The 128,125-nt window shown below is 42.6% G+C and overlaps 2 protein-coding genes and 3 pseudogenes across 18 annotated transcripts; 2 read left to right on the top strand and 3 right to left on the bottom strand.

Annotated features, from left to right (window-relative positions):
- Nucleotides 1–3,994: 3,994 nt before the first annotated feature.
- On the bottom strand, nt 3,995–5,011 carry LOC307098272 (ferritin light chain-like; annotated as a pseudogene). The gene is made up of 2 exons: nt 4,941–5,011; nt 3,995–4,616 (listed from the first exon to the last, which is right to left on the bottom strand). The product of its transcript is annotated as a ferritin light chain-like (transcript).
- Nucleotides 4,322–7,098, bottom strand: LOC307098564 (large ribosomal subunit protein eL39-like; annotated as a pseudogene). Its single transcript has one exon. The product of its transcript is annotated as a large ribosomal subunit protein eL39-like (transcript).
- Nucleotides 7,099–31,066: 23,968 nt separating this feature from the next.
- GABPB1 (GA binding protein transcription factor subunit beta 1) lies at nt 31,067–91,190 on the top strand. Of its 13 annotated transcripts, none has more exons than XM_079767491.1 (10): nt 31,067–35,503; nt 62,777–62,884; nt 66,540–66,707; nt 68,537–68,731; nt 69,812–69,959; nt 70,293–70,406; nt 75,649–75,834; nt 82,136–82,251; nt 83,719–83,826; nt 89,598–91,190. In XM_079767491.1, exons 2-10 carry the CDS (start codon nt 62,777–62,779, stop codon nt 89,748–89,750), a joined length of 1,296 nt encoding a protein of 431 aa, XP_079623617.1. In that variant the 5' UTR covers nt 31,067–35,503; the 3' UTR covers nt 89,751–91,190. The 13 variants fall into 13 exon arrangements, with proteins under 13 accessions (XP_079623617.1, XP_079623620.1, XP_079623618.1 ...); XM_079767494.1 differs by lacking the exon at nt 31,067–35,503 and adding an exon at nt 35,550–36,083 and having other exon boundaries at nt 69,812–69,923; nt 75,652–75,834; XM_079767492.1 differs by lacking the exon at nt 31,067–35,503 and adding an exon at nt 35,550–36,083 and having other exon boundaries at nt 75,652–75,834.
- A 2,454-nt stretch (nt 91,191–93,644) lies between these two features.
- On the bottom strand, nt 93,645–95,784 carry LOC307098271 (pumilio homolog 3-like; annotated as a pseudogene). Its single transcript has 2 exons — nt 95,736–95,784; nt 93,645–95,533 (listed from the first exon to the last, which is right to left on the bottom strand). The product of its transcript is annotated as a pumilio homolog 3-like (transcript).
- Nucleotides 95,785–102,828: 7,044 nt separating this feature from the next.
- On the top strand, nt 102,829–121,433 carry HDC (histidine decarboxylase). 2 transcript variants are annotated; one of them, XM_079769992.1, is made up of 12 exons: nt 102,829–102,903; nt 105,003–105,175; nt 108,883–108,996; nt 109,894–110,016; nt 113,266–113,400; nt 113,653–113,796; nt 114,506–114,572; nt 115,426–115,588; nt 115,679–115,769; nt 118,786–118,884; nt 120,261–120,362; nt 120,499–121,433. In XM_079769992.1, exons 1-12 carry the CDS (start codon nt 102,873–102,875, stop codon nt 121,243–121,245), a joined length of 1,989 nt encoding a protein of 662 aa, XP_079626118.1. In that variant the 5' UTR covers nt 102,829–102,872; the 3' UTR covers nt 121,246–121,433. The 2 variants fall into 2 exon arrangements, with proteins under 2 accessions (XP_079626118.1, XP_079626119.1); XM_079769993.1 differs by lacking the exon at nt 118,786–118,884.
- Nucleotides 121,434–128,125: the final 6,692 nt, after the last annotated feature.

Genomic DNA, 128,125 nt, shown 5'->3' with positions numbered 1-128,125 from the left:
TGCCTTTTAGTAAGGTTGAACTAGCTAATACTCCCACAAGTTGTGTATGAGATTAGTTGCTCCAAACCCCTGCCAACACATTTTCTGTTCTTTTCATTTTAGCCATTTTGATAGTCAAAATGATGTCTTGTTGTGTGTTTTTTAATATGTATATATTTTTTAAAAATATTTTTTATTGATTTCAGAGAGGGAGAGATAGAAACATCAATGATGAGAATCATTGATCAGCTACCTCCTGTATGCCCCCCACTGGGGATCGAGCCTGCAACCCGGGCACGTGCCCTTGACCAGAATCGAACCAGGGACCCTTCAGTCCGCAGGCCAATGCTCTCCCCACTGAGCCAAACGGGCTAGGGCTTGTTGTGGTTTTAATGTACATTTTCTTGATGACTAAAGAAGCTGAACATCCTTTAAAATGTTTATTGGATAATGTCCTTTGGATAATCTCTTTTTAAAAAAATTTTAAAAAATCTTTATTGTTCAGATTATTCCAGTTGTTCCTCTTTTTTCTCCCCATAGCTCCCCTCTACCCGGTTCCCACCCCACCCCATGCCCTTACACCCCCCGCCCCCCACATACACACACACTGTCCTCATCCATAGGTGTATGATTTTTGTCCAGTCTCTTCCTGAATCCCCCACACTTCTTTCCCCTCGAGGATTGTCAGTCCACTCCCTTTCTATACCCCTGATTCTATTATATTCACCAGATTATTCTGTTCATCAAATTTTTTATTCACTTGATGTTTAGATTCCCTTGCTGATAGATATGTATTTGTTGTTCATAATTTTTATCTTCACCTTTTTCTCCTTGTCCTTCTCCTTCTTCTTAAAGAATACCTTTCAGCATTTCATATAATACTGGTTTGGCGGTGATGAACTCCTTTAGCTTTTTCTTATCTGTGAAGCTCTTTATCTGACCTTCAATTCTGAATGATAGCTTTGCTCGGTAATCTTGGTTGTAGGTTCTTGCTATTCATCACTTTGAATATTTCTTGCCACTCCCGTCTGGCCTGCATAGTTTCTGTTGAAAAATCAGCTGACAGTCATATGGGTACTCCCTTGTAGGTAACTGTTTTTCTCTTGCTGCTTTTAATATTCTCTCTTTGTCTTTTGCACTTGGCATTTTAATTATGATGTGTCTTGGTGTGGTCCTCTTTGGATTCCTCTTGTTTGGGGTTCTGTGCGCTTCCTGGACTTGTAAGTCTATTTCTTTCACCAGGTGGGGAAAGTTTTCTGTCATTATTTCTTCAAATAGGTTTTCAATATCTTGCTCTCTCTCTTCTTCTGGCACCCCCATAATTTGGATGTTGGTACGCTTGAAGTTGTTCCAGAGGCTCCTTACACTATCTTCATATTTTTGGATTCTTTTTTCTTGTTTTTTTTTAATATCTTTTATTGATTTTTTACAGAGAGGAAGAGAGGGATAGAGAGTTAGAAACATCGATGAGAGAGAAACATCGATCAGCTGCCTCTTGCACACCCTCCACTGGGGATGTGCCCGCAACCAAGGTACATGCCCTTGACCGGAATCGAACCTGGGACCCTTCAGTCCGCAGGCCGACGCTCTATCCACTGAGCTAAACCGGTTTCGGCTGGATTCTTTTTTCTTTTTGCTTTTCTGGTTGGGTGTTTTTTGCTTCTTTGTATTTCAAATTTTTGACTTGATTCTTGCGATCCTCTAGTCTGCTGTTGGATCTCTGTATATTATTTTTAATTTCAGTCAGTGTGTGCTTAATTTCTAGTTGGTCCTTTTTCATATCCTCGAGGGTATCACTAAATTTATCGGCCTTTTCTAGAAAATTCTTGAGTAACCTTATAACCGTGGTTTTGAACTCTATATCCAGTAGTTTGCTTTCCTCCATTTCTGTCATTTGTGACCTGTTTCTTTGTCTCCGCATTTTGGCTGCTTCCCTGAGTTGATAGAGTGGTTTTGTGTGCTAGGTGTCCACTGAAGCAAGTCTTGCCCCATAACTGTGTCTCCAGCACAGAAGTTATCCCATCATAGACACAGCTGATCCTCACAGCCAATTGGCCTGGAGGTCAATTCCTCCCAGTGATACCAACAAAAATCAAGGCTTAACTACAACAAGACTGTGCACACAGCCCACAAAGGGGTGCACCAAGAGTGTCCACCTCAGGTAACTGGGGAGGCTGAACCACTGGGCCCTATAGGACACCCTATAGGTGCTCACTGAGTCTGCCCCCTGAGTGGGTCTCTTATGGATCTGAGAAGTTGTAATCTGGATGGTCCTACTCTGACCCCTGGGTACACTGGCTCTTGGATCTCCAAGGAGATGCTAATTTAGCCTCTGCCTGAGGCCACCCAGCAGGAGCTATGGAGAGATCTGCAGATTCCTCTTCTTTGTTTGGGTTTTGGAGGTGCCCAGCTGAGGCTCAGCTGTGAAGCAATGCAAGCTGCTGTGGGGCCTTGGGCCTTCTTTTGGATGTTCTGGGTCTTTCTGACTCAGCTACAGTTTGTTAAGTAAGTTTGGGTCTCAAAGGACCAGGCCATTCATATGCAAAAGCCTCTGCGCACAGCTTGGATGGGGCGGAGTCTCAGGGTGGAGCAAACAGCAATGGCTTCCTGTCAGCCCTGCCCTAAGAGGCCCCCAGGTCTCAGTGTCCCGCAGTAATTGCTGCAAGCACCTCTGAGAGAAAGCCTCCCTCGAGTTCCGCCCAAAGCCAGACAGTCCAGTTTCTCCCCGTATGAGTCTGGGTCTCCAGAGTCTCGCCCGGAACTGGAGTTCAGAACAGTCGGGAGCTTGTGTCTCCTGTGGATTGAAAAAGCCAGCCTCGTACTCCGTTGCCAGCCCTCTCCGAGCGCGTGCGCCTCCATACCTCTGGATTTTACTTCTGCAACTCCTCTGAGTCTCAGTGTACTTTTCTCTTCCCTTCTAGTTGTAGAATTTCTACTTAGCTAGCCTTCCTGTGGTTCTGGATGATGTCCGTTTTGTCTTTTAGTTGTAGTTTTGAAGTGGTTGTGTGCGGCAGCAAGTTCAGGTGTTTACCTATGCCGCCATCTTGGTTTCTTCCTGGATAGTCTGTTTCTTGAAATGCCTGATGATTGGGCTTTTTATTTTTTAACTGATTTGCAGAAATTTTAAATATATTCTGGGTATGCATCTTTTTTATTTACATATTGACGATATCTTCTTTCACTCTGTGTCTTGTCTTTTCACTGTTTATTGGTGTCTTTTGGTGAACAAAAGTTTATAATTGTTTAATAGTCCTAATTGATCGCATTTCCCCCCATTCATGGTTAGTGTTTTTTGTGTCCTGGTTAAGAAAATTTTGCCTATTCTGAGGTCAGAAAGGTTTTCTCCTATAGACTTTATTATTTAAAAAAATTTTCCCCATCTGCTTATTTTTCTGAACTAAAGGGGTTCGTTTGCCTGCACACATCAAAGCCCAATTGAATGTGAACAGGAGTTTGCAGCCAAGAAAGTAAAGCTTTATTTTTTAAGGAAATGGAGCCAAACCTGGAGTCACAGGTGAGGCCATGCTCAAAGACCTGGCTTCTCTACTAGAGGCTATATTGTTTCACTCGTGACTTTTAAAATGTCTGAGTTGGGAAAGTTTTGAAAATCAACGTCTATCCAAATTGAAGAGCTACTTTAAAAAGCCAGTCACAGAGTCCTGTGATATCAAATCGAAGCAGTTGAACAAGCAGCTCTCTGCAAGCAGAACCCTAGGGAAAGCAATTACACAACTTCCACTTTACTTTAGCCAAGTGTCTCTTTTACCAAGTAGGCCATATTGCAAGCCAGTGAGATATTATTTAATTGCAAAGGGACTGAAATAAAAAGCTGAAATCATCTGAAGTAGAATCTGAGATTCTTTCTCCCTTACGTCTGGAAATTTTCAATTGTATCAGGGAGTATTTTATATCTTTCCCTCCACTAATACTGTGATATCATGACCTTGCTCCATCTTTTTTTTTTTTCTCCTGCAAAAAGCTTTATTGTTTCATTTGGTCCAATGCATGGGAGAGGGCTCCAGGGTGGTTAAAAGAATGGCTAGTAGTTTCGGGAAGAGGCTCAGGTAAAAGCCAGAGACATCAGGGGGATGCAGGGGGGCCTCTGAAAGGCCTCTGGGCTCCAAAGGCTCCTAGTTGTGCTTAAGGGTGAGCCTTTCGAAGAGATACTCACCCAGCCCAGCCTGGGAGCCGGCCAGACTGTGGATGTTAGTCAGGTGGTTGCCCATCTTCTTGATGAGTTTCACCTCCTCATCCAGGAAGTGGTTCTCCAGGAAATCACAGAGATGAGGGTCTGCGATGGTAGAACACAGGGCCTGCAGCTCCCAAAGGGCCTGGTTCAGGTTCCTCTCCAAGACCAGGGCGGCTTCCATGGCGTCCTGAGTTTTGCTCCACTCATCTTGGGAAAGTTTCAGCATGTACTGGAAGAGAATGCGACCGCCACGCTGGTTTTCAACTTTAAGAGATGCTCAGCACCCTCACGCTTCTTCTCCACCAACTTGCGGAAGAAGTGGCCCACATCATCACGGTGGAAATAGTAGCCCAGAGAGAGGTAGGTGTAGGAGGCCCGCAGATGCAGGTTGGCCAGGTGGTTGGCCACAGCCTCCCCCTGGGTAGAATAATTCTGACGAATTTGGGAGCTGTTGTTCAGCAATAGGAGTTAAGGTAGAAAAAAAAACCGGTTGGCTGGTCCTGGAGGTGTTTCTTAAGGTGGTGACTGGATAAGACGCAGGAGAGTGGTCAGAGGCTGGAAGAGGGGACGTCCTTGGGTCTGTTCTGTCCAAACACTGTTGAAGCAAAAGGCAGATCTGGGACCGCTGAGGGCACTGCCTCTTGCTTCATCATTTATCTCTTCTTTCACCTTCAGTGTTTGGTATGTTCTTCATTTTCTCTTTCAACTTACAAACAAGCTCAGTCTCCCCAGTTCATCATACGATAAAAACTCTCAACCTCTTTCCTCATACACTTTCCCTTCATCACCAAAGTTCACACAAAAAGTAGTCACACTTGCTGTCTCTACTTTCTCATTTCCCATTTCTCCTTAACCACTTGTCCAATCGTATTGTTTATACCAGTCTGTGGAAATTACTCTCTTGATGAATCTCAAAATTAGTATATCCAAATTGAATTTTTTCTCTTCCCCAAGCCTTATCTTTTATGTCTCTTTCTGTTATGGGTCACTCTCAAACACTCAGGTTTCCAATAACTATACAGCTATGTCTACAAAACTTCTTCCACTTGTCCTCTGCCTTCCATCCCTCCTGCCATTTTCTACATGATCTCATTACCTCTTACCGAGCTATTTTAATGGTCTTCTAATTGCCCTCCTTGCTCCTTGTGTGCCCTTGTCCAACCTATCCTGTACAAAAACTAGGTTAATATTCTTAATTCAAAGTTCTAACCTTATCATGTCCTAGTTTGATGACAGTTTTCCCCATTGTCTTTAATACGATCACAAAATGGATCAAATTCACTTATTTTTACTATAGTAAAAACTATTTTACTTCATGCTTTCAAGTTCTCTACCTTTGTTGATGCAGTTCTAGATTCCCCCCATTTCTGAATGTCTAAATTCTTCCCATTTTTCAAGATAAAAGGTCAACTTCTTAATGAATACCCTTTCCTACCTTCTCTATCTGGTAAACTCTTCTTCCTCCAAGAACCAGTTCAAACATTATTTTTTTTCTTTATACTGTCTGTAAACTGAGTTAATTACTATTTTTTTTGCAGTTTAAAAGGTTTCACACATTTATTACTGAACCAACCTACTACTGCAGAAAAAAACCCAACAGAGCAAAATCATGAGTCCAATAATTTTCCAATTAAAATGCCCAACTGTCCAGACAATAGTGATCTTTTCAGTCATTTAAAGGTGCAGGCAACCTGGATACAGCAAAAATACATGCACCATCTCTCATGTTTGATTCCTCATAGACCCAGTTTGGTTCTCCAATGTCTCCTCTTCAAGTTGATTTTATTACCAGTTTTCATCTTAATTCATTGGGGTAACAAGCCAATTCTGCTTTTGTTTCTTGGCCAGGAATCTCTTGATGCTGAAAATCTTTTGGGAAGACATGGCGAAGGAAAATCAAATGCACACACCTCGATGGAGGAGAAAGAGCTAATTACTATTTTTTAAAATGCTTTTTCTTCATTGATTTGAGAGAGAGAGAGAAACTGATGTGAGAGAGAAATATCCATCAGTTGCCTCCAGTATGCAACCCCTACCAGGAATTTTACCTGTAACCCGGGCATGTGCCCTGACTGGGAATCGAACTGGTGACCCTTTGGTGCATGGGATGATGCTCAATCAACTGAGCCACACCGGGCAGGGCTGAGTTAATTACTCTTAAAAAAAAAAAAGTCTTTTTTTTTTTTTTTTTAAGAGGAATTATTTCAGAGAGGAAGGGAGAGGGAGAGAGAAACATCAATGATGAAAGAGAATCATTGATCTGCTGCCTCCTGCACACCCTACACTGGGGATCGAGCCCACAACCCGGGCATGTGCCCTGACCGGGAATAGAACCGTGACCTCCAGGTTCATAGGTCATCACTCAACCATTGAGCCACACTAGCCGGGCAGAGTTAATTACTCTTGATCTCTGCTTCCAAAGCACTGTGATTATTTTTTTCAGTGACTTTTTAGTTACTATGCTCCTCAAGAGCAAGTACAATTTTAATCTTTGCATCCCAGTGTCTAGCCTAATACCTTACACAGACACACCTGTGATTTCTATTGACTGAATGAGTAAACCCATTTTTGATCTCTAGCTGGAAGTAGGTTTTATTAAATTGCTATAGCATTTTCTCTATATACCTCTTATGTCATATCACTTTCTACCATGTGTAATTGTTATTTATTTAAATATCTTATATTCTCTGACAGATGATTATCACCTAAGGGCCAGAGACTCTGCCTTGTCATATCTGAGGACCTCATGGAATCTAGTAAGAGGGACCTTTACATACCAACATCATTGTCACAACTGACTAGGCCCTTAATCAGAACGTACCAAGACACACCTCAAGAACACAATGTTCCAAAGCTAAAATGCTAGAGACAGGCCAAGGCAAGCAACTAAGAGACCTTGTTTGTCCCTGTCTTCATGAAGTGGTAGTACAGGTTTCCATATAAGTATTGTTGCTTGGGAAAGCTGTTCGTTTATTTATTCATTAATTTGTAAATCACTTTGTGGAAAATAAGGGGGATGTGTTTAGAGTAGTTACTATATGCCAGGGATTTTCACATGCCTTATCTCTAAATCACCATAACATTATGAGATGAGCATTATTATTCTAAATTGACAAAGAAGGAGAACAAGGCTCAGAATGCTTTAGTGACTTATTTAATACCATGGAGCTGGTGAGTGACGGAACCAGGATTTGAAAGCAGGTGTGTGAGACTCTTAAGCACAAGCTCTTTTCCACCTCATCATGCAATATAAATACACTCAGAAGGTTTTTTGAGAAATGACTGGAGAAGCTCTTGAACCCGGGGGAAGTATAACTGCCAGGATCAGGAGTCAGGCTTGCATCAAACTTTATATTGAGGAAGTCCTTGAGGAACACAAATAAACTTGCCAAGTTTTATCTTGAGCACCAGCAAACACTTACTTCTCAGTAGGCTTAGGGGTTAGGGAATGCTTCCAGAAAGGATAGAGGAAAGAAGATAGTTATGGTTGTGGGAAAAGGGAATGGAGGTTACAGGATTGATAGGTAGGAATCAGAAACATTAAAACAGATTAGAAATCAAGTGAAACTCATTCTAGTGGGAAACACATTGAAGGGGACACATTTGGAACTGAAGTCAGGGGTGTGCATGGCCCTAGACCTGTTAGGTTTAGTTCAACTAACATGTAAAGTGCGCTGGGCACTATAACAGGTGCTAAGAATACAAAGAAACAAATGGTTCCTGTCTTTCAGAGATGGACACCCTGGCATGGGGCACACTTGATAAAAATAGGAGAGTCTTTTCTAGAAGGCTACTGAAAACCAAGAGTGATAGAAGGGAATCTATGGGCTATTAACACCAGGCAGGCCAAAGGTTCTCTGTTTACCTAACACTGCATTTGATGATCAGTAGTCTTATCTACCTACAACCTATATATGAGCAGCAAGATGCATGTCACCCAATGCCTAGGCCCTACCTCAAGAGGAATAATTAAGAGAGGAAATTTAAATATGGCTTCACACAGGAAGGTGAATGAATTAGAGGTTTTACTGCCTTTCTTTCAATGCTTAAAACAAGGATTAAAACTTCTATCTTCACTTCCAGTGTTCCAATCAACAGTTTGGAGACCTATCAGTGTGCCTGGCATTTAGTGAGCATTTAATAAATTGTTGAATAAATGAACAAAGCAGTTATGGGCCAAACACTATGTAAAGTGCTATAGGATATACAGAGGAATAGCCTTAAGAACTAATCAGCAAACAAGGTGAGATATCAGTGATTTAGTCAAAAGTGAGATCAGCCCTATCTGGTTTGGCTCAGTGGATAGAGCGTCGGCCTTCGGACTGAAGGGTTTCAGGTTCGATTCCGGTCAAGGGCATGTACCTTGGTTGCGGGCACATCCCCAGTAGAAGGTGTGCAGGAAGCGGCTGATGTTTCTCTCTCATCGATGTTTCTAACTCTCTATTCCTCTCTTCCTCTCTGTAAAAAATCAATAAAATACATTTAAAAAAAGTGAGATCAACATGAACTAGAGTAGGAGCACTTCAAGAGACTGAAGTGGGGCACCACCAAAACCTACTATATTCCAGTTCTATAACAGACTAGCTCATGCAGAACATTTCGCCCTTATATTCATTCATCTTCTCCACTTGCAAAATGAGGAAACTGTTTTAGGTAGTATCTGAAGGCCTTCCCAACTCTTAATTTTTACATTTATATTCATAAATGGGGAAAGCCTTTAAATATATACATATATGTTATATTTTACTTATGTTGTATACTATATTTTAATACACATTAAAATAGACATGAGATATTTTTCTTATCCTACCTAATAATAGACAAATATGCAAATTGACCGTACCCTCGCTATGCCCACGATTGGCCAGGAGGCGCGGGGGGCAGGACTCGGGGTGGCCGGGGTGGCCGATTGGGCCGGTGGGACTCTGAGCTCGTGTCGCCAGCGGTGGCTCGAGCTCAGCGTCTGCGCCATGGCTGTGCTGCGGCACAGAAGGGGTCTCTGGGGCAGCGAGCTCACATCCCACCGGGGACCATCAAAAGCGAGGGAGCTGGGTGCCTGCCCGCTCAGGCACCAGGCCTTTCAGAAGCCTCCACCACGCCGGAGGCTTCTGAAAGGCCTGGTGCACCAGCGGACAGGCACCCAGCTCGCTCCGCGATCGAAAGCAAAAGCGTGTAGGGGACCCTACACGTGCATGATTCAATCATGCACTGGGCCTCTAGTTGTTTAAATAATAAAGCAATATCAAAAAGTGTGCACTGAAAAGTCCTATTCCCATCACTGTCCCTGTGGGCTTAACTTTATGTGTACCCACTTCTTTTAGAATCCGTCAAGGGTTTCCTTATACAAATATAAGTGAATACTAGTACATATATTTCTTCTCCCCTTATTAAAAGATAGCACACTATATGTACTTTCTGCACCTTCCTAATCCTATCTAATAATAGAGTAAAATGTAAATTACCATCACTCCGCTATGCCCACGATTGGGCGGTGGGAGGCTGGGGGGCGGGACTTGGGGTGGCCTATCCGGCCATTGAGAGGCACGGATCCGCTGCCACTGAGGGGGGCGGGACTCCCGCCCCCTGCGACTCTCAACGGCCAGATCGAGGCCAGATCTGCGGCCGCTGAGGGGGCCTGCGCAGACACCCAGCTGCGCCTCTCAACGGCAGGGTAGCCAGGTGTCCGCGGCAGCCCCCCTCAGCGGCCGTTGAGAGGCGCAGGGGGTGGGAGTCCCTCCCCCTGCGCCTCTCAACAGCAGGGTAGCCCCCCTCAGCGGCCACGGACCATCAAAAGCGTGGGAGCTGGGTGCCTGTCCGCTCAGGCACCCAGCTCCCCGCGATCAAAAGCAAAAGTGTGGCAGCTGGATGCCTTTCCGCTCAAACACCAGGCCTTTCAGAAGCCTCCGCCGCGCTGGAGGCTTCTGAAAGGCCTGGTGCACTAGCGGACAGGCACCCAGCTCCCCGTGATCAAAAGCAAAAGCGTGTAGGGGACCCTACACGTGCATGATTCAATCATGCACTGGGCCTCTAAGTTTATATTAAGCTGATGGTTTCCTCTCAGTAATCATAGATCCCTTTTATCCCCTATATGGTACGCTATATAGGTGGGTATTTTGTGCTATAGATAATGTTTGTCTCCTCCCAAAATTTGAATGTTGAAACCTAATTCCCAATGTGATGGTATTTGGAGGTGTTTAGGATATAAAAGGTAGACTAGTGCCCCTACTGAGGGTTTACAATCTGACTAATACATAGCAGATGCTAGTCTCCTCTTATCACTCTTCTTTTGCCGGGACTTTCTGGCCATTTTTGCTTGTTTATTCTCCCCATATGAGTATTAGAATTAGCTTGGCTAGCTCCTCTCTATTATTACCTTTGCTCTCCAAAAAACCTTGTTAGTATTTTTGACATATGTTAAGTAAATAATATTTTTATGATGTTGAATTCCTTAGCCAAGAACAAGGTATGGTTTTTCATTTGTTCCTAATTTTGTGACTTTCAAGACTTTTAAAATTTGAAGGTAGAATTTGAATTTGTTCATGTTTGATAGATTTGGACAGACAGAAGATTGGAGTGAATTCATTTCTTGGAAGGAGAATAATCTATGATGCAGATATAACCAGTGATACTCTTTGGCAATAAAGAAACTAACTTGATAAGAATAGAAAAAAAAGGAGCTATAGTGCCTTTTATGTCAGGAACCATGCTAGGTGTTTTCAAATACTATCATCCTTGACTGCAGGTCAGCCCAAACCCAGGGCTAGATAGGGTCAGGTCAAGGAGGAGCCTAGATGTCTACCTAGATACCTTGTAGGGAATGCTCAGAAGACTCTCAAGATGAAAGCAATACTTGAGGAAGATCACTGTGGTGGTCAAGCAGGATCATCTGGGGGCAGGAAGGAAAGGTTAAATTCAAAAAACGGCAGCAAGACTCAGTAATCTGAAAGGAAAGTGATAAAGGCTCATTAGGGTGGAGTCCTTGTTTGTGGAGAAAAAGGTATAAACATAATTTCTTTCCAGGGAGGACAAGCACTGTGGACTAAAGAATAAAGAAAATTTGGTTTTGCAGACTCTGCTGCTACTACTACCCAGCCAAGGTCAACCCGTTCTTGGACACATTACCCTCCATAGCAAGCCTTCGGTCACGTCTGCTTCTAGCTGTTAGCAGACAAAGTTCCAAAGACAGCCAGAACACTTTCATGTTCTGACTTGGTTATAAACATTCCTACTTTCAGTTCTTCTGGGGGTTTATGTGCCAGGATGGTGACTTCACACAGGGTAATAGCACTGGCAGCAAGTCCCTCTGTGGGGAGAAATTTGATGAATTTTATCCTGAAGGTGGGAGAGTACGTGAATATTGTGGAAGCCATGGAGCACGTAGGCCCAGGAATGGCAGGCCCACAAAGCTCTCTGTTGCTGACTGTGGACAACTCCAATAAATTTGACTTGTGTTTTATCTTAACCTCCAGACCGGCCCTTCTGCTGCTCAGGAGAGCACCCCACCACACTCATCTGCTCACTATATCCTATAACCTTTGTGCTCTCACTTCAGTTCTCCAAGTCTAGCTGGATTGCAAAGTTTATGATTATGAAACAAAAACTAAACAAATGAACAAAGTTTTGAGCCTGGACTATTGGAGAAGGGTGGTATGGTACCTTGAGGGGGAAAAGCAAAACAAGTTTCATTTGAGGAGTTTAAGGGGGAGAGGGATACCTGTACACACCTGTGTGCAGATGGCAGAAAAATTAGTTTTTAGTACATGTGAGAAACTAAAAATCTAAATTTAAACCAAGATTTTGGGTTTAAAACATTTTACTAAATAATATAGTACCCCCTATTGCTTGCCTGCTGCCAGGGACAGGTGGGTTAGCCAGGGGGAAAACTCAGCTCTCAGCTTCATATCCAACTGAAAGCCTTTTCCAGAGGTTGGGCAGGGGCATTTTCGAGTTTATGCCCTAAATAATCTGTAGGTGTTCTCTTACTCGAACTTGAAATTTAATCTCTCACTTCCTAGTTTTCCAATCTCTTTGGGCTCAAGTGTCAAGTCTTTTCTAAAATCAAACATGGCATAGCTTCTCGAATGATTCAGTGTTTCTGCATGGTCAAAGAACATCTCTGGATAAAACTGGAGTTTGTGCTCTTATTAAACTCTGTCCTGTTAACTTTCTCTGGGCCGGAGATGCAGAAATCCAGGAGCAAAGAAAGTGTACCACAGAGCTTCAAGTCAATCTCACATGACCCACGCTGTGTGGGTAGTCAGCAAGGGATTGTTTTAACCATAGTTGAGTCTACATTTGCCTGAGTGTGGTGCTTTTTATTTATTTTATTTTATTTTTTTGGGGGGATGGGTGAGAGAGGGAGGAAAAAAGGAGTATAAGTACTTAGATCTGACATAAGGCCTCAATGGGTGAACCCTTTCTTGGATTCAAGTCTTGCTTTAACCATAAGAGTTTATAAAATCTGGTCTCTTCCCTCCACACACTTCTGGGTAGGGCTTTTGTTAAGCTCTGCCACACTATACATAAGTATTCTTTCTTAAAGTTCCATTGTTACAAGTGTCTTTGGAGTAGGGGGTTGTCCCAAGCTCCCTTAAAGTGCAAACTGGACATGTCCTTGGGAAGAGAAAGGAGAAAGCAATGACTGACAGGGCCAACTGGTGTTAGTTGGGGGATGTTTCTATATTGCACTTATTCCATTTCCCGAGGTACTTAGGCATGGCTTCAATTGAGGGATGTAAGTCGATAGGGTAAAGTGGGGATGCAGAAGGAACAGAAAAGAGATAATTGTGTTAAAAGCGAGCTTTTTTCCCTCATAGCTTTATTGAGATACTAGAGGCCTGGTGCACAAAATTTGGGGTGGTCCCTCAGCCTGGCCTGCGCCCTCTCACAGTCCGGAAGCCCTCAGGGGATGTCTGACATCCTTAGCACTGTCGCAGAAGCGGGGGAGGCTCCCGCCACCACAGCTGTGCTTGCCAGCTGTGAGCCTGGCTTCTGGCTGAGCGGCGCTCCCCCTGTGGGAGCGCAGTGACCACCAGGGGGCAGCTCCTGCATTTAGTGTCTGCCCCCTGGGGGCCAGTGTGCATCATAGCGACTGGTTGTTCCATCATTCGGTCGATTTGCATATTAGCCTTCTATTATATAAGATAGGATAATTGACATATATCATTGTATAAGTTTAAGGTATATGTGGGGAAGCATGGAACTTGGTTGGAAAGTCTATAAGGAGGATTCTCTGAAAGGTCAGAGGCCTCTTAGGGGGACCTTGCCGAAGGCAGCAAACCCTGCCTTGACTTTTCCAAACAAGTCTGGGCTCCCGGGTGTTTTACTAGAATCTTTATATTTAGACTTCAAAATGTCCTTGTTTGAAAGACACTACAGATGCAGGTGTTTTCTCAAGGATGCTTACCCTGCTGATTGTATCTAGAGGTTAATTTTAGTTCAAGCTGTTGTTACAATAAAAGCCTAAGGAGGCAGGTGAACAGGGCTTTTTTGGCTCCTTATGCCAACTAGCCCCTATGCCTCTCTTTCACAGAAATGTGTGTCAGAGTAATCATTCATCTGTCGTTCAGGGTCTGCCGGTCAGCCCCGGCAGGTGTACAACATGATGATTTAAAATACATACATTTTGCAAAATGATTACCATAATAAGGTTAGTCAACACATCCATCACTCACATAGTTACCTTTTTTGTGTGGTGAAAACTTTTAAAATCTACTCTCTTAGCAAGTTTCAACTATATAATACAGTATTGTTAACTATAGTTACCATGCTGTACATTAGATCACCAGAACTTACTCATCCTTTGTAACTGGAAGTTTGTACCCTTTCTCACCTTTATTCATTCCCCTCATCACCACCACACCCCATCACCCCACCTCTGGCAACTAATCTACTCTGTTTCTATGAGTTTGGTTTTTTAGATTCCATATATAAGTAAGATCATGCAGTATTTGTCTTTCTCTGTCTGACTTATTTCACTTAGCGTAATGCCCTCAAGGTTGAGCTCTTCATTTATGTTCTGAAAGTGAGGTGAGAGTATCAGTTCAATATTCCTTTAAAAAAAAAACATTTTTATATGCTTTTATTGATTTTAGAGAAAGGGAGAGATAGAAACATCAATGATGAGAATCATTGAACGGCTGCCTCTGCACACCCCCTACTGGGGATGGAGCCTGACACCAGGGCATGTACACTGACCAGGAATTGAACCATGACCTCCTGGGTTATAAATTGGTGCTCAACCACTGAGCCACACTGGCCAGGCTCAGTTCAGTATCTTGAACAGTAACCCACACAAATATATATAATAACAATCACAGTTGTAGAAGTTGCGAAGTTCAAGGTACTGGCTCATTCAATTCCTGGTAGCTCTCTTCCTGGCTTGCAGAGGGCCTCTTCACTGTCCTTACATGGCTTTTCCTCCGTGGCTGAGCGAAGACCTTTCTCTCTTCCTCTTCTTATAAGATCTCTTCTAGCCAAAACCGGTTTGGCTCAGTGGATAGAGCGTCGGCCTGCGGACTCAAGGGTCCCAGGTTCGATTCCGGTCAAGGGCATGTACCTTGGTTGTGGGCACATCCCCAGTAGGGGGTGTGCAAGAGGCAGCTGATCGATGTTTCTAACTCTCTATCCCTCTCTCTTCCTCTCTGTAAAAAATCAATAAAATATATATTTTTTAAAAAAAGGATCTCTTCTAATCCCATCATAAGGCCCCCACCCTCATGACCTAATTTAACCCTCATTATTTTCTAAAGGTCCCATCCTACATACCATCACATTAGGGGCTTTAGGGGGGCACGAACATTCAGTCCATAATAAACCTACAAATTTATAAAATGACTAAAAGTCTGAAAAGCCAGTAAACTAGCATGTCACAACTAATTCTTTCTCTCTTCCTAAGTTACTTTGGCTCCAAGTACCTGAGATCATCATTCCTGGAAATCTTTCTTCATACCATATAATCCCAGTGCAGCTAGAACTCATGACCCAATACACCTACTTCCTGTTTCCCTGTGCTCAACACTGAAGCAAAATAACATAAAAATATTTGCCAGCTCCTATCATATTAGGGGAGTTTTTCATGAAATAAACTAATTTCCTCTCTCATACCAGGTTGAGACTCTGCAATTCACACAAAGGCTGAAGGATCTTTTTAGATCCTGCTAAGCTTGCAAATTTACCAAAAAATAAAAAAAGTAGGCGGAGTTGTTTGTAGTCATTCTTGGTCCCTTTCCAGGTTTTCTGGTTGCTTCTACTGCATAAGCAACCACGTTTTACTAGTTGTGGGTGTGTAGCTGCAGGAGCTGCAGCAAAGCATTTCTGTATTCTGAACTAATCCTATAAACAGAACCCTATTTCTCCCAATTTAACCAAATGATTTTGTTACTGGTCCTGAAAATATTAGGCAGGACCTGAAATAATCTGCCCTTCAAAACCTGGCAGAAAAAAAATCCAAAAATTGGGGTAACACTCTAGTCTATCAGCAATGCTATGGAGAAACATTTGGTATATGGAGGGCAATATGGCAGTACTTATCAAAATTAAAAATACCCATGAGACATGCACTCCTAAACACAAATCAAAGTCACCTATTTAAGTTTTCTAACTATTAAAACAGACTTCCTGGATCTCATCCAATTCATTAATTTCATCAGTCTACTTCAGAAATGTTCTGTTCATTTATTCTAGAAATACTGCGCACCGATTAAAAATGGCAGCAGAGTAAGTGGATGCTGCACGGACATGCTCCCAGGAACAAACAGGAATTACAAATAAAATACAGAAAAACTTCTTGAATAATCAATGGAAGACTGGCAGGAGAGAACCCTGATACCCGAGGACTGAAAGTGGAGACCGCATAGACTGGTAGGAGGGCGGGAGGTGTGAAAGGGCTGGCTGGGCGCCCACAGACAGCAACTGAAGTTCTAGAGATATATCTCAGCTGTGGGGGGTGCCACTGAGAACTCTGGGATTTAATCCCCAAGCTGGGCCCCCCAGCAGAGAGCACCACAACAGAGAAGGATACCCAAATAACACCTGGCTGGGAAAAGCAGGGTTGCTGTCTGACAGGGAGAGATGGCTGAAAATTCAGGCACCCTCTTAAAGGGCCAATGCACAAAATTCCCTGTGGAGCCACCTACCTTGTGCTCCAGCAGAGAGAGGGCGGCATGGACTGGAGCTATGTGAGCAGAAGCCAGGATTGGAGAACTGGGGGGTTAGTGCTCAGAAGGCAGACACCCCCAGTTTCCTCGGCTGAATCATTCCCTCACACTGTGGAGGACATCCTTCGACACAGACATTTGCCTTGCTGGAGGAGGGCGGGGGGGAGGTAGGGGAAGCGGGGAGTGTGTGAAGGGGAGGTATGGACAGTGGACCCACCCTATTGGAAAACACTTTGCCTTGAGGCCACTTAAAGACTAAAAATAACAATTAGCCTCCAGGCAGAAGCATCTGCCCCAGCCTGTTGAATAAAACTCTTGCCAACCCTGAGGACAATTGCCCGGGGGGCAATTCAAGTTGGAATCCTATCAGTCTGTAGGCAGAGGCAGATTATAGCAGAAATAAATAACAGAGACTAAAAAATATCCCCTCCCCCCCCCCCAAAAAAAAAAAATCAATGAAACCAAGAGCTGGTTCTTTGAAAGGATAAACATAATTGATAAACCTTTAGTCAGACTCATCAAGAAACATAGAGAGAGGATGCAAATATATAAAATCAGAAACAAAAGTGGAGAAGTAACCACTGACACCATAGAAATACAAAGGATTGTAAGAAAATACTATGAACAACTATATGCAAACAAGCTGGACAATGTGTATGAAATGGACAAATTCCTCGAAAAATACAATCTCCCAAAACTGAATCAGGAGGAATCAGAAAACCTAAATAGGCCAATAACAACTGATGAAATAGAAGCAGTAATAAAAAAAACTCCCAGCAAACAAAAGCCCAAGTCTGGACTGCTTCACAGGGGAGTTTTATACCAAAGATTCAAAGAAGAACTAACACCTATACTCCTCAAACTATTTCAGACAATCCAAGAGGAAGGAACACTTCCAAACTCTTTTTATAAGGCCAGTATTATCCTAATTCCAAAACCAATAAAGATACTACAAAGAAGGAGAATTACAGGCCAATATCCCTGATGAACATGGATGCTAAAAGCCTCAACAAAATATTAGCAAATTGCATCCAGCAATATATTAAAAAGATCATATACCATGATCAAGTGGGATTTATTCCAGGGATACAAGGTTGGTACAATATTCTTAAATCAATAAATGTGATACATCACAAACAAATTGAAAGACAAAAATCACATGATCATATCAATAGAAACAGAAAAAGCATTCGACAAAATCCAACATCCATTTTTGGTAAAAACTCTCGGCAAAGTGGAAATAGAGGGAGCATATCTCAACATGATAAAGGCCATGTATGACAAACCTACAGCAAACATCATACTCAATGGGCAAAAACTAAAAGCATTTCCCCTAAGAACAGGAACAAGACAGGTATGTCCACTTTCACCACTCTTATTCAACATAGTACTGGAAATCCTAGCCACAGCAATAAGACAAGAAGAAGAAATAAAAGGCATCCAAATTAAAAAGGAGGAAGTTAAATTTTCATTATTAGCAGATGACATGATATTATACATAGAAAACCCTAAAGATTCCACCAAAAAAACTACTAGATTTAGTAAATGAATTAGGCAATGTAGCAGGATAAAAATCAACATCCAGAAATCTGGCTTTTTTATACACCAACTAGCGTTCCCATTGCAGGAAGAATCCTGCAATAGGGTTTCCTGCTGCACTCTACCCCGCCCCGCCTGCGCTCCTCCCTTCTCCCCCGCCCCGCCTTCTCTGCCAGCCGGCCTGCTTTTCTCCCTTCTCCCCCAGCCCCGCCTGCGCTCCTCCCTTCTCCCCTGCCCTGCCTTCTCAGCCAGCCTGCCTGCTCTCCTTCCTTCTCCCCCGGCCCTGCCTCCGCTCCTCCCTTCTCCTCCGCCGGCTTGCTTGCTTCTCTGCAGCTTTGCTCTCTTCTGCAGCTCTTGGCTTCTTTCTACACTGTCTTGATATGCAAATTAACTGCCATCTTTGTTGGGGTAATTTGCATACTCGTCCTGATTGGTTGGTGGGCGTGGCTTGGCTGGTGGGTGTGGCTTGTGCATAGCGAAGGTGCGGTCAATTTGCATATTTGTCTATTATTAGGTAGGATAATGAATTCTCAAAAAGGGAAATTAAACAATCCCATTTATTACTGCAACAGAAAGATTAAATACTTAGGAATAAGCTTAACCAAGGAGACAAAAGACCTATACTAGGAAAACTAGGGGGCTGAAAAAAGAGAAGAAGATATAAAAAAGTGGAAGACTACAGACAGTCCTCGGGTTATGTCGGACTTGACGTACGTCGTTTCGTGGTTACATTGCCATCTCCCATTTATTTATTAAAAAAAAAAAAGTTCTGTCATTTCGACATATGTACATATGTGCTTTATGTTTTTTATTATTTATTTACCACAAGTAAAGGTCAGGAATTGTTATCTTTCTTTAAAATTTTTTTTTACTGTTTCACTTCATTACTGCTGTGTATGTGCTCCATGTGAGTGATGTAGGTGCTTATGTAGGTGGGTTCTGACTTATGGCGAAAATCGCATTACGTTGCACCATAGGAACAGATCTCCAACGTAACCCGAGAACCTACTATATATATACCGGGTTCATGGATTGGTAGAATCAACATCATTAAAATGTCCATACTACCCAAGGCAATCTACAGATTCAATGCAATCCCTATTAGATACCAATGGCATATTTCACAGAGTTAGAACAAATACTCCAAAAATTTATATGGAATCAAAAAAGACCCCAAATAGCTGTAGCAATTTTGATAAAAAAAAACAAACAACAAAGTTGGAGGAATCACAATACCAGATTTCAAGTTATACTACAAAGCTACCGTAAACAAAACAGCCTGGGACTGGCACAAGAACAGGCATATAGATCAGTGGAACAGAATAGAATCCAGAAATTGACCCAAGCCGTTACGCTTAACTAATATTTGACAAAGGAGGCAAGAGCATACAGTGGAGTCAAGACAGTCTCTTCAATAAATGGTGGTGGGAAAATTGGACAGATACATGCAAAAAAATGAAACTAGACCATAAACTTACACCATACACAAGAATAAACTCAAGACTTAAATATAAGTCATGAAACCATAAAAATCCTACAAGAAACACAGGCAGCAAAATCTCAGACATCTCTCATAGCAATATGTTTACAGATATATCTCCTAAGGCAAAGGAAACTAAGGAGAAAATAAACAAATGGGACTACATCAAAATAAAAAGCTTCTGCACAGCAAAAGAAACAATCAACAAAATGAAAAGGGAGCCCACTGCATGGGAGAACATATTTGCCAATGTTATCTCTGATAAGAGTTTAATCTCCAAAATTTATAAGGAACTCATACAACTTAACAAAAGGAAGATAAACAATCCAATTAAAAAATGGGCAAAGGACCTAAATAGACACTTCTCCAAAGAGAACATTTTAAACTCATTTATTAAATCTAGTAGTTTTTTGGTGAAGTCTTTGGGGGACAAGAGACATGAAAAAATGCTCAAAGTCACTAATAATCTGAGAGATGCAAATCAAAATGACAATGAGGTACCATCTCACACCTGTCAGAATGGCTACCACCAACAAATCAACAAATAACAAGTGCTGGCAAGGATGTGTAGAAAAGGGAACCTTAGTACACCGCTGGTGGGAATGCAGACTAGTGCAACCATTATGGAAAGCAGTATGGAATTTCCTCAGAAAATTAAACATGGATCTGCCATTTGACCCAGTGATCCCACTTCTAGGAATATATTCTAAGAAACCCAAAACACTAATCAGAAAGAATGTATGCACCCCTATGCTCATAGCAGCACAATTTACAATAGCTAAGTTCTGGAAACAGCCCAAGTGCCCATCAGTAGATGAGTGGATAAAAAAGCTGTGGTACATTTATACCATGGAATACTATGCAGCAGTAAAAAAGAATCTCTTACCCTTTGAGACAGCATGGAGGGACCTGGAGAGTATCATGCTAAGTGAAATAAGTCAGTCAGAGAAGGACAAGTATCACATGATTGTAATCATTATGTGGAATCTAAGTGACAAAATAAACTGATGAACGAAGTGGATCCAGAGACATGGAAGCATAGAACAGAGTATAGAATCTCAGAGGGAAGGTGGGGGAAGGTGGGTGGGTGGGAGGTAATCAACCAAAGACCTTGAATGCATATATGCATAACCCATGGACACAGACAATAGGGTGCTGAAGGCCTGGGGCGGAGAGGAGGGGGAATGGGGGCAGGCTGGAGGGGGTCAATGGAGGAATAAAGGGGACATATGTAATTCTTTCAGCAATAAAGATTAGAAAAATTTAAAATACATATATACCATTTTGCAGAGCAAATCCACTCTGGGAATTGAGAGAAGATATAACTGAAAGAAGATGTGTGTATAAAGATACTCATTTAAGCATGGATTGAATATAAAAGATTAGAAACTCAATGTCCCTAAACTGGATAATGACTGGTTTAATCATCTGCAGGAGTAAAAAAAAAATGATGCCTTTTATGCATTTAATATGAAGAAGTCCAAGATGTCTTAAGTGCAAAGCACACAAGAGTGTATATGGTATCCTCCCTGTTAAATAAAAACAGGGAAAAATAAGAATATTTATTATTACTCACGTGTATAGGCAAGAAAAAAACTGAAAGAATACACAAGAAGATAAAGAGTAGAGGTTAGTTACCTTGGGAGTGGGAACTGTATGAATGGAAGACAGCTGATGATGTTTAAAAAGCTTTTTGTGCCTTGGTTGGATGGCTCACTTGGTTGGAGCACCATCCCGTAGAATCTACGGCGTAGACCAAAAGGTTGTGGGTTTGATTCTGGGTCAGGGCACATAACTAGGTTTCAGGTTTAATCCCAGGTGGGGCACATATGGGAGGCAACTGATTGATGTTTCTCTCTTTCTCCCTTTAAAAAAAAGCAATAAAACCATATTCTTGGGTGAGAATTAAAAAAAAAGTTTTTTGCACCAGTGAATAGATTATTCAAATAATTTTTAAAAATCTGGCTGGGAGCCATAACCAACCAACAATTATTAAATGTTGACTACCTTAAAATAGACTAAGAAAATAAGATGGCCCAAATGCAACCTTAATTGTGGTATATAAAATATAAGCTTGAGTAAAGTGGCTGTGCCTAACCAATTCCTGGAAATCAAAGTTCTTAGTCTGGGGAATTCTGAAATAAAATCTTCCTCACTGATTACTGCGATTACTCTAAATTTTTAAAAAAATATATTTTATTGATTTTTTTACAGAGAGGAAGGGAGAGGGATAGAGAGCCAGAAACATCGATGAGAGAGAAACATCAATCAGCTGCCTCCTGCACACCCCCTACTGGGGATGTGCCTGCAACCAAGGTACATGCCCTTGACCAGAATCGAACCTGGGACCTTTCAGTCCGCAGGCTGATGTTCTATCCACTGAGCCAAACCGGTTTCGGCTGATTACTCTAAATTTTGAGTCTGCTTTCTAAAAGGTATGTGTTCATTTCATTCAAGTTTATATATATATTTAATACTCATCCAAGGATGTGTTTTTATTGATTCCAGAGAGAGAGGGAAAAGGAGAGACAGAGAGTAAGGAACATTGATGTGAGAGAGAAACACTGATCAGTTGCCTATCGTATGTGCCTGGAGTGGAGATCAAACACGCAACTCTTTCCTACACGGGAGCACACTCCATCTGAGCCACCTGGCCAGGGCTTTCATTCAAGTTTCAATGATTGTGGCTGGCAAAGCCCTCTTGATGTTTTCACTAAGAATTTTAGGTGACTGAAACTGCACTGTAAACAGTAAACATATTACATAACACCCTAGGACCCATACCACTGGTGATACTCAAGACGGTTCCAGGCAGTATATGAACAAAGCAGCGAACACCAAGTCAATGAGTTATTCCTTTCCCTCTTACAAGCCTTCAGATTCAAAGGACTTGGCTGGCAAGAGTATCTAGCTAAGCTTTAACAAATGACTGTTTTCATTATACTAATTTTTACAGTTGCCATTTTCAATGTCTTCTTACTGTCAGAGGTCTAAAACACAAACGTTTGTCTGGACTACCCACACTCATAGCACAACAAACAGGAGTGCGGGCACTGCTACACTTTCCAGGAATCCCTTGGTGACACATCACAAATGGTTTTTCTTCTTCAGGGCTTGCCTTCCTTTGACTCAAATTCTCCATGGGCTTCTGCAAGAGATACTTGTTTCTCAGGGAATGGTGTAGTGTACTGGGCAAATTGAGTCAAGCTGATCTTCAGTGCTGGCTCTTTTTTCTTGCTGTGAGTCTACAAAGTCAATTAACCAAGTGAGGCTAAATTAGCTACCTTGAAATCTGAGGGAAATACATAAGATGACAAATGTAGAGCAGCTGACACAAAGTTTATTAGATGCTCAATGAATGCTGATTTCCTTCCTTCCTTTACTTCTCAGTGCCTCTGTCCTCAGTACTTTTATTTTTCTACTAGAGGCCCAGTGCACGAAATTCGTGCACAGGTGCGGTCCCTAGGCCTGGCTGGCGATCGAAGTGTGAGTGTCTGGTGTGGAAGGGCAGGTCCCAGCTAACCTCTGGGCCGTGGGCAGCACCTGGGCCCCGGGCCCCCATGTGCCCTCCTCCGCTTGAGTCATGGCGCCCGAGTCCCCATGCGGAGATGTGGTAAGCACGGCCAGATGCCATGGGTTGGGGCGCAGTGTGGGCCTCTGGGCTGCCCAGCAGTGCCGCACGGAAGCTGAGCGGGCAACACGCTCTCTCCCAGCCTGCCTTGGCAGATTGGTTCCTGTGCGAACCCATGGTGAGCCTGACTGGCCCCCTGCGTCCTGCTCACCCGGAAGCCCATTGGGGCTGGCAGCACCTCCACTGCCACCCACTGCCAGTGCCTTGTCGCCGACGCCTGCCATGTTCCGTGCTGCCCCCTGTTGGTCAGAGCATGTCATAGTGAGTGGTTGAACTCCTGATCGAACTCCTGGTCGATGGGACAATATGAATATTAGGCTTTTATATGTAGGATATCTTCCATTGATTTCAGAGAGGAAGGGAGAGGGAGAGGGAGACAGAAACATCAATGATGAGAGAATTCATGGATCAGCTGCCTCCTGTACACCCCACACTGGGGATCAAGACCACAACCTGGGCATGTGCCCTGACAGGGAGTCAAACCTTAACCTCCTGAGTCATAGGTTGCCGTTCAACCACTTAGCCACGCCCGCCAGGCTCTTGTTCTTGTTTTAAAGGAGAATTAACACTCCAGAGGTCGACTTGCCCCAAACAGCCAAGTTATGCAGTGGCAGAGTCAGAGGGAGGGAGGGGGACTGGTTCTAAACACGCACTCATGAGGCCTCTGTGTTAATGGCTTCATCCAGGGGGGCGAGTGGACAGACACCGTCTCTGACTCTTCAAGTGGCACTTCCTCGAGGCCCTCAGATTCCCCGCATGACCCCCACCCTCCCTACCCTCCATTGGAGCTGAGGAGGGTGGAGGATGGGAAGGGCCATCTGTAGTTCACCTGGGAGGGGACTTGTGAAGGGAAGGGAGGGACAGAGCTGGGAGCACCACAGACCCAGGGTGGGAGTTTGAGGCAGCCAGATGGATGATGATTGCCCTGTCCCAGCGTCTCAGGAGCTTTTCTTTCTCTGGAAGCACCGCAAGCATTGCCTTAGGCCGCGGGACTTGGGGCTGGTCTCCGCAGTTCTGTTCTGTCGTGTGGGATCCTCTCTGTCCTGGAAACTGGAGTTGGGGATTGGAGTCAGACCACCTGGGCAAGTCCTTTGCATTGGACCCTGAGCCTTTTTGTGTCACGCGTGATGCGGTTCCGGGCACAGCTGATCTGTGTGTCCACAAGGGAGCTTCATTTTCCTAGTTTTCTTTTAAATATATTTCTTTATTGATTTCAGAGAGGAAGGGAGGATAGATAGAAACATCAATGATGAGAGAGAATCACTATCAGCTGCCTCCTGCATGCCCCCCACTGGGGATCGAGCCCACAACCCGGGCATGTGCCCTTGGCCAGAATCGAACCTGGGACCCTTCAGTCTGCAGGCCGACGCTCTATCCACTGAGCCAAACCGACTAGGGCTATTTTCCTAATTTTCAACATTTGCTTTCCATAATACTGTACATTCTGTTTTGTTTTTTGTACCAAAAAAACCACCATTTGCCTGTTTCCAATAAGTATTTGTCATCACTGAAGAGAGCTTGGGTGGGAGGGGGGGGGGAGGTGGAGGGATTAGGGCAGCCAGACGGGAATGACCCGCCTCCTGGACGTCAGGGTGGGAGACTGGTCATGAACATTCCACATCCCTCGTGTGGAGCTCAAACTAAGGTCTGGGTTTTACAGTCAGACCCTCAAAATGGACAGCCCCCTGCCAGCAGCTGCCAGGGACCCTGCCTTTCAGGGTCTGAGCGGAGCATGGGGCCTCCTCCCCCCATCATTCCTTACACTCTGGCTTCCCTCCAGTACACCCCAAAGCCGCCACCTCGGCTGCCAGTTTCCACTGTCTCTGCATTGCCCTCAGGGAGGGAGCTGTCACCTCCAGCTTCCTCTTCCCCGTCTGCTCCTGACACAGAAGCCAGCAGGTCCTCACCTACAGCCCAGGTACGCCCCCCCACCCCCCCCCCCCCCCCCCCGCACTCAGGGGACACCAGATTCTCACGGGCCCTCAATCCCTGTAGGATGTGCCCCCTGAACCAGCCTTGACCCCCTTCCACTCGGCCTCTTGCTTGTCCTGCTGTCCCTCTGCCTGATGCCCTTCTCCAGGTGTCCGCCTGGCTCTCCTCCATTTGTCCACTTTCCCTCAGCGAGCCTCCCTTTGCCCCACCCTCACGGAGGCCCTATGTGGCTTCATTCCCATGTTTTCATGGTGCCCATGCCCTCTAATGGCTGTACCTCACGTCTATCGGAGGCTGTTGCCTCCCCGCACCCCATCCTCTCCTGGCGGAACGCATGCTTAGTAGGGCAGGGCGGCTGGCTCCCTGCTGCTCTGCGAGCACCCAGGCATGCCTGGGACATGGTGGGTGCTCAGTCAGTGATACAGGTTGAGTAAGATGCTCAGGCAGTGGCGTTAGGTGTGAAGGCCATTGGAAGGCAGACTCGGAGACGTCTTGGCACAGTGCTCAGGGCAGGCCGTGAGAGCCATTTGTTCCTTTTCTTGCAAGAGGGAGGGAGGAAGAGAATGAAAAAAGAGCAGTGTGTGTTTTCCCTCAACTACTTAAAAGCTGATGATCTCATTCAATTCTGAAAGCTATGAATAGAAACCCTTAGATCAACCCTGAGGTGGGTTCTGAGATTATCTTTCCTGCATTGGTGGGGGGCGGCCTGCAGGGATCAGCCTGCTGAGCGAGCATTGCTCATCCTGGTCAGTCCAGTTGCTGTGGACCTGCCCGCTGAGCGGCTGCTACCACTGTGGGAGGGCCACGCACTGACCACCAGGGGGCAGCTCCTGCGCTGAGTGTCTGGTTGATCGGTCGTACTGGTCGTTATGCCCTTCGGCCTGGGCTTTTATTATATAGGATACTAGAGGCCCGCTGGATCGGGCCTAAATCGGCAGTCGGACATCCCTCTCACAATCCTGGACCCCTGGCTCCTAATCGCTCACCTGCCTGCCTGATTGCCCCTAACTGCTCCCCCTGCCAGCCTGATCACCCCTAAACGCCTCTGCCTGCTGGCCTGATTGCCCCTCACTGTCCCCCCGCCAGCCAGCCTGGTCGCCCCTGCCTCCCTGATCACCCCTAACTGCCTCTGCCTGCCGGCCTGATTGGCCCCAACTGCCCCGCCCCCTGCCGGTCTGGTTGCCCCCTACTGCCCCCCACCCCCCGCTGGCCTGATCACCCCACGCAGCCTGCTGTTCAGTTGCCCCTCACTAACACCCCTGCCAGCCGGGTCGCCCCACACAGCCTGCTGCTTGGTCGTTTGGTCGTCCCTCACTAAACCCCCGTTGGCCTGGTCGCCCCACACAGCCTGTTCGGTCGTCCTTTAGGTTGTGATGGTCGCTTAGGCTTTTATATAATCTCCCACTGATCGCATTTACTCCCTGGCTTTTTCACCCTTATTGTGGATAACTTCTAATTATCTGTCATTATTTCTGACCTTTTTTCCGAATACCAAACTGTAAGTTCTGTATCTCTTTAACAATTCCACCTTGATGTTCTGTCATGATCTTAAACACATGTATAAAATAGAACGTTATCTTTCTCCAAATCTCCTTTTCCTTCTCTTGGTTTTCTCATTTTGTTCATGCTATCACTATTATCTCCTTCAGACTCAAATCTCAACCATCCTTAACTCCTTACCCCTCACACTAAATCAGACATCAAATTTAATATGCCCTTTTCTAAAAAAAAAAAAAAAAAAAAAAAAAAAAAATATATATATATATATATATATATATATATATATATATATATATATATAATTGATTTCAGAGAGGAAGGATGAGGAAGAGATAGAAACATCGATGAGAGAGAATCATTGAATGGCTGCTTCCTGCACATCCCCTGCTGGGGATTGAGCCTGCAACCCGGGCATGTGCCCTGACAAGGAATCGACACTCAAACACCGAACCACACAGGATGGGCTAATATGCCCTTTTAATAGCTTACAAAGGATTATAAATGAAAAAAAAGAAGAGTTAGTTTTATTAAATACCTTTACTACAGATAAGAAAAATGAAATTCAGGCAGGTTTTGAGATATGCCCAGGTCATATAACTGCAGAGTAGTTACAGCCTAGACTTAATGGTCAGTTAAGCCTTGAATTTGAGGCTCCTCACTCCAACTGCCATGCTCTTTCGCGTTCACATAATGCCTCAAGTTCTGTAGTAGTATTGCATTTTCTCTTTTACCATTGCCATCCCCAGAAATCAGGCCTACCTTATCTTTCACATTTGTAACAAATATATAGAAAGACTGGCTCAGTTAGCAGGGTAAACATTGGTAGTATGTACCCAGCATTCCCCAGGAAAACTTTTTCAAATTTAACTACAGAAAAAATTTTAAACCATTATATACTAGAGGCCCGGTGCATGAAATTCATGCATGGGTAGGGTCCCTAGGCCTGACTGGCGATCAGGGCCTTCCAGCTGCCAGCCCAGGTCTCCCTTCCCTGGCTGTCCCCTAGTGGTCAGTGCATATCATAGCGAGTGATCGAACTCCCAAGGGGACAATTTGCATATTAGACTTATATAAATATATATACTAAAAAGCACACCCACCCCAAACCTACAGCTCAATGAATCACAAAGTGAATACCCATGTAACCCCCCTCATGTCCAGAAAGAACATTGGCACACTTCAAAAACCCCCTTGCACCTTTCTAAACACTACTCCGCCCCGCCCCACCCCCAAGCTAATAATTTCTTCTTTAATTTTTACAACCTACATATTCCTAAATGAGTTTGGTCTGGCCTGTTTTTTGAACTTTGAATTTTCCAAAGTGGCTATTCCAATATGCATCCCCACCAGCGATGTAGTTTCAATTATTCCAACTCTTGGCATTTTCTGTTTTCCATTTTAGCCATTTTTGTGAGCATGCAGTAGTATCTCACTGTAGTTTTAATTTACCGTATTTTCCGGCGTATAAGACGACTGGGCATATAAGACGACCCCCAAGTTTTCCAGTTAAAATATACAGTTTGGGATATACCCGCCCTATAAGACGACCCCCGACTTTTGAGATTTTCCTGGGTTAAAAAGTCGTCTTATACGCCGGAAAATACGGTACATTTTCTGAATGATTAAAAAAGTTGAGCATCTTTACATGTTTATTGGCCACTTAGATTTCATTTTATGAGGTCTCTTCAAATCTCTTACCCATTTAACATTGAGTTGTCTTTTTAAAAAATTGATTTGTGGGTCTATAAATTCTAGGTAGGAGCAGATATATTCCTATTGTAGAAATGAACTCATTTGCCTGATGCTGTTAGAATACTGCTACCTCCCCTTACTCCAGTCCAAATTTACCAATGAATCATCTGGGAGAGATGTACAGACATACCTTGGAGATTCCGTGGGTTTGGTTCCAGACCACTGCAATGAAGCAAGAATTGCAATAAAGCCAGTTGTAATCTTTTTGCTAGCAGAGGGTCTTGCCTTCAATTTGTAAAACATGCACTGTCCATGAAGTGCAATAAAACAAGGTATGTTTGTAGTCAACTTCATGCATTCTCTCTAAAACAATGTAGAATTGTTGTGCCAGGAAATTTTCTAGGTATCCTACATAATAAAGAGCTACTATGCAAATGGTCATCACACCCTCACGCCATAATGGCTCAGACATTCAACACTGGGGAGAGAGGAATGGGGACCAGCCAGACTGCAGTCCAGGGCACCAGCAGCTGTCACTGCGGCCCAGGAAAGGGACAAGCTGCCCACCCCAGAGTCCCAGGTGCCTGTGGCTGCGGCCAGGGTAAAGCTGCCCGCCCATGGTTCCCCATGGCTGCGGCTGGCCAGAGGGAGGGACGCCCGGGTCCTGGGCGAGGCAGAGGTGGTTAGGGGCGATCAGGCAGGCAGGAAGTGGTGGTTAGGGGCGATCAGGCAGGCAGGCAGAGGTGGTTAGGGGCAATCAGGCAGGTAGGCAGAAGGGTTAGGGGTGACCAGGCAGGCAGGCAAGCGGTTAGGAGCCAGCGGTCCTGGATTGTGAGAGGCAGGTGGACATCCCCTGAGGGGTCCCAGATTGGAGAGGGTGCAGGCCGGGATGGGAATATAATGGCAAAAAAAAGTGAATAGGTACAATAATTTTTGAAATGAGACCTTTATTGGAATCGTATCTTTAATGTTTACCACTTTGGTAACTTTAGGGAAGTCAACTACTTATTTTAGCCTTAGTTTCCTCGTTGGAAAAATGGGGCTATTTTTTTTTAAAATATATATTTTATTGATTTTTTACAGAGAGGAAGAGAGAGGGATAGAGAGTTAGAAACATCGATGAGAGAGAAACATCGATCAGCCGCCTCCTGCACACCCCCTACTGGGGATGTGCCCGCAACCAAGGTACATGCCCTTGACCAGAATCGAACCTGGGACCCTTGAGTCCGCAGGCCGACGCTCTATCCACTGAGCCAAACCGGTTTTGGCAAAATGGGGCTATTAATACCTATTTTATAGAGTTGTTGTGAGGACTAAATGAGACAACATATGTAACAGGCTTTGCACAGTGGCTAGCACATAGGAAGCATTTAATAAATGGTAACTATTATCAATTTGGTTATTTCCATGTAGCCTTCCATTTCCATATGGAAGGAGAAATGGAACAGCTGTTTATTCCTAGCTGTTATAGATCTCACTATAATGGAAAAATGGCATTTGGATTTAGATAAGTATTCTGGGAACTTGGTCCTTTTGACTCCCTTCAACTTTAAAAAAAAATTTTTTTTATGGATTTTTTTTTAGAGAAGAACAGAGAACCATTGGTCAGATGCCTCGTGCAAGCCCCCTACCAGGATCGAACCCACAACCCAGGCATGTGCCCTGATCAGGAATCGAACAGGCAACCTTTGGTGCACGGGACGAAAGCCCAACCGAGCAACCACCAGTCCAGTCCTGACTTCCTTCATCTTTTTATATATACACTAGAAGCCCGGTGCACGAAATTTGTGCACGGCGGGGGGTTGTCCCTCAGCCCAGCCTGTACCCTCTCCAATCTGGGACATCCCTCTCACAATCCAGGACTGCTGGCTCCCAACTGCTTGCCTGCCTGCCTTCCTGATTGCCCCTAACCGCTTCTGCCTGCCAGCCTGATCACCCCCTAACCACTCCGCTGCCAGCCTGGTTGATGCTTAACTGCTCCCCTGCCAGCCTGTTTGCCCCCAACTTCCCTCTGCCAGCCTGGTCACCCCTAACTGCCCTCTCCTGCAGGGTTGATCACCTCCAACTGCCCTCCCTTGCAAGCAGGGTGCCTCCCAACTGCCCTCCCTTGCAAGCCTGGTCCCTCACAACTGCCCTCCCTTGCAGGCTGGGTGCCTCCCAACTGCCCTCCCCTGCTGGCCATCTTGTGTCCACATGGGGGCAGGATCTTTGACCACATGGGGGCAGCTATATTGTGTGTTGCAGTGATGATCAATCTGTATAGTACTCTTTTATTAGATAGGACTAGAGGCCTGATACACGAAATTCATGCAAGGGGCTTGGCCCTCACAGCCACAGTGGCTTGCCTCAGCCCTCATAGCCCCGACTTCATCCAGAAGGTCATCTGGCTGTCTGGTTTAATTAACATATTACACTTTTATTACTAATATATATATATATATATATATATATATATATATATATATATATATATATATTGATTGATTTCAGAGAGAGGAAGGGAGAGGGAGAGATAGAAACATCAATGATGAGAGAGAATCACTGATCGGCTGCTTCCTGCACGCTTCCTACTGGGGACTGAGCCCACAACCCAGGCATGTGCCCTTTACCGAAATTGAACCCAGGATCCTTCACCCCGCAGGCCGACGCTCTATCCACTGAGCCAAACCAGCTAGGGCGACTTCCTTCATCTTGAGTGCCTCTAGAGCAGTGCCTCAAAAATCACATTGTGAAAGATCATAAAAGTTAAAAACAAATTACTAGAAAAGGGTAATAAAAAAGAAAATAAAGTTATACACAATATAAGAGCAATATTTTTATTAGATCCACAGATAAAAAATTTGTGTTAAGTTTCTATAAAAGTTTCTAAATTTTTACTCTCAATTTCTGTAAATGCCTAATCATGGCCCAATAATAAAGGGTTTGCAAACTGGCATTGTCCTATGGACCACTTTTGGTGGTGCTGCTATAGAGCACTGACAAAAATCAGACTTATGAATCGAAAGGGCTAAGGGCCAGAGCCTGAAATCAGGACTCAACTGAAGGGTTGCTCTTGGTTCCGAGTCACCAGCTGGAAACCCAGTGGCCTTTTCCTAGCCTCAAGGACAACATGGTCACTTCTTAGTTCAAAAACTATCCACTATTCCTTTTTTTTTCTGTAGTGTAAAATCCCAACCCTTTAACATGGCCTTCCCAGGTGGGTTCCAAACATTCCATTAAGATTCCATGGTACAATACAGTAGCAACTAGCCACATGTAGCTATTGGGCACTTGAAATGTGGCTAGTTTAGGATCTGAAATTGTAATTTTAACTTTAATTTAAAATTATATTAAAAAAAACTGATACGTAATTCAAGTACTGCAAAACTTTTAAGCATGTTTGGAATGTCTTGGATATGTGAATGTGCTTTTTAACTGTAAATCTTATAAAATCAAGTATTGAGATATGCTGTCAGGTAAAATACACACCAGATTTCAAACACTTAGCAATGATAAAAAGAATATAAAACGTTTAAAAACATGTAATACTTAATACTGATCACATATGAAATGATACTCTTGGATACACTGGGTTAAATAAAAAACTAAATTGCAACTGTTTCGTTTTACTTTTTGAATGTGGCTACTACAAAATTATACATGTGGCTTGTGTAATATTGATATTGGACAGTTCTTGTCTAGACAACCATGCCCCAACCCTTGGAATCATTTTAAAAGTCTATAATAAAAAAAGCGTAATATGCAAATCGACCGAACAGCAGAAAGACCCAGACAACCATGCTATGATATGCACTGGCGCCAGGCCAGCCAAGGCAGGTGTGATGCAATTGGTTGGGGGGCCCTGCCATCACCCCGCAGGCCACCCTCTGCGGGGCGATCGATGGGGAAGCTCTGTGACTGATCACCCCAAAGAGGGAGGCCCAGGCCACCCAGCTGGTGGTGCTACAGTGGGTGGGCGAGACCTCCCTCTGCGAGGTGACTGATCTGGGGAACCCACGATCCATGGTCCCACAAGGGAGGCCCAGGCTAGCCAAGTGATCACACCCCACACCTGCCGCCCGCAGAGGGAGGTGACCCATGGCGGGGGAGTGGGGGCAGCACCACACAGATGGCAAGCAGTGGCAGCGGTGGGGGCGAGGCCAGCTGCCGGCAGCTAGGGGAAGGAAAGCCCCGATAGGCCCTGATCTCCGGCCAGGCCTAGGGACCCTACCCAAGTGGTCCCGGATTGTGAAAGGGGTGCAGGCTAGGCTGAAGGACCCCCCCCCCCCACCCCGTGCACAAATTTCATGCACCTGGCCTCTAGTCCTATATAATAAAAGCCTAATATGCAAATCGACCTAACAGTGGAATGACCAGTCGCTGTGACGTGCACTGACCACCAGGGGGCAGAAGCTGCCCCCAGCCCGCAGGCCAGCCAAGGCAGGTGTGAGCTGGCCCCCCTCCCCCCACCGGTCGCCCCACAGAGGCAACTGGTGGCAGTGGCAGGGCCGGCGAGTGGGCAGCACCAGGCCGGCCAAAGCGGGTGCCAGTGGGGGCCTCCTGATTGCCGGCCAGGCCTAGGGACTCTACCTGTGCACAAATTTTGTGCATTGGGCCTCTAGTATATATATCTTTTTTAATCATTTCAGAGAGGGAGATAGAAATATCAATGAGAGAGAATCATTGATTGGCTACTTCCTGCATATACCCTACTGGGGATCAAGGCCGTAACCCATGTGCCCTGACCAGAAATTGAACCTTGACTTCCTATTCATAGGTTGAGGCTCAACCATGAGCCACATTAGCCAGGCTGGAATCACTATTCTTCCCCTTCCCTCACTCATGTTTGATTCCTTAGCAACAAACTATATCTCCAACCCATCTATACTTTATCTTTACTGTTATTCTCCATGTTACTCTCTATTCCTTAAAACCCATCAATGACTTCTAGAGCAGGGTCACCAAACTTTCAGACCTCACGGACCACCAATTGGCAACTGCTGTTCTAGAGCACTTAAACTTACCAAGGATGCAGATTTCATCTTCTACCATTCCTTTCTTTGCCCGCTAGACTTCAGCCACACTAGCTTCCTTGCTAAACACAATAAACTCTCACTTCTGGATTTTGCCCTGCTATTCCCTTTGGTCTCAAATATTGCCCTTAACTTATTATCATTCAAGTCTTAGCAGAGAATATCTTCTGAGAGAGGCCACCTTTGACCACCAACCAAAATTTTGCCCACTCTCTGCCCCAGAACAAGGCTTTTCAATGTTCTTCATGGAACATATTATGGGATATTATTTTCCTCCTCTTTTGGAAAACTTATAGTCTGTTCCCTCCACCAGAAGCAGGAGCCTTTGTTGGTCTTGCTGCTGCTTAATCTATTCTAGTGTGCAGAACAGTGCCAGTCACAACTCTTGAAACAACGTAAATGAATAAACATCTAATTACCTACTAGACATATCTGCTTATTTGGTTCACAATCACTTCAACTTCCAAAAGGTCGTAACAAAACCTTCTTCCTTCCCTAACATGTATTTTTCTTTAAATATGTTTTATTATTATTTTTTACTGAGAGGGAGAGAGAGAAACATCGATCAGCTGCCTCCTGCACACCCCCTACTGGGGATGTGCCCACAACAAAGGTACATGTCCTTGACCGGAATCGAACCTGGGACCCTTCCGTCTGCAGGCCGATGCTCTACCCACTGAGCCAAACCGGTTAGGGCCTAACATGTATTTCTTTCCCCTGGTTTCTAATCTCAATGAAGACGTTGTCATCCTCCCAGTTGCTCTCCCAAAAAACTTTGGGAGTCATCTTTGACATCTAACTCTCAGTTATTCCCTTACCCAGTCGGTCAACTCACCAAGCTCTCAATCACTGGTAGTCTTCTTCAGGCCTATTTGCCTCTATCTCAATAATCTCTCACCGATTACTGTTTCCATGCCTCTGATTTTTGCACAATCTGTCTAAAATGCAAATCCTTATGATGCTTCTATCTAAAATCTTTCAACTGCTTCTTCTTAACTCTCAAAAGCTAATTCCTGCACATGGCATTTCTGGCCTTCCCGACTAGACTTCTCAGGCACTCCTGATACAGCACTATCTTCTTCACCCAATAATTTCTTCAGAGTTTGCGTCTAAACCTTTGCACTTATTGCTTCCTCTGCCTGGAAGGACCTTCTCCAATTTCCTTATTAAAGCTAATTGCTTCTCCAGTCCCATTCCATTCCTGCCTCCCAAGGTAAGAGATTCCTCTTGTCTGAGATTTCACAGTAGTCAACAGTTTACCCTCATTCTACTGATGATGCCTATTTACTTGTCTGCATTTTACAGCGTAAGATCAATGAAGGCAAGGATGCTAGAGAAATCATCAGCTGAATGAATTCAAAGAACTCAGTTAAAGAAGAGCATCAGACCAAAAATTTGACCACTTTTTATCAACTGAAGCAATGAAAATATTAGACCAAAAGGAAACACAGAATATGGCCCCTGGGTCATTCACTCTGCTTCTATTTTAGGCACAATGCTTTAAGAAGTCACCCAGAAACTGTACAAATCTTGACTACGTCAGTATTACAAGAGGGTAAGCGGAGAAAAAGATTACTTATCCGAGGCCACAAAAATCAGTGGGCAAAATGGATTTTATTAAACCTGTCAGCTCTCTTGATTTGTCTCAGATAGCCTCAATTCTAGATATAGGATGCCAAAAGTTGCACAGTTGGCAGGCTGGGGAAGCTGGGTAGGTAAGTCCTTCCCAGGATCCTGTTAAAAACACATCAGCGTGGGCCTGGCCCTGCAGCTCGGTTGGTTACAGCGTTGTCCTGAGAGGCTGTGGGTTTGATCCCCAGCCAGCCCACATACAAGAAGCAACCAAAGAATGCATAAATAAGTGGAACAAACAGATGTTCCTCTCTGTAGAATAAATCAATAATAACCCCCCTCCCCCAAACAAAGCAGTGTGTTGGGTTTCTTAGCAAATCGGCCCATGTAAATTAAACTCATAAGGCTTTACTTTGCACATCACCATAGCCAAATAAACTTTTGCTCCTCTAAATACAACACAACACAAATCTTGACATTCTGGCCACAAAAAAAGCACACCTCTACCTCCGGTGACAGTAATCAATCCAAAGGAGTTCAGAGAGCAGTTACTAGGATCTACGAAGTATGAGACAGAATCAGGATTAAAAAAAAAAAAAAGCTACAGTAATCTATACGTCATAAACCTGACCATCCTCGTTCCTCCCCTTGTACCTCCACAGCGACTCCTGTCCCAGCCTGCCTAGCTCAATCTAAGGCCGCTTCTAAGTTAAACCCCGGCCGCGCTTCCATCTCCGCCAGCACTCCGCGAGGCGCCGCAGCTTAACCTCGGAGCCCGGACGCCCCGTCCCGCAGCGTTCATGCCGGAGAGACACGGAGGTTAGCACACGCACTGCAGTTGCCCAACTCCCAGTCCGCGGAGGAGGCGGGAAAGCCCGGCGGCGGCGGCGGCCCGCTCCCGCGCACATGGCCGCACTCCCACCCGTGCGCGCAGGCGCCGGGCGAGCCGGGACTCGCGGGCGCCGAGAGCGGATCATTCCGCCGATTTCTTTGTGTGGCCCAACTCGAGAAATGGCCCATTTCCTGCCCCTCCGTTAAAAACGAAAATCACACCCTCTCGCCCCCTTCTTCCCTCCGGAATGGAGTCGGGCGGCGGGTGGGAGGGGGACCTGCTGACGCGGCCCGGGCGGAAGGGCTCGGAGCCGCCGGGGGCCGGTCCGGGAGGGATGCTGGGAAGCGGACTCACTCGCACACGATGTGTCCCTCCGCGCGCACACGGGGGACTTTTCGGTGGGGATTTTGGGCGCCGACCAGACGCGGCATTTTCGGAAAATAGCGCCCTGTGCAGCTGAAGCGCTGTGTGTGTAGCGGGGCCGCGTCAGCTCGGCCGGGTACGGAGCGCTTCGGGTCCCGCACCCCTCCCGCCGCTCCCCCGCCGCCGCTCCCAAAGCTTTTCCAGGTCAGTGCGGGTCTGTGTAGGGCCCTGTTACCACCGGATGTGGAAGTTGATCTCTTCGCTGGTAAAAAATAATTCCACTTCCCCCGGAACCCAGATCATCCCCGCGATTTCCTGTTTATTGCATTAAGGCGCCGGGTTTCCGGGGCTCCTGGCCCCGCTTATTCCGCGGGGGTCGGCGGGGTCGGCCTGGGCGCCCGCTCCGCCCGCGCCGCCGCCGCGCATTGTCCGCTGGGCACCCCGCTTCGGGGAGGGGCGGGCAGACATGGAGGTGGCCGCCGCCCCCTCCTCGGCCCCGGCGCCGCGGCCTCCCCGCCGCTCCTCGCCAGTCCGGTCCAGAGCGGCGGCTCCGGCGGGGATGGTGTCGGGCCGGGGCGGCGGGGGAGCCCTGCGGCCGGCGGGCGGGGTCGAGGGGCAGGCGCGGCCCGGCCTCGGCGCCCGCCGCCCGGGAGCCGCGGATCTCTTTGTCTGGGCGGCCTGGCTGCCCTGCCGGGCTCGCTGGAGCGGGAAAAGGGCGGCCGGGCCCGGGCGCGCTGCACCGCGGAGCCCTCGGGGCCGGCAGCCGCTGCGGCCGCGGCAGAGCGGACGGTCCGAACAAACAGGGTTAACCCGGGAGCCCTTCCCGTCCCGCTTGGGGCTGCCGCGGCGACTGCCTCGGCTTCGGGGACTGGAGCCCTGTGGGGACGAAGCCTGCCACCCTGGATGCTGGGACCTGCTGTTGGGACTGGGCCGCCGGGATCCGCGGGTGCATGGCTTCGGGGAAAGTTGAGAGTTTGGCCAGGTCACCTCTGCCAGGGCGCTGTTAGTGTGTCCCGAAGCGTGCTTCGTTGAAGCTCTCGTACCGGGTGCCCAGCCTCAAGGGGGCAACGTGAAAACTGAAACCAAAGGAATGATGCAGGCCCGCTTTGTGTGTGTTTTCCCACTTGACGCTTGTTTGCGGTACACATAACTTGCTTTAAACCTGATTGGACTGTGGCGAGCAGACATCTGTTCAGAGGAGGGGCAGAGACCTCAGTGCTTCCGAAGGGGGCTTGGTGATGTGGAAGTATTTTAAGTGCTCTCTGGACAATGGTTTGCTGTCTGGACTCAGGCAAGTTACTTTCTGAAGTACACTTTTTATCTGGAAAATGGTTTGATGTAGTTAGCAAAGGATCCTTGCAGTTTGCCATCAGAATTAAAGATGCACTGTACCGTCCCTTATTATGTAGAAGTTAGCGGTCACACGTCCTTTTTTTTTTTTTTTTTTTTGCAGATAGTTTATTTCACAGATAGATCCACCCAGTTTGGTTTAAAATTTCTTAGTAACATGTAACCATCAGCTTTGACACTTCCACTTTCAGGCTCAGACTTGGAATTTAAGGAAACTAAAGACTGCTTTATCGGCGTTTCTTAATTTTCCTCCTTTTAAGTATGTAAAATAACAAAAATAAACTCATTGCATGTTAACATAAGTGACATTGGTCAAAGAGTGACATTTCGACAAGAGTTTAAATGTCTGGTTGAATGGAAGACAGATTCTTAAATCTACTTCTGCATTCAATCTGTTGTGGTATCACACCATAAAACCTCTGGAACAATCCACTGTATACTATTTTTTTTTTTTTAACTAAGAAATGTGTCATTTCTAGTTTGTGCTCACCATACAAGTCAAGTCAGGATATTATACCAGAATTTTTTTTTTTTTTTAACCAGACATTTTAAAAGTATGGATAAGATGGCTTATTTCTACACTTTTTTCTTAGGCTCTAACTTTTTTCAGTTTGGGAATTAGATGCATAAACAAGCATTACGAATAAAGATTGCATAATCCCTTATGATTCTGTACACAAATGAAATGTGAGTTCCATATTGGATGTGCTTGTGAAAACTTGTATGTAAATGTAATTTTTGAAGCTAGGACACTTCTCAAAGCACTTTAGGAACTCTAGATTTAAAGGGAATCCTGTAGTGAAACCTTTGGTAAACAATACTTTTGTAATGCGTATATTTACCCTCCAAGTAAACTCAGAGTTCTGTTACTTAGAGTTCTCTATCTCTGATTCAGTCTGGGTTTTCTATGTTGAGGGGCAATTATACTGTAAATGTGAAAATTTAAGGCCATACGTTGATTTAATGGTTTTGAAATGAAGCTAAATTCATTTCCAGTTGTTTCTGTGAACTCTAGTCAGATTCTGTCTGTAGTTCTACACTGTTCCATCAACAGGAAGCATCTGGTCATTCTTCTTGTAATTGTTAGAAAATGCCAGGTATATTTTTGATGTTTGCTATTCAAATGAAAATAAATGTCAGATTGGATCTTGGTTTGCCCCTGACCCCCTTATCTCTGAGATGTATTTATAATGGGCCACATCTTTCCTAGAATGGACTTTTTTTTTTGCTCTTGAGTACCTCATGAGTTAGAAATAGTAACAGGTAGAACAAACAAGTCATGAGGAATTCAGATTATTACATGAATTTTTGAATCATGACTTCATTTTGAGCATGCATTTTTGGCTGTGTGGTGTCTGTCCTTTTGCAAGTAGATGAACTCACTGATGGATTCCATCGCTTTTTTTCTCTGCAAACAAGCCAAACAAATCTTAGAGTTCAGGGCAACTTAGTTTTCTAATGAATATCATTTCTTTGGTTCCACAGCTTTCCAACTAGTAATCATGTTTCTATAACACTAATGTCTCTACAGTTATAATTAGTATTATACTTAAATTTTCTGAAGATGCTTGTTTCATCATGCTCTCTAGAAGGCAAATCTCTTAAATCTTAGTAGTACTAGGGCTTGTGTTTCCTCACACTGTTGACAACAGTGTTATGCACAGAGAAGATACTTTGGTGTAATCAGCTGTCAGTTCAGTCTTTGGTAGGCGAGTACACCTTTATTTGGACTAAGTATGTCCATGATGTAAATGTAGAGGCTTAGCATGAAGTGATTTTTCTACGGAATGTAATAAATCCATATGCAAGGCTATTGATACATTTAGAAATAGAAATCTAAATCTCTTAGCCTTAGTTCTCTGAAAAATTTTTTTATTTTATTTTAATTGATTTCAGAGGAAGGGAGAGGGAGAAAGAGATAGAAACATCAACGATGAGAGAATCATTGAGGCTGCCTCCTGCATGGCTCCTGCCAGGGATCGAGCTTGAAACCCAGGCATGTGCCCTGACTAGGAATTGAATCGGAACCTTTTGGTGCCTGGGTCAATGTTCAACCATTGAGCCACACGGGCTGGGCTAATTTTATTTTTTGAAGTATATGACCTCCTGAAGTTGGTAGAACATCATAGATAAAGAGCATTGTTAGCCCTACTTTGTACTGGTTGTATTAAAAATGAGACATTATGTCAGCGTAAGTGGGACCTTGTATCAGTTTTCAGACTTTATATCATAATCACCTGGCAGGCTAATTAAAAAAACAAACAAAAAAACCCTGCCCTAGCCAGTTTGTCTCAGTGGATAGAGCGTCGGCCTGAGGACTGAAGGGTCTGGGATTTGATTCTGGTCAAGGGCATATGCCTGGGTTGCGGGCTCGATCCCCAGTGAGGAGTGTGCAGGAGACAGCCGATCAATGATTCTCTCCCATCATTGATGTTTCTATCTCTCCCTCTCCCTTTCTGAAATCAATAAAAATATATTAAAACAAACAGATGAAAGAAAAAAAACCCTGCAGAGGCCCAAGCTTAAGTAGCATAGGATGTGGGCCAGTAGGTGGTAGACGAGTTTTTTTCAAGTTCCCTAGGTGGTAGACACAACCAGAGGACCTTGATCATGGGGGAAATGAAAAGGAGGAAAGGCTCAACAAGCTTATCTGAGAAATGATAGTTGTCTATAAATATTTGGAGGCTTGTCACACAGACCAGGTTTGATCTGACCAGAAAGAACTAGGATCAATCCGTAGAAGTTAGAAGGAGGCAGATTTCAATATTCTTCCAAGATATATTCTTTTGGGTGGTTGGTTGTCTGCTGTCACTGACAGTGTTCAAGTTAGGGACTTTAGAGTAGAGGAATGGTGCTGAGTGAGCATTTGGGCTCAGTGTCCTTAAGTTTTCTACAAATTATGAGATTTTATGGAATGTATTTAAGTTTGCAGCTACAAAAGTGGAAGAGCAAAAGCTAATCAAGTGAACCAAGCTGGCTAGCTTAACTGGATCATAGTTTTTATTTTCTTGGATTAAAAAGAACTGAGTGTTAAGTGAGAGAGCTATTTGATGAGGTCTTTAAACCCAGCTTTAATTTGGCAGACTCAAAAGCCTTCTGATATGGAAATTCCCATTTAAGGGAATTTATCTTGATCTAATAAAGATACCATTAAATTGGTAGCTTATGAACATACCAATTGCAGCATTGTTGATAATAAAAGCTGTGTATTAACATTTACCCCCTTAATCATATAAAGTAGATAATACCCCATTTTTCAGAAGAGAAAATTGAGCGATAGAGAAATGGGGTAGCTTGCTTAAGGTAGCAGAGTTAATGGTAGAGCCAGAGCTTGAATCTAAGCCATTTGACTCAAGAGCCAGTGACTCTTGATCATTATGCTGTAAAGTTGTAAACAACCTAAACATTTCACAGTGATTGCTGGGGTATATCCCCACTGTGAGGCACTGCCTCATTGTTAAAATGATGTTAGAAAAATGTAAGACAGGAAAAGATGTCTTGGTATACGGGAGTGAAAAAACCATTTAAAAATTTCATTTTGGATGAGAAACACGTATTGACATCTGGAGGATATGTGCCACATTGTTCAGTGGTTATTTCTGAGTGTAGGTTTATAGGTGATTATTTTCTTTTTTCTTATCCAAGTTTTCTAATTTCTATGAATATGTATTGTGTATTACTTGTAATAAAAAAGATATTAAGATGTTACATGTCAATTAAAATTAAAGATTATTAACATAAGCTGAGGAGTTTGGATTTTATACTACGCAGTTGATGCAAGTTAGGAATTCACATAATTGAGAATTTGTAAGTGCATGAAGTGTTTTGTATTTTTTGTTTTGTTTTATCCCTTAACATTCTAGAAGTAATATATTAATTGAATAGAGAAACATATCACTGACTCCTACCACTCTACCATAATAATCAGTTCTCTGTTTTATGTTTTTTCCCCACTTATGTATAATGTTTTAAATGTATGCATTCTAGCCAAGTCACTCTCTAACTATGTGACTTTAGGTAACTTGTTCACTCTGTGCCTCAGTTCCTCTTTTGTAAATTAGGGATAATTATAATACTTCCTTCATGGTAGTTGGGAGGATTAAATGAGTTACTGCATACAAAGTTACTGCAGAACAGTGTCTGACATATAGTTGATAACTCAGTAAATATTAGCAATTATTATTATAGGGTCATAGCCCACTAAAATCCTTGGGGTCTAATAGGCTTTGAAATTAAGAATTGTTTCTGGATATAGGGGATGTAATAATGTTATATAACTTTTCAACAGAGCTTCTTAAACACGTTACTATTTCTGCAGGAAAATGTATGAACATTTACACTAAATGGGGTAAATAAAGACTATAAATCGCTTCATGTCAGTTCAGGTTTGGTTTTTACTGCTAAATAAGTTATTTTGGGTTTCAGAGCTGTTTTTGGACTTTGGAATTGCAGTTAAGGAACCTGTAGAATATTTACTCAATTTTGAGTCCTATTCTATTTTAATATTAAAATATACACATTTTTATGTTATATAACTTTGTAATCCATAATAAAAGTTAAAAAATTAAAAAGAAAATATTCACTTCCATTTCCTTTGATTAAAAAATATGCTAAACCCACCAATACTATGATTCTGTTGCATAGTGTAGAATCTTTTCTGGAAGAGGCTTGAGAGTTTCTCTAACCCAGTGGTCGGCAAACGGCAGCTTGCGAGCCGCCGTTTGCCGCTCTGTTGACTGAGTTTGCCGACTACTGGGATAGGGGCTTAATCACAAGGAACAACAACAGCCTGTAATTATTGGAATCGAGAGTCTAGGTCAGTGGTCAGCAAACTCGTTAGTCAACAGAGTGGCAAACCGCGGCTCGTGAGCCGCAGTTTGCCGACCACTGCTCTAACCCAGTTAGCTTTTTTCTGCCTCATTACACTGGAGGGATAAGACATTTTTACTATGCTGCTTTACTACACCAGCGATTCTTTAAAGGAGCTGAGTGGAGGCCATCATGGCACCTCACTTTAATATACCCTCCTATTGTGTAAATGTGGAAACTGAGGTGGATGTTTATCCTAAGCCGTAATATTATAGAATTGGACATTGGAATTAGGATACTTCATCTCATGATAAAGTTATTGGATGTGCAGCCCTTCTACTCCTGTACTCCTTTGTGTCTACAGCACTTACCATATATCCAAACAGGTAAAACTAATTTTAATTTTTTATTAAAGTATAGTTGACATACAATATTATGAGTTTCAGGTGTACAACATAGTTATGCAACATTTATATACCTTATGTGTTCACGATAAATCTATCCATCTGTCCCCGTACAAAGTTATAGTGACACTATTGATTATATCCCATATGCTGTATATTACATTCCTGTCACATTTATAACTAAGTTTGTACCTCTTACTTCCCGTCACTTTTTTCACCCATCCCCCAAATCCTCTCTCCTATGCCAATAATCAGTTTATTCTTTATAGCTATGAGTCTTTTGTGTGTTTTTTTTTAAGATTCCATATAAATGAGGTCATAGGGTATTTGTCCTCTGTCTGACTTATTTCACTTAGCATAATATCCTCTAGGTCCATCCATGTGGTCACAAATGGCCAGATTTCATTTTTTATGGCTGAGTAATATTCCATTGTGTAATACAACATCTTTATCCATTTATTGAGCATCAGGTGCTTAGGTTGCTTCCATATGTTGGCTATTCTGAATGATGCTGTTTTAATTCACTTGAGACTGGTAGCTTATAAACAATAGAATTTTATTTCTCACAATTCTGGAGGCTGTTAGGTCCAAGATCAAGACAATAGCATTGCTGGTTGGGTTTTGGTGAAAACTCTTTCAGGTTGCAGACTTCTCTGTTATATAATCACATAGTAGAAGGAGCAAGGGAGCTATCTCAGGTCTCTTTCATTGGAACATTAATCTCATTCATGATCTATCTGCCTTCATGACCTAATCACTTCCCATCTTATAATACCATCACTTTTGGGCATTAAGAGTTCAACATACAAATTTGGGGAGTTGGGGGGCGACACATAAATATTCAGCCCATAGGAAACAGTAGGTGTGTAAGTGAATGATCTAAAAAATTTTTCTCTCATCCTTAGTGGCTTGTGTGAACTTTTTGACTTTTGCCCACTTATTACTCCAGCTATGTTCCTTTATTCCTTTCATAGCAACCTATGGCGGCGTCTCTCTTTTCTGAGTCCAGCACGGAAAGAGAATGATCAGATTCTTCGAGTAGAGGGGCTGGGGTTGAGAAATAAAAGAAAGAGACAAGAGACAGAGATAGAAGGAAAAAGCTGGGACCGGGTGGACCGCTGCCCTCTTCTGATGGAGAGAGAGTGACCCAGAGCCGATGCAGCGTGTTTATTTTATACCCCCAAATACCAGGAGGTTTCACCAAAACTTAAAGGAGCTTGGGGGGGCCCGGGTTGTAGTCATTCCCTCATTCCCGGTGCTAGACTGGATTTACATATCAAAACCCACTTTCTAACAAAGATAAGAGTCGGTGCTGAGAACGCATCTGCCTTTTTGGTAAATGTCGCCTTGGGTTCAGCTGACAATTATTAAGGAAGAATGCCCTTGTGCCTTCCCATGCGCTCTCCACAGCAACCCTCAATTTCTCTCCCTTAGCTTGTTCCTGTATGCATTAGATATAGCCTGAACTTGACAAGACTCACCTCTTTCATATTTTACTAGGCTCCTGTTGTCAATCTTTCTACTATCTATTTTCTCTGTTTTTCCTCACAGGTTGTAGTGTATTTGTGGAGGAAGGTGGGTAATTATGAAGATATTTTTGGCCACTCTAAATTTATGCTTAACAATTCGAGTGGGTTCTTGCTACTTCTTGGAAAATACTTTATAAATCTCAGATTTTCTGTTGTCTCATATCTTGTTTCTCTTCCTCAAAATATACCATTGACTTCTATTTAATTGAAAAAGAAAATAGAGTACAATTTTGCACATTTTTTATTGTCACCATGAAAAAAAACTTTCATCTTATTTTGTAAACTGAATGGAAGTAGAATCTTTTGTTTTTGTAGGAATCTTGGTGCCACATCTTTCCTCTCTGATCACTCTGATCATTATTTGCAGTGGTTGTTTCTCCCTGCCTTCAAGTATGTACAGACTTCTATATTTGGGGAAGAGAAAAATCAACTTGGATTAACTATTGCTACTATTCTTTCCAGCTATCCTTGTTTCTCTTTCAAAAATATTTTTAAGGTCTTAGTTAAAATTGCTGTCCTCAGCTCTTTTGCTTTAAGGAACATCCTTCTTGCCATTGGTATTGTTTTCATCCTGATTTTGTTCAGCCAGTCATGTGCCACTTACTACTAATGGAGGGGATACATTTGTTAGGTGATTTTATCATTGTGCAAACATCATAGAATGCACTTAGATGGTCTAGCTTACTACACACCTACGCTATATAGTATAGACTATTGCTCCTAGGCAACAAGCCTGTACACAAGTCTCTGTACAAAGCAACATGAATCAAGCACAAGAAAAAATGATGCAATCGAGAGATGCGGAAAACATGAGATGTATGAGACTGCTGCTGAATAACAGCATACTGTTTTACAGCAAACTTTTTTTTTTTTTTTTTACTAGTATATAAGTAGAGAGTTTACTCTAACATAATGATAAAAGGTATACTATAGCTCTGGCTTAGTTGGTTGGAGCGTCATCCCATACACCAAAAGGTGGGTTTGATCCCGGTTGGGGTGCATGCAGGAGGCAGCCCATCGATCTCCCTCGCTCCCTCCCTCCCTCCCTCCCTCCCTCCCTCCCTCCTTCCCTCCCTCCCTCCCTCCCTCCTTCTAAGATTAAAAAAAATATAGTAAAATACATAAACCAGTAACATAGTTGGTTATTATTATATCAAGTATTATACACTGTACATAATTATATGTGCTACACTTAATATACGACTGGCAACACAGTAGGTTTGTTTACATTGGTATCACCACAGACACGTGAGTAACGTGTTGCACATGACCTTAGGACTGCTATGCCAACACTAGGTGATAGGAATTTTTCAGCTCCATTATAATCTTATGGGACTACTATGGTATATGTGGTCTGTCATTGACTGAAATGTCATTAGGCAGTGCATGAATGAATATATTAATTTCCCTGTAGGAACATTCTGAACATTCTTTCCTTGCCCTTCATGTTAGTGTGCTATCCTGGTTTTCCTTCTCTGACTACTACCTTCAGTTTTTGTTGTTTCATGATCCTCTTACCACTGTAGTTATTCCCCTCAGTAGTTGGTCCCATCCTCCCCTCTCTTTGTCTTCTCTCAGATGGATGTTTTATATACTAACTAGAGGCCCGGTGCATGAATTTGTGCATGGTGGGGTCCGGCTGGCCCACCCCAATGGGGGCCCATCGGGGGTGGGGCCGGCTAGGGGGAGGGGCTGTGGGTGATTGGCTGGCCGGCCCTGCCCCCGATTGGGGTGTTGGGGGCCGATCGTGGGTGGGGCTGGCCGGGGGAGGGGCCGTAGGAGGTCTCCAGGGCGTGTCCTGCCCATCTCACTCAGTCCCAATCGGCTGGACCCTAGCAGTAAGCTAACCTACCCATTGGAGCGTCTGCCCCCTGGAGGTCAGTGCACGTCATAGTGACCGGTCGACTGGTCGTGCATGTCATAGTGAGCAGTTGAGCGTCCTTAGCATATCATTAGCATATTACACTTTGATTGGTTGAACAGATGAACGACCGACCGGACACTTAGCATATTAGGCTTTTATTATATAGGATGCTTCCTAAATGTGTACTCTCCAGGTTTGTATCTCCCAGTGGCTTACTGAATATGTCCATTGGGAGGCTCAAGGAATTTCCATCACTTTTAACCCTTTGCACTCGCTTGCTTTTTTCTCGATTCCTTTATTCTACTCGGGATTTAATTTTTTAAATACCCCAGATTTTACAAAGCATGGCAGTAGAATAAAAAACTGGAGTTTCTTTTCATACAAACTTATTTATTTGGATTTTTTTATATTTCAAACTATTGATACATTCAATACAATTTGACATACGAGCTGCTACCGATGCTAACCGTGTCGAGTCACACTCGACATCCGAGTGCAAAAGGTTAATTGTTGTTGATGAGAGAGAGAGAGAGAGAGAGAGAGAGAGAGAGAGAGAGAGAGAGAGAGAAAGGGAGTGTGCAGGGAAACATTGATTTTGTGTTTCACCCATTCATGAATTCATTGGTTGATCCCTGTATGTGCCCTGACCAGGGATCAAACTGAAACCTTGGCGTATCTGTATGACATGAAAACCAACAGAGCTACCTGGCCAGAGCTCCATCACTTTTAGATTTATTATTATCAAACTTCCAACCTGTTATATTTTTCTTTGTTAATTTTATCATCATGCTTAAATCTTAAAGTTTTCTGTGATACATGTTTTTCCATTATTTCTTATATCCAGCAATCAGTACAGTTCTTTACTCTTTACTGGATCTTAGTTTGTCCTGGGATTCTGCACTGCCTATTATTTGCCCTTTCCAACTTTAGTCTCCTTCCTCCAAATCCATCCTGCATATGACTGCCAGGTAATTTTCCTAAAACTTTTTTGAACCTATTGCTACCAAATCTAAGCAGTCTGAGGAGAGAACATGTGGTATAGACCTTTGCACTCTCCATTGTGCCAAGCAAAGTGAATTGAACCTGTGTTGAATAAATGTTTGAATGGATCACCATTTGCTCAAAATGTTGAATGACTCCCAATTGTCTTCAGGACAAAGTCCAAACTCTACTTTCTGGTTTTCAAACCTTTTCATTATCTTCTTCAATCTCATTTTTTTTTACTCCTAATATTATTATCAAGCTAGTATCTCCTCTGTAATATATCATGTTCAGGCTCAGCTTCATGTGTTCTTCCTTTTCCTTTTCCTTGTCTGTCAAAGCCTATTCAGAAATGTTTGCCCTTTGCCAGGCACTGTTCTAATCTCTGGTGTTATAGCAATGAACAAAACAGGAGACAAAGTCTCTGTTTTCTTAGAGCTGACATTGGGGGTGGTCGGAGGAGGAGCACTGTAAACAAATGTCAGGTGGTAATGAGTGCAATGAAGGGAATAACACTGGATAAAGAGATATAATGGTGTGGGAGATGGTTGCTATATAAGGTGGTCAGGGAAAGCTTCTGTCTTTGCGTGTCTGGAACGATGCGGTTATCTAAGTGAAGAACTCTCTAGGCAGAGTAGACAACATGTCCAACCAAGACCCTATGTGGGAACGTGTTTAGCTTGTTAGAATAATTACAAAGACTTGTGTGGCTACAGCAGAAAAGTAAGAGGGAGTGATAGATAAGGTTAGAGAGGTAATGTACATTTCAAATGGTTAAGTCTTTCATTGAAGAAAAGTCTTCCTTGACTACATCATTTTGTTTGGTAACTTAAAGCTGCTCTGAATTCATATAGCTTTCAAATATCATCTCTCAATAAGTCCAATATAGCCAGTTTTTCCTCTAGTGATGAAACATAGCACTGTTTTCTCAATTGTGCCCTAGAAGTTGGCCTGCATTTCTGCATTTATCGGTTATGTTGTAAAAAAAAAAAAAAAATAAAAAAAAAAATATATATATATATATAAACATTAAACTTTCACTCATTACAATGTGAAGTTCACTCTATAACAAACATTTGAGAATTGAGACCTACTTAAGAAATGGGAGATTGACAATTTAGGTTAATTCTGGGACTTACGTTTATGAAATAGAAATGTTGGTGGCCAACTATTTAATTATTTTTTACTTAAAGTTAATCCTGTATTCTATAGATGATTGGAATACATGATTATAAATATGTTGTAGAAAGCTATTTTGATAAATTTGACCACAGTTTAAGACTTTGGCAACACTTAAAGAAAATTTAAACAGACTGGAATACTTGCAAGATGTAAAACAGAAATATACATAATGCACTCCTACAAAGAAAGTGACATAGAAAAATAATTAAAGAATATGAACAGGCAGTTACAGAAAAGGAAACATAAATGGCCAACAAACATTTGATAAGATATGCAATCTCGTTAGTAATTTGAGTTACATGTGTTACATTTTACCCATCATATAGGCAAAACTTTAAAAAGCTTGGTAATACTAAGATTGGCGATGTTGTAAGGTAGTAATAAATACTATAAACTATTGTTTGGAGTATAAATTATATAGCCACTAGGGGGTGTAAATTAGTGTGAGTAGTTTGGTAGTATCTATTAATTTAAAATGCTATTCCCGCCCTAATTTGTTTGGCTCAGTGGATAGGGCATTGGTCTGCAGACTGAAGGGCCCCAGGTTCGATTCCGGTCAAGGGCACTTACCTTAATTGCAGGCTTGATCCCCGGCCCTGATTGGGCACATATGGGAGGCAACCAATTGATGTGTCTTTCTCACCTTGATGTTTTAAAAAACTGGAAAAATAATCAAAACTGGCTATAAGTAGGCAAATGAGCAAGTAAATTGCTATATTCATTCTATGGAATAGCGTAACAATTTAAAAAATGAATAATTAGCCGAAACCAGTTTGGCTCAGTGGATAGAGCGTTGGCCTATGAACGCAAGGGTCCCGGGTTTGATTCCGGTCAAGGGCATGTACCTTGGTTGCGGGCACATCCCCAGTTGGGGGTGTGCAAGAGGCAGCTGATCGATGTTTCTAACTCTCTATCCCTCTCTCTTCCTCTCTGTAAAAAATCAATAAAATATATTTTTAAAAAAAATAAAAAAATGAATAATTACATAAACTATTTCATGGTAAGTTGTAGAGTAGTATATACAGTATGATAGTATTTATATAAATAAGGAAAATATCAGACCAGTATCCTACATAATAAAAGAGTAATATGCAAATTAACCACCACTCCGCTACACCCACAAACCACTCCCACCAGCCACGCCCACCAGCCAATCAGTGAATATGCAAATTAACCCCAACCAAGATGGCTGCTGCCACAGAGAGCAGGAGGGAGGCTTGGGTTTCCCCGGCAATGGAGGAAGCCAAGCTTTCCACACACCCTGGCTGGCCCAGGCCTCCACTCAAGGATACAAAGTTTCAATTATAGAAGATAAATCCCAAGAAAAATGGCGGCAGCCACGGAGCTGGAGAGAACTGGCTAGGGTTGCCCCCGGCGATGGAGGAAGCCAAGCTTTCCACCTGCCCTGGCCAGCCTAGGCCTCCACTCCAGGCTATAAAGTTTCAATTATAGAAGGTGAATAAACTCCAACAGAAATGGCTGCCGCCACTGAGCGAGCAGAAGGCTTGGCTTCGCTCCAGGCTACAAAGTTTCAATTGTAGAAGATAAATATATCCCAGATACCAGGGCCTCCGCTTGGGTCGCCGGGGGGCATGGCTGGCCTGCAAACCACCACAGGCCCCTTGCCCAGGCTGCCCCATGCCCCAAGGGAACCCCCACCTGGTCTGGGACACCCTTCAGGGCAAACCAGCTGGCCCCCACCCATGCACCAGGCCTCTATCCTATCTAATAAAAGAGTGATATGCAGATTGACCATCACTCCAACACAAAAGATCAAGATAGCTGCCTCCATGTGGTCAAAGATCCTGCCCCCAGGTGGACACAAGATGGCCAGCAGGGGAGGGCAGTTGGGAGGGACCAGGCCTGCAAGGGAGAGTAGTTGGGGGCAATCAAGCCTGCAGGGGAGGGCAGTTAGGGGTGACCAGGCTGGCAGAGGAGGGAAGTTGGGGGCAAACAGGCTGGCAGGGGAACAGTTAGACATCAATCAGGCTGGCAGGGCAGTGGTTAGAGGGTGATCAGGCTGGCAGGCAGAAGTGGTTAGGGGCAATCAGGAAGGCAGGCAGGTGAGCAGTTGGGAGCCAGCAGTCCTGGATTGTGAGAGGGATCCCAGATTGGAGAGGGTGCAGGCTGGGCTGAGGGACATCCCTCTACCCCCTCGTGCATGAATTTCGTGCACCGGACCTCTAGTTATATTATATGCATGCAAATGCAAAGAATAAGGTCTGGTAAGATAAATACTAAACTTGCCTGACCGGTGTGGCTCAGTGCTTGAGTCAATCCATGAACCATTGATATTTCTATCACTCTTTTCCTCTCCCTTCCTCTCTCTGAAATAAATAAATACATATTAAAATAAAAAAATTAAAGATTATTTTAAAAAATACTAAACTTACAATAGTGATTAACTCATGGGTGGTGGATAGAAGTTGGGTTTTGGGAGTAGAGATGAGGGATGATTAGAGGAACTTAAGCCTTTTCAGTAATTTTTAACATTTAAAATTAGAATATTATAGTGTATATTAAAAATTGAAAATGATCAGTTTGGCAATAGGGTGGATAATAGTTGGGGAAGGATGGAAAACCAGTTTTGGGGTACTTCATTAATACAGGCATCAGAACGCATTGGCAAAGAGAATGGTGAGAAAAGGACTAATTTAAAAACGACAGGGCAATTTGGCAATATCTATCAAAATTACAACTGTATTTATCTTTGTCCCAATAATTCTATTTCAGGGAATTTATCTTACAGTAATATGAAATGAAATGATACATCTACAAAGTTATTCATTATAGCATTGTTTATAATAGCAATAGTGTCCACCTATCCTATAAAGTAAAAGAGTAATAGGCAAATCAACCGAACGGCAAAAGACTGGTCGCTATGACGCGCACTAACCACCAGGGGGCAGATGCTCAATGCAGGAGCTACCCCCTGGTGGTCAGTGCGCTCCCCCTGGGGAGCGCCGCTCAGCCACAAGCCGGGCTGACGGCTGGCGAGCGCAGTGGCAGTGGTGGGAACCTCTCCTGCCTCTGTGGCAGTGCTAAGGATGTCCGACTGCGGCTTAGGCCTGGGGAGTCGGACATCCCCCAAGGGCTCCTGGACTGCTAAAGGGCGCAGGCCGGGCTGAGGGGACCCCCTCCCCCCAGTGCACGAATGTTGTGCACCTGGCCTCTAGTAATAAAATAAGGCTTATGTACACAGTGGCATACTAAGCAGGTGTACAAAAAAATGAGGAAGCTCTCTATGAAATAATAGGAAAAAAGATCTTCAGGATGTTTTAAATAAAAGCAAGTACAGACAAGTATATAGTAATGCTGTCTTGTGGTAATTATAGAAATACTGGAAGGATATCCATGACATTAGTGAAGGTGGTTACTTACTGTGTCTGGGAGGAGGATGGGAATAGTGTAAGTGCTTTCATTGTGACTTTTCAATGTATGCATTTCTGTGTTTGGATTTTTGAGTTACACTAAAGCATTGCCTATTGAAAAAAAAAATTAAGAGAAAAAAGATGTGAAGTAGACCCTAAAGGACTTGATGACCAACTAACTAACTGTGTGTAGAGATGTGAGGGAGAAGAAGGAGTTGAGGATAGCTATTAGGTTTCTGATTTGTGAGGTAGAGAGTTTGGTAGCATTCTCAAGGAGTATAGGAGGAAAATTAGGTTTTGGCATGTGTGTGGAAAGTTCTGTATGTGCTAATTGAAAAATTCTTACTCCTTTTCATTTTAGAGTGTGTGTGTATAATTTATGTGCTTTAGGTATGGAACTTGACCTTATATTACACATGAATATTAAATCGTCATCAAATATTTTTTAAAGATCTTTTTTATTGATTTTTAGAGAGAAAGGAAAGGAGAGGGAGGGAGGGAGAGAGAGAGAGAGAAACATTGACCATCATTTGCTGCCTCCTGCACGCCCTCTACTTGGGATCAAGCCCGAAACCCCAGGCCTGTGCTCTGCCCAGGAATTGAACCAGCAACCATTCAGTGCACAGGATGATGCCCAATCAACTGAGCCACAATGGCCAGGGCAATAAATATATCTTATCCTTTGATTACAGACATTGATATTCTAGGTTTTATAGAGAACAGCTTTGAAATGATGTCATAATTTTTCTGTCAAATAGTGACATTGGTATGCATGGATTGAATATAGTTAGAGAACTAGAGACTGTATATCTGATAAATACATAGCTAATGTGGAAAATAGGAACTTGATTTATCAGCATGGTTCCAATTTAATTACAGTTTCTGGTACTTGAAATTTGAAGAAATAAAAATAGCTTTGAATAAAGAAGTAATCTTTAGGGTAGATGAAATTATATTGTAATTTTTAAAGCAGTATTGAAACTGGTTTAGGGAAGTTTATAGTAGAGGAGAAAAGTATATACATACTTTTAATCTTCACCTGAGGATATGTTAGAGAGAGAGGAAGGGAGAGAGAAACATAAATCAGTTGCTTCCCACACGCACCCTGACCAGGGATCGAACCCGTAACCTAGTTATGTGCCTTGATTGGGAATCGAACTCGAAACCCTATAGTGTACAGGATGATGCTTCAACCAACTGAGTCACCCAGCCAGAGCCCAAAGTATATTTTATAGTACATTTGGGAGTAACTGTATATAAGGGAGGTTTATCCTAATGGAGGAAAGGAGTCACAACATTGTGGGTGCTGCCTAAAAGAAGCTCTTACAATATAATTTGGGGTTTAAAATTTATTTGAATGAGTTATTTCAAAATCTGATTTCTGAGGTCTTAATTTCTTTCATATAACTTTTACCTGATTATATTTGGCTAGACTCAAAAAAGTAAAAGGAGAACACAAGTAAAGCACATACATGTCAGGACATGCAAATGAATTTAGTAGTTCTTTTCTGAGTTTATGTTAATAAGGATTTGGGTGTTGACTAGCAATTAAAAAAGAGCTGTTAAGTAATTCTCACTTGAGATTTAACATTTTAACCATTTTATATCTGAAGAGAAGATGTTTTACTGAAAATAGTTTTATTAATGCTAATAATTTATTTATTAAAATTACAAATAATGTTATATATAGAATCCTATAACAATTAGAGATGATGTTGTTAGATGAAGATGAAACTGTTATGTCATCTTCAACCTGTGCTTGCTTCGTTTCCCACTGCCTTTCTTAGTACGGCCTTCCTCTGGAGCTTTGGGAAACACAACTTGAGAAATACTGAATTGGGTTGGGCTACAGTTGGGCTTGGATGCCCTTACCATATATATATATGTGTGTGTGTGTGTGTGTGTGTGTGTGTGTGTGTGTGTGTGTGTGTGTGTGTATTATTATATATCCTATATAATGAAAGGGTAATATGTAAATAGACCGAACGGCAGAACAACCAAACAACCAATCAAAGCATACTATGTGAATGATATGCTAAGGCTGCTCAACCACTCGCTATGACATGCACTGACCACCAGGGGGCAGACAGTCAACTGGTCGAACAGTCGCTATGACGTGCACTGACCACCAGGGGGCAGATGCTCCGACCAGTAGGTTAGCTTGCTGCTGGGATCCGGCAGATCGGGACTGAGTGAGATGGGCTGGACATGCCCTGGAGCCCTTCCACAGTCCCTCGCCGGCCTGATCATGCACTGGTGGGGTCCCTCAGCCTGGCCTATGCCATCTTGCAATCCGGGACCCCTCGGGGGATGTTGGAGAGCCGGTTTCAGCCTGATCCGCCACTGCCCTTGGGGGAGGCTGGTGAGCACTGCTGCGGCAGTGCAAGCCTCTCCCGATTGGGACTGATGGGGTGTGAGCCCACGGCAGGCACAGTGGGGCCAGAATGAGCAGGAGCGGCAGGTAGGAGCTGCAGGTGGCATTGGACTGCGGGTTTCGGCCCGATCCTGCAGGCCACCCAGAGGGACCCCACCTTTGCACGAATTTGTGCACTGGGCCTCTAGTATATATATAATTTATTTTAAAAATATTTTTATTGATCTTTTCTTTTTAGAGAGAGGAAGGGAGAGGTAGAGAGAAAGAGAAACATCAGTGTGAGAGTGGATCAATGATCAGCTTGCCTCCTGCATGCCCCCCTACTGGGGATTGAGCCTGCAACCTGGGCATGTGCCTGACCGGGAATTGAACTGTGACCTCCTGGTTCATAGGTTGACGCTTAACCACTGAGTCACGCCGGCTGAGCAGGAACTGAATTTTTAATTTAAGTTTAAATAGCCACATGTACCATATTAGTGCAATTCTAAAGAATATACATTGGTTAAAATGAAATTGATCCCACAGTGGAGGAATAAAATGCATGAAGGGCTGAAAAATAAAGAAAGTGATATATATTTGGAAAATGAAAATTGATTGTATAAACCTGTAAAAATATCTAATGGATTAAAGGCAATAAAGAAGGGGATAAGTGGGGTTTTAGTTTCTAAGGTCCAAGGTAAAGTTTAAAAAAACTCTTTGTATAGAAAACTTTAAATATGTAAAAAGAGAGTATATTGAACCCCCATGTATCTATTACCTATCTTCAAAAATGATCAATCATGCATGACTAATCTAGTTTCATATATATTTCCTAATTATTTTTAGAAATTTCAAGTATCACATTATTTAATCATAAATGTATTGTTTTTATCTCTAAGAATATATAAACTTAAACTATAATAGTACCACTATCATATCCAGAAAAACTCAACATAATTCCTTAATATCATTACATATTAAAGCAGTGTTCACATTTTCCCAGTTATCTCCAAAATGATTTTTTTTAAGACAAGATTTTTAGGCCAGTTTTAGGTTCACAGCAAAATTGAGGGAAAAGTATAGGATTTCCCATAAACCATCTGTCCCCATGCATGCATAATCTCCCCGTTAACAGCATACCCCACCAGAGTGGTATATTTGACTTTTGAGTTGTGAAAATATTTTACATATTTAAAAATTACAATTCAAGCTTAGTTTGGCTCAGTGGATAGAGTGTCGGCCTGCGGACCAAAGAATCCTGGGTTCAATTCTGGTCAAGGGCATGTACCTCGGTTGCAGGCTCCACTCTGGCCTGGGCCCGTTGAGGGCTCGTGCAGGAGGCAACCAATCGATGTGTTTCTCTCACATTGATGTTTCTCTCTGTCTTCCCCTCTCCCTAAAAATCAATGGAAAAATATCCTCGGGTGAGGATTAACAACAACAACAAAAATAAATAAAATTACAATTCAAAATAAAAATAATCCCTGAAATTAAAAACAAGCTTGAACAAATGAACTTAGAGTGTATATCAAAAAGGTTATCCTATATAATAAAACCCTAATATGCAAATTGACCAAATGGTGAAACAGCTGGTTGCTATGATGCACACTGACCATCAGGGGGCAGACGCTTAATGCAGGAGCTGCCCCTCGGGTGGTCAGTGTGCTACCACAGAGGGAGCGCTGCTCAGCCAGAAGCCGGCTCACGCTAAGGAGCAGCGAGGCCAGCTTCTGGCTGGCGAGCGCAGCGGCGATGGCGTTGATTGGGCCTAAGCTGGCAGGCGGACATCCCCCAAGGGGTCCCAAACCATGCGAGGGCGCAGGCCGGGCTGAGGGACCCCCCTCCCCCAGTGCACGAATGTCGTGCACCGGGCCTCTAGTTTAAATATATGGAGAAAAACACTATCTCAAGTGACTTTTGAGCTCAGCACTAAATGGCATATGTGCTAAGGACAAAAACCTTAAACTTCATTTCATTGCTAGTTGTAATCTTAATATTTTTATTTTGATATCAGTTGATATATATTGTAAGTAAAACCAATAAGTTTTTATGCTTATAGATTAGCAGCCAATAAGATACATGTATAAAATCAAAGAAGCTAAGCAAAAATCTGATAATGTTGAATTTGAATTATGTCATTATGAATTTATGATTTAAAATATATCTCTTAATTCTATTCAAATATACATATATTCCTTTCATAGCTCTGTTCACTGAAAGGACCTAGAAACAAGTATGTCATTTTGGTAGATATGAGTACATCTATTTCCCCAATGTTGGTCTTTAAATACTTCTACTTAGATCCAGGGCTTCTCAAAGCAATGACTGACTTCTGGACTGGGGCAGGCCACATATTTTGTGAACCTGGAACACCTTGTGCCAGAAGCAGGAAGGCTTTTAAAGACACAAAAGCCAATCTGAAGAGGCTCTAATTGGCTAAAATTGGCACAGTTTGAACATCAAAAAGTATGAGATTAATTTATTGAAACAACATCCTATATAATAAAAGCCTAATATGCTAAATGTCCAGTTGTCTGTTCAACCAATCAAAGTGTAATATGCTAATGATATGCCAAGGCTGCTCAACCACTCGTATGACGTGTACTGACCACCAGGGGACAGACAGTTGACCAGTTGCTATGTTGTACACTGACCACTGGGGGGCAGATGCTCCAACTGGCAGGTTAGCTTGCTGCTGGGGTCCGGTCGATTGGGACTGAGCAAGACAGGCTGGACATGCCCTGGAGCCCTCCCGCGGTCCCTCCCTGGCTGGCCAATCTCCTGCATCCCTCCTAGGCCCTGATCGTGCACTGGTGGGGTCCCTTGGCCTGGCCTGTGCCTTCTCGCAGTCCGGGACCTCTCGGGGGATGTCAAAGAGCCAGTTTCGGCTTGATCCCGCAGGCCAGGCCGAGGGACCCCACTGGTGCATGAATTTGCGCACCAGGCCTCTAGTCTATATATATAAAAGCCAAGCGACCGGAACGACAGGACAGGAATGACCAGTTACTATGACCCGCACTGCGGCCGGCCAACTAGCCTGATCAGGGGCGGGGATAGCTGGCCAACCTCCTGCAGCCCCGCCCCCCAGCTGTACCCCACCTGTGCACAAATTCGTGCACCGGGCCTCTAGTATAACAATAAAAAGGAATGGAGATGACTGTTATAGATCTATTCTTTACTCTAAAACTTGATGATTATGCATTTAAGCCCTGGCTGGTAGCTCAGTTGATTAGAGCGTCATCCAGATATGCCAAGGTTGTGGGTTCAGAACCCTAGTCAAGGCACATACAAGAATCAACCAATGGCCCTAGTTGGTTTGGCTCAGTGGATAGAGTGTCGGCCTGCGGATTGAAGAGTCCCGGGTTCGATTTTGGTCAAGGGCATATGCCCGGGTTGCAGGCTCGATTCCCAGTAGGGGGGATGCAGGAGACAGCCAAACAATGATTCTCTCTCATCATTGATATTTCTATCTCTCTCCCTCACCCTTCCTCTCTGGATGTCCTTCTGGACAAAGCCACCGTGGCGGGGGCTGAGGCAGAGGTGGTTAGGGGTGATCAGGCCATCAGGGGAGAGCAGTTAGGGGCGATCAGGCTAGCAGGAGAGAGCAGTTAGGGGGCAATCAGGCTGGCAGGGGAGAGCAGTTAGTCTCTTCCTTTGGATAAATACATGTGATTTTAAAAAAGACTAGTAGTTGAATGGGGTAAAGGGACAGTGGGTTGCAAAGATGAGAATTTAGTAGAATTTATGGGTACCTTTATTCCAAATGAATTTGTGAAGTGTTAGGACAAAGGCCATACATATCCTCCTATAGTTTTTAGAGAGAATGTCTATCCAGTGTCATAATGGGTAATTCATCAGGTGCAATTTTTCTAAAAGAATGTCCTAAAAAACAAAATAAATAAAAGAATGCCCTATATCTTATTTTAAAATGTTGCAACTTTTTGTCCTAGCCAATTTGGCTCAGTGGTTGGAGCGTCGGCCTGCAGACTGAAGGGTTAGGTTTTCAATTCCGGTCAAAGGCATGTATCTTGGTTGCACTCTCGATTCCCAGTCTAGGATGCATGCAGGAGGCAACTGGTCGATGTGTTTCTCTCACATCGATGTTTCTCTCTCTCTGTCTCTCTCCCCTTCCCTTTCACTCTCTCTGAAAATCAATGGAAAAAATATCCTCAGGTGAGGATTAACAGCAACAACAACAAAAAGTTGCAACATTTTGCAACTTTTCAAGTTTTTTAGTAGGCACATTAAAAAAGCCTGGAAGAAACAGATGAAATTAATATTGATAATATATTTTATTTAACTCCATATATCAAAAATACTACCATTTGAACATGTAATCAATACTAAAGCTACTAATAAGCTATTTTATATTATTTTTGCTACCAAGTCTTCAAAATCTGGTATATTATACTTATACACACCTCAGTTTGGACTAGCCACATTTCAATAGTCAGTAGCCTCTTTTGGCTAGTGGCTATTGTATTGGACAACTCAGTTCTAGAACATACTAATTTGAAACCTTTGAACTCAGTTTGGTATCTTTATTTTCTAGAAATATATACTGCAGTATTTACAGATAAAATATGCCTGATATTTACTTCAAAATAATACTTGTACGTGGGAAATGGGTTGGCCATGAATTGATAATTTTGAAGCTAGTTGGTGGCTAAGTGGCAATTCATTATACTATTGTTTCTATTGGGAATTTGCTCAAAAATTTTCATAATAAAAAGTAAAAAATAAAAACCACAATATTCCATTATCATCTACTTTAATTTATTGTTTACACAAGGGCATTTTAATTTTTGCCCATTTTACAACATTTGTTATAATTATGCTTCAGATAGTTTCCTTATGATAGATTATATGAGTGTATTACTAGGTCAAAGAGCATGAACATCTTAAAGGATGTTGGTTCATACATAGTGCTAAATCACTTGATGAAGAACTTTAGAAGAATTTTATTGAAGTGATATTTTATTCTAAAAATTTTAATGAGACAATCGAGGTTTATTATTAAGTATATTAGAGGATTACATTTTCTAAGTGTTTTTACTCATATTCATTTTTAAGAGTGCTAGTAGCAATTTACATGGATCTAGTTAGTATTTTACAGTTTTACAGAGTGTTTTCATGTCCAGTAGATGCTATAAACTCACAAAAGCTCTATGAGCTATGAATTACAGAAATTCAAAGCAAAATAGACTTTAAGTTTTAAAAATTTAATTTTGTATAATTCTTCTTACCACTAGATGGCCTTCTTAGCATGTACTTTTGAGCAAATGTAGATTTCATTTTTAGACTTTGGTTTTTGTTTTAGAGGGAGAGAAACATTGATTGGTTGTTCCACTTATTTATATATTAATTGGTTGATTCTTGCATGTGCCCTGACTGGGGATTGAACTGGCAACCTCCTGGTGCAAGGATGACATCCAACCAACTGAGCCACTTAGCCAGGGCTTGTGTATTTTTTAGAAATTGATTTTTAATCTTGTTAGATCTCTGGCTGCCTTTTTATAATAAATGTTTTATATTGCCCCTTTTGCTAACTGGAAATGAAAATCATAGTTAATATTACCTATCTGCATAACTAAAAACTCATTATAATACTCTAATTTTAATATACAGGAGAAATAGAAGGAAAGCAACTTATAATAAAATGTGTATTTCAGTATGTAAATATTCAAGTGCACCACACCAGCTGGCACAAGAGGTATCAAATGGTTGCCACCTACACATAGAATTATTGTGAATGTTACAGCTGTGAAAGCATAATTGATAAAAGTATCATTTATAGTGGTGATTCACAACCCAAGTGGCATTGAGATTGGTGACATGATTTTTCAAATTGGTGAACAATTCTTAGTAAAGTTCTGAACAAACAAATAGATTTATAGTATAGTTGCATTTTGGGAAATTTGGGATACATTAATAATTGTGGAAAATACATTTTTTTACGTATTGAATTCTAGCCTTATATATATTCAGTAGAATGTTTGAAATTCATCCAGGACCTGTGGCAATTCTTTTCCATAGTGGATTGTTCCCTGTATTGCTGCACCTCTAGTATCCCTGGCACTGGCCCATTAAATACTAGTAGAGCTTTTACCCCATTCCTCCGTCCATCAATCCCCAGAATGCCTCCGTATATAGAGTGTCCTCTAGGGGTTATTGTTGCTACCATTGAGAACCACTGATTTAAAAGTATTTAGCTATATTAATCTACTACACAGTTCTATTGCTCATGGAACCGCAGTAACTTAAGTATCTTAGGTCCTTAAGTATGATGTTTTGAATAATTAAGATAATTGCAGAATTCTGAGAGAAGTTGATTTGTTCAAATGCATCATTGTTTTGCAATTCTTAAAAGCAGATTAATAAGTTTGCTATTTTAAGTTCTCAATATCCTGCATTTTTTTCCATTCTTCCTGTTTAGTAAGTCAGTAGTATATAATTTTCCTCAATGTCAGCATTTCCTTATTTAACAGCCACACAATGTAATTTGTCCCTTAAAAATCCACTTTTTAATTTACTATCGCACCAAAAAAATTAAGGAATAAACTTAACTAAGGAGGTAAAAGACCTGTACATGGAAAACTACAGGACACTGAAAACAGAGATAGAGGAAGACATAAACAGATGGAAGAACATACCGTGTTCATGGATTGGTAGAATCAACATCACTAACATGTCCATACTACCCAAAGCAATCTATAGATTCAGTGCACTCCCCATTAAAATACCAATGGCATATTTCACAGACCTAGAACAAACTCTCTAAAAATTCATCTGGAATAAATAAAGACCCCGAATAGCGGCAGCAACCCTTAGAGAGAAGAACAAAGTAGGAGGGATCTCAATACCAGATATCAAGCTGTATTCCAAAGCCACTGTTCTCGAAACTGCCTGGTACTGGCGCAAGAACAGACATAGACCAATGGGATAGAATAGAGAACCCAGAAATTGACCCAAACCACTATGCTCAATTAATATTTGACAAAGGAGGCAAGAACATACAATGGAGTCAAGACAGTCTCTTCAATAAATGGTGTTGGGAAAATTGGACAGATACATGCAAAAAAAATGAAACTAGACCACCAACTTACACCATACACAAAAATAAACTCAAAATGGATAAAGGACTTAAACATGACGGGAAACCATAAAAATACTAGAGGAATCCACAGGCAGCAAAATCTCAGACATATGCCGAAGCAATTTCTTCACTGATACCGCTCCGAGGGCAATGAAAACTAAAGAGAAAATAAACAAATGGGACTACATCAAAATAAAAAGCTTTTGCACAGCAAAAGAAACCATCAACAAAGCAACAAGAAAGCCCACTGCATGGGAGAACATATTTGCCAATGTTATCACTGATAAGGGTTCAATCTCCAACATTTACAGGGAACTCATACAACTTAACAAAAGGAAGATAAACAACCCAATCAAAAAATGGGCAACGGACCTAAATAGATACTTTTTGAAAGAAGACATAAGGAAGGCCAAGAGACATATGAAAACATGCCCAAAGTCACTAATCATCTGAGAGATGCAAATCAAAATGACAATGCAGCCCTAACCGGTTTGGCCCAGTGGATAGTGTCTGCCTGTGGACTCTGAAGGGTTCCAGGTTTGATTCCGGTCAAGGGCATGTACCTTGGTTGCGGGCACATCCCCAGTGGCGAGTGTGCAGGAGGCAGCTGATCGATGTTTCTCTCTCATCGGTGTTTCTAATTCTCTATCCTTCTCCCTCTCCCTTCCTCTCTGTAAAAAATCAATAAAATATATTAAAAAAAAATGACAATGCGGTACCATCTCACACCTGTCAGAATGGCTATCATCAACAAATCAACAAATGACAAACAAATGACAAGTGCTGGCGAGGATGCGGAGAAAAAGGAACCCTCTGCACTGCTGGTGGGAATGCAGACTGGTGCAGCCACTGTGGAGAACAGTATAGAGTTTCCTCAAAAAACTAAAAATGGAACTCCCATTTGACACAGTGATACCACTTCTAGGAATATATCCCGAGAAACTAGAAACACCAATCAGAAAGGATATATGCACCCCTATGTTCATAGTGGCACAATTCACCATAGCTAAGATTTGGAAACAGCCTAAATGCCCATCAGCAGATAAGTGGATTAAAAACTGTGGTACATCTACACAATAGAATACTACACTGTGGTAAAAAAGAAGGAATTCTTACCATTTGCAACAGTGTGGATGGAACTGGAGAGCATTATGCTAAGTGAAGTAAGTCAGTCAGAGAAAGATTAATATCACATGATCTCACTCATTTATGGAATATAATGAAAACATAAACTGATGCACAAAAACAGATCCAGAGACAGAGAGGTATCCATCTGACCATCAAACCTCAGAGGGAAGGTAGGGGAAGGTGGGGTTAAGGGGGAGAGATCAACCAAAGGACTTGTATGCATGCATATAAGCCTAACCAATGGACACAGACACTACAGGGGTGAGGACATGAGTGAGGAGGGTGTGTGTGGGGGGGTAATTGGTGGATAAGGACACATGTGTAATACCTTAATAAAGAAAAGAAATAAAATTAAAAAATCCACTTTTTAAATTAGGAAGATAACATAGTAACATTGAAGAAGCTTTGTAAACTGGAGGCAAATTTCCCATAATCACAACTTCAAAAAATAATTTTCAGCATTTTGTTCTCTTTGTGCATATTTTGCCATTCAAAAACTTGTTTTGTATTTTATCTTTTCACTTAACATGACATAACTTTTTAATGTTATTTTATAACTTCAAAACTATTATTTTAAATTACTGCATATTATTCTACTAGATTTCACACTTTAACCATTTTCCAGTCTTTAGATTGTTCACATTATAAAAATGATTATGTAGATACATATCATACATATTTACTTATATAATCCTTATTGATAGATCTGTTTCAATATATTTTTGTTTATTCTTCTGAGTAGATCTCAAAAGTTGGGTCATTTATTGGTTCAGTAGTATGGGACATTTTTGTAACTTTGGAGATTTTAAATTCATCTATGTTTTGTTTAGATGTCCCTGGTAGATTTGGGAAAGAAGCTTTTAGAAGCGGCACGAGCAGGTCAAGATGATGAAGTTCGTATTTTGATGGCAAATGGAGCTCCTTTTACTACAGACTGGGTAAAGAATGATTCTAATGTGGTATTTTTTCTTCTCATTTTAGAGTTTTTTTTTCAGATAAAAATTTAGTATTGTGTTTATAAGTGGTAAAAATTTTATTTTGCAAATTTGTTTGCAACTTTAGAATTACAGCTGTCTTTTGAAGGGAATGGTTTGTATCACAAGAGGGTTTTTTTTTTTAGACCAGTGGTCGGCAAACTCATTAGTCAACAGAGCCAAATATCAACAGTACAACGATTAAAATTTCTTTTGAGAGCCAAATTTTTGAAACTTAAACTTCTTCTAACACCACTTCTTCAAAAGACTTGCCCAGGCCGTGGTATTTTGTGGAAGAGCCACACTCAAGGGGCCAAAGAGCTGCATGTGGCTTGCGAGCCGCAGTTTGCCGACCACGGTTTTAGACTATGGAGTTTAATAAGATAGGATGAATATAAAATGTAACTAGTTGTGATTTAATTTAAAGGTCTTATAAATAGCACAGGTACAATTTCTGATTCAGAAAATAACAGGTAAAGATTGGGGTTAATGTTATAATGGCTTCTAAAAAGGAAAAAAAAAGTTTGCATTTTAATTGATATTTGTAAAACTATTGCAAACATGACCAAAGAGGAAGACTAGAATGGGAAGTTCTTAGTAATTGAAGGCAACTGTGAGGAAGACAAAAACCATAATTCTATTTAATTCTGGGGTTAAATCAAAAGGGTTGCTTTTGGGAGTTCAGAGGGCTAGGAATCTAGATTAACCTTTCCACTGGTAACAACTAAAAATTCCAGATTTTTAATTTTGTTGGTTTTGGCTGACTTGTCCTGTGTTCTTTTTTATTATTTATTAAAAACAAAACAAAACAAAACAAATTTTAACATGGAAAATTTCAAACATTATCAACCCCTTCATAGCCTTTACTCAGCTTCAAAAATTATCAAATCATGATGAATTTTGTTTTCTCTATAACCCCATCTACTTTTTTTTGTTATGTATTATTTTAAAGCAAATTCTAGGAATCATCTCACCCATACATATTTTAACATGTCTTTAAAGATAAAGATATTTTGATTAAATATTTCAAAAAATCTTAAGTGCACTCATGAGTTAGAGAGAAAATAGAGATTATCAACCTGAAAAACCAAGTGAAAGGCAGAAACCAGAGAAATTTTACCCAAGAACATTTGCTGAACTAAGTAAATTTGCCTATTGGTTTTCCCACCTCATTGGCATGGATTACTGAAGGCAAAGACCTGAGACTGCTCACAGAGAGAAGTCTCCTAGGAAAGTCTCTCCCCATAACTCTGGAACCCCAAAGAGATGCACCTTCAGTACAAGGATAAATCAGAAGTACTCCCTTCCTCCTCCTACCTGCTTCTGCCCCGGCCCTGTTATTAGGGTACTGCCAAGTAAAGGAACTGACTTGAACCAATACATCAAATGGAGAGAGGAAAAGATTTGGAGTCACAAGCCATTACTTGCACACATTTGTGTCCTGTACATTCTATAAAACCATAAATTGAAAAATGAATGTAAAGTGATCTTTGGACTAGATCCTAGGTTCCTGGGAGAAACAAATGAATATCCTTTCTGGAGGAACCTACCTTCATTCTAGGCTTTATATCCACAAATGAAATTCCAGGAAAAATGAACAGTCAAAAATAACAGATAAAAAACAAAAAAAAAAACCCCACAAAAAATAACAGACAAGGAAAAGATATTTTGAACAATAGCCTACTGAAACAACTGACAACAGAAGACTTATAAGAACTTTAGATAATATTTTAATATAAGCAGATTGAGAATAGCTGAAAGAAAATTACTAAACTGAAATATATGAAAAAAATCATCTAGAATGCAATGCAGAAATTGATACAAAATGTAAAAGCTGTCAGGAGTCATGAAGGCTAGTGTGAGAAAGACTAAGATATATGTAGTCATAAACCCACTAGGAGAGTGAAAATAGGGATGAAGTAATATTAAGACATGATGTCAGATTTTTCCAGGACTGATGAAAGATGGCAGCTCACAGATTGAAGTGGCTCATCAAATCTCCAGCAGGATCAATAAAAAAAATCTCTAAGAATAGACACATCATAGTGATACCACAGTATATCAAGACAAAAAGATCTTAAGAAGGATTAGTGTCCATAAAACATGGAATTCCCAGGGCAGTAGTAAAAAGACAAGACAAAGAAGGATGGGCAGATGATTTAATATGCTACTTTACTAAAGATAAAGTTCAAATGACCAATAAACATGAAGAGATGCTCAGCTACATTACTAATTAGGTAAATGCAAAGTAAAATCATGAAATATCGATTGTATATCCACCAGATTAGCCAGAAAAAAAATGTCTAGCAGTACCAAGCAGTGGTAAAGAGATGTGTGGAGCACAGTTTGGCAGTACCTAGTAAATTCGAACATGTGCATACTTGTGATGTAGAACTTCTGAAAACATTCCCAAGAGAAACTCTTGTTCATGTACTTGAGACATGTATAAGACTATTTTTAGCAGCAGCATAATTAATAGTAACAAAAACTGGAAACCCAAATGTTCATCGGTAGATTAGTTAAATTAATTAAATTAATTAGTTAAATTAATTAATTAGTTAAATTATTCATTCAGTAGACTATTACAGAGCAGAGAAAATTAGTGAACTACACTTAAATTCACCAGCATGGGTGAATCTTATGAACATATTGGTAAGCAAAAGAAGGTAAGTCATAGAGCATTACATGCAGTATGATTCTATTTAAACAAAGTTCAAAATAGGCAAAACCAAGAGTATATTATTTAGAGATATATAAGTGACTTAAAAACAAAAACAAAATAAAGTGGATGTGAGGGCAATCTGGCTGCGACATCAGTCACCCCATTGATGGCCAGGGATTGATTCAGCTGATCTGCCTGGCAAGGCGGGTATCCCCCTCCTCCCTCACTGGTCCATGTGCCTCCCTCCTGAAGCTGCATGCTAGGTCTAGGTCGAAGAGGACGACCTTCCCTCCAGAGGAGAGGACCGGTATGGGGTCAAAGGTATATGAGTAGTTGCGCTCCCCTGCTAGAACCTCCAAACAAGCTTTCACTCACATTTTAGTACTGCCGTGTATATTGTGAATGTGGTGTTAATGTAGTGCCTTGCCTAGACCACATGAAATTAATATAATGGGCTCTGTTCTGGTTCTGTCCTGACTGACCTTTGACAGCACACCTCAGCTCATATTTTTTCTTAAAAAATGACTATATGAACTCCTTTAAAAATATCACTTAGGTGCTTTAATTTATTTTTTAAGTCCTATAAAACAGTTTAATATAAAAACATACACTATTACATTTATTTGATATGAATTTCATAGATGAAAAGAAGTTTTGTGTGGTTGATATGAGGACGTTTCCAATATTCTGAAAAATTTCTCAAACCCTAATTATCTCTAATTCCTGATGAAATTAATTTTGTTTAAGTTATCTTATCTGAAATATTGACTTTTCCTCTTCACTGAGGAAATTTTTGAAGGCCTCTATGAAGCAAATGTCATGAGCATAAATTCTTTTTTTGAATTATTATGTAAACAGATAGTATAATTTTGCTATTTAAACAAAATATAAAATAGAAGGTAGTAATAGAAATGTACTAAAAGACAATAAATGTGGATTTTTTTTCTTGTGGTATAGCTGGGAACTTCTCCACTTCACCTGGCAGCACAGTACGGGCATTATTCCACCACAGAAGTACTACTTCGAGCTGGTGTAAGTAGGGATGCCAGAACCAAAGTGGACCGAACACCCTTACATATGGCAGCTTCTGAGGGCCATGCCAGCATAGTAGAGGTTTTGCTTCAGGTATGTGTTCTCTCTTTTTGTACTTTAAAAAGTAAACCCCTAAAGGGCTTATGGTTTTATAAGAGGGAGAAGAAAACTAGTTTATTGAATATCTATCCCTCTCCCCATGTTATCTCATTTTGTGTATGTAAGGAGATCAAATGTAAATTACCTTAAGGTTTTCCTTTGTGAGGGAATAAAACACTTATTTTAGGTATGTTCTTAGTGAAGTCAAACAATTGATTTCTTAAACCTTGATCTCTGCCATGGTGAGGGACTATAGTTTTTTTTGTCTTAACACAGTTAAAATGCTCATGGAAAAGAAATATTAGGCTTGGATAATTAACAAATAAACAAATAATGCAAATGGGGATTTTTCTTTAATCATTTAAATTCCAGAAAGAAAATTCTGAAACAGAATGATAGATTTAGGTATTCTTAATCCTTTTTATTCTGGCCTCTAGATCAGCAATTTTCAACTGACGTGCAACAAGAATTTTTGAAACATGCAATACCTATTTAGTCAGGAGCTCTGACTTCCTTTCTCTTAGATTTCAAATAAAAAAATGACCAATGTTATTGGTCTTGTCTCAAAATAAGGTTGCTCCTGATTGGTTAAATCTTGGTATCTGAAATCCTTATATGTAAGTACTAGAGGCCCGGGGCATGGATTTGTGCACCAGTGGGGTCCCTCAGCCTGGCCTGCGCCCTCTTGCAATCCGGGACCCCTTGGGGGATGTAATAGTGCGCAAAGCGGCAGGCGGCCAGGGAGGAGCCTGAGCCCAGGCTGGGTGCCAAGCTGCCCCCGCTCAATCCAGTCCCACTGTGCCTGCTGCTGCTGCTGCTGCCGCCGCAGCTGCACTTGCCAGCCCTGAGCCTGGCAGCTGGCGCCCTTTGGTTGCTTAGGCTTTTATATATATAGAGAGATAGGCACCTAAGTTTTTAAAAAGTCACTTTGGAGCAAAAAGGGTAGGTAATTACTATTATTTATTAAATTTTTTTGTAAGTCAAACAAAATTATACCTATTTTATGTCAGATCAGCAAAAAATATATTTTTTGGTGTGTTGTGTAACTTTAGTATTTTATTTATGCTGTGAAATGAAAAAGGTTGAAAATCTCTTCTCTAGATCAGCCTGTCCGAAAGAAATACAATGTAAGCTTCAAATGCAAATCGTATGTAATTATAGATTTTCTATTTTATAAAAGTAAAAAGCAATTTAAATATTATAATTTATTTAACTTAACATATACAAAATATTATTATTTCTACATGAAATCAATATAAACATTATTATATTGCTTATTTTACATCCTTATTTTGCTGTTTAGTCTTTGAATCCAGTGTATAATTACCCATACAGAACTACTCTATTCGGACTAGCTATATTTCAAGTGCATAGCCACATATGTCTCGTGGCTACCATAATGGACATTGTACCTCTAGTTGGCTCCCCTTAAATTCTTTATATTGCACTGGTTTTGAAAGCAAAGGATATTTTTGTGTAAATAAGGAACTAGAGTTAAAAATAGGGTTTGGGAGGAATGCTCATAGTTTTCCTTCACTTCTTATTCTGTTCTAGCCCTTCATGCTCACAGCTGGGTGACTGAAAAAATCAGTGCTGCTCTCCTAAGAAATTAGAAGGAAAGCAATTAGGAAAGTCATCATGATAGAAAACCGGTTAAGTGACAGATGTGTGGTGATCCTGGAGCATATAGATTATTCAACACACAAAAAATGGTTGATCATGTTAGTAGCAAATTCTTTTAAAGTGTAATGTCTAGAATTTTCATTTCAGCAATTTTTAATATTTCATATTTTAGAAATCTCTTATTTTTTATATTTTTGTAGCATGGTGCTGATGTCAATGCAAAGGACATGTTAAAGATGACAGCTCTACATTGGGCCACAGAACACAACCATCAAGATGTGGTGGAGCTTTTAATCAAATATGGTGCTGATGTACACACGCAGAGTAAATTTTGTAAAACTGCATTTGATATTTCAGTAGACAATGGGAATGAAGATTTAGCAGAGATATTACAGGTAACTTTTTCTTTTAATTTAAGAAAATAAACAAAAGATCTCTGTTTTATGGATGATTTGAACTATTCAGTTTGTAGCTTTTCATTTTGGACTTAGTTATTTTGGACAGGCCTTTTCCTCTTTTGCTTTTTGTTCATTACTCTTCATTTTCCTGATTGTAAGACTGTAGTCTTTGCATGCAACATAAGATTAGATAAGATGTTACTTTCTGTGTTAAATTCCTAAATTCTCCTACACATTTTATTCTATTAATTCTTTTTGTTGCATACCATATGGTTTTGGCTACCATATGGTGTTTCAAAGTCTGTTATATTTCACTAAAAAAAAATTTTGTTTGCAGACATAATAATGTCCCCTGAGTGAGTGATACAGTCTTTATCATTCTGAGTGGTTTCTTTTATTTCTCACCGTCCTCAGAAAAATCTATGAGCATGGTTATTTTTGGCTTTTGGTCAAGTTTTTCTAATAACCAACATTTCTATTCTTCAGCTAGACAATATTGATGTAAATTATCTTCTTACTGCCTCTTCTTGCATGTCTTCTTGTTATCCTTCCCAGTAAAACTCTTTAAGACCATCTGACTATTAGACTTCAGCTAGTTACTTAAAGGATATGTTCAGAAAAATGAACTTTGCCAGGCCTCTTCCAACTCTTTTACTCCTAGGAGTGCAGTTTGGGGGTTAGGTTGAAGATGTAGAACAATTGGAAAGGACATGCTTTATATATATAGTGTTATAGATTGCTGAATATAGTGGAGGAAATAATTTGATTTAAATAATTTAATTTCTGAAGCCACAGGGCAGCATATCTTTCAGCTGTGTTCTATAAAAGCCTTTCAGATATCCATTTCTCCTGTCATTGGATTTTGCTGCTTTAGCTAATGGGAACTTAGAATATAAATTCATACTTTTGGTTTACCTCTATATTCTTAGTAGACCATAAAAAAGATACCCATTTATATTATATGATTCTTCTTAAATTACAGAATGTTCCTTTATATTTCTGTTTGTACTACGTTGAGAGCCTGTGCTATATGTTCTGGTTATAATTCTGAAAATATTGTGGTGATTTGTCCCCCAGATTGCTATGCAGAATCAAATCAACACAAACCCAGAGAGTCCCGACACTGTGACGATACATGCTGCAACACCACAGTTTATCATTGGACCTGGAGGGGTGGTGAACCTAACAGGTCTGGTATCTTCAGAAAATTCATCCAAGGCAACAGGTATTGAGATGCATATAGGATAGCTATTGGGATTTTAAGCCTTAGTAGGTATCCATCCTTTTAAGAAAGGACAGTTGGAGAACGAGGGTAAGAAAAACCTTGGTTTTCTTTGGTATAATTGAAAAAACACCCAAATTTTTATGAGAAAACAATTTAAAGAAAGGTGATATTGCAAAACATACTGCAGTATTATCTTTCAAAACTAATGCTATCCAAGCTTGTTTTTCACAAAACTAATATTATTCAGGCTTCATTTAAGAGTTGAATAAAGTAAAACAGAATATCAGATTAAAGCTCCTTAAAAATTCAAATCTATTTTCTCTTTTCTCACAGATGAAACAGGTGTGTCTGCTGTTCAGTTTGGAAACTCCTCTACATCAGTATTAGCTACATTAGCTGCCTTAGCTGAAGCATCTGCTCCCTTGTCCAACTCTTCAGAAACTCCAGGTTAGAAAAACAAGTCACATGTGTACATTAAAAGTTGGAGATTCAAATATTCACAAAGGCCAAGAATCCTGATATATAAAACCCAGGGTCCATAACATCCAAAACGACCGAAGGCTCGACTGGCCGGAAGTCAGTGCTGGGCTGCTGTTGGTGACCCAGCACTGACTGCCAAGGGGGCTGCAGATCAGGCCTGAAGAGAGGTCTGGAGAGAGAAGCAGGGTCTGATCTGTAGCCTCCATGGAAGCTGTTGATCAGCCCTTGCCTCTCTCTTTCTCTTGGGGCCTGGCCAGCAGCCACACTTCTCTCTTGGGCCTCCCCTGGGGCTGCTGATCAGCTCCGCCTCTCTGATCAGGCCCGTTGATAGGCCCGGAGACGCTGACTGGCATAGAAACTGACCAATCAGAACCAAATCAGGGTGAAGTGTGAGGAGCCAATGGCTGCCTAGGAGGTGGAGCTTTTGATGCTGACTGGCATAGAAACTGACCAATCAGAACCAAATCAGGGTGAAGTGCGAGGAGCCAATGGCTGCCTAGGAGGTGGAGCTTTTGATGCTGACTGGCATAGAAACTGACCAATCATAACCTAATCTGGGTGAAGTGCGAGGAGCTAAGGGCTGCCTAAGAGGCGGAGCTTTTGACACTGACTGGCATAGAAACCAACCAGCCAGAACCTAATCTGGGTGAACTGCGAAGACAGAACCTAAGGTGGGGGCTGTGGAGGGGTTTTAAGGGCAACAGCTGTTTGGTGTAAGGTGTAAGAAAGCAGTTCAATTTTTTTAATGACCAGTTTGGCAGTATAGTGTATATGGCTGGCTATCCGTCCAGATATAGGGATTATGTATTTTTGTCTGCCAAGAGCATCTCCTCATGATGAAAAAGGCTCCCCCCCCCCCCACTTAAGCAATCCTATCCTATATAATCTATCTATACTACTAAAAGGGTAATATGCTAATTAGACCGGGTCAACCGGCCATCTTCCGGATGACTGACTTCCTTCCGGACAAAGCCATGGTGGTGGGAGTTGAGGCAGAGGCCGATAGGGGGGGCGATCAGGCCGGCAGGGGAGGGCAGTTGGGGGCAAGATCAGGCCAGCAAGGGAGGCAGTTGGGGGCGAGATCAGGCCAGAAGGGGAGGGCAGTTGGGGGTGAGATCAGGCCAGAAGGGGAGGGCTGTTGGGGGCGAGATCAGGCTGGCAGGGGAGGGCAGTTGGGGGCAACCAGGCTGACAGGAGAGGGCAGTTGGGGGCGAGATCAGGCCGGCAGGGGAGGGCAGTTAGGGGCGATCAGGCAGTCAGGCAGAGAGGTTAGGGGCGATCAGACAGGCAGGCAGAAGGGTTAGGGGTAATCAGGCAGGCAGGCAGAGGCAGTTAGGGGCGATCAGACAGGCAGGCAGGTGAGTGGTTAGGAGCCAGCGGTCCCAGATTGCGAGAGGGATGTCCGACTGCCAGTTTAGGCCCGATCCCAAGGGGTCCCTGATTGGATAGTGTGCAGGCTGTGCTGAGGGGAACCTCCTTCCTCTCCCCCATGCATGAATTTTGTGCACCGGCCACTAGTCCTATATAATAAAAGCCTAATATGCAAATAGACAGAACGGCAGAATGACTGGTGGAATGACTGGTCGCTTTGACGCACACTGACCACCAGGGGGCAGACGCTCAATTCAGGAGCTGCCCCCAGCCCTCAGGCCCCAGGCCAGCCAAGGTGCTAGAAGGTGCTAGTAGGGAGTAGGGAAACCACAAGATGTAGTGTAGTTACCCCTTGGCTAATAATAGCAATGTGCATTGCTATCCTGAGGTTTTGAAGAGGTATAAGAAGACAGCAATTACTGGAACCCAGAGACAGAGGGCTTTTTCATCTTTGTTTCATATGATGTGGTAAGGACCATAGGACAGTAGCAGGGGGCCCCCCTGATCGCCCCGCCAGTCACCCCACAGATCAGCCCTGATTGCCGGCCAGGGCTAGGGATCCTACCCATGCACGAATTTTGTGTATCAGGCCTCTAGTGTCATATAAAAGGCTAAAGTGGGCAGGGTTGAGATAATGGCCTTCTAAAGAGAGTGGGGCAGGGCAGGGAGGCCTCAGCTTTTCAGCTACAGCTATTTCTAGTCATATGCTCAGTGTTGCCAGATCCTAAAAATCAAGTGAATAAAAAACCTGATGAACAAAATAAACTGGTGAATATAATAGAATCAGGGGCATAGAAAGGGAGTGGACTGACAATTCTCGGGGGAAAAGGGTGTGGGGGGGTGCGGGAAGAGACTGGACAAAAATCATACACCTATGGATGAGGACGGGGGGAAGGGGTAAGGGCAGAGGGTGGGGTGGGAACCAGGTGGAGGGGAGCTATGGGGGGGGGGGAAAGGAACAATTGTAATAATCTGAACAATAAAGATTTGTTAAAAAATAAAACATAAATAAATAAAACATAAATAAATAAATAAATAAATAAATAAATAAAATAAAATAAAATCCAGATTTTCAGCTCCCCATGAAAGAGCAGGATCTGGCAACATTGAAGTGTTCTCATAGTGTACTTTCCTGTGCATAAAACTAAAGAGATTAACTTTTGACTGCTGATTTCTCTATCTTTGGCCAGCCCATTTTTTAAGATACCTGAGCATGTATTCTATGCTAAGTTCTTAGGGTTTCTTGGGAGCCCATTGTCTTCTTATGTAATTGGTTTCCTTATTTTTTCTTAAATTCCTTACCATAGCACATCTTAAAAAGAAAGCTTTTAGATGAAAGGCAAGAACTCTTATTATTTTAATGACAGTCATTGCAGATAGTGCAAAGATGAAAGTTCTGGAGTTGTGCCTTGATTGTGTGTGATCTCAGAAATTTCTTACAGATGATGATGCTTGGAAATAGTCACTACTTATAGTTAGCATTCAACCTGAGTGAACATTTCTTTTTCATATGGATATTTTCTTAAAAAATCAAAGCAATAGTCTATGTGTTTGAAAACCTGAGTAGTTGTTCTATTGAATATATTACTATTTTATGTCCTACATTTCATTTTATAATTATCTTCCTGAAATTTTCTTAAGTGCTTGGTGATAAAGCCTAATTATAGTTTAAGACAAACAAAAAAAATGAGAGAACTCAAAAACACAAAGGCTCTTTGCATTTTGAGTATTATCTTCTGCAGTTTGTATTGTAACCCTTGATTATAAAATAAAGCACTAACAGAGTTGCAGCCTGGCCTGCTGCCATGTGTGCATCCTTGGAAAGTAGGGTCCCAGTACTCCCCTGCCTTTAAAAAAGAAAAGGAGTATATAGTACATATGTAGGGCCTCTGTCTTCAGTAAATCCTGTGGTCATTGATATCCATGATGTTATCCTGGGAATTGGTAGCAACTTAGCATGTTTTTGAGCAACTGTGTATCTGAATAGTAGCACTTGAGGAGAGAATGCTTTTTTTTTTTTTAATTATACTTTTGGTAAAAAGTTGCCTCAGATAACTTATTAAAAACCCCATATAATTTAGAAATAGTTCTTATGTCACTTCTTTTTTTCAGAAATAGTTATATTAAACATTTTTTATGTTGACAGTTTTCAAACCCATAGAAAAATTGGAGGATGAATTTTATACCTTTCACCTATATTCACACCTCTTAACATCTTGCCACATCTGCATGTTCATCCCCACCACCAAAGTTTAAGAATTTGACCCAAATTATTTTATTTTGCCAAATTATCTGAAAGTAGGCTGCAGACCTCATGACACTTCATTCTTTATTACTTCAGCATGTATTTCTCAAGAATAAGGGCAGCCTTTTACTACTCACACCTCCATTATATTTCCTAAAAGCATCAGTGTTAATTTAGTGACGTTACTGACATATGGTCCATAGTTCAAGTTTCTTCAGTTATCCCCAAGATGTCCTTTAAACTCTGTTTTTCATTCAGGGTCCAATTAAAGTTCACACATTGTATTTGGTTATTGTTCCTCTTAGTCTCCCCCAATCTAGGATTATTCTACTGTCTTTGTTGTTCTTTATGACATTGAAATCTTTGTAGTCTAAGCCAGTTGTCTGCAGGATCACCCACATTCTGGATTCATTTAGTTCTTAATAATTAGATTCAAGCCAAACATTTCCAGGAAGAACACAGTGATATTTTGTAATCTCACATTGCATCACATCAGGAGGCACATAATGTCAGGCTGTCCTGATAATGACCGCCTGGTGAGAGTGGTAACCACTAGATCTTTATAGTTCCCTCTTTCTAACGAATGCTAATCTTTGGTGTGATACCTTGGGAACATTTAAATATCTTGTTTCCTCAAAACATTTTACCAATGGTTTTAGCATCCTTTAGGATGTGCAATGATATATATATATTTTTTGGTTACATTGATAATTTTTCATGTTATTAAGTAAGTGTTATATATTAACATATTGTTATAGTAGATCATAGTATATTACTATAACATAATATATTATGCTTAATATATTACGTATTAGTTAAATATAATATATTCATATGCTACCAGACCTGCATGCCACTTATTATCAAGGCAACCCCTGTTCACATAATCCAAAAAGGGAATACTGTTTAGTCTGGCTACTTGGAAAATACAAATTTTCATGTTTCATTGGATATTGAAATGTTTATCAACTCCTATATAAATGTAAATGGAGTATAACCACATATAAAATCATCTTTTGGCCAAAACCGGTTTGGCTCAGTGGATAGAGCGTCGGCCTGCGGATTGAAAGGTCTCAGGTTCAATTCCGGTCAAGGGCATGTAACTTGGTTGCGGGCACATCCCCAGTAGGGGGTGTGCAGGAGGCAGCTGATCGATGTTTCTAACTCTCTATCCCTCTCCCTTCCTCTCTGTAAAAAATCAATAAAATATATTTTTAAAAAAATCATCTTTTGGATTATGGAATTTTATTAAGCAGGTGGACCCTTTGTTATATCTGTGACTTTAGGAGACCTTACAAATTTTGTACCTCATATAACTAAATGAAGAGGAATTGTTTATTTAAACACACACATGCATGAATAGTTGGAACTCACTTATTGTAAATTGTGGGACTTGTAGTCATAATGTTTTCATAGATATGAATAGCACTTAATGTTTACATAGATATGTATAGACTAAAGTTTAAAACCATGTACAAACTTTTCTGTGTAAGGAAGAAGCAGGGAAGGCAAAGGTACTAAAGCAAAAAGAAACTTCTGTTTTTATTTTTATATATGTTCACTGATTTTCACATTTATATTTTTCCCCCCCAGTAGTGGCTACGGAGGAAGTAGTTACTGCAGAATCAGTGGATGGTGCAATTCAGCAAGTAGTTAGTTCAGGGGGTCAGCAAGTCATCACAATAGTAACGGATGGAATCCAGCTTGGAAATTTGCACTCCATTCCAACCAGTGGAATAGGCCAGCCCATCATTGTGACCATGCCAGATGGACAGCAAGGTGAGTAGTAGGCATTTCCATAAAGTTGCTGTTTATTCTCAGTTTGCCTTAAGTTATGTTTTTGTAACCCTTTGCAACAGATTTAGTTGCCTCACTTTATTTGCTTAGGCTAATATTAAAGTTAGCTTGCTTTATCAGAGTATATACCAGGTGGAAAGAAGAATTGGCCCCAAAGTATTCTGCTTGAAAATGAGCTTAAATAAATAATTCAAAATCAGTATTGGATGATAATTTCTTAGTCCATTTAATGCAATTCAGATATGTGAGCTTTTAAAAATACCATGTAAGAAAACGCAACCTAAAAAAAAGTTGGACTTAAGATTGTAATAGCTATGTGATAGCAACTTTTAGCAGCTTTGTTGACAGTTTTTCCATTTTTTCCCCTCTCGGAAACCACAGAGAGCAATAAGATGGATGAAGTAGAAGCCCCAACTATGTTTTCAGTGAATCTAAAAGGTTGAGAAAACCACAGAATTCCACCTTTTAAGTGCTGCCAAAGACATCTAAGAACATTACAGTCAGGGCAAGAGAACTCTCATGAAAACCTACAATGGTGCATCAAGAAAAGAAAAGGGTTGAGTTCAGAAATCAGCAATAAGTACACACTCCCAGCAAGACAGGGCCCACACTGAATAGGAAGTGCAGTGCATCCAGCAGGACTAAGATAGATGGAATCGGATGGAATAGTGGAGGAAGCAGAAAGAGAAGGGGAAGCAAGTTCCTAGCTTAGAAAGCATCACCCTGCACCCAGTCCCCGAAAAAAAAAAGTATGTGCACACACATACTTTTAGAAAATGAGTAGGATGGCAGAGACCATGCCTCTTCATGGCCAGTGAAGGAATTACGGAAGGGAAAGGCTGGAGGTAGAAGTTCTCCTAAACTGCCTTTGGTTTAGCAGTAGAGGAGGTATGACACTTAGGAAGGAGTTTGTCATTGTAGCAGGACAGGAGGAGACCTTGACCTGTGAAGCCTGAGAGGCCTTTCTCCTGTTCTGCAGAAATCACCTGCTGATAGCTGGTCTAAGAGCTCATCAGGCCCAGGTGCTCTCGCAAAGCCTTAACGAACTAATCCAATTATACAGAAAAGAAGAAAGCTTTCAAAGTATCTGTATTAAGCAGATACAGCTTTGTTTCCCAAACCTAACATTTATACAGACAAGTCTCACTGATGAACAAATGGAAAGAAACTCATAGTTTCAAATCGGAAGACTCACTATCAAGAAGCTCTCAATTTTTTCCTGACTTGATTTGTAAGTGTAGAGTGATATATTTTTTTAAATTTTTATTATTTTATTTTTTAAAATAAGTCTTTATTGTTTAGATGATTACAGTTGTTCCTCTTTTTTCTCCCCATAACTCCCCTCTACACGGTTCCCACCCCACCCCACGCCCTTACCCCCCCCCCATTGTCCTCGTCATAGGTGTTCGATTTTTGTCCAGTCTCTTCCCGCACCCCCCCACACCCCCTCCCCCCCGAGAATTGTCAGTCTACTCCCTTTCTATGCCCCTGATTCTATTATATTCACCAGTTTATTCTGTTCATCATATTTTTTATTCACTGGATTTTTAGATTCACTTGTTGATAGATATGTATTTGTTGTCACTTTGTTGTTCATAATTTTTATCTTTATCTTTTTTTTCTTCTTCTTCTTCTTAAAGAATACCCTTCAGCATTTCATATAATACTGGTTTGGCAGTGATGAACTCCTTTAGCTTGTTCTTATCTGTGAAGCTCTTTATCTGACATTCAATTCTAAATGATAGCTTTGCTGGGTAGAGTAATCTTGGTTGTAAGTTCTTGCTATTCATCACTTTGAATATTTCTTGCCACTCCCGTCTGGCCTGCATAGTTTCTGTTGAGAAATCAGCTGACAGTCATATGGGTACTCCCTTGTAGGTAGCTGTTTTTCTCTTGCTGCTTTTAATATTCTCTGTCTTTTTTACTTGGCATTTTAATTATGATGTGTCTTGGTGTGGTCCTCTTTGGATTCCTCTTGTTTGGGGTTCTGTGTGCTTCCTGGACTTGTAAGTCTATTTCTTTCACCAGGTAGGGGAAGTTTTCTGTCATTATTTCTTCAAATAGGTTTTCAGTATCTTGCTCTCTTCTTCTGGCACCCCCATAATTCTGATATTGGTACACTTGAAGTTGTCCCAGAGGCTCCTTACACTATCTTCATATTTTTGGATTATTTTTTCTTTTCCGGTTGGGTGTTTTTGCTTCTTCGTATTTCAAATCTTTGACTTGATTCTTAGGATTCTCTCGTCTGCTGTTGGATCTCTGTATATTATTCTTTATTTCAGTCAGTGTATGTTTAATTTCTAATTGGTCCTTTTTCATATCCTCGAGGTTCTCACTAAATTTCTCGGAGGTTTCTAGAAGATTCTTGAGTAACCTTATAACCGTGGTTTTGAACTCGGTATCCAGTAGTTTGCTTTCCTCCATTTCTCTCATTTGTGACATGTTCCTTTGGCTCCGCATTTTGGCTGCTTCCCTGAGTTGACAGAGTGGCTTTGTGTGCTAGGTGTCCTATAAGGCCCAGTGGCTCAGCCTCCCCAGTCACCTGAGGTGGACGCTTTTGGTGCACACCTTTGTGGGCTGTGTGCACAATCTTGTTGTAGTTAAGCCTTGCTTGCTGTTGGTATCACTGGGTGGAATTGACCTCCAGACCAATTGGCTGTGAGGACCAGTTGTGTCTACAATGGGAGAACTGCTGTGCTGGAAACACCCTTATGGGGCAGGACTTGCTTCAGTGGGGCTTTGGTGCTCAAGAGTCTGCCCCTTGAATGTGTCTCTTATGGATCTGAAAAGTTGTGGTGTGGTCTCACTTTCACCACTGGGTGCACTGGCTCTTGGATCTCCAAGGAGGTGCAAAGTCAACCACTACCTGAAGCCACCCAGCAGGAGCTACAGAGAGATCTTCAGATTCCTCCTCTTAGTTTGGGGTTTGGAGGTGCCCAGATGAGGCGCAGCTGTGAAGCAATGCAGGCTGCTGACGAGCCTTAGGTCTTCTTTTGGAAGCTCTGGGGTTCTTTGACCCAGCTGCAGTTTGTTAAGTTAGGTTGCAAAAGGCAAGTCCATTCATATGCAAACGCCTCTGCGTACAGCTTGGGTGGGGTTGTAAATTGGGTGGGGCGTAGTCTCAGGGAATTACAGGGTGGTGCAAACAGCAATGGTTGCCCATTGGCCCTGCCCCCGATAGGTCCCTGGGTCTCTGTGTCCTGCAGCCCCGTGCAGGAACAATGAACGCTGCGACCACCTCTGAGAGAAAGCTGCCCTTGTGTTCCTGTCCCAATGCCAGACAGTCCAGTTTCTCCCCGTATGAGTCTGGGGCCCCAGAGTCTCACCCAGAACTGGAGTTCAGAGCAGTCGGGAGTTTGTATCTCCCTCCCGATTGAAAGAGACCACAGCGTACTCAGTTGCCAGCCCGTTTCCGCGTGCACCTCCATACCTTCCCTCTTCTGCACCTCTGCACCTCCTACCAGTCTAGATGCGCTTTTCTCTTTCCTTCTTGTTGTAGAACTTCCACTCAGCCAGCCTTCCCGTGGTTCTGGATGATATCCGTTTTTTCTTTTAGTTGTAATTTTGATGTGGTGTGCGAGACAGCAAGTTCAGGTGTTTACCTATGCCGCCATCTTGGTTCCTCCCCTGTAGTGTGATATTTTAAAAAGACTATTAATTTGCTGTTATAACAAAATGCTATAGACTGGGTGACTTGAACAATAGCTTTTTATCTTCTCATGGTGCTGGAAGTGTGAAATCCTAGGTAAAGGTGTTGGCAGTTTTAGTTTCTTCTGAGACCTCTGTGGCTTGCCGGTGGCTGCCTTCTTGCTGTGTCCCCACATGGTTGTCCCTCATATGTGTGTATTGTCTGTGTCCTGGTTATCTTTTCGTATAAGGTCACCAGTCATATTGGATTAGGACCCTCCCAAATGACCCTATTTTTGACCTTATTCACCTCTTTAAAGTCCCTATCTCCAAATACAGTCACATTCTGAAGTGCTGGGGGTAAGGACTTAAACATTTGAACTTTGAGGGGACACAATTCAGCCCATAACAAAAACCAAGAGGTCTCTTTCTGCAAGTAGCCAAACAGATTCTAAGTTTATAGTGATAGGGGAGGAGGGAAGAAGAAAAAGAAAGAAAACTCTGGAAAAGAACAATAAGAGGACCCTACTGAATCCTACCTAATAAAATGGTAATATGTAAATTACCATCACTCCGCTATGCCCACGATTGGGCCAGAGGGAGGCGCAGGGGGCGGGACTCGGGGTGGCCGGGGTAGCCGATTGGGCCGGCAGGACGCTGAGCTCGCGTCGCCAGTGGCGGCGGGAGCTCAGCGTCTGCGCCATGGCTGTGCTGCAGCACAGAAGGGGCCTCTGGGGCAGCCAGCTCACGTCCCGCCGCGGACCATCAAAAGCGTGGGAGCTGGGTGCCTGTCTGCTCCGCCACCAGGCCTTTCGTAAGCCTCCGCCGAGCCGGAGGCTTCTGAAAGGCCTGGTGCACCAGCGGACAGGCACCCAGCTCCACTGCGATCAAAACCGAAAGTGTGTAGGGGACCCTACACGTGCATGATTCAATCATGCACTGGGCCTCTAGTATTAAAATAAACTTTTAAAGATTCCATAATTTTAAAATGTGTAACTGACGTATGAACATATATACTATGCAGACAGTTCAATGAAACAAATACTGTACAAGGTTCTCAAATTCTTGAGTTAATTTGTAAGTGTAACAATATGAGTTAAAAGAAATAAAACTTTCTCATTTCTAATGTTTTAAATTACGTTACACTAAATATTAGTTTTACTTTTTTCATTTGTGTTTACATTTATAAATTACAGGTTTTAATGTTTTGACAAAAAAACCACACAAAACATTAAAGGCTATGGAATAATTGTAATTTTCCCCATTGTTTTGTAGGGTTTCAGTATGCACATCCATTTCTATAGCCCTGAATAAAGCAAGGACAGTCTCTCTCTCTGTGTAATTTACATTTATATAAAGAGATACTAAAAATTGGGACAAAGTCCAACAACCTAGTAGAGAAACAAGCAAAGTGTATAAACAGACAACATTCATAATGGCTTATCCACACATTATTATGCAACTAAATAAAAGAAAGCTCTTATGTGCAGACTAGGAGTCAGTCCGGTGCACGGATGCATGCACTGGTGGGGTCCCTCAGCCTGGCGTGCACCCTCACGCAATCTGGGACCCCTCAGGGGATGTCAGATTGCCGGTTTCCCCCGAGGGATATAGTAGTGCGTGAAACGGCAGGCAGCTGGCCATGGCGCTGCTCCCGCTCATCCCTGCCCTGCTGCACCTGTCGCTGCCGCAGCAGCGAGAGAGGCTCGCACCCCTGCAGCTGCACTTGCCAGCTGTGAGCCCGGCAGTCAGCTGATTGGTGCTCCCGCTGTGGGAGCGCACTGACCACCAGGAGGCAGCTCCTGCATTGAGCGTCTGTCCCGTGGTGGTCAGTGCACATCATAGCTACCGGCCAGTTGTCCAGTCGTCCGGTTGACTGGTTGCTTTGGCTTTTATATATACAGATGAAAGACACCTTATATATGTGCAGTGAAAAAAGCAACTGCAGATGATGTATCTGTTGTATGAAAATTTGAATGTATGTTTTATTTGATACCTTTTGTGTAACAAAAAGGAATGTATGTTCATGTTTGTTTTTCCATAAATTAACAAGAATAGTACATGAGAAACCAATAAATGATTATCTATTTTAGGAATGGAATGAGAGCTCTCAAAATATGCTTGTCAAATATTGTTTTGAGTTTGAGCCATGTGAATGAACATATTATATATAAAATAAATTTCTTTAATCCTCACCCAAGGATATTTTTCCCATTAATTTTTAGAGAGAGTGGAAGAGAGAGGGAAAGACAGAGAGAAATATTGATGAGAGAAATACATCGATTGGTTGCCTCCTGCACGCTTCCTGACCAAGGCCTGGCTGGGGAGGAGCCTGCAACTGAAGTATGTGCCCTTGACTAGAATTGAACCTGCAACCCTTTGGTCTGCAGGCCAACACTCTATCCACTGAGCCAAACTGGTTAACGCTTATATATAAAATTTTATAAAAATAAGTAAGTGCTTAAACAAGGAGAGATTTGCAGTAAAAAAGCAAGAAGATGAAGACAAATATGGACATCCTCAAAAGCAAATCAGTGTTTTGAAATTGTTTTAGAATATAATTTATTTTAGATGAGTTGCATCAACAATGTTGTCTAGTTTTATTTCAACTAAATCTATCTGAAAATTAAATAACATTTACATTTTTTCATTTTAGTACTAACAGTACCAGCAACGGACATTGCTGAAGAAACTGTTATAAGTGAAGAACCACCAGCTAAGAGACAATGTATCGAAATAATTGAAAACCGGGTGGAATCTGCAGAAATAGAAGTAAGGAGTCTTTTACCCGGTGTGTTTTGCTGCAGTCATCCGAAATAAATTCAATTTGCCTTTTTTTTTTTTTTTTTTGTCTTTTATATTTATTACTGATAGTATTATTTTGTTTAATTTTTGCTTTATACATATAGCAAGCCCTCAATAAATAAATATTGAATGAATGAATGAATGAGTGAAGAATTTGTTTGTAATGAAGTGTGTCATCCTGGTAACATTGGAATGTCTTTGGTTCTTGCACGCCATCCTTCATTTTCCATTAAATTTACATACATCATTCTCATAAGTCACTAAAGAAAATATCACTGTATATTGACTAAAACTGTTTTTTCTTTCAAAAGCGAAGTGCGAATGCCTATTTAGGCTGGAAGGCTCCTCTTAAAGAAGGTTGATACTTGTCAACTGGGTTTATTATAAAGCTGTAGTTAACTGCTTATTTTACTTAATAAGTCCTTTAGGACAATTAAATTTAGACTAGCTCTTGACAGGATTCAACTTTTTTTACCCTCTCCCAAACTAGATTATAAATGTAAACCATTGTGTAAGTATAACTCAACCTTAGTTACCTTGCAGGTTTTTTTCTCACATGACTATAGATAAAATTATGTACCCCAAATTGGATATTAGCTTATATCAAATGACAATACATTTATTCAAAAAGTTATTCTGGAGTTTTTATGAGAATTAAAAAAATTACTCATTATACACAAATTCATAATTTCTGATATATGTGAATAGTATATGTTGGTGAATATTTAAGGTTCTTTGTAAGAGAAAAGAGAGGATTGAAAAAACCAGTCACTAGAAGGCAACATAATCCTGATTGAGGACAATTACAAAATATCCTTTGCCCAAGTTCATTTAAATGTAAGACTGGCATATTGTTGGCCACAATCACAAAGAATTTTTGAGGTGAAAATATTACCTGGTTCATCTTGTAACCAGAATATTTGGTAAAATTATCTCTTTAGTTATTGAGGGTGAACTGTTTTATTTCTTCAAAATTTAAAGTGATATTCAGTACATTGAAGTTCTTACAAACTAGCAATTTATTCTATTGAATGGTATCATATACTTATTATTTAGTAATCTTTTAATATCTTTTTCTGGTATGTCAGATGATCTTTTCTGGCACATAAGATAAAAAATATATACAGGTGTCTCCCTAAAATGTACATACTTTGAATAATTATAAAGGCAATATTTATTAAAATACATTTCATTTTCAAAATGTAATAGAAATCAGCTATTGAAGTGTATATACAATTTTGGGGACACCCTGTGTATGTGTATGTATGTATATGTATATATATGTATGCATATATATATTTTAAAGGGTGATTTATTTTTTTATTTAAAGAATAGTTTGTTAATTTTTAGAGAGAGAGGAAGGGAGAGGGAGAGAGAGAAATTTTGATGTGAGAGTGCAACATTGATCGGATACCTCCTGCATACCCCCACCAGGGATTGAGCCCGCAACCCAGGCATGTGCTCTTGACCGGGAATGGAACCGGCAACCTCCTGGTGCACCAGATGATGCCCAACCAACTGAACCACACTGGCCAGGGCAAGGTGAAAAATATTTTGTCATGTACTTTGCTTTAACTATTTAATAAAAATTATTTTTAAAGTTCTTGAAATTAAAAAAAAAAAAATCTTCACCTGAGGATATGTTTATTGATTTTAGAGAGAGGAAGGGGGGAGGAGATAGAGACAAAGAGAGTGTGAGAGAGAGAAGCATTGATGTGTGAGAGAAACATTGATTAGTTGCCTCCCATATGGGCCCCAATCCCGACTGGGGACCAAACCTGCAACCTAGGTATGCCCTGGCTGGGAATCAAATCCTCAACCTTTAGGTATACGGGACGACACTCCAACCAACTGAGGCACCTGGCCAGGGCATTACTTGAAATTTTATTAAACACAAACTTATTGAATTCAATCAGTTATATTTTTAAATAATTGAATGTGCATCCTGTAGCTTTATTTATCTAATGTGAGAATTGCTGTTTTCTCAAAGTTCCACCTGATTCCTCTCTTATAGTCTTTCAGAGACCAAGTGGAAATAATGGTAAATAACAGGAAAGTATGAGTTGAGATATATAAATTAACTAGAACCATGGAGATACACCTTCAGGGGATAGAGTTTTAATTTGGTATAAAGAAGAGTGTTTGTTTTGTTTTTAGTAAGTAGAGCTTTCTGGTGGTGGAAATTGTATTCTCCATCCACAGAAATGTTCAAGCCAAGGTTGCATGATGTGTTAGAACTATTATAGAGAGACCTTGAAGCATGCTGTAAGTTTAGATGGTAGAGGTGGGCTGGAGGATAGAATGAGGAGACCTCTAGTGTTTTCATCAGATCAGGTAATCATTTCCTTATAACACATGAAGTAGTTTTTTGAAGTTATTTTCTTAGGTAATCAATAGAATTGTCTTGGGGCAGATTTTTTTAATATATATATACTCTTAAGTGACAGTTTGGCCATTCTCACAAAAGTCTCTCTAAGGCAGTGGTCTCACCTGGGGCAATTTTGATGCCAGGGGACATTTGGCAATGTCTGGAGACATTTTGGGTTATCACAATTAGGGGCATACCATTGATATTGGGGTAGCAACCAGGGGAATGCTGCTAAACATCCTACAATGATGCACAGGACAGAGACTGCTGTAAAGGAATTAAATTAACTCATTATATAGAATCTCACATGTTTGGGTTTCTCTGTGTGTGTGTATCCACAACTACCAGAGTGACTGTCTATAAAGAAAGTGTTAATATATACAGGCTATCCCGCCCCCCCTCCTAAATATATACACTTTAGCAGCTGATAGCTCAATTTTGAAAATGAAATATATTTTAATAAACACTGCCTTTATAATTATTCAAAATGTGTGTATACATTTTTTGGGGACACCCTATATTTACAATTTCCCAGTTAACATAAGAGAGATTTATCAATAATCTCCAGAAAAATTAGTTCAAATTGTAGAAAATTTATTGTAAATGTGGCTTTCAACATCTGCATTATAGCAATATAGGAAATAAAATGGATTTATTTTTTCAGAGGGAGGTATGAATAAAACCAACTTGCAATAATGTATATCATTTTATCACCCCTTGATATTACTGTACAGTATATTTTTGGAAGAAGTGTGCTGTTTTTGCATTTCTTCCATAAATAAACACTAGCCTAATCTGAATTGAAGTTCAAACTGTTCTTTGTACATGTGGGAGGGAGGAGATGTAATTAGTACATTAGGAGTAACAGATTTTTTCTTATTATATCTTTACCTCTTTTTTTGCTGTGGAGATTAAAGATGAATATGTTTATTAGCAAGTTTTGTTTATTTCTAATGAATAATTTATATCTTTTAACCAGTGATAAATTGGGATCCTAAGTGTTCTTTAAATTGGGATCCTTAGTGTTCTTTAAAAAATTAATTTCTATAAACTTTACAAAATGTTTCATTTGATACAGTTTTTAAAATTTGCTTTCCTTTTATTAATGATGAACCTTTTGATCTTCCAAAGTTTAAAATTTTTTTTTTATTGATTTTTAAAAAAATATATATTTTATTGATTTTTTACAGAGAGGAAGGGAGAGGGACAGAGAGCCAGAAACATCGATGAGAGAGAAACATCGACCAGCTGCCTCCTGCACACCCCCCACCGGGGATGTGCCCGCAACCAATGTACATGCCCCTGACCGGAATCGAACCCGGGACCGTTCAGTCCGCAGACCGACGCTCTATCCACTGAGCCAAACGGGTTTCGGCAGTTTAAATTTTTTTATAGTCATATCCCTTTTATTTGTTAAAATATATCTTTATTGATTTCAGAGAGAAAGGGAGAGGGAGAGAAAGAACCGTCAGTGATGAGAGAGAATCATTGATTAGCTGCCTTCTGCACCCCCCCCACTGGGGATCGAGCTCGAAACCCTGGGCATGTACCCCTGACCGGGAATCTAACCGTGCCCTCCTGGTTCATAGGTTGACGCTCAATCACTGAGCCACTGTGGCTGAGCCACTGTGGCTGGGCAGTTACATTCCTTTTTGCTAATTTTTTTTTTTTTTTTTTTTTTTTTTTAGCGCTGGAGTAGTTTTTTTGTAAAGGGCCAGTTAGCTAATAATTTCGGCTTTCTAGGCTATATAGTCTGTGTTTTGCTACTTAGTTCTGCCATTGTGGCAGGTTAGCAATCACAGACAATTTGGAAATGAATAGGTATGGCTGTATTTCAATAAAACTTTATTTATAAAACCAGGTTCATATTTGGTTTATGGCAGTTAGAAAATTGATGCTTACACACAAACAAATGGACAGCTCATACACCCTGTCCAGTTTCCATGTTAAAAAACAAAACTAAACAAAACATTTAATAATTTAAGAATATGGGTCTGGAATCAGATTTAGATTTGAATTATACTCTATAATTCTCTGTGTGATATTGGTCAAGTTAATTTAACCTTTCAAGGCTTGGCTTCCCCACCACTAAAAAGGGGAAAATAATAGCACCTCCATTATCAGATTGTGTAAGGTTTAAAGGAGAGTACATGTGAAGGACTAGTACAATGGTAGGCATATAGTAAGTGCTCAGTAAAAGATAATTGCTACTAGCTGAAGCAGAATTCAAGAATCTTCTTTTTTTTTTTTTAATATATTTCATTGATTTTTTACAGAGAGGAAGGGAGAGGGATAGAGAGCTAGAAACATCGATGAGAGAGAAACATCGACCAGCTGCCTCCTGCACACCCCCTACCGGGGATGTGCCCGCAACCAATGTACATGCCCTTGACCGGAATCGAACCTGGGACCTTTCAGTCCGCAGACCGACGCTCTATCCACTGAGCCAAACCGGTTTCGGCAGAATTCAAGAATCTTGTTTGAAAATGAAAAAGCAAACTTAAGTCTTTCCTCACTCTGTTGTTCCATTGCCTAATGCAATAGTAATATATGGCTTTTGTTTAGAATTGTGTAAGATAAAATACTTTCTTTTTTTGCTACCAAATCTTAGCAGATTTTATTTTTTTGGAATTTTTCAATGTTAGTTAAAGGGAAAATACTTTAGTATTAATATTAGTACTAATTATTAATACTAATATATTAGTATGTTTATTGAAAAATGTCAAAATTCTTTTTATTGTGGTTTTATTGCAAAACATCAAAGCCGTTGGATTGGCATTTCAATTTAAATATAAATCTCAAATGTGAATCTGCTTCACTATTTATGTGCAAAACAACAAAATTACTGTTTGCATTAAGAAAGTATCTTACATGTAAATACGTTCAGTAAATGAACAAATGAATTTGGAAACAGGATCTTTTGAGTAAAATAAGAAATAATATTTTCCACTTTTTAGAGATTTTTATTTGTTTTGAAAAGTGAGATGGCAAAAAGATTCTTTCCCCAAATACCTATATTTCTGAGAAGTAAAAAATGAAAGCACAAACTTTAATAATGTTAACTATGCTTTTAATTTATACTAAGATACATTCTACTAGTTGAAAAAAATATAAAATAAGGAAAATAGGACTAAACTGTATTCACTGTTAGACTATTTATCTCACTCAGTTTGCTTTTATCCTTTGAAATACTTGTGACTCCCTTGCTGTTTCTAAATGTTAATAAATAGCTACCATAAAAGATACCTTAGAGTATCGGTTTTAATTTTTCCTACCAAATCAGGGCAAATTACTTTTATCCATATTCAAAACTTTGGCTACCAAAGGATCTTATTTCTTAACACAAGTGAAATTTGATAACATGTACGAATAGCTGTAAGTGTTCCTGCTAGTTGGTGAGGGTCTAGCTCCTGGGGAAACAGCCCCATCTCCCCCTTTCCCATTGTTGTGCTCAGTCTTCCATGGTTCACTGCCAGGGCACTGCGTTGATTGTTTACATGAGGCTCATCTTTTGGGTGTTCTTTCTGACTTGTTCCTACTCTGTTATCTTGCCTGTGGTAAGGAGTGGGTAAGAAAAGGGTAGCAAAGTAGGGCTTGGGAATTTCTTAAATTGCAGATGAAGGGCACATCTTCCTTCTACTTGTACATTTTGTGTAATTGGAAGATTTGAATACTACTTGCGTAGTCAACCACTTCCACATTTGATGAACCCATGGGAAAAATAAATGTTAGATGTCACTTTATTCCCAGTGTAGGGAAGGGAATGGGATTTACAGGAAGGCAGAAGTAGTAAATATGCTCCCCCTTGTGGACCATGTGAATAATGAAGAAGAGGGAATTTTTGGTTTCACACTGGATAAGGGTCAAGGCAGTGGATGAGACTCTCACACTGCCCTTTTCCCCAGCAAGATGCTGACCCCTTGCCTTCAGTTTCCTCTGGTCAAGTGTCTTGTCCAGTGTGAGTGTGGCCTTTCTTATGATTAATAGTCTTACCCTCAGCCCCCACCACACTAATAGATCCTGGGCCTCTGTAAGTTGTTTGAGCTTGGGTGTGTGCAGGGTGAGCTTTTGTTCTTGTGCTTACTAGAGGTATGGGACAAGAACCTGTGAAATGTTTTCCCGTGGGCAGCTGAATAGAGGCAGAGTGAGGAGGAGGACCAGATTTGTTTCAACTCTCAATTTATTGAGAAATTCAGTACATATATTTTATACCTGAATAATTCACTAGTCACAATAGAGAAATTAGTACTTTATTGATTTGTAAAATGATATAATTTAGGACACTAATTTAGACCAGCACTTGTCATTTTAGAGATGAGGAATCTTGTTCGCTATCGTTGAGAAAGATAGTTTTATAAGCAGTAATATCAGAATCTCACAAACCTGACTCCTTACCATGTTACCATGAGAAAGCCACATCATCTCCGAGCATCATTTTCCTCATCTGTAAAATGGGCATAATATCTGTCTTAGAGGCTTGTCCTTGGAAATCACCTTGTTTTGTCATATAATGAGTGCTCAATAAATACTGTTTTTAAGTATTATCTTTATTTTTTAAAATATTATCTTTAGATAAAAATGCAGGTAAAGATATGGAGAGCTATGATGGTATATTTCCTTCTTAAAGTTCTTCACTAGTTTTTGTAGTACATAGAGTACAGGTACCTATTTGGGTTCATTATATTAGTCTTATATCTAATTAGGGAATAATTTCCTTGAGATTAAAAAAAAAACCAACAACTGCAATCTGTATCTCACAGTGTGGAGCACAAACTCGGGGGCTTTAATTATTAGTGAATTGGTTGAAAAGGCAACTTGTCTAGGAAATATCAATAGGTAACTATTTTTAGCTACTTTTTTTGTTAAAGGATGCATGCTTGTAGATGTTAATAATGTATTTATGCAAAAATTGAAAAAACAACAACTTTTTTTTTTGCTTAATTAGGAGAGAGAAGCTCTTCAGAAACAGCTGGATGAAGCAAACCGAGAGGCCCAAAAATATCGACAGCAGCTTCTAAAGAAAGAACAGGAAGCAGAAGCCTACAGACAGAAATTAGAAGCTATGACTCGTCTTCAGACTAATAAAGAAGCTGTTTAGTTGAAATGAACATGTAGTTTGAGTTACTTTTGGTCAAGAAAGAATACAGTCTTGAACTGTACACAGTAAGGTGCAGTCACGGGAAGACAGGAGGCTAGAAGAGACTACAGATGGATAATTGGACTATAAAGCCATGTGGTCTGAATCCTTGTAACATAAAACTTTTGAAGTTGTCAAATGTATTTAAAACTGAATTCTGTAAATAGTTTTTGTTTTTTTTACAGTTCTAAATGAGTTGATAAAGATTGTTGAAGAGATCCAAAAACACAATAATCCACTGTTTTTGTGAATTCTTTTTGATTTTAGTACGAACGAACCTTAATTTCTCAGAAACAGAACAGTTTTAAGGGTGATCGTTGATTAGACCAAATGTGTCATAATTATGTGGTGGACTGATACTGGAATTGCTCCTGTAGGTTAAAGCTTCTGTATGAAGAGATTTCTCCCAGGAAATGTTTGTACAGCTTTAAGTTGTCTCAGATTCTCTGAAAACATTTTTTAGAAAACAAATTTTTATATTTGTTCAACTTCAGCTATACCCAAGTAGATTTACATGTATATGAAGCAAATATTTTTTAAACTTTGTGTTTGTACATATTCTGCATGTTTTATAATTTCAAAATGTATCACTTGTATAGGTATTTTCCCCACAAAGATGATGAAAGTTATTAGGGGAAAAAACCCTCCTTTTATTCTGTAGGTCATCTTAACTAAGTAAACTAGCAGCTGGTTTTATTGGAATGATAGTGTTCTTGGAAGGAGCAGCTTACAAGATAACTTGAATTTGCAAACTACAAAATCTATGCTTTTTTTGAAAATTTCATAGTGGGGACGTGAAACTGTATTCTGTGCCTTCCATCATGATTTCCACATGAAAGCACTTTAAGGCAGTATGTTTTAAGATAATGTTTTTGGAAAACTCAAAGCATATGGGTTTCTGAAATATTTCATGGACTCATTCCCCTCCCTTCCCCAGGAAATTATTCTTATGGAAAAAAATGCTTTTGTATGTAGAACAAGAACTTTTTGTACCACAGTGATGCTATAGAGATGTCTACCATAACTTTTACTTTTCCCTGTGAAAGCTGTATGTCTGTGCTGCGACCGCTCTCATCACAATATTGTCGAATTCCATAATGTATGAACATTACATTCTGACATACTGTTCATTCTTTTTTTGTAAAATGTAACTTCATACAGTTTTTCTTGCTTTATTTCTTGCATTAATGTTTTATTGCTTTATGAAAATGTTTAACCCTAAGGCCCTTCTAGATGATCTATACTGTAAAAAGAAGCAATTACCCTTAAGAAGCAATTACTCTGGCCTACTTTTCTATTTTACAATTAAATATCTTTTCCACATATATTCAGTGTAGACTTATATTTTGACCACATTTTGTTCACACGTTATAATTTTTGTTCTGTGTATTAAAGCCATATTCTGCCACATGAAAATATGTATTCTTCACACTGTCTTGAAAGTCTGTGAGGTAGCTCCTTGGGAATTTGTTAATTCTCTTACTGCAGTTATCATTTCAGTAGGTAATATAGTAAAATGATCTGTGACCTATCAGCTTGATAGTTGTTACTTGGAAACTGTTATAAAGGTTCTAGGACAAATTTAAAAACTAAGGAAGAGAAAAAAACATTTTTTTTCAGTTTCCCACTAAATTTGACATAAATTTTATTTTTTAAAAACATCTTTATTGTTGTATTACATATGGCCCCTTTTTTCTCCCATTGACCCCTAATAGCCCACTCCTGCCTCCTGCCCAGGCCTCCACCACCCTATTGTCTGTGTCCATGGGTTATGCATATATGCATACAAGTTCTTTGGATCTCTTCCCACCCATCCACCCTCCCCCACCTTCCCTCTGACATTCGACAGCCTGTTCCATGCTTCTATGTCTCTGGATCTATTTTGTTTAACAGTTTATTTATTTATTTTTCCATTAGATTCCACATAGGAGTGAGATCATGTGATACTTGTCTTTCTCTGACTGGCTTATTTCGCTTAGCATAATACTCTCCAGGTCCCTCCAATGCTGTCTCAAAGGGTAAGAGATCCTTTTTTATTGCTGCATAGTATTCCATGGTGTAAATGTACCACAGCTTTTTTATCCACTCATCTACTGATGGGCACTTGACCTGTTTCCCGATCTTAGCTATTGTAAATTGTGCTGCTATGAACAAAGGGGTGCACACATTCTTTCTGATTGGTGTTTCAGATTTCTTAGAATATATTCCTAGAAGTGGGATCACGGTCAAATGGCAGTTCCGTATTTATTTAATGTTTTGAGGGAACTCCATACTGTTTTTCATAATGACTGCACCAGTCTGCATTCCCACCAGCAGTGTACTAACGTTCCCTTTTCTCCACATCATTGCCAACACTTGTCATTTGTTGATTTGTTGATGGTAGCCATTCTGACAGGTGTGAGATGGTACCTCATTGTCGTTTTGATTTTCATCTCTGATGATTAGTGACTTGGAGCATTTTTTCATGTCTCTTGGCCATTTGTATGTCCTTTTTGGAGAAGTGCCTTTACCCCATTTTTTAAATTGGATTGTTTGTCTTCCTTTTGTTAGGTTGTATGAGTTCCTTATATATTTTAGATATTAACCCTTTATCAGTTGTATCATTGCCATACAGTAGGCTCCCTTTTTATTTTGTTGATGGTTTCTTTTGCTGGCAGCAGAAGCTTTTCATTTTGATATAGTCCCATTTATTTTCTCCTTAGTTTCCTTTGCCCTACGAGGTGTATCTGTAAACATATTGCTATGAGAAATGTCTGTGATTTTGCTGCCTATGGTGTCTTCTAGGATTTTTATGGTTTCATGACTTACATTTAAGTTCTTTATCCATTTTGAGTTTATTTTTGTGTATGGTGTACGTTTTTGGTCTAGTTTCATTTTCTTTTGCATGTATCTGTCCAATTTTCCCACCACCATTTATTGAAGAGACTGTCTTGACTCCATTGTATTCTGTTGCCTCCTTTTCAAATATTGAGTGTAGTGGCTTGGGTCAATTTCTGAGGTCTCTGTTCTGTTCCATTGATCTTTATTTCTGTTCTTATACCAGTACAGGCTGTTTTGATTACATTGGCTTTGTAGTATAACTTGATATCTGGTATTGTGATCCCTCCAACTTCGTTCTTTCTTAAGATTGATGCAGCTATTTGGAATTTTTTTTGGTTCCATATAAATTTTTGGAGTATTTTTTTCTAGATCTGTGAACTATGCCATTGGTAATTTAATAGGGATTGCATTGAATCTATAGATTGCTTTGGGTAGTATGGCTATTTTAATGATGTTAATACTATCAATTCATGAACACGGTATCTTCTTCCACTTGTTTATATCTTCCTCTACCTCTTTTTTCAGTGTCCTGTAGTTTTCTGAGTACAGGTCTTTTACCTACTTAGTTAAGTTTATTCCTTGGTATTTATTTTCATTTTTTTTGTTAATTCTCACCTGAGGATATTTTCCCATAGGTTTTTTATTTTATTTTTAAAGGGCATTTTTAGAAAGCATCCTATATAATAAAAGCGTAATAATGCTGTGTCTGACAGATTAGTTGACCAGTCGCTATGACACACACTCACCACCAGGGGGCATACACTCTGACCGGTAGGTTAGCTTGCTGCTGGGGTCCGGCCAATCGGGACTGGGCGAGAGGGCTGGACACACACTGTGGAGCCCTCCCGCAGTCACTTCTGGCCGGCCTGCCCCCAGGGCCCGGATCCGGACTGGGTGAGACAGGAGGGACCCCACGTATTCTTATACAAAGAAGAAACACATAAACAGAGTACACAAATTACCAGCGAGGTAGACCCTAGCCCTTCTCTCCACTCTGGGAAAACAGATCAGCAGAGAAACAATGATTCCATCTTGTTAATTGTTTCCATCTACACAGACAGTGTTTTTAAGCAGCATTTCTACTCCTTTGCTGGTGATTTTTTTTTTTTTTTCTCTCCAATGTGGGAATCAGGCTTTTCAGTCCAGCTTTGACATTGCTTGCAATTTCTTGATCAGAACTCTGGAGAAGGCTAGAAAGAATGATGGCACCTCGATTTACACTAGCCTAGGACTTCAGGTTCTTCATACCGACATGCTCTACAAGTGTTTTTGCAAAACAACCATCTCTTCCGTTTTCTTTCGTCTTTTTATCTTGCTCTATTAACCACTTCAAAACAAGAGGTCCTGCAGGGTGAGGCTCCCCATCCTTGCGTCCAGGACACAGTTCTGCTGCTGCCAAGCTGGCGATGGCATTCATGGCAGGTTGAGTGTCTCCAATGGCAGCTCCCAGAATGCAAGACACCAGCACACAGGCAGACTTACCTAGCACCGTTTCTTGGGGGTGATCTTGCAGGTAGCTTAACAAAGCTGGGGAGATGGATTCTAAGAGCTCTCGGCGACGGATCTCTGTTACCTTTTTTACTGGGTGCGTTTCCGTTTCCTTTCTGCAGAACTTCAATGATTTCTTGTACTGTATGTGCAGGATCTTGGGGGCTTAGTAGGTACAACAGGGCCTTCCTTCCATATTTGTCATTTAATATGTTAGACAAGGAACTAATAATTTCAGATATGATTATCTGCTTCACAATCAAATGCCCCCAGTAAAACCAAATGGGAGTATTGGCCATTAGCCACCTTTTCAACGTGAGTCTTCATTGCTTTCACAGTCACTTTCCTGACCTTGGGTGTGCCGTGCATGGCCACGCTGGTACCATCATGTGTGTGCGCCAGGTATACCACCACTTCACAGATGGCTTCGACCATTTCTGATCTTAGCTTTGGGGGCGCATAGGTTAAAAAGTCCAAGAATACTTTATGCACCAATGAGTGCTTCATCACAGCTTCCTTCTGGGCCATTGGAGTTAGAATCTGTTTCATTTCATTCATGATAAGTTCTAGTGTTTCTGGCTGTACCTCTAACACTTTGTCCAGAGCTGGGTGATCTGCTGACTTGTAAAGTTGAAATGTGTTCCCATAGAGTGCTCTGTCAACATGATTCTCTGCTCTAAAATGGCTTTGTCATTGTATGGTACACCACGACGGCTGAGGCTTCCGCGTGTCAGAGCATCTTCCTCACATGGCCTTTAAAACTTCAGATTATCTCCACATTCTGCGGTTTACCCCCATACATGAGAAATTTCTTAACAGTATTTCTGGATATATTTAGCTTTACTTAATTCAACCAAGTCATCTCGCAGTTCTTCAAAAGCCTGTTTTCACTGTTCTTCATTGCCAAACTGAATGTAACACTGCATCACACGAGTTGAATCATGTGCAAATGCAATAGTTTTAATATTTCCTTGAATCAACTTCTGCAAATCACTCATTAGCTTCACTCTTTTTTCTTTGTCACAGTTTTCTCACGATCTCCCAAATCTGCTTTGCCTGAACGACAATGTCATAGTTGGTACTATCCCTGAGTTGTCTGCTTTGCTTCAGTTCTTTCTTCTTCTTTTTGAAGTCATCCCATTTGGGTTTCTTGGCTGCTGATTCATCACTTTTACTGTCCAGCTGGAGTTCTCTCTTCTTGTTGAATTTATTTGCCTGCTGGAATTTGTTCTTTGGTATTTTATCCCCTTGTTGCTTATTCTTGAACTGCTTCACATATTTTTTCCCTAGTTTTGTGGCACTTTTCTGGAAGTTCTTAGATGTGATTTTAGGTCCACCTTCCTTACCAACTTTTCTTTGGAATGTCTTTGAAAAGCCAGAATCATTGTTTTTATAAAATCTGTTTTTTTTTTCTTGTGACGTCTTTGTACCTTTTTCTGTGAATTTTTAAAAAAAATATTTTATTGATTTTTTTACAGAGAGGAAGAGAGAGGGATAGAGAGTTAGAAACATCGATCAGCCGCCTCCTGCACACTCCCCACTGGGGATGTGCCCGCAACCAAGGTACATGCCCTTGACCGGAACCGAACCCGGGACCCCTCAAGTCCGCAGGCCGACGCTCTATCCACTGAGCCAAACCGGTTTCGGCTTTTTCTGTGAATTTTTGTTTTGCTTTGACTTCCATCATGGCAACTCGCACATGTGTGGCTGCCACAGGGCTCGCTGCTGCTTCCTCTTTCCATAGATTTTTATAGAGAGAGTGGAAAGGAGGGGGAGAGACAGAGAGAAACATTGATGTAAGAGATTGGTTGCCTCCTACACACGCCTACCAGGGCTGGGAATTAGTACATGTCTCTTCCTGGAATCAAACGCAGGACCCTTCAGTCGGCTGGTAGATGCTCTATCCACTGAGCCAAACCAGCCAGGGCTATTACTAGGTATCTTAAATTTTTTTTGTTGCTATGGTAATGGAATGGTTTGTTTAGTTTCTCTGTCTGAGACTTCATTATTAGTGTATAAAAATGCCTTGACATAAATTTTAAATCATCTAAAACTACATTTTACAAATGCCAGGTCATAGTTTCAGTAGCATGAAGCTACTTTTTCTATGTCTGCTTTTCATGACTTTAGTGCATGAATGGACCTATGTCAGGTGGGGGCCCTGACAGGCGGTGTTGAAGTGGAGAAGGGCCCGTGTGTTCATCCCAGAGCACAGCCATGGTACAGTCTAGCCTCCAGACTAAGCTTGGCCCTGAAGAGCCATGAGACTGTTGGAAACAAGCTTCTGAAAGCTCATTTATTTCTAGTTTTCTGTTCTGCTAGAGACTAACCTGGTGCAAGAAAGCATTTTGATCTTTTATATCATGGCATAGATGGGAGAAAATAATTAGCACTTAAAAGGAGGAAGTCTATGGTAGTATCAGATGAATATTCAGATGTCTTTGGGGGACGTTCACTTCTTTCAGATCTGATTGTTATGTAGGACTCGTATCAATCCTCAATCATCTACACCTGATTCACTGTTCTATGAAATCATTGAGACAAGAATTTATAACTAAAGCAATGGGTTGCCTTTTTCTCTTTTTAGCTTCTGTTTTCAGTGGGCTGGAAAAGCTTCCCATTCTAATCATTCTCAATGGTGGTCCGAGCAGAGGATTCCAAGGATGTACAAAATAAAGTAATATAAAAGTTTTCAGAAATCTGCACTTAATGTGTTTCCATGATGTAAGGATGGATTTGCCACTTTGATGGTTAGTTACTTCCTTTTATGTGTGAACAGACATCTTCCAGAGCAGCCTTTCGTGAGAGAATCAAGCCCAATGCCCTGAGTGTTCAGGCCTAATGAATTATTCCTTGTAATTAATTATTTCTTTTCTATACATCTAGAATAGTATTGGTTATGTACTGTCTTAGACACTGAACTCATTAGATGTCTTGTTGCCTTATTTCTTGGTTCAGATTTAACACTTCCCTATGGGACTCTAGGATTCCAAATTTGAAGTTGAGTCTGATGCCTTGGGAAATCTTCATCTGATGAGAGTGGTATCTGCAGGAACTGTGCTTCTCAACTAATTTTCATTTATTGTTATTTTAATTATATCTGAATTACTTCTCCAAAGGACTTGGGGATGTAATTTTTTTCATTGGCCTTTAGGAATTATTTTCTTATGTCAATCTCTTATGATATGAATGGCAAAGTATTCTACTTCACTCTGTCACTGGGTTGCTCTATTTGTTCATTGCAGTGGAGTGTTGGGAGTTGGGGAGCTTTCTTCTGTGGCATTCAAAAAGGGCAAAGTTAAAGAGATAAGGGAATATATGTGAAATCCCATGTAATTTGGATGATGCTTGTTTATAACAAAAAGATCTGTATACCAATATATTTATCCAAAACATATTGCTAATGAAAATGTATGCCAATATGTGTTTCTTCAATATGATCATTTCTGAAATTATTTACGCAACATTAGAAGAAACACTTGCCCATAACAGGAATTGATAAGTTGGTAGATACAATCATAGATGCTTTTTGCTGATATGACTGATTTTTTTCTGCATTACTCTATACAAAGTTTCTTCCAGATAAAATCTATGAAGTTTCTTTGTGCTTTAATACCTGGAAGACCTTGAGAATGGACTCAAAATATACCAAGAAGAAAAACCTTTTCAGATAAAAACACAATATTGTTGATGGAACTTTATGTCCATATGGATAGGTTCCCAAGGCATTAGCACTCAGGCTTATATAGCAAATAGGAAAAAAAATCTCTTCTATTCACCTGGCTTCTGTTGAACAAATAACTCCTTCCATCATGTCAGGTCTACTTAGGAATGAACTAACTAATGTATTTGTTGGTTCATTAAGTACTATTTACTATACTTGGATTTCATTATAGATAACTGGCATATTGTAGTTTTGAATGATGTTTGCTATTTGCTTTCTCCATGTTATGAGAACATCTCAATGCACGTGGGTTCAGTTTGACGTAAGCTCTCCAAATCCATTCTCAGATTACTCTGTGTAACCTATGATGGAAAACACAGTATCATCCTTGGAAATATACTTCTGGTTCCAAATCAAAATTTTGGTATCAATATTTTTGTGACTTGCTAATAGTATTTTCCAAATATATAGATATACAGATATTCTTTCAGTTTTTTATTTTTTATTTTTATCATTTGATGGCCTGAGCTCCTTTAAAAATATTTCACTTTCATGAAAATCAAATAGTGAATGTAATTTGGATGCAGTTCCTGGGGCTTATTTTTAGATATATATGTAACCCCAAAAAAACTAACATTTGCTTCCTGGAAAAGTTTTCACCTGATCTCACTTGATGAGAAAGAATTTGTCCACTGTACTTTATTAATTGCTTATTTGGTTTTTCATTTGAATAGCTTAGATCTCATGTACACAGTTGATATGTAATGTTTCCTCCATATACAAATACATAGTACTATATAATCCAGTGATTTTCACCCTTTTTCTTCTCATAGCACATATAAACTAATTATTAAAATTCTGCAGCACACCCCAAAAATTTATATTTTGCCAATCTGACACTAAAATAGGTATAATTTTGATTGATTTACAAAAATAATAATAACAGTAATTGCCTTTTTTTCCCCTCTAAAGTGACTTTTTAAAAAATCAGGTGCCTGTACTTATATATAAAGATTCCTAGTACCCAATCAGATGCAACCTTATTATGCGATGTGACCAATAAGATGCAACTATAGTCTTGGCCTGTGTTGTTCAGTGGTTAGAGTGTCGGCCCAATCACTGGAAGGTTGTGTTTGTTTTTTTAAATATATTTTTATTGATTTCAGAGAGGAAGGGAGAGGGAGAGAGAGAGATAGAAACATCAATGATGAGAGAGAATCATTGATTGGCTGCCTCCTGCATGTCCCCCCACTGGGGATCGAGCCTGCAACCCAGGCATTGAACCCAGGATCCTTCAGTCCGCAGGCCAATGCTCTGTCCGCTGAGCCAAACCTGCTAGGCAGGTTGCGGGTTTTAATCCCAGGCAAGGGCACGTACATGGGTTGCGGGTTTGCTTCTAGTCCCTGGTCGGGGTGTGTGTGGGAGGCAACCCAGTTGATGTGTCTCTCTCTCACATTGATGTTTCTCTCTCTCCCTGCCCCCGTCCCTTCCGCTCTGAAAAGCAATGAAAAAAATATCCTCATGTGAGGATTAACAACAACAAAAAGATGCAACTTTATTATATGATCTATACATTTATGGTTCAAAACAGGGCATTCACACAGGATAGCTATTGTTGTGTTGGCTGTTATTTCTTAAACTTGACAATCTATGGGAAAAGAAGTCAGTGCCCCTGACTAAATAGTCAGGTATTGCATGTTTTAAAAATTCTTGTGGGACACCACTTCAAAATAGATGATGTAGCCCTGGCTGGTTTGGCTCAGTGGATAGAGTGTCGGCCTGCGGACTGAAGGCTCCCGGGTTCGATTCCAGTCAAGGCACATGCCTGGGTCGCAGGCTCGATCCTCACTGGGGGGCGTGCAGGAGGCAGCCGATCCATGGTTCTCTCTCATCAATGATGTTTATATCTCTCTTCCTCTCCCTTCCTCTCTGAAATCAATAAAAATATATTAAAAAAAGAAAAAGAAAATAGAGGATTTAATCAATTTCAATCTTACTACTGATTGGTTATATGATTTATAATTTTGAATTTTGTGGATTATTTAAATGTCTTCTTGATTTTTTTGTAAGAATTTTTTGTATGCCAGGTAACTGTCAGTAAAGCATTAACTTTTTAACAAATGTTTTATTGACTTTAGAGAGAGAGGAAGGGAGAGAGGGAGAGAGAGAGAGAGAGAGAGAGAGAGAGAGAGAGAGAGAGAGAGAGAAACTTCAATATAAGAAACATTGATTAGCTGCCTCCTGCACGTCCCCTACTTGGGATTGAGCCTGCAACCCGGGCATGTGCCCTGACCTGGAATCAAACCAGCAAACTCTTGGTGCATGGGATGATGCTCAACCAACTGAGCCACACTGGCCGAGCAGGCATTCATTTTTGTATTACAATTTTTCATAATTATTCTAGAATTGTCATCCTTATTGTAACGCTCAAGAATTATTTCAAAGTAAAATTGCACATTTACTTTGCTATAGAAAATATATATTAAGAAAGCTCACTCTTGAATGAGCCTATAGCTGCTTTTAAAAAAATCCTCAGTTTGCCAGGGAACTGACTCTGTGTCCAAACATTTTTGCCCAGTATCTCAGAGACTCTTTTTTTTTTTTTTAATTTTTAAATATATTTTATTGATTTTTTTTTTTTTTTTTTTTATTCTCAGAGACTCTTGGCATCAAACATTGAAGCACATTATTAAGAATAATGTTTACTATTGTTGTTAGGTACAATTGTATACTCAAGATTTTTTCATGGTTGTTTTAATAAAAACTTCAAAACATATAGAAGGACATCCTACAGTGCCCCTTTGAGAAAACTTTGGAGCATCTGTCCTCCTAGATTATAAACTCATTATGCCTTGAGTTGGTGTCTGTCTTGGTCTCCACTGTATCACCAACTGGAAGATAGAAGGTGGCCAGAAGATATTTGTTGAATAAGTGAGCAATTAGGGGAAAGTGATGAAGAAAAAATATCTAGTATGATGATAAACTTACTTATTGATTTCCTCTTCTCAGTGTTATTGTATTTGCTTCAGGTGTAGAATTTTTATTTAGAAATATATTTTTTATTGATTTCAGAGAAGAAGGGAGAGGGAGAGAGATAGAAACATCAATGATGAGAATCATTGATGGGCTGCCTCCTGCAATCCCTCCACTGGGGACTGAGCCCACAACCTGGGCATGTGCCTTGACCGGGAATTGAACCATTACCTCCTAGTTCATAGCTTGACACTCAATCACTGAGCCACACCACCAGCATAGAATTTTCATTTTTTATAGTTTTTCTTTACCAAATTAAAAATTTATATATATATATATATATATATATATATATATATATAAAATTTATATATATCTGAATAGAGAAAGCAAAGATAGGTTAGAAAAAAAATTCCAAACTGAAAGTCAGAGACAAGAAGATGGAAAGTAAAAAGAATATCATATAATATAATTTATATATATAATTTATATATTATACAATATGTCATAATATATAATATATATGCACACATATGGACATACACAATTATATATATTATGTACTTGTGAGACAAGGTAAAAAAATTTAACATAAGCATAATTGGAGCCCTAACCAGTTTGGCTCAGTGGATAGAGTGTCGGCCTGTGGACTGAAGGGTCCTAGGTTCAATTCTGGTCAAGGGCATGTACCTTGGTTGCAGGCACATCCCCAGTAGGAGGTGTGTAGGAGGCAGCTGATTGATGTTTCTAACTCTCTATCCCTCTCCCTTCCTCTCTGTAAAAAAATCAATAAAATATATTAAAAAATAAGCATAATTGGACTTGCAGAAGGACAGAAGAGAGATAATAGAGCAGAAGCAACACTTGACGAGAAAATAACAGATAATTTTCCATTTAAATTGCCTAACTTGGTGCTTGGTACTTTTTTTACGCGTCAATAAATGTCAGCTATTACCGCTGTCAATATTACTTTTCCCATAAAGCAAAGCTTTATTGAGGTATAATTCCATATTATAAAGTCCCCCATTTAAAGTGTACAATTCAGTACTTTTAAGATATTCACTGAGTTGTGTAACTATCACAATAATCATTTTTTAAACATTTCCAGCAACCCTCTAGAAAGAAACTCCCCAAGCCCTGTTCCTCTGGCTGTCAACCTCTGACTCCTCACTTACCTCGACTCCAGAGCCCAGAGTAACCAGTAATCTACTTTCGGTCTCTGTTGATTTGCCTATTCCGGACATTTCCAGTAAATGGAGTCATGTAAGACGTGGTGCTTTGTGACTGGCTCTTCTCACTTAACAATGTTCTCAGGGTTCATCCATGTTGTGTGTCAGCACTTCCATCCTTCTCATTGTTGAATGGCTATATCACATTGTATTTCTCCATTTATCTGTTGATGGACATTTGGGTTGTTTCCACTTCTTGGCTGTTACGAATAATGCCGCTATGAACATTTAGGTTTCTGTATGTCCCTTTATACTTACACATGCGCGCGCGCGCACACACACACACACACACACACACACACACACACACACATACATACAAATGCTAAGAGCGATTGTGTCTGGTGATTGTTATTCTTTTTGCTTATCTGTGTTTTCTCATCTCTTTACAACAATACGTATTATGTAGCAATAAAAAAATTCATTGTGCGAGATGGTAACATCTGCCTGCTCCTGAGCACAGCGCCAGCATCCCTCTAAGTGCCCACTCCTCCCTCCCTGCCGATGGGGAAGCAGTGGCAGGAGTAATACTAATAATTTGTGCTACTTATTCTGCATACCCTCGGCTTTGTTCTGGGCTACGAGCTGGGAGCTTTGTCTGAGGCTGGCGCCTGTCTGAAGCCAGGGGCAGAAAGAACTGAGGGCTCTTCACCACACTTCCCTGCAGGCTCGGGTTGCTAAGTGCAATGTTTCTTCCTCCATTTCTTGATCAAAGTCGTGGTCACTGTCCCTCAGCACTGGTAGAGGAAGGGGTGGATTAATTCAGCCCAGAGGAAGGGCTTTTGGAGGGCGGAGCTAAGGTGGAACGCGGGAGAACCCTTTAAATACAGGGCCCCATCCTGCTGCCCAGGAGCGCCCCTTGGACCTCGTAGAGTCTGTGAGGAGTGAGACTGACTGAGACTGACTGAGATGATGGAGCCCGAGGAGTACAGAGAGAGAGGTGAGCCAGGGGCACCCCGGGCCCTATTCCCCGCTGCCTGCCAGCCGCAAGAGCTGCTGTCGGTTGTGGGTCCTTAGATTTTTGGGGTGTCATTTGACTGGGAGTTAGACTTGGCTGCTGCAAATTTTTTTCTGCGAAAGGAATGTGGGACCAGAGCTTAAAACTTTTCTCCACCTCTTTCATTCTTCCTCTCATATACCCACTCTCATATACGCCCACTCTGCCATGCCATGCTTTTCTACTCTCTCACAGAATAGAGGATTTGGATTCCTGCTCCACTAAATGGCAAACGGGGGATTGATTATTCGTATCCTGAAATAGGAAAAAAAATTCCCTAAGTATTCTGTAGTCACTGCAAGATCTTTTCTTTCTTAGTATTCATTTTTCTATGTGTGGACTTTTCAGTAGTGTTCTTTCTTTCGGTCATACGTTCTGTAAAAGTTTAGTGTGCACCTGCTACACACCAAGCCTTGTGTGCGGGGCAAAACCAAATGGTTATCCCATGTCCAGGCATGGCTCTCCTGAGAACGGGAAGCAGGTCGTTGCTTATAATTTCTTTCTAAGTTTTTATATCCTCCTCCCACTATCTGGTTATGTTTCCTGAAATTCCTTTGCTGTAAGTTATTGTCCTGTGTCAGCATCCAAGTTTTTTTTTTTCTCTCCTCCATCCAGACATAACTCACTAAGTGGCTGTTAGCCTGTAGATGTTAATCTGCACTAGCTTCTATCATTGCTTTCCGAAGGCACTTTCAGCTGAGAGCAGGTTCTTGTGTGTGAGTGGAACACAAATACATTTCGTGCTGTCCCTGGACAAGTGGAGGGCTAGGTCCAGGGCTCCCAGGCCTCTGGTGGGGGCCTGCTGCAGGCACGAGAAGCATCGGGCCGTGGGAGGGTTGAAGGAGAGCAAAACCAAGAGAGAAGGGCACGGAAGCGTTGGTCTCATTCCCAGTTTTGTCCGAGGCTGTCGTAAGAATTTTGCATGAGGTGGTGCAGAGGGAAGTGGCTCAGGTTCCCTTTCCTTTTCTCTATTTTATTTTACTTGATTTTTTTTGCATGGGGAAAAGGAGCTTAAGGAGTACCAAGGAGGAATTATATATATTGGGAAAGAGAGATGAATATGCAGACACAGATGGGGAGATGGAGAGAGAGAGAGAGTCTGAGAGAGACTCCAACAGAGGCACCGCAGACTGAAACTCCCTCCTGGAGAAATGAACGGGAAGAGAGAATAAATCATTTGCAGTGGCTTCCGAGTGTTTGACTCGGCTACCTTTCTTCCTATTCATTTGTTCATTCATTTGGTTAAATTTTTTTTTTTTTTTTTTGTGGGGGAGCATCTAAAAATGTTCTAAGCACGAGCGGCGGCGGCGGTGGGGAGGGGGCAGGTAAAGTGATTCAGGCAAGATTTCAGGCTAGTGCAGGGTTCTTAGTTGGGGCCTGTGATTGTGCTTTAGGAATTCCATGAACCTCAGAAATTATAGACCAAATTTTGCATGTATGTCAGCCTATAGTTTTAATCCTATTCTTAAAGAAGTTTATGGCTCTAAAACACATGAGGAATTTTTGATCCATTGGGAATGGTGAACAGATAGATTTCCCCCCTTTCATCAGAACCCGGAATGGGAACTTGCCATCTGTGCTAACAAAGCGTGTGGTCTGTGTGTGTGTGTGAGTGCGTGTGTGAGTGTGTGTGTGTAACAGTGTTTGGATAGAAAGAGCCACAGAGTTTCTGCTGAACCTGTAAGGCAATGCATTGACAGATGCTCTGTTTTTGGGAGAAAGGCGGGAGAGATGATCAAAGCTGATACAGACCAGGGAAGGGGAGGAAAAGGAAGTGGTTTACGTTGACCCTGGAGTTTTGTGCTTTGGAGATTTTCCCTCTTGTTCATTTGTCCACTCACACATTCCCTCCATCATTCATTCACTCCCTCACTCGTTTTGTTCCTTTGAAGACAAGGCCTCTGCTGGGCACCCGACCCCCTCACCCCCCATGAACCCATCTCCCTTTCACCACGTTTCTTAGCCCAGACACGAGGGGCACAGCACACCTGGGCCAGGCCCAGGCAGGGGACACGAGGCCGGTTCCTCTGCCTCCCTTGCAGGAAAGCAGATGGTGGATTACATCTGCCAGTACCTGAGCACCGTGCGGGAGCGGCCGGTGACCCCAGATGTGCGGCCCGGCTACCTGCGAGCCCAGCTGCCCGAGAGCGCGCCCGAGGAACCCGACAGCTGGGACAGCATCTTTGGGGACATCGAGCGAATCATCATGCCTGGGGTGAGAAACGGTCACAGGAGAGACTCTGGACTTTGGGGCACAGAAGGGTGGGCGGGAGGCACGGGAAAGGCCTGGGATGAGCTTTCAGCCACTTGGCCGACATTCAAACCCAACTTCTGGGCACGTGGAGGGCCAGGACTTCGACTGAAATGTGGTTTCTGATGCCAGGGGGGCTGTAGCGTCGGGTGGGGAGCGAGAGAGAATAAGGACTGCGCCCAGGGCCTCGTGGGACAGAAGTGCGGCTGTCCAATGGGTGGGGGGACGTGAGATTGGGTCTGAGGAGGGAGGACACCTGTGGCGAGCACGATGGAGAGAGGGGGCTGGGGTGGCCCCTGAAGCACAGCCGCAGGACCAGGGCTCCCACAGAATTCCGGGACGTGCGACAGAGCAAGAAGGAGGCTGAGGACACAGCCCCCTGAGGGTTGGGCACCTGGGAGGCTGAGTGAGGCGCCAGCCCCTTCTCCCTCCTCCAGGAGGCGCAGCCACCTCCTTCCTGATCAGGCGGAGGTCTGGTGATGGAGCTGCTTTTCCGGAGTAACAAGGGGCTTTCCCCGACTCGCCCACACTCCTGGAGACAAAGGGCACGACCTGGGGGCAGCCAGGGGCCAGGGTGCAGGCAGAAGCTGGATGCTGCCCGGGGCTGGGGCTGGAGGCGAGGCTCGCGGCCATGGGCCCTGGCCATGTCCCTGCCGCCAGGAGTGAGGAGCTGAGGAGGGCATTCCCGCTGACAGCGCAGAGTCCTCCTCCTCGGGAAGGGCTGCCCTTTACTGGGCTCCAGGCCACATGCCAGGCACTGTACCAGCCGCACTACAGGCCAGCTTGTCTTATCCGACGGGGACCCTACGATCCCTGCTTTACACGTGAGTAAACTGAGGCACAGAGTTCATTGTCTTCCCAAAGCCACAGGGTTCGTGCCTGGAAGACCCAGGGTTTTAACCTGGGCCAGTCTAACTCCCAAGGCTCTGCCGTTTCTCCTACGCAGAGGTCTCCGCTGGTGAGGGACTGAGGGCCTCAGGCTGGGCCGTGCCCCCAGGCGCCCTCCCTCGGCTGTGCCCCCCACAGGGGCTGTCCCGCTCACTCCCCCGCGAGGGGCCTTGGTGCTCTGACCAGCACATGCCCAGCAGCTCTGCCCGAGGCCAACTCGAGAGCTGCTCCCGTCACCCCCGAAGAGCTGTGGCCTCAGGTGTGCCGACCTGTGCCTGGAGCCAGGGGCGAGAAGCTACTCGAACTCAGAAAGTGATGGCCAGTTTGTGCCACGCCAAATACTCGTCTCTCTGACCAGTCAGCCTATTTCAGAAGCGTCTTTTGAAAATTTTTATAGCAATAAAAATTTTACTAAGGAGGCTAGCTCCCTGATAAGATTATCTCATGGATTTGATTCTGTAAAATGTCATCTGCTGAGGGGCCAACGGTAAGTTGGTAGTGCTGGGAAAGCAACTGTCAGAAGAGGCGGAAATGAGCTGATTCATTCGATTGAGAAATTCCAGCAGTTGCTGGGAGTGCGGTCAAAGAGGCTCATTTCTGGACAGAGATGTCTGTCTGTTTTGATAATCGTCCCTCTGGCTTATCTCACTGTGTGTATCTCACCAGAACGCCCAATTGCCCCTTGATAGGATCAGGAAGATGGAGCCCTCCTCTGCGTTTCCAAAATAATGTCGCTAAGCACGTCAGTAACGAGGCCCAATCGCTCATCTCATCTCACAGGCTGCACAGCCGCTCGGAGCTGGCCTGAAAGCTGTTGGCCCTTTGCTTTCTCATTTTGGCCAGCACCTCACTGACAACGGGGTTAATTTTTCTCTCCTGGCCACCTCTGCGATGCAAAGAGAAGGAAAAAAACAAAAAACAAAAAACAACCACGATCATTTAGCTTTAATTCCCATCCTGGTTAGAAAAACCTCGTCTACTCTTGTTGAGGGGAGAGCAGCAGCGGGGAGAGGGCAGGATGCCATCCTGCTTAGGCGGTTGGGCTCTGGAGTCGGACAGCGCTGGGTGTTTGTCTGGGCTCTGTTGCCTGCCCCTCCGAGGGATGTGTGATCCCGGGGACGCTGCCTCTCAGCCAGCCCCAATTCTCATCTGTAAGACAGGGATCGTGGCAGAACCTACCTCATAGGGGTGCTGTGAGAATTAAATAAGGTAAATCATGGAGAGTGGGAGATACTGCTGTTACCTACGATGCCTCCCGCCTGGTGCAACTCAGAGGAAGAGGTATGATCACCTAAGAGTCAAGTCAGGATAAACGATGTGCCCATCACCAGGTGATCACCGTTCACATTGGTGCTTTACATTTGATACATTTCCTCCAGGCCAGTTTATACAGCAACCCCAGGAGACAGGATTTAGTTTTTGATGAGAAACTGAGGTTGAGAGAGGTTCAGGGGAAGATCCTGGTTTTATGGGGTCTGAATCCCCTACAAATTTTAAGATCCCCTTTAAGAAAATAAAATTAAGGATGGGTCTCAAAAGAGAATCATACAAACATGGGACCTTGGAGCTTAAGTTCAGTAGCTTCACAGTAAATAGACAAGGTGACACAGCTGGTCAGGGGCAGAGGTGGGACTGGAACCTGTGCCTTTGAATTTAAACCCGAGGCTCCTTCTACCATACACGCTGTCCAGGACACTGTCCTTGCTCTGGAGGGATAACAGGAATTTGTGCCCCCTAAATAACTCGATGCTACACCAAGGTGTCATCTAATGAGCTCTCAGAGGAATGTAACAACTGGAAAGAGAGTGTTCCATGGGCTGAGGGAAGGGATCAAAGAGACCGGGGAGTTGGGCAAGGATCTGTGGAGGAAATGAATAGGTTGTAGCTTTCTGTGAATTGACAGATTTTAGGGGGTCATAACTGTGTGTGCAATACCTTCCTGTGAGGGCACACAGCATTGCTCAAGGCCAAGAATGAAGAGATAAACAGGGTGTGTTGGCAGAGAAGTGAGATGAAGCCAGATTAGATCATCAGGGAGGCCAGCGAGCCCCTGAGGATGCTTCAGGGGCCTGTTCTACTTGGCTCCTCCTTACATCCAGCTTAAGCTGAGTGTGGGCTCAGGGGTTAGCCTGGAGGCAGGGGTCCCATGCCTTTGGGCTTCCACTTCTCCTTCCCTCTTCTCTCCTCTCTCCATCCCCACTGGGAAGCTAAGGACAGATTTGAATCCATTCACCCCGACCCCCCGCTGGACATGCTTGCCCAGAGAGCTCAGCGATCCCTAACACAAAGACTGCTTTTTGCGAAACTGGATGTGACAAGCAAGTGGCTGTCCCCAACAGTCTCCCCTTCTTTTTATTACCAACAGTCTCCCCTTCTTTTATTATTACAAGCAACCGGCTGTCCCCAACAGTCTCCCCTTCTCCCCTTCTCCAGGGGTGGCGGGGGAGATAAGCATTGGAGACTAATGTGAACATTACCGAGAATCCCCAACTCTAATTACTATAGCAGTTTCCATTTCACATATTCCCTTCTGGTCTTTGCATATTTGCAAATGCTCCACTGAAGATCTAGCTGAGAGGATGGGAAACGTGGGTGGCAAGGACACCGTGAATATGTCTTATTTGTACGGAGCTGTGTCACTTAGTTGGCTGGCTTAAAAATGTGGGAAGCAGCCCATCTCCAGACTGGACTGGGTGCTTCCCCTTGCCAGGGAGGGTCTCTGGAGGAGGACGGCCTCCTGCACATGCCTCCCGGGGTCACCTGTGTACATGCTCTGCCTCCAGGTGGTACATTGGCAGAGCCCCCATATGCACGCCTACTACCCAGCTCTCACCTCTTGGCCGTCACTGCTGGGCGACATGCTGGCTGATGCCATCAACTGCTTGGGATTCACCTGGGTGAGTAGCAGCGGCTGTATCTATGACCAGTGGCCACGGGGACGCAGCAGGAAGTGACATCCGCGGGCACACATACTTGGTCCTGGTCTCCGAATAGGGTTCCAAGTTAAATATCAACAATGGCTATATTCTTTGGACTTAAGCTTTACATAAATGATCTCAACTTGTCCTTCAATCCTATGGAATCGTGAGTATAAGCCCCATTTTGTGAATGAAGAAAGCGAGGCTTAAGTACCTTATCTCCCCACGAGCACACAGCTCAAAGAGAGAAGAGGAGCTTTGGACTGAGACCTGGTTATTGCCACCGTTTGTGACCCTAACTACGCACTTTGGTGCCTGTAGATACAACTTCATCTGTGCTCTTGTCTTTGAGGCCCTAAGACTTCCCTTAATAAACCCTTAAGCACCAATCAGCTTTAAATTATGCCAGAATACTCTTAGAATAGCTTTATATTTTAAGCCTGAATTGTTATAGGATGTGTGTGTTGGCGGGAGGGGAGGGGAGGGTTTGAGAGGGGAAGATAGGTGCTATTATTTCCAGGAAGGAGTGCTTGCTTTCTTAGTCCTAAAACTTCCTCCTGGCCTATAGAATGCATCTCAGCTGGGTATTTAAGGGACTTGGGGAGCCCAATGGAAGCAACCATTTCTAAGGCTTGGAGTCCCAGGAGAATCCACATCATCGAGGGTGGCAAGAATCCAAAGCCCCGCATTCTTTTCCCTTTTTGGTTTGATAGAGGGTGGGTGGGGCTGGGGCACAGGGCCTGGCCTTGACCCCTTCTCCAGGGATACCATCACGGCCAGGAGAATACCAGGGCAGAGACAGATGTATTTCTGGGGCCGGTGGGCCCATCTTGGTGCCCTGGGGCTAACCAGACGAGACTGCTTTCCCTCTTTCAGGCTTCCAGCCCTGCGTGCACGGAGCTGGAGATGAACGTCATGGACTGGCTGGCGAAAATGCTGGGACTCCCAGAGCACTTCCTGCACCACCACCCTGGCAGCCATGGGGGAGGCGTCTTGCAGGTGCCTCCATTGTCCAAGTTCCCCCTAGCATGGGGAATAGGTAGTGAGAGATAAGCCAAACCCTTGCCTGGGCAATTCTCCTGTTCGTCAGGAGTCTCCACATGTCACTCACACCCCCACCATCGCCATTACCATCATCACTGTCATGGTTGACACCATCATCACCCACACCATCACTGGCATAGCTACCACCCCCTCCTTGGCCACCCCCACCCATTGCTGCCACTCCCTTCTCAACTTCCACTTAGTCCACACTGATGCTTCCACCACCTCCACTCTTTCTCCTTTCCTTGAAAAAGATGAAAAGGTCAACGCATCATCACATTTCCTGTCTTACTGGATTCAGGTTTCTTAGTTTACAATCTAACAACTCCCCTCCCTTGTCCCACTTTACACTATATGTTAATGGGAAAAGAGAAGCAAGTAGAGGTTCTTCCCATCCCTCCTAGGTCCAGGAGGCCCTTGGCAGTGAGAAATTAACAGCATACATCAGTTTGTCTAGTCCTACAACCTATCTTTTGTATATCTATCAAATGATGGTTCTTCAAATATATATATTTATATATACCGTATTTTCTGCCGTATAAGACGACTGGGTGTATAGAAGATTTTCCTGGGTTAAAAAGTCGTCTTATACGCCGGAAAACACGGTATATAAATATATAAATATATAATATATATATATATGTTATACATTATATATTATAACATATAATACATATATGTTATACTCAGTGTATATCCTATATAATAAAAGGCTAATATGCAAATTGTTCCCTTGACCAGCAGGCAGGCCGGCCAACCGCCCATGTCCCCTCCCCCGGCCAGGCTGGCTGGACCCCACCCATGCACGAATTCATGCACCGAGCCTCTAATATACACACTGAGTGGCCAGATTATTATGCGTTCAGAGATCATAATAATCTGGCCACTCAGTGTATATAGTCAAGAGTAATACAGCATAGTGGACCTTTCTGGGTGCTGGCCAGAGACCATGCCCATTGCCATAAACCCTTGACATTCATGAGGGCTTGGTTCTGAGAACTTTGAGAACCCCTAAATTCTTGAATTCTACTATAATGTGCAATTTTCCTAGTTTTATAATATATAAATAGGATGATAATATTTCCCTCACACCTCACACTCACAGAGTGGATTTGAGGATTAAAAGAATTCTTCTATTCAATAAAAATACCCACACTGCCCTGAGATGGGGACTGGAAAGTTCGATGGGTCCACTTGTTAACGAAGTGACTCCCTGTCTCACTTCAACCTGGCACCAGGATTAAAGTGTGAATCTCACTAGACAGACCCATTATTGTATGTCATGGACGTTCTGGGTGTTAGCAAGTAGCTAAAACTTCAGATGGTCTATCTGGGAGAACATGCTAAATGTCTGCTGTACATGATCTTGCTTTTCATCATTCATCTCAAGAAACCTGTAGGTAAACATCATCATTCCCAATTTTTGAGATAAGAGCACTGAAGGTCACAGAGGTTAAAAGCTTGCTGCAGGTCACACAGCTGGTAAGTGAAAGAAAAGCCCGTCTAAGCCCAAACCATGTTTTACCTGCATTCATCAGCCGGGTGAACTTGGTTGAGTCCTGTAACCTCTGAGCATCATTATCCTCATCTTTTAGACAAGAATCACAAGAATCTCAGAGAGGTTTTATGAGGAGCAAATGGGCTGACAGAAAGTGTTTTGGGAATTACAAATTGCTATACAGCACTAAGGTGGTGTTATTATTACCACTCTGCTGGCTTCTTTGTTGTGGAGTGATTTCCAGCCACTGACTATGTAGGGCAGTGATGGGCAACCTTTTGAGCTTGGTGTGTCAAACTTCGCCAAAAAACTGAGCATAACTCGGGTAGTGTGTCACTTTGAGGAAAAAACATTATTTTGCAAATGTTTTATCCTCAGGAGCAGCAAATGTTTCATCCTCGGCATGCGGCCGCCTCAGTGGCTGCCTGTCATCAGAAATGGCTACGCGTGTCAGTGCTGACACGCGTGTCATAGGTTCGCCATCACTGATGTAGGGGAATGTGGTCCATACCACTCCCGGGACACTGCCTGAAAGCAGGGAGCTATCAGCTGTAGGTCTCCTGAAGATTTCCAGAGGCAAAGACATCGAAGACTGAGTGGATGAATGAGGAGAAACCGTAAGGATCCTGTGAGGCTGCTGAGGTGGCCCCCAGCATCCCCACCGTCATAACCAGAGCAAAGTCCTGGCCAACCCTCATTGGGATAGTCAGGACTCTCATCCTGGAGGCAGTTAAAGGGACGCGCTCCATTTTATAAATGGAAAAAGTCTTCCAGAGGGAAATAGTAGCTCAAGGTCCCGAGCGCCATTGGCAGCAAAACGGAGGCCAAAGTTACCAGCCTCTTAGAGGCCAGGACCCTCTCTTTGGGATATCCCTGTGGAAACAAGCTCCATTTGCTTACCTAATGAATTGAGAGTACTTTCTCCCCCGCCCCCCGCCTTCTTTCTTTAATTAGGGTTAAATTAATGTTTCTCAATTTCCAAGCATAAATATATTTTGACCATTTTTTATTATTTATTTTGAATTTTACTGCATCATAATGAGAAAGTATAGCCTCTAAAAATCTCTTATTTTATTTTTTAATCCTCACCTGAGGATATTTTTCCATTAATTTTTTTTTTTGGGGGGGGAGTGGAAGGGATGGGGAGAGACACACAGAGAGAAACATCGATGTGAGAGAGACACATCGATTTAAGCCTGCATCCGAGGTACGTGCCCTGGACCAAAATCGAACACAGGACCCTTTGGTCTGCGGGCCGACACTCTATCCACTGAGCCAAACCGGCTGGGACGAGAGCGCTTTCTTTTAAGCATGTTTTACAAGAGGAACAAACACATCTATAACCAAACTTGTATCTATCAGGGGCTAACCTTTCTCTTTTTGGTTTCTGCGGCCTCTCTAATAAAGATGCTGGTTTTAGGTGAAAATGTGCTTTCATTACTTCCCTGGAAAGTTAGAGAGGTGTCCCAGGATTGCTTAGGGTGCTGTGAATGGAGAATGCAGAATAGGTCTGTGAGCTTAGGCAGGAGCTGTGTGCTTTTTTGAGGAATAGCTATTAGACACACACACACACACACACACACGCACACACACACACACACACACACACACACACACACACACTCACACACCCCTGTGAAGAGCCTGGGGCACTTGGACGAGAACCCAGGGAGAGGCTGCCACTGGTAATCCTTCTTCCCGCACAGAGCACAGTCAGTGAGTCCACCTTGATCGCCTTACTGGCGGCAAGAAAGAACAAAATCCTGGAAATGAAAGCGTCTGAGCCCGGGGCAGACGAGTCCACCCTGAACGCGCGGCTCATTGCCTACGCCTCTGACCAGGTGAGTTGCCCACCACAGGCCATACCTTCAGGCCATTGCTTGGCTTCCGGAGTCTTGGCCCTGGAGTCATTTTCTTCTAGACACGGGTGTACTGGGGCTTAGGGGAGCTCAGGCCTGAGAGACTGTCTCCAGGAACCGCAGGGACAGACAAGTGTTGAATGTTGTATGTGACTCCCTTAGTCTGGCTTCAGCAGTTCCTGGGGAGTGCTCCTCCCAGGATGACTCTGCTAACCGTTCCCGTGGTCCTGCCAGGCTCACTCCTCAGTGGAAAAGGCTGGTTTGATTTCTCTTGTGAAGATGAAGTTTCTGCCCGTGGACAGCAACTTCTCACTCCGAGGGGAAGCTCTTCAGAAAGCCATCGAGGAGGACAAGGAGCAGGGCCTGGTGCCCGTTTTTGTAAGTCGGAATGTGTTCTGAGCTCAGTCTGATAGACTTGGAGGTGAGGAAGGAATATTGGCAGAATTCAGGTCAGTAACACGCTGCAAACAGAAGCAGAAAGGCCCTCCAATGCAATGTGTTATAATTTATGAGTTGCTATTTGTTTGTATGTTAGAAAATAAATTTGGGGGTTTCATAACCAGCATTAAAAAAAGAAATGGAATAGAAAAATCTCCAACTGCATTTCTGTAGCCAGAGGATGTATTGTTCGGTGAAACTTTTATTTTAAATACACATGTATATAGGTACTAGGTTACCATATAAAATGCATTTCGTTTTTTAAAAAAGATGTCTTTATTGATTTTTAGAGAGGAAGGGGGGATAGAGAGATAGAAACACCAAAGATGACAGAGAATCATCAATCGGCTGCCTCCTACATGCCCCCTAGTGGGGATCGAGCCCGAAACCTGGGCATGTGCCCTGAATGGGAATCGAACCGTGACCTCTTGATTCATGGGCTGATGCTCAACCACTGAGCCACATCGACTGGGCTAAGATGCAGTTCTTACTGTAGGCCATGGTAAAATATAGTGTGAGATACCCATGGCTCTAGAGTCTAGTGGAATGGGTGGGGTAGATAATAACTGTGGTTAAATTTTCTTTCAAGCCAAATGTGTCCCAAGAGCCCAAGAACCTTTTCACGTTAACTTCCTGTGTTTGCCTCCAGGTCTGTGCAACCCTGGGGACCACTGGGGTCTGTGCCTTCGACTGCCTGTCAGAGCTGGGCCCCATATGTAAGTCTGCCCTGTCCGGCTGGGAAGACAAGTAATGAATTCTAGAATGTTCCCTAGTGCAAGAACCTGAAAGGAACTCTGTGGAATTAACTTGCCCCTCCATGGTCATTGCAGAGAGTGTAGGAAGAGCCACCACAGGTGACAAATGTGTCCTCCCAGACAGCCAGGCCACTGCTTCCCCAGAGGTGTGACCAGGGCTGAGAGCTGCTCTCCCTTGCGTCCTGTCCTAGGAGGCCACAGTGTGAGCCTCGGGCTTCTCACCCTCTCACTTTATGTCGAAATCGGCTTAAAGCAGGCTGCATCCCAACGCACGGGGAGAATGAGGACAGTGAGATGTTTTCTGATCTAGGCTAAGAAAATGAAAAGTGTAGGGTAGGGGAAACCATGGAGGGAGATCAAGACCGAGAAAAATGCCCAAATGTGATTGTTTAAATCTCTGAGCAAGAAACCAGCTAGGATGAGGGACATCCCTCTCTAATGCGTGTACTAGACGCATTAACATTGCTCTCCGGGCCAGCGGCAAGTTGGGGTCTGTGTCAGAAAGCTCTAGGATGAGGCCAACAGGGTGTTGCCCCCTGGCCAGGGAGGGAAAAAGGCCGGGGTGGGGCTCCGTAGGCTCTTCCTGTAGGAGGTGGTGGGGCCTCATTCCAGCCCACTCCTCACACCGAGGCTCCCTCTCACCTCCACGGGCCTTGATGTCTCAGGAAGCCAGAGCAGGCCGGCCTTTCCCGGCTCTTTTCTGGTAGCCCACCAGCCAGCTGGGCCAGACAAGAGATGCCTTTTAGCTGGCTGGTGGCAACCCCCACTCCCACCCCGGCCCCACCTCCCAGCCAGGTGACCTTTGCCCCTTCAGGTGCCAGGGAAGGGCTGTGGCTCCACATCGATGCTGCCTATGCGGGCACTGCCTTCCTGTGCCCCGAGTTCCGGGGGTTCCTGAAGGGCATTGAGTACGCCGACTCCTTCACCTTTAATCCTTCCAAGTGGATGATGGTGCACTTTGACTGTACCGGGTTCTGGTGAGTGTGGCAGCCGAGCCCGCAGCCCCCGGGAAAGCCTTGCTCCCCCTGGAGAGGCCTCTGCCACTTACGCCCTCTGGGAACCCACAGGGTCAAGAACAAGTACAAGCTGCAGCAGACCTTCAGCGTGAACCCCGTCTACCTCAGGCATGCCAACTCGGGCGCGGCCACCGACTTCATGGTGAGTGGCCAGGAACGAGCAGGGGTGGGGGTTCTGAAATGGAAGTTGGCTGCACGTGACCCCCCAGGGCCTCCTGTATGTCAGCTCTGGTCAGAAAGTGGCACATGGGGAGTCCACCCCCTAATACTGCTACTGTAGACCTGTGCCCAGCCTGAAACGCAGGACACTTTAAAAACCCTAAAAACGAGGCCAACTTTTGAGGCAGTCTGCACCTTTCCTAAATACTGTGGCCCTTTTATTAAATTTTTATTTATGTTTTAATTTTTTTGTGGCCCTTAAAATTTTTTATTTTTATTTTTTTTATTATTCTGAGAATTGTCTCCTTACCAAGAACGGAGCAATTCTCTTCTTCCTCTGTCCTGGACAATCTTTTCTGCCTGCCACCCAGCAGCAGGGCAGGGTGCAGAATTTCCTTGAGTAGGAAAAGGGGTTCCTTGCTTAAATCACTTTTTTTGTTTTTGTCCACGTAGAGGCACTGTGGAAGGCTCCACCTTGGGGCGGGTCAGGGACATCCTTCCTGAGTTTCTGGGTGCTTCTAAACATTCCCGGTGTTTTCACTAGCTGCATCTCAGTCTTTCCACCCTGCCCACATTCTCAGCCCACATTCCCCATCTCTTGGGGAAACAGGTTCTTCAGATTTAACGCCGCAGTTAGAAGACAGTCCTTCCTGTAATTGTAGGGCAAACAAATAAATTGCTTGTCATGTCCACGGGGAGGCGGCAGTGGCGTTGGGAAACTTAGTGGACCTTGACTTCCTTATATGTGCACATTCAATATTATTTTGTATTAGTTTCAGGCATACAGCATAGTGGTTAGACAATCATATATTTTACAAAGTGGTGCCCCCAATATTTCCAGTACCCACCTGGCACCATGCATAGCTATTACAATATTATTGACTATATTTTCTATGCTGTACCTTAGAGCCCCATGACTATTCTGTAATTGCCAATTTGTACTTATTAATCCCTTTACCTCTTTCACCCCTCCCCAGTCTCCCTACCCCTCTAGCCACCACCAGTCTATTCTCTGCATCTATGAGTCTGGAAACTTACTGTTCCTATTTCCACATCTAGAAAGTGCTGCTTTGTACCTTTTCTTCTCTCACCTCTAATCCCATGGATTTAATTTTCAAGTCTACAGAGAAACTCCTGGAAAACTAAAGCTGCTATTTGCTGTGACCTGGGGGGTCTTCCCTACTGCTCTGACCTGTGCCCCGAGCTCCTTTTCACCCAGGCAGCTGCAGTTTTAAATAGAAGCCCACAGCATCCTGGGAGAGAAGACTTAGGGGCTTCATTCCTGGGGACCTGGAGCCACCCAAACTCAGGGCACGGTTCTCTGACATTAGGGATGTGGGGCGGGGAGTGGGGGAAGGCATTGTCTTGCAGAGGAGACCTGCAAGATTGTGAAGTACACAGAGGAGGTTCGGGAATGCCTTGAGTTAAAGAAAAGCATGTCACCCGTTGTAAGCCCAAAAGATACTATCAGCAGGAACCACCCAGCTGGGTCAACATGGGTTGGTTTTAGAATAGTGACAAGAGGAATAACTGGGTATATAGACAGAGTGTGAAGAAATCAAAATTAAAATAATCTCTGCCTCTCCTTTAATTTGCTGGTGAAATAAAGTAGCTAATTTATAAGCATCTGGAAAGCAATATTTTTTTAGAGAAGGCCCCTAGCATCCATTCATTTTTCTCCCAGTGTCCATCTAACAAGTGGTGGAGGTGATGTCTTCCTTGGGATTTTGCTCTGTGTCTGGGTTTTGATGCCCTCTGCTGGTAAATGAAAGTTTCCAAGCTGGTGCTCACCACGAGTGTTTTGCCTGGAAATCAAAGGCTTAGTATTTGATGTGGGAGAAATACTGTTTCAACCAAGGGGTAAGGTCCCAACTGTGGCTGGGTCAGGAAGCTGGGGTGAAGGATGAAGGTGAGCATGTTTTGGAGGATTTGGCAATCCTGTGGATGAGTAGGTAAATATTCAGTGGGGTCAATATTTGTTTTCAGTCAACAGAAATTGTGGTAGAAGCTTCCTGACATTTGAAGAAGAGGTCACTAGAAACCACATTACCCATCAGAATAACTGTAAATGTTTTCCACATCCTTTGCTCTGTTTTCAGATCTGAGAAATTGATGAGATATTGCATTGAAAAATTTCAAATCTATGGTGCCTGCAACCTTGAACTTTAAGCTCTGTTGAATTTAGTCACCAGGAAAAAAAGGTCAATTTTAGTCTGACTGCAGCTGACATGCAGATGCTCATTTGAAATCTGAAAGCTGGAGTGATGCCCCCTGAGGGCACAGGGAAAAGTTAGGACGAGAAAGTGAAATGAAATGATGACCATCTATGTGCGAGGCAGAAATACTACTGTGGTTTGTGGCTCACATTTTAAGTGTGTAAATAGCCCAAACTGACCGTCAGCTTCCTGTGAAGCTCTTTACACCCTTTTTGAACCACTTCCCTGGGGGTGCTGTTCCTTTTCTGCCTCACAAAAAACCGGTAGGTGGCACTGCCCAAGGTCACAGCCCAGTGGGGCAGACTCAGGAGACACCAGGTCTGAGGGGCTCCGGCCTCTGAGCTCTTGACCGCTGTACTTTACAGTTTGGGGCTGGGGTAGGGAGTAGAAATAGAACTTTATTTTCTGCTGTTCAAGGAACTGAGGTTCCCTTAGGAAAAAAAAAATGTATTGCCCTTTCTTACCTTGAGTTTCAGCCTGGGATGAAATGTTTAAAGCTGCACTTAAACATCAAGTGTCTTCTCCTTGGTTCAGGGTCATGGACTTGGTTTCCACTTGTCCTGCTCTTGGACAAGGACTTACTGGTCACCTTCATCAGTGACTTCGTCACATGACAGGGAAGCCTTTGGGTAACTTGCCTTGGCTGCTCCTTAGCAACTGCTTCAGAGATCTGGTGATACCGACCATCCCTGGAGGGCTGGGCAGGCAAGGATGCTAAGGCCCAGGAGTGCGTGAGGGGGCGGCGTCCTGTCTCTAACCTGGCTCCGTGTTCCTCTGTTTTAGCACTGGCAAATCCCCCTGAGCCGGCGGTTTCGCTCTATTAAGCTCTGGTTTGTGATTCGGTCCTTCGGGGTGAAGAATCTACAAGCGCACGTCAGACACGTATGTAATCGTTTGTGCGAGGACTGTGGGCGGAGCTGGGTTTGCTATGTGTCCCAGTGGGGAGGAAGGCTGGGCTCAGGTGTCTGGGGCTGTTCTCGGGCTGCTGGGAGTTGACTATTCAGGGTGGCCATCTCTTTGTTAGCTAGAGGAACTCTGAGCAGAGCAAGACACATAAAACAGCTAGACAATATTTAGCAGGGTGCTTTCCCTGAGAGAGCCTTAGGACCTGAACATGAAGAGTTCTTGAAGACTGTTTTAAAGAGACCATGCTGTGGAAGAGACAAGGGTTCTGGATGAGGCTTGGAGAAACTTGTTTCATCCTAGTCAAAGGCACGATTAGCTGAATCCCTTGCCTTCTCTTGAAATAGAGTAGCAGGTGTGAGAACCAGGTGATAGCAATTACTTAGCAAATGTTTGATTGATATGATTGGATGGTTGGAGAAATTTTAAGAAATGAAAGAAGACAAGTACTGTTCTTGTTTAGTTAATAACATAGGAAATAACATAGAAAAAAAATTGAAATGACCAAATTTCAGTGAAAGATCAATATGATGCAAAGCTTAATTTTTTTTATTATGGTAAAACATACCTAAAATTGTTTACAATTTTAACCATGTGTAAGTCTACAACGAAGTGGCATTAAGTGAAATAACAATGTGTGCAGCCGTCACTCCTATCAATTTCCAGAAACTTTTCATCTCCAGCAGAAACTCTGTATCCTCTAAAGAGGTACAAAGCCTCTCCACAGTGTACATGGAGATGATGTGTAAAATACGTTCTTTGTGGAATATCGGGGAGAAGGGGATGCAAGGGCATGTGAGGTGGAAAGGTTTGGGAGGCGAGGGAAAGATGGTGCCTTCATGTGCAGTGGAAACAAGCTGCGACCCTCACGAGGCACCGGCTGGGAACGCAGGGCCTGGGCTGGGTGTTGGCCCTCACTTGACCCGTTGGCGTTGGCGGGTCAAGAAGCTGTGAAGGCAGGATATGCGGCCAGATGGTCTCAATCACAAAATACTACTACCGTATTTTCCGGCGTATAAGACGACTGGGCGTATAGAAGATTTTCCTGGGTTAAAAAGTCGTCTTATACGCCGGAAAATACGGTACATGCCTTCTGGTTCTGGGGTGAGTTGAAAGAAGGCCCTGAGACAGGAGTCTGGAGGTAGATCTGAAATGACAAGAAACAGGGAGTCCTGGGAAGGTTTCCAGCTTGGAACAGGAGCAAAATCAGACAGAGAAGAAAATGTGGCGGAAGCCATCCGGATCACAATGGTTCGAAGGCCCTGGCTTAAACCCACGTAGCAGTGTGAAAGTTAATGCATGCTGGTCCCTTGCCTGGCTATTCATCTCAGCTCTCTCTCTATTTACAATTCTAGGGGACTGAAATGGCTAAGTATTTTGAATCTCTGGTCAGAAATGACCCCTTCTTTGAAATTCCTGCCAAGAGGCACCTTGGCCTGGTGGTTTTCCGTCTCAAGGTAATGTCCTCTTCCGAGGCTAGGAATGATGTTATTCGGTGATCGCGTCGCATGTTGGGAACTGTAAATGCTGGGCCTTTGGGGATGCTTACAGGGGATGTGGTACAGACTCCACTTCTCTTTATCCTTCAAACAGGGTCCTAATTGTCTCACGGAGAGTGTGCTGAAGGAAATAGCTAAAGCTGGCCGAATCTTCCTCATCCCGGCCACTGTGCAGGACAAGTTGATCATCCGCTTCACCGTGACCTCCCAGTTCACCACCAGGGATGATATCCTGAGAGACTGGAATCTCATTCGCGACGCCGCCACTCTCATCCTGAGTCAGCACTGTACCTCCCAGCCGAGCCCTCAGGCCAGGGGCCTCATCCCCCAAGCCAGGGGCCCCAGAGCCCTGAGCAGCGGAGCGGCCCTTCAGTCCGTCGGCGGGGCTGAGGATGACCTAGCCGAGGCCCGGAGGATCGTCAAGCAGCCTCAGCGTGTGGGGGCCGGTCTCGTGGGGAGGGAAGACGGCCTTCCCCTGGAAACCCTGCTGGACCCACCTGGGGACTGCTTTTCCGAAGAGGCCCCAGCCGTGGCCAAGCGCAAGCCGTCCTCCTTCCTGATCAATTACTTGTCCGTGCGGAACAAGAAGAAGGCCGTGCGCTCGCTCAGTTGCAACAGCGTGCCTGTGAGTGCTCAGAAGCCACTGTCCTCAGAGGGGCCCGTGAAGAATGGGGGCTCCTCCGCGGTCAACATCTTCTCTAGGTTTCCTGAAGAGATGATGCTGCTGAAGAAAAGTGCCTTCAAAAAACTCATCAAGTTCTACAGCGTCCCCAGCTTCCCCGAATGCAGCCTGCAGTGTGGGCTGCAGCTGCCCTGCTGTCCCCTGCAGGCCATGGTCTAGACCAGGGGTTCCAGCGGCGTCAACCCGGTGTTTCAGGGAGGCTCCGAGCCCCTGGGAATTGTACGCTGAATTTGTGTGCTTATGTGAATGTGCATTTTTATTGGGGGGAAAGCTTATAATTTTTTTCAGATTCTCATAGAGGTTTTATGGCCCACAAAAGGGTACAAAGGGAGAGTTTAAGCCAGCATGGCCCAGAAGGTTCTAGCCGTTTGGTCAGAGGAAAAGGGCCCAGGGTGGTGTATGTTCAGGCAGCTTCTGTGGTTTAGCTTGTGATATGAAATGTAACGTAGAAATAAACTGTGCTTGTCTATGAAAAAAGAAAAAGCATATCCTGTGTGATTTAATTGACGACTGAAACGTTGATGAATGAACCCGCGCATATCCTGGAGCCTAAATGCATGTACTTTTGGATTCTGCTTTAAAAAAAAATTTTTTTTTAAAATTGATTTCAGAGAGGAAAGGAGAGGGAAAGAGAGATAGGAACATGAATGATGAGAGAGAATCATTGATCAGCTGCCTCCTGCCCTGGGGATCAAGCCTGCAACCTGAGCTGTGCCCTGACCATGCCCTCTTGGTTCATAGGTCAATGCTCAACCACTGAGCCAGCCAGGTGGATTCTGATTTTAGAGGATACTGAAGATTTGGGTTTGACTGTGAAAAAGAGAGTCTGGAGGAGCCCTCGGTATGAAGAAAGCAGGCACTGTGGCTTATAGTTTATAATAAGAGAGGAATATGCTAACTATCCGCTACATTGTGAGGTGTAACGACCGGATCACGGATCTGCAGGAGGGTGGGGCAGTGAACTACAAGCGATGGAGAGCTACAGGAGGGGCAGGGCAGCAAGCTATGAGGTGGGGGGGGGGGGGGGGGAACTACAGGAGGGTGGACGCAACCTACTGGCACACGGATTGGTGCACAGGGCTACTAGTAGTTTATAAATGAGGAAACTGAGGCTCCAGATCACTCGGCTTGTAAGTGGCCAAGCCCAGGTGTTCTTGTTTTCAGTAAAACCCATGCTGTTTTCTCTGTTCTACACTGTTAAAGGTTGTACTTGACTGGAGGCTCTCAGTCCAGTAGGCCGTCTGGTCCTTCCGTACATTTAAATTTTCTTCCTCTAGGGATTGTCTCAGTTTTCTGGACCCTGTAGTCAAATAAACGCTGTGTTCAACGGCAGCTTGCTCATAGTTAGTTCATAGGCAAAAAATATTAGTTTCTTTCCATCTCAGAGGGCACTTTTTCAGGGAGTGGCTCTGAAATTGGTTATATTAGCAATGTCAAAGCTGCAAGAACAGATTTTAATCAGTAATTTTATTCAGTAACTAGAGGCCCAGTGCATGAAATTTGTGCATGGGGGCATGTGTGTCCCTTAGCCCAGCCTGTACCCTCTCCAATCTGGGACATCCCTCTCACAATCCAGGACTGCTGGCTCCCAACCGCTCACCTGCCTGCCTGCCTGATTGCCTCTAACCACTTCTGCCTGCCAGCCTGATCACCCCCTAACCACTCCCCTGCCAGCCTGATCAATGTCTAACTGCTCCCCTGCCGGCCCGATTGCCCCAACTGCCCTCTCCTGTAGGTCTGGTCACCCCCAACTGTCTTCCCCTGCAGGCCTGGTTGCTCCCAACTGCCCTACCCTGTAGGCTTTTTTGCCCCAACTGCCCTCCCCTGCTGGCCTGGTCACCCCTAACTGCCCTCCCCTGCCAGCCTGATTGCCCCTAACTGTCCTCCCCTGCAGGCCTGATCACTCCCAACTGCCCTCGCCTGCAGGCCTGGTCCCCCCAACTGCTCTCCCCTGCAGGGCTGGTCTCCCCCAACTGCCCTCCCCTGCCAGCCTGGTCGCCCCCAACTGCCCTTCATTTCAGGCCTGGTCCCTCCCAACTGCCCTCCTCTGCTGGCCTGATCACCCACAACTGCCCTCCCCTGCTAGCCATCTTGTGGCGGCCATCTTTTACCACATGGGGTGGCCATCTTTTACCACATGGGGGTGGCCATCTTGTGTGTTGGAGTGACAGTCAATTTGCATATTACCTCTTTATTATGTAGGATAATTACTATTGCAATAGGGAAAGAGTCTAACAGGAACTGGACTCAACTTTGACTTGTCTAGAGGTCACTGGGTATTTTAAAGGGAGAAAGAGGGCATAAGGAGGGGGGGCATGTGGGGACTCAGTAGAGTCAGGGAAGTGAAAAACTGCAAAAAGCAAGAAGAGGGGTTTGGTCCATGTGAAAGCCACCTGGGTTTGCTGCCGGGTGCTCACTGAAGTTAGGCTCCTACCCTCCCACAGAGGCTGGGAAAGAGGGGCCCATCTTCAGGTGTTGGATAGAAAACACAGTCAATTCTTTTGGCATCCTTGAGATTTTGCTGGCAGATACTTTAAGGGGGCTCAGGTCATCCTACCCTAGGACAGTGGCCTTAACTGCCAGAAACTTAGTGTTTGTTCACCTCTTTATAGGACAAGGTTGAGGCCATGTCCACAAGGGGGCAACGAGGAGCCTGGCATGGAATTTGGTCAAGGAGAGAATCTTTGTCAAGGGCTTAACGTTAAAAAAAAAAAAAAAAGAGTTTAACGTTTCATGATATCTGTTCCCTATCAGTGGTCCCTGAACTCTGCTGCATACTGGAATCACCTGAAATCTTTAAAAATGGATAAGATTAATCAAGTGCAGTGACCTGCCCTAAGAAAAAATACTGAAGCCTGGCTCCTACTCTATTAAAATCTTATCTGATTGGTATGGGGTGGACCTGGGCTTTGGATTTTTGACAGCTCCCCAAATAGTTCTAATGTGCCGCAGTGTTGGGCAGCCACTGCTCTAGAGTCCCTTGCTACTCAAAGAGGGGTGTGTGGACCACAAGCATCCCAGGTGCTGCTCCTGCACCCACAAGCTTGGGAAGCACTGCTCTACGCCTGCGGTTCTCTAGTTGAGCCTGCGTCGGAATCACCAGCAGGGTTTGCTCAAACAGATTGCTGGGCCCATTCCAGCGGTTCTGATTCAGCAGGTTTGGGGCACGGCCTGCGAGTTAGCATGTCTAACCAGTTTCCAGGTACTGCTGCCGGTCCAGGACCACACACCGAGCACCACTGGTCTTCGAGGAAGTGTTTCTTCCTGTAAGTGTCAGGGGGGGAGCTTAGTGGGGCCAATGAGCTGGGCGACGTTTGGCATGCACTGAACCTCCCAGGAGCCAGTTTTGCTTTCATCAATTAAAGAGGTTTGCTTTTAACTTTGATACAGCAAGTGATATGTATTTGTATATCTAGAAAATAAATATGTGCTGTCAATGTGAATTTTCAAGAACAATTGCGGGCTAACGGTGACCAAGTGCAGCTTTGTGCTGGGCCTTTCCTGGGGCTGCACTTTGAGTCCCTCCAGATCTAAGATGTGAGCCTCAGTTAATAAAATATAATCCTGCTCTGAAGAGCTGAATTACACTAAACACACACGATGTATAACTCTGGATGCTTTTTCTCTATGTCAGTGGTTCTCAAAACATGGCAACAGCCAGGAGTTTGTTAGAAATGCAAATTCCAAATTCTAATGGGCCGCAGCAGACTGTGTTTTAATAAGACTTCCAGGTGATCTCAATGTTCCAGCTTGAGAATCACTGCTCCATGTGAACTAGAAAACTCAGATCATCTATTTATTCTCTCTGCTACGCCCCCACTCCCGCTCCCGCCCCCGCCCCCCAACGCTTGCATGGGGAACCAGATATTTATCAGGGTGGCTAGATGAAAAAGCAACAAATACTTATTGGCTACTGTGTGCCAGGTACTGGGTATATAATGATAAGCAAGATAAACAGAAACTGCCCTCATGGAGCTTACAGCTTCATAAAAGCATGACATCTGTGCAAAGGGAAATTGATGATCATAATGGAATAGACCACCAGCGACATATACAGCACGGCACTTGGTGTGCTCTGGGGCATAGCAGCCACGCTGACTAGGAGATCTGTATTGGCCAGTCAGCCCCCTCCCCGTGAACAGTGCTGGAGTGATGGTGTGACACGTCCTCCCTGGTAGCTGCCTCATTACAGACTTCATGCAGCCCCACCAACTGCAATGACAAAACAATTGCTGTTGAAAAGTTAAAACACAAGAACAGGATCTTCCTTTTAAAAAATATATATATTTTTATTTATTTCAGAGAGAGGAAAGGAGAGGGAGAGAGAGATAGAAACATCAATGATGGGAGGGAGTCATTGATTGGCTGCCTCCTGCATATCCCCTACTGGGGATGGAGCCTGCAGCCCAGGCATGTGCCCTGATGGGGAATCGAACCGTGACCTCCTGGTTCATAGGTCGACGCTCAACCACTGAGCCACACTGGCGGAACCAGGACCTTCCTTTTAGGGGTCTTCCCACTCAACTTTCTTGAATGTCTTACCTGACTTCCTAGATCAGTGTTGGGCAACCTTTTGAGCTTGGTGTGTCAAACTTCGCCAAAAAACTGAGCATAACTCGGGTAGTGTGTCACTTTGAGGAAAAAACTAACTCCAAGACTCTAGTCGCAAATGTTTTATCCTCAGGAGCAGCAAATGTTTCATCCTTGGCATGTGGCCGCGTGTCATCAGAAATGGCTACGCGTGTCAGTGCTGACACGCGTGTCATAGGTTCGCCATCACTGTCCTAGATTTAGGCTTGGAGAACTTCATCACACTAGCACTGAACGCATCTCTCAGTCCATAGCAGGCACCCACTAAATGCTTGTAGAGTGGATGTATGATCACTTGTTGGCCTTTTGGCTAAGATCGAGTGTAGAGTGGATGTATGAGCCAGCATCCCACTAACAAATCATCCCTTAGGGTGAGTCACTGTACTTTATTAATCTTATCCATTTTTATACTGGTTCTCATTAGCTTCCATTTCATGCTGATATTTCCTGGGTTTATCTCCAAATTATTTTGGTGCCCATAGCCTCTGATAAATGCACTGATTACATATTTTCAAACATATATTTGAAATTGAAGACCTATTGAGTGATTTACATGGACATCAGCTTTTGTTTTTAAAAATATCCATTGATACTTTTTAAAAAAATATATTTTATTGATTTCTTATAGAGAGGAAGGGAGAGGGATAGAGAGCTAGAAACATCGATGAGAGAGAAACATCGACCAGCTGCCTCCTGCACACCCGCCACTGGGGATATGCCCGCAACCAAGGTACATGCCCTTGACCGGAATTGAACCCGGGACCCTTCAGTCCACAGGCCGACGCTCTATCCACTGAGCCAAACCGGCCAGGGCCATTGATACTTTTAAATTATTATTTGTTCAGATATTTCTATGGGCACAATTTCTAACCCTTTTAGAAGAGATAAAATTAGTCTTCAGAATTGATTATCTGTAACAGGTAATGTTTTAATTTTGTGTACACACATGCAAACTGAGGTATGAGGATATTGTGCTGGTGCCTCTACCCACCACAATATCTGGCCAGAATCATGAAGGTTTGGGGAAGTGGAAGGCTGAGGAAGCCGCTGAGACGTGAGTGTGAGCTGCTGGGTTCGTTGTCTCAAGATGTCGATGAATGAATTCATGGACAATTCATGGTGGGGAGGGGGTAAGCAAAGGGAAGCGAAGTTTATTACAGTGAAAGTAACAAAGTTCTTGACACGCGAGAAGGGTCCCAAAACGGGTTGCTGCGGAAGCTCACTAGCCCAGGGGTTTAAATGTCCCTGCTTTTGCCCTCTATGGGTTCGGTCAAAGAAACACCAGGTATCTCCTTTAGCCCTCATCTCCCCACTGTTAGTTCCCGCTCTTGGGTTGAGGGGGAAGTGGGTCCATTCTGCCTATCTTGTTCACATCCTGACCATCTGGTTAATTTCCTCCTTATCTACCATCTTCCCTACCCACGAGGCCCTTACCCTACACTGCCTGATCCCATCTAACTCCTCACCGTCAGTCTGGGAAAGAGTTTCTAATTGGAAAGTCTGAAATGTCAAAGGCGGACAGGCCCCCGCTGGCTCTGGTTACTGGAACGCTGTGTTCTGGCTAAAAGTGCAAGTGCTGACCTTTCCTCCAAAAAGGTGCCCCTTGTGACATGATGTCATTGCTTCAACCTCTGCTTACAACCAGATCCACTTCCACAGGATTCCAGGTAATACGTTGCACAACGTGAGAGTCTCAGAAACAAAGGTCATGTGGTCTCCCATCACTTGGGTTCAAATTCTCCCTGGGAGATCAAAGGCAGGGTCCTGGGGTCCTTGAACAGGCTCTCTGGCAGGAGATTGGCTTTGCTATGAAACCAGCTTAGATCCGAGGGGCATGTGGAACTGGGGGTGCTAACTGGAGACCTGGGATTTACTGGCGTCACAGATATATTTCATTTGCGATGCATATAAATTAAAATATTTTGAGACTTCACATTTTAAAAATTGGGAGATTCACATGTATACCCAGCTTTCTAGTTTCTGAATCATCAGAAGATTCCAGCAGTGCCTGAGCTGTATTTCCACATGATAATACGCAGCCAACTGAAGCAGAGTAGTGGCTATCCTCAAGTTTGCCACACTCATTTGTGACCTGCTTCTCTCATCCACATTACCAATGTGAATCCTGAAGGCACTTGAGTTTGCAACCCTTGATGTGATTAAAAAATATCTACCTAGCACATTTTATGTCTCGAATACTGGTGCTGTAAGACCCCCAAAAGGAGACCCTTACTCTGTCCCACGAATCGACGGCAACCCCAATCAGCCACAGGAGGCGTCACTTGATGCAAAAAACAAGAGGTTTATTCCAGCGCGCTGGGGCTCAACTCGTGACTCACGCAGGAGCAGAGGAGTTGGGCCCCGAATGAAGAGTCTTACAAGCTTATAAAGGGAAAACTATAGCCTGGGGTGGGGTACAATGTAATTCGGGGAATTTTCCAAAGTGGAC

This window comes from Cnephaeus nilssonii (assembly GCF_951640355.1).
Source record: "Cnephaeus nilssonii genome assembly, chromosome: 4".
Taxonomy (NCBI): domain Eukaryota; kingdom Metazoa; phylum Chordata; class Mammalia; order Chiroptera; family Vespertilionidae; genus Cnephaeus; species Cnephaeus nilssonii.
Note: the sequence above shows the minus strand (reverse complement) of the source record. Positions and strands in the feature narration are given on the sequence as shown.

Bases quoted from the DNA above. Each gene is read 5' to 3' on its own strand.
- GABPB1 (XM_079767491.1), top strand. From the start codon at position 62,777: ATGTCCCTGGTAGATTTGGGAAAGAAGCTTTTAGAAGCGGCACGAGCA. The intron at 69,960-70,292 runs GTATTGAGATGC...CTTTTCTCACAG, and splicing joins AAATTCATCCAAGGCAACAG to ATGAAACAGGTGTGTCTGCT. The intron at 83,827-89,597 runs GTGAAAAATATT...TTGCTTAATTAG, and splicing joins ACCACACTGGCCAGGGCAAG to GAGAGAGAAGCTCTTCAGAA.
- HDC (XM_079769992.1), top strand. From the start codon at position 102,873: ATGATGGAGCCCGAGGAGTACAGAGAGAGAG. The intron at 108,997-109,893 runs GTGAGTAGCAGC...TCCCTCTTTCAG, and splicing joins ACTGCTTGGGATTCACCTGG to GCTTCCAGCCCTGCGTGCAC. The intron at 115,770-118,785 runs GTGAGTGGCCAG...CCTCTGTTTTAG, and splicing joins GCGCGGCCACCGACTTCATG to CACTGGCAAATCCCCCTGAG.